This window comes from Oryzias latipes, chromosome 20 (assembly GCF_053564925.1).
Source record: "Oryzias latipes strain Hd-rR chromosome 20, Olatipes_Hd-rR_3.1".
In the NCBI taxonomy this organism is placed as follows: domain Eukaryota; kingdom Metazoa; phylum Chordata; class Actinopteri; order Beloniformes; family Adrianichthyidae; genus Oryzias; species Oryzias latipes.
The window spans coordinates 1,050,758-1,194,936 of record NC_136256.1 but is presented as its reverse complement, the minus strand read 5'-3'; the positions used below and the strand labels follow the sequence as shown (position 1 = coordinate 1,194,936).

The 144,179-nt window shown below is 43.6% G+C and overlaps 1 protein-coding gene and 1 long non-coding RNA gene across 5 annotated transcripts; one reads left to right on the top strand and one right to left on the bottom strand.

Annotated features, from left to right (window-relative positions):
* Positions 1-56,993: 56,993 nt before the first annotated feature.
* LOC144988361 (uncharacterized) lies at positions 56,994-59,606 on the top strand. Of its 2 annotated transcripts, none has more exons than XR_013652245.1 (2): positions 56,994-57,261; positions 58,872-59,606. It is a non-coding gene; the product is annotated as an uncharacterized LOC144988361 (long non-coding RNA). The 2 variants fall into 2 exon arrangements; XR_013652246.1 differs by having other exon boundaries at positions 56,994-57,836.
* Positions 59,607-84,019: 24,413 nt separating this feature from the next.
* ptbp2a (polypyrimidine tract binding protein 2a) lies at positions 84,020-119,289 on the bottom strand. 3 transcript variants are annotated; one of them, XM_011473568.4, is made up of 14 exons: positions 119,116-119,237; positions 111,469-111,496; positions 109,595-109,655; positions 107,695-107,867; positions 105,593-105,733; positions 100,223-100,369; positions 100,036-100,146; positions 99,761-99,971; positions 98,868-98,983; positions 96,994-97,027; positions 96,418-96,510; positions 95,828-96,044; positions 94,333-94,410; positions 84,020-85,091 (listed from the first exon to the last, which is right to left on the bottom strand). In XM_011473568.4, the coding sequence occupies exons 1-14, from the start codon at positions 119,121-119,123 to the stop codon at positions 84,962-84,964; spliced, it is 1,548 nt and encodes a 515-aa protein (XP_011471870.1). In that variant the 5' UTR covers positions 119,124-119,237; the 3' UTR covers positions 84,020-84,961. The 3 variants fall into 3 exon arrangements, with proteins under 3 accessions (XP_011471870.1, XP_078795061.1, XP_020557731.1); XM_078938935.1 differs by lacking the exons at positions 109,595-109,655; positions 111,469-111,496 and having other exon boundaries at positions 119,116-119,169; XM_020702072.2 differs by lacking the exons at positions 107,695-107,867; positions 109,595-109,655; positions 111,469-111,496 and having other exon boundaries at positions 119,116-119,289.
* Between the last annotated feature and the right edge of the window lie 24,890 nt (positions 119,290-144,179).

Below are 144,179 nucleotides of genomic sequence, written 5' to 3'. Positions count from 1 at the left end.
GGGGGTCATCTAAGATCGCACAAGGCTTAAGTCGGTCAACTTGCAGGATCTGTGACAGACATATCATTTTCGGCCCTCCTAAATGCTCTTTTTTCATATTTAGCCCTGACTGTATGAGGGAACTGGACTGAGTGTGACTAACCTTGTAGAAAACCACTTACTTTTGGCTCCAACAAAATGAAGACAATTCAGTCTGCATTGTTTTGCAATACGGGCATCGCTACAGTCTGTCTGAATAAACGTTTCTATGACAACACCTGTCACCAATTAGGAGTGATTTTTTGGAAGTCCACTCCCCTTTCACTGAAAGAGGGGATAATCTGTCAATTAAATGCTTTAAACGTTCGATGTGAGACCACTTACTTTCATTGAGGCTTTTGATTAGTCAGTTTATAACTTGAATAACCTGCACTAAAGAATAATAATTGAAAAAAATGATTAGGATTAGCGCATTAAAAGAAGGTATCAGAGCAAGAATGGTTATTCTGACCAATAGACTGACTGAGTAACAGCTGTTTATTGCTAAATAGAAGTCAATGGCATTTTAGCTTCATGACGTCGGCGGGCACTTTCTATTTAGAATGCAAGGGAGGAGAGGTCACTCAGTTAGGTTTTCTTCTACAGTAACAATAATATCTACTCACTCAAAGTTTTTAAAGAGCATGTCAAACAGTGAAAGGCTGTCTGTATTTGAAGTTTGTACCCAATTCTGCTATAATAATGGCTAACAGGCTCGCCAAATGAAGATGGTCAGATGGGCCCGAAAGCATTACCTCTCCACGGAAGAAGGCAATGGGATATTTATAATTTGAATATTGCAACACGGGATAAAACCAACAAATCTAAACTCTTAAAGCCATCTTTTGCCCTGCAGTTGGAGCCTGTGGAGATCAACAGCTCAAAGATTTATTAAGGCGTTGATGTGGCTTCTCTGCAGCTAAATACACATCCCCTGCAATCTATCACAGCCCTGGTGGGGAAGTAAATGAGGCCATGTGCGTTTTATCAGCCTGGTAATTGTTCATGTTGACACACATTGTCTCGGTTCGGACAGGACAGAGAGAAGCTTTCGCCTTATTAATGGTTTCTAATAAAGACGAGCATTCATCAGACATTATGTGGCAGTGTCAGTACCAAGCACGTTTACCACTCTCACACAGCCAAAAACCAAGAAAACTGCTGCTTTTCTTGTGCACCTCAGTAACTGAATGCAATCATCTACTCTTCCAAATCTGTTGAACTCCAAATGACAAAAACAACAAAAGACATTGATTGTACATCTCAGTCTATGATGTTAACATTAAACTAATTCTTTTGTAATCTTTACAGATCTGATCTACTTATTGTTCAAACTTCTTCTGCACACGGAAATGTCTCTGTGCGGCTCGGAAAACCACCATGCCCCCAGTCAAGCAAAGGCTGCGTGAGGCTGAGACACCAGTGGAGAAACCGGATCACTCATCAACTCTTAATTAGAACTGGTGCTGTAGAGACATTCATCACAGTCAGATTAATTGCATTTGTACCAAAGACCAGTTTCTTAACCACAAAAGACATTAAATTGTTGTCCAAAGTGAGGGAAAATGCTGGAGACACGATAAGATTGGTGGTGGTCATCCACATAAGAACAAAACAGAAAGAGTAGGAATGGAATGAATTGACAAACATTTTATTGAAGTGATTTTTTAACTGGTTAACTGACAAATTCTAACCACCTAAATCATTTTATCATCGCTAAGTAAAGTCAGCGCCAGTCTCCACCAATGACCAGACATGAAAAGGGCAGAAGAGCAGCTTCTTCCCCCTCTTACTGGAGGATAAAGCTGCTTAACTCTCAGCTGCAAGAGAAAGTTGAGTAAAAAGTGTTGATCTGGAGACAGGGCTGTTTTACACGCTGATGCTACCACGCTATATTTAGGGACCACAAACCAACACTTTCTAAGGCCCAGACACAAAATTTGGTGACCACAAACGATAGAGCTTTTAATTCTGAACCAACTTTTTTTTAAAAAAATAGCTAAATAGACTGAAAATTAAGCAAGTTCTTAATATTTCAGGTCTTAACGATCGCCTTTGTTTAGATAGAAAACTATGGAAAAACGTGGTCATTATAATTAGAAACATATCAAAAGATCAAAAATGGGCTTTTTTTCTTCTAAGTAATACATCTTCCCTATCTTTGCCCCAAACACCATCACATTTTCACAGGACATTATTCAGGTGCTTCAGCAATTTTTTTTTTTTTTAACTAATTAGTTTATATAATTAGGATTTATTTTTTACCTCTAAATCAATATAAGAAATTAAGAAGCAATTTCAAGTGAATAACCTCTTTATTTTTAGTTTCATTAGCCATCTGACAAACATACACGATACTCAAAAACAGTTATGGGCTTTCAGTTATGATCTCCAGACTTCCATCCTTGTACTCATTCATCAGTTTGTAACTATACTCAGCTTTATCTCTGTCATGAATTACATTTAACCTGGAGGGAAACCCAGGGACCAATGCAGATGTCACCGTCTGCAAATGAGTGGCATACTCTTTATTTTATTTATTTTCTTGGTGGGAATGGGATGGTCGTTTTTTCTTGGGCACACTGGGAGACGGCCTGAGAAGAACCTGCAGCCTGCTGCAGCCTGCTGCAGCTCAGAACCTGTCTGCATCACTGTCATACTGCTCCAGTTTACTATCAACATCTGTCTCTGCTTGCCATAGACCTGCATCCGCCAAGTTCTTCTTTTTCCATTCCTTTCCCCCGCTTTCTCCTAAACCCTCAGCTGTTTTTTTTTTTTGCTTCTCTTTATGGTGCTTTGTGTTACTGGCATCCCTTGCTTTGAATTTAGCCTCCAGCTCCTTTCTTCTTTTCCTCACATCACCCACAGCTGTTCAGGAGATAACTGAGACACCCATTTGGATGTCTTATTATAGGAGTAAATCAGATATGCTTCATTTGGAAAGGCAGATGCATTAGGGCCATGGTGACCAAGATAGTCTCTTATTGTCTTTTGGAGCTGCTTTTTTGTGCATCTCACATGCTCACTTGCATCCCATAATGTCCCCCAAGGAAGATGTTCCTTGACAGACTTTTCCAAATACGTTTTCAGGGCAAGCAGTACTGGTTGGAGCAACTGACCACAAAGTACATCATAAGCATTTGTCTTGGTGAGAGACTGAAAACGTCATGCTTTTCGAGGAGGTGGTCTGGAAAAGGACTTTCACCCTGCATGCAGGCAAAGAGAGTCTTCATTCTCAGACCACTCGCCTAGGAAATCCACCCAGCTTTTGAAGTGTTCAAGACAAGAATGTCTCCATCTCCTCTCTGTTAGATGCCACAGTGGGATGGTGATAAGTTTCCGCAAAAGCCAAAGAGCTTTGAAACCTGTGAGGTAATATTCATTTTCAGAGTCTTTCAGAAATTGTTTGACAAGTCTGTTTGGGTCCTTTATGTCATGATTCTGATACGAGACAGATCCAGGTGCTGGAACCCGGAAGGATGACACAGGTATGTGAATACGTGAGTAATGATTTATTTTCCAGTGCGAGAGTTTGGTCCTGGCGCAGTGATGTTGACGCGGTGTGGCTGGAGGTCAGGAAACGACGTAGCTGGAGTTCTTGACGTGACGTAGCTGGAGGTAGTAGCGCGGTGAAGCACTCAGGATAACTTCAGGAATGCAGAGGCTGCTCGTAGTAATATCCACTACGACACTCATAGGATGAAGTCCTGAGACAGGTAGAACAAAGTTAGCGTGGCCCAAGAATCGAGAGAGCAAAAACATGGGCCAGACTCGACCAGGTATAGTCACCATAAGGGGTAACGAACTGGCGTTGAATGCTGGAGCTGGGTCTCCTTAAGTAGGTCAGAGGCTTGATGAAATGAGTGGGCACAGCTGGTGGAGTCAGGAGCAGAGCAGAGTGGGAGGAAACTGACAGAGGCACCATGACACTATAATGTTTGCAAGCACTGAACAATGTTCTGAATTAAGAAAAACACATTTCCATCAAGAAAAATGACATTGAACCTGTTCCCTTTGAAGTTGAAGATTAGTGGGAGGTGTGTTTTCCAGTGTGTTTGAACACCCGATTTCTCATCACCATCCTTGGATAGGACCTTGCATACAGTTCGAACTAATCTGATTGTTCCACTCTCCTCATGGATCTTTTCATTTTCATCATCCAAAGCTTCCTCTGAAGAGAAATGCAGCTGTTCGTGGGCCAACAGTGTCAGCCATCCCAACAAGGAGATGTAGACCACAAAAAAAGTTATGTAGCTTTGATAAACTCTCCTTTTCCTCTTCACTTAAGCCGTTCTATGCATCCCCCTTGTAGAAGGGTAAAATTCCTTCCTTGAATCCTCAAGCAAAGTGTTGAATTTCATTTCCTTGGCTGCCCTGTCGACATAGTGGAAGCAATGTAACGTAAAAGCTTGTGTCCTGGAGGCTCTGATTTCTCACTTTTTCAGCCAATGTGCAGGAATCATTTGCATCTTCCAGTATTTCCTGAAAGGTCTCTAGCGTTGACTTGTCCAACATATGTCGCATACCTAATAGATATGAGTTATTCTCCTCATTATCAAAGACATATGCACTTTGCATTTTTCTCATATTTTGGGGTCTCGTCTGTTTGTAAACTTGTGTTCATTTGGTCTTGATTATCACAAAGTTGCTTTTAAGGAACAACAAACCTTCGATTATCCATGTTCCTTACAGTGGAGTCACTGCGCAATGATTTGCAACTTCTTCCACATAAATGAAACATTGCCTTCATCACAGGCCCAACCTGACTATGTCCGAAATTACAATTCAACATATCCCACACACACTTAGTAAGCTTTTGCAAATCAGGCCCTGTTTCATCTAAAAGCTGAACCGAATCATCTTTAAGTTCTTCAGTTCTATCAATTAACTTAGCATTAACCTCTCTCAGCTGTTTATTTTCCTCCAATATACTTTTCAACTTGTCTGACAGTTTATTACATCCTTCACATTTTGTTTCTTTTTAAATTGTAAGCGTGCCACCTTTGATTTGAATCTGCTAGACTTCGGTGAAAACATTTTTACAGCCAATTTTTCTTCTTCTAGTTTTTCTGGGAGTAACTCATTGTCAGTTTCAAGAAAATGTTTTCTTAACGTAACTCCTTCATATTTTCCCTGTGTCGATTTTCCCGCCGTTTTGCATCTTTGGTCATGTTGAGTGATTGTCTATCACAGGGGTCGGCAACCCATGGCTCCGGAGCCACATGTGGCTCTTTCATCCTTCTGTTGTGGCTCCCTGTGACTTTGGAAAATAATGAATATTTTATAAAAATTCAATTTTATTTTAGTTTGTTCATTATTCATGGCATTGCAAAGGCGCTGCTGGCTCCATAGGAAGCGCGTGCGACGTAAAAAACAGCTTCCTTAATGAATGAGTTCGTATTTATCCGGCGAGAACCGCATAGCTGATAGCAGGAGGACACACGCGGGGCGACTTCAATAAACACTCCGGTCCGGAGTGGTTTTCTGCCGGGAACTTGACGTGCCGCGGGGCAGAGAGCAACTCTCTGATGACAGAGAAGTTGCGCTTAGTCTTTTTAAACACGCATGTGCATTGATGTATGTTTCAGAGCACGGGTGCTCATTACGTCGATCGCAATCGATCTTCACGGACATGAGGGTAGATCGCAGGACAGAGAAGATTTACAAAAAGAAGTACTTCTAAAAAATCCACCAGCCAATCAAAATCCTCACCGAAAAGGACGGGACTTGACTGACATGCAGAACGGCCAATCGGACATCCTCTGACACATACGTCACTGCAGACGCGTGTTTAAATTCACTGAGCTCAAACTCTCTGTCATCAGAAAGTCTCTTTCTGCCCCGCGTGTTTATTGAAGCCGCCCTGCGTTTCTCCTCCTGCTATCAGCTCTGCAGTTCTCGCCCGATAAATACGAGCTCATTAAGGAAGCTGTTTTTTACGTGGCACGCGCTTCGTACGGAGCCAGCAGCGCCAAAGGCCTCATAATATGCCACGCTCCCCGCATCGCACGGTTTACAGCAGAGCATGACATACGATGGTTGCTGCTTTCTGTCTTAGTAATAAAACGCCTCATCTGTTAATACAAAAGTATCTTTGTGTAATCTTACTGTGTAGTTTTTAATCATCAGTACATAAACAGTAATGTTCAAATAAACATGTAACTAATAAACATGACAATGGAAAGAAATAAGTACTTTTTTTCATCTTTTCTGGACCGCGATCTACACTCATGTCCTTGAAGATCGACCGGTCGATCGCGATCGACGTAATGAGCACCTTTGAAATTAATATAAACATGCATAATATATATAATGATGTCAAAACGGGTTGTGGCTCCGGGTGCTTTTTTTTCATTAGGGGCGGTCCCAAATGGCTCTTTGAGTAAAAAAGGTTGCCGACCCCTGGTCTATCCTCTTCAGCTGGAAAACCTCTTTGGCTGACTGCTTACTGACATCATCAAGGACGAGGTATTCCCGTTTAGAGACAGTATCTAAAGAATTATTCTTTTTCTGTTGACCGCAGGCCAAGAACATTCTATTCATCAAGAATGCCGTTTTTCAGTTAAGATTCTCTTTCACTATGTGGTCTCTTCCAGGTTTTTCTTCTAATCTGTGGTAAAAAAATTTGAATCAAACATCTCATCCACCTGATGGCATCTATAATCAAAGATGTTAACCCTTTCTTTTTCCGTTGAGAAAAGGTGCTTTCTGAAGATCTGCCTTGGAGCTCGGACAGCTTCCCCTGACTTGAGTGTTGTTAGGATTCCCTAGGACAGATCAACATGCAGCACCGATGAAGCCATCTGAAAAAAAGATGAACAAACATTCAAACATGGCTCAAAACAAGAATTAAAACATAAACGTTGTTCTTACATTTGCTATTTCTTGATTTGATTTTGAAATGGTTTATTTCAAGCAATCAAGTAGGAATAATACACAAAAACATTACAATCATCAGTTATACATTCATACACTAACTAATCAAACTTAGAATAATTAGACATATTAACAAATATTGCTTGAAAGGGAGTGGAAGGAAGCAAACTTATATAATCCCACCCTGTTATACTATAACCATTTTATTACATGATTTATCAATATCCGGTTCCTGGAAAGCACATGACAAAGAAAAATTACTTAAATTATTTTGTAAAAAATAACTTTTAGAAATCAACATGGCAATGAAGTATCCCAAATATTTGCAGATTATCTTACTTATAAAAGTCATTGATATGATTAAAAAAATAATATTGTAACAGTAAAATAGACAAAACACTGTTTCAGGAATTTTCATAGAAAAATTTGGTCAAGTATCAAAAGTTAATAATATGTACAAAATTATTTTTCATTAGGAAAAAATCATGAATCAGGTTATCAATTTTTTTGAAGCAAGTGATGTAATATAATTAAAAGTCAATCAATTTGACAATTTTCAATAATTGATTAATCATTTGTTTTAATATTTTTTTGTATTTTTATTTATTTATTTTTTCTTTTTTTTTATGATAAAGTACTGCTATGAAGTAAAATAAAAAGTAAAAAAGGGTCCATATTTGTCGAAAGACCAAGGCCGGTATTCCTTCTTTTGCTGATAAACAGCCGTTCTTCTCGGTTTAAACAAAGCTTATAGTTCTCTTCACTGTTATGTCTGCAGACATTGGATAAATGGTCCATATCCTTCTTCAGCTGATATCAGCGGCGCCTAAGAGTTGAGGTCAAGTTGTCTGCAGGTCTGATCTTTGTTGAGAATCAGGTCACTTCAGACTTTTGGAGAAAGTGTTGTATTTCTTCCTTAAATACTATTACTTTGAAAGGTTTGGGAAGATGAAGCCACTACGGCAGGGAGACTAAGTTGAAAACAATTAACTGGAAATAAAGAACATTTGTTAATATGTCGCTGATTCTTGAGAATCGCGACAAAACATGTAATAATAAAAAATAATATTGGATTAGAATTGTCTGCGTTTTTCCAGACGCTCATATCGCTGACAATGTGTCCATTCTTCATTCACTCCTCATTCATACTTGGTGATGACATGTCCCACACAGAAAAATGTCAACAAGATTAAAAAGAATTGACATACTAAATAAGTTAGGTCTAAAGAAACTTTGAATGATGGCATTTTAGTTTTCTATAAATAAAACTATTTTTAAACCTTTAAAAAAAATGTGTTTTGGAGATTATAAAAAGAAATAGCAAAAGCCCAAAAAAATAAATGAACTAGCTTTGTTTTATTCATTTAAGGACATGTTTCTATGGTTTAAAGAAACAAAATCAGCTCACCAAAATGTCTGGTAAATCCACTTTACTTTTCTGAAAGAAAATCAAAGTAGACACAATCCCAGAATGCCCTGCGACGCAGAAATGAACTACGTACATCTTCTGATGTGGAAGCCAAGTTTTTCAATGGCAAACTGAACATGCATGAACGGGATGCGCCGTGACACGCCTTCTGGTGGCTACTATAATGCTATGCTAACGAGCTGTTCCGCGTGTCGCCGTCGTGCGATCACAGACTGGTTTAAAGTCAGACCTGATTAGAAAAAAAACTCATGAATGTCCTGCATCTTTAAGGTCAATGACATCACTGCTAATCCAAAACATGATCATGTTTATCAGCTGTTTTTGTTATGATTTCATTTAAAAAAGAATAGACTAGAGGCAGAAATAGGAAGAAAAAAGGTGTTTTTTCTGTGTTAATCTGCTCACCTTTAGTAAATCTTGTTTTCTCTGCATGTTTTCATTTGAGTTTACAGTTAGATGACATCAGAGATTTTATTTCTTGCCAATATCTACAGCTCTCATAGTAGCCCACATGGTGTATAAACAGGTTTTTATTGACACTAGGGCAGTAGAAAGGAGTTCATCTCCAGTTGCCGAAGGTTCCTACACATTCGTCCATGTTTACGCTCTGTTCATCTTACTTTGATCAATCTCCAACTCTCCATTTGCGCACATCCATCAGTACCTTTTCTTTTTTTTAATATAATATCCATTTTGTTTCATTTAATCTAGACACAATGTCAGAGCCAACTGTTTACACACAAACTACCTTTTTTCGGTAGAGAAACATGGCCTCAGACTTAGCGGTGCTGACCCTCATCCCAGCCACTCACACTCGGCCGCAACAGGACAACATCATGTCAGGGGGCAGAGAGGAGATCCTGTGGTCCCCAAACCAGACCCCTTCCAGTCCCTGGCTGATTCTAGAAATTCTGTCCATAAAGATTATGTACAGAACAAGACAGCCCTGCCAGGGTTCAGCACACACCAGGAACAGGTCCAACTTACTGCCGGCTATGCGAACCAAGCTCCTGCCTCAGTCATACAGAGACCGGACAGCCTCAGGAATGCTACACCATACTTCCAGAGCACCTTCCACAGGACACCACGACGGATGCAGTTGAACACCTACTTCAAGTCCACAAAACACATATGGACTGGATGAGCGAAATCCCACGAACCCCACAGCACCCTAAAGAGGGTGTGGAGCTGGTCCACCCTTCCACGATCAGGACAGAAACCACACTGTTGTTCCTGGATCTGAGGTTCAACTATGGGACGGAGTTTAAGGGCTATCTCATTAGCTACCACACTTTGACAAATGTTCTAAATTTACATCAATCAGTTCTGCATTTCCAGTAGGACCATCCTTGCCAAAGATTAGCTCCTGTAAATCTCAGAGAACGCTGGCAAAAACCAATTTTGAGATGAGGAAATGCCCCATGGCACATTAACACATGAAACAGGTGTGTGTGAAAGTGGACAAACTTTGCCAAGTAAACCAGATCACAGTTTGAAAGAAGTGGAATTCAATTCTGACATGTGGACACATTTTAGGACTTTTTGTTTGGTCAGGGGTTCAAACCCCGGCTGGGCAGTCGTTTGCAGCATTGGACAAAGAAAAGGAGAGTAATATTCTGCTCTGAACAAAAGTATTTGAAAAGTAATATTTCATGTAAACCTAATGGATATTATAATTGCAAAATAGGAACAGCTAATGAGGTTTTAGGTTTGTGTGTCATCTTCACACTGCTGGTGCCCACAAACTACACAAATAATGCACGACATTAAATATCCTCAAGGTAACAAGCTCTTTTACTTCAAAAACAATTCAGTGATTAAAGAAATTGCATGTGATAAAGAGCTTGCCTGGACAATAACTAATTATTTTGCAGGAATAATTGCCTTCATAACAGCCGTCCTCAAAGACACAGACATCTAGCCTTCCCCTCCCTGAGCCAGTTCTCCAACAACCATCTGACAGAAGCCCAAACACAAACCAGTCACTCCCACACACGGGGGTGGCGGTGATGGGGGCGGGGCAAGGACAGCTCCTGGTTGTTGTCATTAGGCCTCATATTTAATGGTGGTAGTAAATGCATTACAAATAACCACTCTCTGAGTACCTATATTCCTTCGACTTACGAGAACAGGGAAAAGTTTGCATATTTGTACGCTGACAGCAGAAGGCTAAGGAGAAACCAACATTAAGAATAAGAAGCCTGTTTTTCACACAGCTCCTCCTCTGCTGCCCTCCGCTCCTGCTGCACACGGTCCTGTTTTTGTTTGCATGCATCCTTCTGAGCCCATCCAACAGGCAAACGTCTTCCTCCACAGCGAACACGCCACCGCCACGCCTCAGTAAGCTTGTTTAAAAAGCCAATCAAACCAGCATGTGAGGCTGAAGACCTTAACACCTTTCTGAGTGTCCCCCACCAGCACTTCACCCCTCCTTCACCACGCCTCACAACACTTTCCACGCTTAATCTCCCAGATCAATGTCAATTACATACTCATCATGTTTACTCTGCGCAGCCATTTGTCTTGATGCTGGAGTCAGGTGAGCATGGAAATCAACAGTTCGTGTACTTGTTGGTGGGTCCTGAATGTTCGGGGGGAGGGGGGTGTTGTGATGCCACAGCACAGTATTGTAACTTTAAAGGTCATGTTTGACTCTTTCTGCATCATTAGATATGAAGAGTAGTTCCGATTTACCAGGAAACACAGAAAGGTCAAGCGTGACTGCCCTCCTCCCCCCGGGCTGAAACTGTGGTTGGGTTCCATGTCAGAATATGAAGACAAAATGGCAGCAGCCAAGAGGGCAGAGCTCCACGCAGGAGTGTCAGCGCCGCAGGAGCCTGCATGCCTGCTGTCCACACGTCACTGCGCCTTAACTTTGCCATTTTACCAGCTGTAGAGGCTGAAACACTGCCTCTTCTCTGTGACCATTCAAAAAATGGAACACTCAGAAATGCGCGAATGGATCAAAATACAGCTTTGGCGTCGTTTTTGGTGAGGAATGACCACTGCAATGCACTTAAAACCTCAAAATAGTGGACATAGTATGGTAAATGTCTTTTAAAAAAGAGATTAATTTTGTGTGAAAACCCAAAAGAAATCATTGAACCATTTTGACAACATAGAAAGAAAGTTTTAAATGTAATTTCAGGAAAATAACAATACCAAAACAAGAACAGATGTTGTAAACAAACTAATTTACATGTTTTGAATGAAAATACAGGAAAAACATTTCAGTCAGACAATTCATGCAGTAAAGAAGATTTATTCCAAATTTCTTTTAGTTTGGCACAAAGCTCCATTCAGATACAATGTGATGTTTACCACCAAAAATATCTGTTTCTATCCATGACAGCAAGCTTGAAAACATGTGAATTTATCTAACAGGTTGTAATTCAAGTTGACATTTGTGGTCATGTTTTGTCTGTCGTCATCCCATTGGATGAACGGGACCAGCTGACAAATGACAGCCAGGTGACAAAGTGACACACCTTTTTTTTTTTAAGTGACGCGGGTGCGCGAAAGGGCTGACGGCAGACCAGGAGTGCGGAGGAGCAAGAGAGTCTCGTACTGTGGATTACCTTTCTGGCTACGTTTTGGATTACCCCAGAGATTACAATTCCTGGCGGAGTATTGTTTCCCAAAAGGCTCGGATCGTTCCGGTACGAGGATCAGCGGCTGGTTCTTTACAGGTGGAATGCGTCCCGATGAGTGAGGCGGGGCGGCCTCCCACCTAAAGCGTGAGACTGTCGAACACTTTTCTTTTCTTTTCTGGTCAGACTGCGGGATTTGGGATTACACTTTGGTTTTGTGAATATTATGGACATCGGGAAATCGGGTTTTTGTACATTGAATGATGAATGTGATGCTTAATTGATAAAAGTTCATACACTCGCAGAATACACGGCTGCACAAACAAGCGGCTTTTTGTGATTTTTTGTTGGTAATATTATTGTGCAGATTGACAGGATATTCGATGCCCCTGCTGTAGGACGGCGTTGTGACATTCCCCTCACAGAGTGGAGGGTGGTTTGTTACAACATAAAACAAAGATCTCCATAGAAAACCTTGAGTATGAAACTGCGCCCCAAAACTAAAAGGACATCAGCAAGAGTTTGAAGAGAAAGTAAATGTTAACATCACTATTATGTGTGTTTAAGTCAGATGAAGTGTGTTTTGGAGGCCTTCCATATTCAACGGACTCACAAGTATGACTGCTATGTGTGACCCGGCACCATTGACTGTAGGGCTGCTCCCGTTCGAGTACACCGCCATGAAGGGAACACACTCTCTAGATAGAGGAGAAAAAGAGCCAAGCAAATTGAACGTGGAGCCAATGTCCGTTCCTTGCTTACCATGATACAAGCTTAAGTAACATACATAAATTCTACGCCTTCATCTAAAGTACTAAGATACGAGCTTAACAGCCATAAATTTGATGCTTACATTTTGCATAATAATAAAACGAGCTTAAGAACATCCTAAATTCGAGGCTTCCACCTGGCGTAATATAGTATTCAAACATCCATAATCCAAGAAATTATTTTCCATTCTGCTGCTAACATATTGGTTGATTCAAGTCAGAAGTCTCATTGGAACGTGGAGGAGGTCCACCGCCCCATCACTTTCAGTGCAGAAATAGATACGGGAAGTGCAGTCGTCGATGCGGCACCAATTAAAGGAGTGCAGGGGCAATGATCTGCAGGGAAGCTGCAGGACGAGCAGAGAATGTGGAACTTGGAAGCCAGCCAACTTTGTCGAGGGTTTTACGTAATCCACCAGAAACTGAAATGCTGACCGGGGAGTATGGGTCTCAGGCTCAGGAAGCGATGCATAGATAAAAAAAAAAGTGGTCACAGTTGTCATAGTATTGTTCTGATTTTGGCGATTTTATTGATGTATATTTTGGGGAACTATGCATTTGAAACTGTTTTAAATGTTATCCGAGTTATGTTAATTTTATGTCATTTTTCTAATGCAATTTTACGCTATATATGTACATTTTTACTCATTTTATTTTAAGTCTCTAGGTGGCTGGCCATGGTCAGAACAGGACAGAGGATGGAAATTAGCCTAGGCTACAATCCTGCATATTTACAGTGTCTCATTACCTTTAGAGTATTCTACACTGTTTGTTGTATGCATTGTCCCTTAAATAAATAAATACAAATACAAATAAAGACAAAAGCAGTATTAGTCTTGGCAATGATTATATAAATAACTTAGCAGAACTTATGAGTTTTAGAATGTTTCAGATAAAAGGAATGAAAGTGCTTTTAAGGAACAAATCGGACAGAGTTAGATCAAGTAGTGAGTTTGAAGAGAAGGTTCGATTTGTGTATTCACCACACCATAGAAAGCCATCAGAAGCACGGATTCCAACAGAGAATCGACATAGTGAGAAATAGAACCTGCATGTAATCTTAACACCAAAATTTTAGATGCACCAATGGTAAAAGAGAAGTAACCTTTTGTCATTTTAGCTGGGCTGAACCTCATGTATTAAGAGGCGGATGACAAGTCATTAAATGGAGATGCTCTTAGTCGAGTGTCATCTGCTTGAAAACAGCCAGACTGAGGATTGGTTTGCGACACAAAATTTAACTCTTGGAAGTGAAGCTAAAGAGCGTCAGCGATATTGTTTCTACGGCCAGGGATAAAATTTGCTTGTAGTGTAAAGTTATTTAAACACTAAACCATGTCAACCGATGACGCGTTAAACTATTGATCATCTCACTTCTTAAAACAACCTTTGAAATAATCTCCACGGCTGAATTCTCTCAGAACATGATCCAATAATGGACCATTGGAGCTGTAGATTTGGGTTCAACATCCTAAATTTCCGGCGGCCGGACATTCATAAACCACTCTTCGTAAAATTCCCCCCAAAACCAACGGAGGGCACAGCCTTAGAAAACAAGTGGAGGGAGACCGAAGACCCGAATCAGTCATCGGCACAACGAAAGACCACTCCAAGCATCAAGAAGGAGAGACCAGAAACGCACGACAGAGAAACATCCAGAACAACAGGAACACGGGGGTCCAGGACTGAACTTCCTAGAACGAGAAAACAAGATGAACGGATGACCGTGGGGAATAATGCACATAACAAAATTCAGGTGGCTCAAAAGTGACAAAACCCTTTTGTCATACATCCAAAGACTAAAAAACAACGATGCGCAGCACGAATGCGAGGGACTTCATAGTGGACAGAGAGGCTTGCATCAATGAACCAGAGATCCATGGCAGAACTAAATCCAGATGGATGGAGGACCATACGTCCAACTTAGATAAAGCAGAAACCTAAATTTGAAAATGAATCGCGACCAAGGAGATGCAAAGACCGGGCATAAAGGAGGAAAATCGACCACCGAGAAATCATCAAGAAGATGCAAAACGAAGGGGAGCCCACAGGAATAAACAGAGTCCAGCACAGGTCTTCTGACAAATGTAGTTGAAAACATGAGGACTGTTACGACAGCCGTAAGGTAAACTGATAAATAACACTGATTCATCCGTCAGTGGCTGGGTGGGTTAGCATTAAGGGTGTGCCAAAATATCAATATGGTAGACCAGGCCCCTCCGGGCAGTGCCGCCATTCAGTGAAGGCCTCCTTCATGTCAAGCAGTTTGGAGAACAGTTAGCACACGAGAACCTTTTAGCAGGTTGGCTGTGACGTTGAGAGAACACCGCTCCGACGCCCATGTTTGAGGCTTCAGGAACGGGGTGTTGAAGTGTATGAAGCACTCCTATTGGGTTTTTAAAGGCATGTCTCGGAAAACATAATTAACAAAGGCTTGGAACACAGAGGGGGCAAAACAGAGTCCGAAGGGCATGACCAGGTACTCATAATGGCCTGTGGTGATTTTGTCACCTTCATGGATGCGGATTAGGTTGTATGCACTGCGCAGGTCCAGCTTGTTGAAATATTGAGCCTTGCATTGATTTTTTAGGGCAGAGGGAACCAATGGCAGAGGATAGCGGTATTTCACGGTAATCTCATTAAAGTTATGAAAGTCGATGCAGGGTCTTAGACCGCTGTCCTTCTTCTTAACAAAGAAGAAACCTGGGATGGAGGAGAGGTGGAGGTGGATAAACCCCTTCTTTAGATCTTCCTGAATGTAAGCCTGCATGGCTTAAGTCTCTGGCTGTGACAAAGGGGACACCCTTCCTTTGGCAGCTTCCTTTGGCATGTTTCTTATTAATTGCCTCTTGCGAGTCCCAACACTAAGAAGGCAAAGACGCATGACCCAAGACTCATTCGGTCATAGCAATCCTGGTTGAGGCTGGTCTTGGGAGACGTCTGGTGGATCGCACTGTTGTGTAACACTCTGGACACACTAATGTTGGCAGAAGGTAGAGGTGAATGTGAACTCGAACGAAGACCAGATGATCGTTGGGTCATGTGCCAGGGGAGCCAAGGAAGAACCAAAAGTAGGTGACGCTGCAGGTGTTGGATTAGCCGTAGCATTACCAAGCAGTTGCTCCCTAATGGTATCAGTTGCAGCAGTCAAGCAATGGAGTTGACGACCGTGTTCCAGAAGTTGCGCTACAAACCTGGCTGGGTTGGAAGGACTGGGTATGCTTTTTGCTGGATCCATGTCAGGCAAAGTCTTCTGTGATGAAGAGGCAGAGGTGTTTGGATCCATGTGCAACTGTGTTTACTGACAAACACATACAGGGCTAGAGATGATGGTCAAGGAAGTAATAAGAGAATCAACAAACAAACTGGGTAAGGTTGAGCAAAGTCAAAACAGGCAAAGGTCGAAATAAACTAAGGGATAAAGAGAGAAGTAACACTTAGCCTACCAGCAAACGCAAAACAAAACTTCGCACTGAGCAAATCCCGGTGCCTGATTTAATACACTGGTGGTGATTACTGAATGCAGAACAGCCGGTGGAGGTCTGGGAACAGTGAGCAGTGGCTGATGGGAGATGTACTCTCTGGTGGTCAGAAGGGGAGACAAAAGCTTGAGTCCTGACAGGAGAATTTATTAATTAGGGAGATAGTTCTACAGAAGATAATGGAGTTTATCGTGTCACATCAGCTGCATAATGCAGGTTTACCTCATCAGCATGGTTCTGTTTGTCAGTGCTTTCTCCCTGCAGTTGAGGTTAACATGAAATGCCGTCTTTGAAAAGCTCTCAGCAGTATCAACACTTTCACTTTCAGCTGTTGCTAACTGGATTTTGTGTTTCCACAGCCCTTTTTACTTTTGCTCAATTATACTTTTGGAATCATAGATGAGCAAACTGTTTAATGCAAATCTTACTTTTCCAATCTTTTTAGTGGATTAGCATTTTGCTTGTGGGGAAAAAATGCTTGAGGAAAGTTGGATCTGTTTAAATAAAACAAATAAATGAAATTACGAAAAACCAAACAGCTTTAACCTCCCAAAAATCAGATATTTCTTCAATCTAGTCCAGTGATGAAAGAAGGAGAAACCAAAAGGGCAGCGAATTGTGAAAATATTTCCCTGTAAATTGGATGAAGAACTGGACGGATAATTAGAATGACATTTAAAAGAGCCCACATTTTCAGGCAGGTTTGTTCCGTTATTCCGTTTGCTTTTGTTTGGCAGCACATCATTAAATATCAACATGCCATCAATCCAGGGGCCAGGGCGTGAACTGTGGGGCCAAACACATGCTCATCAGCACTACTGCCGCTGTCGGGGGAGCTGCAGGCGGACACAACATCACCGGCCTCCCTTGGCTCCTAAATGAGATGAAACTGGAGCTTTTTCACTAATATGCAACTGACCCCTGACAAGAGCCGTTTCATTGCTCCAGCTATGCAGAAGAATCCGGAAGGTCACAATAACTGGCTAGTTAGGGTGTCAGTTGTCTGTCAGCGGAGAGAAGCTGCAGCCCACAATGAGGTTTAATAAGTGACAGTGGAGCAGAGCTGATGTGGACGGCCATTAGCCAGGAGCCAACTCTGTAACATGATCCCTATCTTTGCTGTTCATTTCTCCCTCTTTCTCCTCACATTTAAATTATTGGCACAGACATCCCAGAGGCAATGTGCTCACTCCATCTTATTCAAACAAGTCCTAACCCCCTCCAGTGCGGGGTGGGCGCGTCAAACACGCTGGTGCAGGAACGACGATTCATGTGCGAACATGGCTCTACCATAAAGACAACCACCACATACATCTTCACATTAATGCAAAGGGGCATATTGATCTCAGATGTTGACTCTGGAATGAAGCCTGTGGGCTGCAGTGAAGCTCATTAGGCCGTGCACCTCCAGCTGCACAAAGACCCACCGAGTTAAAAGACAAAAAAACGGCAGATAAATGTATGTTTGAAAAGTGTGGAAATGCGCTCAGAGAGAGAGAAGAGTGTTGAATATGGAGCTGAGGCCGAGCGCTGTCTCGGGAGGGATCTCTGCTAGCAGCGGTGCACCGGGTTATGAAAATGAGAGAAAAGCATTCAACACTGATTTACATTAACACAGGGACTACAGGGAAGCTGCAGGTTCTGGGAGCAGATTTATGTGTGCAGCTCAACAAAGGAAACAACGGCTGTGCTTCTCAAAAACCATCAGAAACATGAAGCCTTCAGTGCTCTTTTGTGAACGTAAAAACTTAAGCACGCTGGTAATGACAACCACAAAAACAAGTGAGTTTTGAGGTCTCCAAAAACCTTCCTCTGGTCGTTTTCATGCCTTTAACATCTAAAAATCAAACCTTCCTTTTCCATTTAAAACAATGAAAATGCTTTGTGGTACTTTTCCATTAACTGACATGAAAATTCTTATAAAATAAAAGTATTTAGAAATGTTTGCTGTAAGCTAAGATGTTTACTTATTATCTTTTTTTTTAACACTGGTTTTTTTTACTGCTGAGCTCTTACATAATCATCATGTATATCTTACTGGACAGAATTAATCAATGCAGCCATGGGTTCTTTATCCATCTGGTAATTGGACGCACTAATGGTAAACAAAAGAAGACATAAAACAGATGGCTATCTGTTGCAGCATAACAACATCATGACTAAATACACACAACTTTCACCTTAATCATCATTTTTTTGGAGCTTCTAATGAACTAACCTAAACAAAATGCATTTTAAAGTTGTAAAGTACTAAATGCATCATGATTTATTCTGTTTTAAGACCAAAAAACAAAGACATTGGAGGTGACAGCTGATTCTACTCAGTTCATTTGTAAACTGAGCAGTTTGTAAAGAGTTTGCCTGAAAGTGCCACACCAACAGAAAAGAACACCAACATCAAGCTTTGAGAGCTGATTGCAGTAATCCAACCCAGGATGGGTGTCGGGTGTAATCCCTGCACCGGGCAAACAAAACAGGAAGAGAGGCAACATTTTTGAGAAGGCATTAAAAGAATTCCCCAATTGCACTGAACTACAATAAAGGACAGAACGTATCAAGCTCATAGAGAGGGGGCGCTAACGTCAGGAAAGTGGTAGTATAGCATTAAGTCAATACAAGACAGGATCTCTGCTCACCCCTCCCTAAAATCAACCAGACAACCAGATAAAGACGGTTTATGAAGTCTTTTCTATTTCCTGGTGTTGTTGCTGATTTCTAAAACTGTTCTTTTATATTAGCTTGTCCCTCCATTTCAACCTGCGAGAATGTCTGTTCTGACGTTTATGATAAATGTCACCTGCTTCTTATGAATTGAAACTTTTAGTGTTTGCTAATGTAAAGTCATACACTTTCTGCAACATTATTAAAGGGTTTATAATCTGTAGTTTTCCCTTGCAGTCTGGTAAGGAATACGCAACTCCAAATAAGGACGTCTCAGAGAAGCACACCCAGCGGGAGATGAATGGAAGTCACATGACCTGCAGATGAGACCAAACTTTCTGACACAGGTCAGCCTATCTCGTTCTAAGATCCTTTGATAGTTTGTGGATTTAATTGTATCCTGCACAGATTCAAGAAAACCCATGCCAGATGCAGCAAAGCAGCCCAGATTATAACAGCGCCTCCTCCGTGTTTCATATTACGGACAGCGTTCTTTTCTTGATATGCTTCATTTTTAAGTCTGTGAACATGGAGCTTTATGTTCCACTTGTTCCATTTTTGTCTCATCATTCTCCCTGTAGCTTTGTAGCTTGCCATCAGATAGTTTGGCAAATTGCAGTGTGGCTCTTTTGTGACTTGTTTTTAACGGTGGTTGGTCTCCTATTAAGTTTGATTTGGATAAAACAACAACAGATGGTGTGATCTGACACAGATATTCCTTGAACCTCAGTCCTTGCAGACACATCCAGCAAGGTTGGCTACAGTCCCATGTAACAACTGTTGTCACAGGAACATCAAGTTGCTTGGGTATGGTCTAATAGCCTTAACCTTTGACATGCTTGCCCGAAATTCCCTTTCTAATCTACTTGGTCAACTTATTCCTTTCCTTCTTCTGGTCCATGTCCCTCCATCTGGGGCTCCTCACAAAATTTCACCCTGTGGGGTCAAAATGGGGGACCTAGTGAATTACCTGCAGAGAGCTGGGACCAAAGTAACAAAGGCTACCATCAGTAACACACTACACCACCAGGGACTCAAACCCTGCAGGGCCAGATGTGTCCCCCTGCTAAAGCCAGTACATGTGCAGAACCGTCTATAGCAGAGGTGGGCACTGAGGGCCGCAGTCCTGCATGTTTTCCAGCATACCCTGCTCTGGCATGTTCTGATTGGCTGGACACACCTGAACCAGGTAATCAGCCATGAGTAGGGCAAGAGTATCTGGAAATCATGCAGACACACCGGCCCTCGAGGCCTGGAATTGCCCACCCCTGGTCTACAGTCTGCTAGAGAGCATTTGGATGATCCAGAAGAGGATTGGGAGAATGTCCTATGGTCACATGAAACCACAATAGAACTTTTTGGGAAGAACTCTACTGTTTGGAGGAGAAAGAATGCTGAGCTGCATCCAAAGAACACCAGACCTACTGTAAAGCATGGGGGTGGAAGCATCATGCTTTGGGGTTGTTTTTCAGTGACGGGACCAGGACGACTGATTCGTGTAAAGGAAAGAATGAATGGGGCCATGTTTGGTCAGATTTAAAGGGAAAACCTCCTTCCATCAGCATTGAAGATGAAACGGGGCTGTGTCTTTCAGCATGACAACCCTCCCAAACACACTGTTGCCCAGGTAACAAAGGAGTGGCTTCATTAGAAGCATTTCAAGGTCCTGGAGTGAACTAGCCAGTCTCCAGATCTCAACCCCATAGAAAATACTTTTTTGCCCCATTGTATAAGGCCTTAGAGGACATCCAAAACCAATGGGTTACATTTACCTTTGATGACCACATCCTCGTCTTTCAGGCATGTACACTCAGCTCTTGTCTCATTCCAGCACTCCTCTGTGCTGTGGACACAATAGGTGTCTAGAAGTGTGAGTAGTTGCTTACAGACAGCAATATGTGAATTGCCAACATAAAATCACCTGCTGGCTTCTCATAGCTGAGTGCAGGCTGAGAACTCCACCTCCACACAATACGGCTAATGGAGCACGTCCATTGGTAACAGCAATGACAACATGTCAGGTTGTCAGAACTCTTCAAGCTTTCAATAACATCCTCAAATATAAAACGTAGACAATAATTAAGAACATCACTTTGATGTGCATGATGAATAAAACAGCTGTCTGATGTTCACCTACCAATTTGGATCCCATAAAGAAGAGGTAAAATTACAAAATTAAAATACACAGATGTACTTTTTATAAAAGAGTAGTTGTCTAAAAGATTTTGTGTATTCATACATTTGGTTTTACTTATCTGTCTTTGGTGTCTGCTCGTTCCGCATCAGTATCACAATCAGCTATGTGGAAGGAAGAAAAAACATGTCATGGTGGCCTGTCGGACTCCTCCCCCTCCCAGCTCTGCTCCAGACTCACAGCTGTGACCACTCACCTCATCTCTTCACCTGCTACTTAAGGAGACCCATCTCCAGCATTCGTCGCCAGATCGTTAACACTGATGGTGCTCTGTCTAGTTAGCCTCTACGTCTGGCCCCCTTGTCTCACTATCCTTTACTTACCAACAGGACCTTTTCCGACGCCTCGACGGTTTGACACAAACTTTACTAGAGTTAACAGGACAATTCGCTGGAACTGCAGCTCCAGTATCCGCTCCACCTTCCGGCAACATTGCCCCTTCCGTTTCCGCCACGAACCCGGAAAATTTTCGTCTTCAGTCGGAACCTTTTCACGGTGACGTAGAAAATTGTGTTTTTTTTTTACTGCAACCTATCTATTCTATTTACCAAGGCTGTGTCCCACCAAGGTGGGGTAGCCTAGACAGGGCACACTATTTTAACTCCCTCCGTCTCTTCCCCAACCCTCCTCCTTCAGTGTGTGTGTGTGTGTGTGTGTGTGTGGGTGTGGGTGTGGGTGTGGGTGTGTGGGTGTGGGTGTGGGTGTGTGGGTGTGGGTGTGGGTGTGTGTGTGAGACTGGTCTAAGCCACACCACACTGCACCACACGCTACTGCAATGCCAACTCTTATTTCAGCAGGGCCCCAGATACTACCATACGGATCACAGCAAGATCACCATGATTGTTAATTCACTCCGCGGCAAGGCGTTACAATGGGCCCAAGCCTTCTTAGCAGCCAACTCTATCACTCACATACCATTTGAACGTGTCATCGGTGAGTTCAGACTCGTGTTCGATCACCTTCGCAAACAGGAAGAAGCCACCAGGCGGTTATTAAACATAAAACAATGAAACCGGTCTGTCTCCGACCACGTAATAGATTTTCGGATCCTGGCGGGGGAGTCAGGATGGACAGACCGGGCGCTGCAAGGTATTTTCTACCAATCCCTCAATGAAAGTATTAAAGATCATTTATGTACCCAGCCCGAGGCCCTCTCATTTGAAGATCTCGTCGCAGCCGCGTTACACTCAAACATTCGTCTAAGAGAACGCCAGCATGAACGCATTCACTCTGTCCGTAAGACCTCTCCTACTAATCCTCCTCAGCATACCGCCCAAGAACCTTCTTCACCCGCTTTTCCACGCAAACCCCCTGAAAAACCTATGCAGATCGGTCATTCGCGACTATCTGCGGAGGAACGCCAAAACGCAGAGAAGAAGGACTTTGTTTCTATTACGGAAATCCTGGACACCAAGTCTCCCAATGCTCGCTCCGTTTAAACTGTCGAACCCCCCGTTAGAGGACAGTCCGCGGGTGGGGAAGTCGGTCGACAAGAAAGACTTCTGTTTTGTTCCTGTCCAGCTCTGTTTCAACTCTAAGTTTTCTGACATCCATGCCCTGATAGACTGGTGCTGAGCAGAGCCTCATTGATCCTGCCCTGGTCCAGCAACTCTCTCTCCACATAGAGGCCCTCGACACTCCCATCAAAGCTTCTGGTTTGGGAGGTCAGCGTCTTTCTTTAATTACCCATCGCACCAAGTCCCTGCTTCTCATCAAGTCAGGTAACCATCACGAACACATTTGTTTTTTTGTTACCACTTTGCCCCATAGTCCTGTGGTTCTGGACTATTCGTGGCTCAAAATTCACAACCCTCAGTTCGACTGGGCCAAGCAACGCATTGTTAATTGGAGCGCATTCTGTATGGCTAACTGTTTACAATCTGCTATACCTTCCGTCCCGTTCTCTGACACTCTTGCATTCGAAGACATCGATATCTCTTCCATCCCGTCTTGTTCCCATGAATTCAAAGCAGTATTTAGCAAAAGTAAAGCAGGTTCACTACCCCAACATCGACCCTACGATTGCGCTATTGAATTACTCCCTGGTTCCACCATTCCCAAAGGTCATTTGTATAACCTCTCGGGCCCCAAAAAATCCTCCATGGAAACCTACATCCATGAGGCGCTCTCCTCGGGTCACATTCGCCCCTCGTCTTCTCCTGTCTTTCTTCTTTGTCGAGAAGAAGGATAAAATCATTCAACCCTGCATTGACTATCGGGAACTCAATCAAATTACATTTAAAAAACAAGTACTCTCTTCCGCTTATCAGTTCCGTTTTTGACTCTGTCCAGGGGGCTGAAATTTTTTCCAAATTAGATCTGCGCAACGCGTACCACCTCGTTCGCATAAAAGAAGGCGATGAATGGAAGATGGATTTCAATACACCACTTGGCCACTATGAGTATCTCGTAATGCCTTTTGGCCTAACCGACGCCCCCGACGTCTTTCAAAGGCTGGTAAATGAGGTCCTCCGTGATTTCTTAAACCGGTTCGTATTTGTCTACCTCGACGACATCTTAATTTTTTCTGGCGACTCTGTTCAACACGAAAACCATGTTCGTGTCGTTTTGTCCCGCCTTCTGTAAAATCAGTTATACGTTAAGGCTGAAAAATGCCAATTCAATACCTCCTTTATCCAGTTTTTGGGGTATATCTTCGAGGCTGGTAGTATCAGTCCTGACCTGGCCAAGCTTGATGCCGTCTCCCAGTGGGAACCGCCCAAGACTCGCAAGAAGCTACAGCATTTCCTGGGGTTCGCTAACTTTTACCGCCGATTCACTCGCAACTATAGCAGTATAGCAGCTCCTCTTACTCAGCTCACCTCCATTTTCAAACCCTATTCATGGAACCCTGAAAAACTTAAATCACTCTTCGTCTTTGCACCTATCCTCATTCAACCTGACACTACTAAGAAATCCATCGTTGAAGTTGACGCCTCGGACACCGGAGTAGGTGCTGTTCTCTCCCAAAGAGAAGACTCCTCGGGAAAATTGAAACCCTGCACTTTCTTTTCTCGAAAGTTATCCTCGTCGGAGCACAATTATGACGTGGGCAACCGCGAACTGCTCGCCATAAAATTGGCACTGGAGGAGTGGCGTCACTGGCTGGAGGGAGCTACTCACCCGTTCATTGTTTGGACTGACCACAAGAACTTAGCCTAATTACGCACAGCGAAGAGGCTCAATTCTCGCCAGTAGCCGCAACATCAAGCCACACACCCTCTCCAGAAAATACAGCCCGGACGATGCATCTCCACCTGCCACCATCATCCCTGCCACCTGCATAGTGGGCAATCTCACGTGGGATATTGAGACGCGCGTCAGAGATGCCCAAGGTGAGGAACCCGACCATGCTCCCTGTCCTGATGGGGTTCTCTAAGTACCATCATCCCTCAGGTCAGACGTCATAGCCTGGGGTCAAAGTTCCAGTATCGCCTGCCACGGGGGAGTTTTTAGAACTCTCTCCCTCATCAAAAAAAAATTCTTCTGGTCACGCTTGGACAAGGATATTCGGGAATATATCGCCGCTCGACGATCTGTGCCAACTTTAAGTCCACTAACTCACCTCCCGCAGTGTTCCTCCAACCGTTACCCACTCCTCATCGCCCCTGGTCTTCAATGCTGTGGATTTCGTGACCGGACTGCCTCCCTCTTAAGGCAAAATGGTAATCCTCACCGTCATCGACCGATTCTCTAAGGCTGTCCAATTTATTCCTCTTCCTCAGCTCCCCTCCGCCACTGAAACTGCTGACATCCTCGTATCCCAGGTTTTTTGACATCATGGCATACCCACAGACATAGTTTCCGACCGAGGGCCTCAATTCATATCCCAGGTTTGGAAGGCTTTCTGCTCCGCTCTGGGTGCTACGGTCAGACTGTTCTAAGGGGACCATCCACAGACTAACGGCCAGGCTGAGCGGGCGAATCAAGAACTCGAGGCCGGCCTTCGTTGTCTCGCAGCCCAGAACAACTCCGAATGGGCTAAGTACCTCATATGGATTGAATATGCTCACAACTTGCATCCTTCTTCTGCTACTGGCATAACCCCGTTCGAAGCCTCCCTTGGCTACTCCCCTCCTATGTTCCCCTCTCAGGAGCTCAACCTGGCTGTTCCATCCGTCCAGCATCACCTACAGCGCTGCCAACGTGTTTGGACCAAAACCCGCGAGGCCTTCCTTTGCACCAAGAAGGAGAACTGCCGCATCACCAACAGGCACAGGGTGGAAGGTCCCGCATATCAGGCTGGGCAGAAAGTTTTGCTCTCCTCTAAGAACATTCCCATTCAGTCCACATCCCGCAAGCTGGCTCCTCGTTTCATTTGTCCCTACGTCATCGAGAAGGTCATCAACCCCACCTGTGTTCGCCTCCGTCTGCCTGCAGCCCTCAAGGTACGCCCATCTTTCCACATCTCCCAGATTAAAACTTTTTTGGACAGTCCTTTGTGCCCGCCTTCCGTCTCCCTTCCACCCACCCATGTCATCGACGGTGCTCCGGCATTCACGGTCTCCCGGATTTTGGACATTCGTCGCCGGGGCCGTGGGTTCCAGTATTTGGTGGATTGGGAAGGGTACGGCCCTGAGGAACGCTCCTGGGTCTCCCGTTATCTCATCCTTGACCCTTCCCTCATCACGGACTTCTACCGTGCCCAGCCAGATAGGCGTCCTGGACTGCCTGGAGGCGGTCGTTGAGGGGGGGGGGGGGGGGGGTACTGTCATGGTGGCCTTTCAGACTTCTCCCCCTCCCAGCTCTGCTCCAGACTCACAGCTGTGACCACTCACCTTAAGGAGACCCATCTCCAGCATTCATCGCCAGATCGTTAACACTGATGGTGCTCTGTCTAGTTAGCCTCTACGTCTGGCCCCCTTGTCTCGCTATCCTTTACTTACCTTGTTTTTGCTGTGCCTCAGGTCTTTCATTCCACGAGTGTCACCAAGAGCCACAACCAAGCGCTCCAGCCACGCCACAGCCAAGCGCTCCAGTCACGCCACAGCCAAGCGCTCCAGTCACACCACAGCCTAGAACGCCAGCCTCGCCGTAGTCAAGTAAATCCCACCACTCTGCTGACGATTCGCTCCTTTCTCACTCATCATCTGGGCCCGACGTCCCGACTCAACCGAGTTCGTCTCACGAACTCTGAAAACCCGCTTTTCACCCGAACCTCCTCTCCGTCAAGTCACCTGGACTCACTTCCTCAAGATCCGTTTGCCCCTTTCAAAATAAAACTGACTACTTACCTTCCACTCACCAGTCTCCTCTTTCCGGGTTACAGCAACTGGGTTTGCCTCGTATCACAGATCATGCCAAAAAAAATTTTGTTTTATCAAAGTTCAATAGAAAACTTTTCTTTAAATTTAAATAATCCTGAGGTGGAGTTTGGATATTTCATTGATTTTATGTCTGCATATTATGAACACAGAAAATCTGTCATTGTGTTTTTACGCTTCTGATGTAATAAATGTCTTCATCATTATCTATAACATTATTTGCATCGTAGAAACTGAGGTTCTTCAGATCAAATAAAGCAATATCAGAAAAGTTAGAACTGACACAGACATTATGTGCAACTTTTGCCTTGCATTTGAACTTCAGAAACTCTTAGTTGTCCTCCGTGCACAGCAGCTCTCTGGATCTGGAGGTGTACTAGGATACACATTTTGGTGGATTCACTTTTAGCATGCTAATGCCTCTGCTTGGTGTAGTGCGATTCATGTATTGTCCTTCTTTCCCACTCCCCACCGACTCCATCTGGATGAAGCTCATCTGCTGGACTATTTAAACATGTAGTTGTAGTGTTAGATAAATTAATTTTCTCAATGAGTTCTGGTAAATCCCCTGTCCGTCCCGGGGGAGGAGCCCTCCTTCATGTGGACACCCCTGAGGTTTCTTCCTGTTTTTAGGGATATGTTTTTTTTTAAAGAATTTTTCCTTACAGAAAAGGAGGATCTAAGGGCAGGAATGCCAGTTTAATCTGTTTATCTTAGTTTAGCCATTATCTGTTGAACTCTATGATTTATGTTCGTTATGATTCATGTTTATAACACAGTTACCGGTATGAATCCCATTGAGATGACTGTTGTAAATATTGAGCTATATAAATAAACTGGAATTGAATTAATTCAACCAAACAATGAAATTGAAGATTAATGTCACATTCTGAAAAAAAGCATCACCAACTTGCTTTAGTTCACAGAAAAAATAACGAAAAAGCTGGTCCAGAGGAGTGAAGGGAATGATGGAAACCTCCTTGGAAGATGAAAGCTGGTCTGTCTTTAGGATGCTCTTACTGACAGGAGTGACTAGAAACCATTTGCTGAAACTATGTGGAACGATGAAGCATTTATCAGGTAGACTGTAATGAACAAAAACACTACCTTGGAACTTTTGGGCGCTTGTTCAATAGCATATCTGTCCTCATGTCGCTATCTAGTTAGAGCTGCTCTGAGGAATCGGCTCGCCTGACATTTGGGGCTAGTGAGACTCGATGATGGATGGATGAGACAACAGTGGTAACGTGTCAACCTAAATGCTGTGTCTAAAAGGTTTTATGTCATTTTCTTCCTCCTCTTTTTTTAACCACATAAAATAACATTTCTGCAGCCCAGCAAAGCTTCTCAGAAGCTCAAACATACTCTTTATTCTCCTAAAAGTGGATAATCCTAATGTACCTGTTAATCTAAGAAAATTATAGAATTTAAACATAGCTTTACACCAAATGCTGTTGGTTTTAAGTCACGGTCTTATTGTGTTTTTATTAACAGCTAGGGATGGCGGGGTAGATGACTTTAATGAATGATTAGGATCAGAATGAAAATCGAGCCTTTAGAAACATTTAAAGAAATCTACAAACAACAGCTGATGATTTAGGGACTAACACCACCTGTGTGGGTATGAGAACATCAACTATCGCTGAGTTCACCTCTGTAGTTGTTCAGACTGATGTGACAGGAACCAAGGATAATACCTCATGTCTTCTGCATGGCCTGAAAAGTTGACACACACTAAAGAACAGTTTTACTAACTGATTCAATAAATGAGCAGTTCTTTGAGAAATCTATGCGTGAAACTGTTGGAGGTCAATAACCTGCACAAGGTGTAATTTAACATCAGACAGTTGAGAAGATTATCGCAACATTCAGTCACATCATTATTATTTACAAACTCGACGTTTGGGCTAGAAAATGTACGTTTGCTTTTCACTTGTTTTAACATTGTGAAATCAAACAGGAGTAATGGTTAGCCAAGGAAGTTTGCCATGAAATTATCAAAGGGGACTTTAGGAAAAACATGAATGAACTTTCATCTGTACAGTTGTGATTTATAGCACAGAGTTTGCATACACAGAGGTGGTCAGGATGTGTGTACCAAACACTCGACAGAGCAAAATAGAAAGTTTTTCCTCAGCTTCAAAATGATTCATCATGATGTTTTTTAATACTGCAATGAAGGATGTTCTCCTTTGCACACAAACACACTCCCAGAGCCCAACGCCTGCTGCTGTAATAGTAAATCAGGCCTGTTGAGAAGACCATTTCCAATTCTGGTTTCTGCATCAACACAGCCAACCCCAAACCTCCATATCTCTGAGCCACAGGTACACAAACCCAGGCAGACATGTTCTCGCACGGCTCCCCCTGCCTTCCCCCTCTGATTGCAATTAGTGAATTATGCACTTGGACTCTGGCCAGCAATGCAGGATTAAATTATTCATAAATGTTAATAGGCGCTGTGCCTCTCTCTCTCCTTCTGATTCCCACCCTCTCTCATTTCTCCAATCCTCCTCTTGGGGCTGCAGCTCATACAGCCCATTCCAGAGCGATAATATTGACCTTTTCATTGGGCCATGTTATTAGGAGCTGCTCTCTATTAAAACAAATGATGACATTGTCTGTAAAGCACAAACCAATAAGTCATTTCAAAGGGATTACTTTAGCTTGCACACAGCGAGGGCAGGAGTAAACCCCACACCGCTCCAGGAAGTCAACGTGAAATGAACAATGATGAATGAAGTGAACACACGCTGAAATGAAGGAAACACTGTCTCCTCTCACATGCTGCACTCTGCAAACTATACAGCACAGTATTATTGTGTGTTACATAAACTGGAGTTTGACTGCAGTTGAGACATTTTTTTTAAAAGGAGCCAAAGCAGTCCTTCCCTATTACTCATAAAAGTAACAAAATAAAGAGAAGAAAAAAAACAAAGCCTTGTTCATTGCTTTATTTATTTAAGTGTTGCAATTAGTTTTACCAATATATATAATAATAAAAAAAACGCCCCTCTCACCACCACTGTCACCTTCACTTTCCAGGCTTTCTCCAGTTCTTCTCTGAGTCCCTGGTATTTCTCCAGTTTCTCATGTTCCTTCTTCCTGATGTTCCCATCGCTTGGCACTGCCACATCCACCACAACGGCTTTCCTCTGTTCTTTATCCACCACTACAATGTCTGGTTGGTTCTCCATTACCATCCTATCAGTCTGGATCTGGAAGTCCCACAGGATCTTTGCCCTCTCATTCTCTACCACCTTTGGAGGTGTTTCCCATTTTGACCTTGGGGTTTCCAGTCCATATTCTGCACACATGTTCCTGTATATTATTCCAGCCACTTGATTGTGGCGCTCCAAGTATGCTTTCCCTGCCAGCATCTTACACCCTGCAGTTATGTGCTGGATTGTTTCAGGCGCCTCTTTGCACAGCCTACACCTTGGGTCTTGTCTGGTGTGGTAGATCTACACCTTGGGTCTTGTCTAGTGTGGTAGATCTGAGCCTCTATCGATCTGGTGCTCAGGGCTTGTTCCTGAGCTGCCAGGATGAGCGCTTCGGTGCTGTCCTGTAGGCCAGCCCTTTCTAGCCATTGGTAGGACTTCTTGATATCAGCCACTTCAGTTATGGTCCGGTGGTACATCCCATGCAGGGGTTTGTCCTCCCATGAGGATCTGTCCTCCAGCACTGTATCCTCTGCCCTCCATTGCCTGAGACATTCACTGAGCACACTGTCAGTTGGGGCCTTGAGCTTGACGTATTCATACATCTTGGATGTTTCATCCTGGATTGTGGCTTCTACGCTCACTAGTCCTCGGCCTCCTTCCTTGCGGCTAGCATACAGTCTCAGGGTGCTGGATTTGGGATGGAACCCTCCATGCATGGTGAGGAGCTTTCGTGTTTTAACATCTGTGGTCTGTATCTCTTCCTTTGGCCATCTTATTATTCCTGCAGGGTATCTGATAACTGGCAGTGCGTAGCTGTTTATAAACCACCGCCTGGCCCTGCAGTTGTCCAAAGGAGACAAATAAATGAGAGCACTAGGGCACAGTTTGTAGAAATGATAAACCCTGAAAACGCCTCTGGTGCCAATGTTGATGAAATGCTGAATTCTGTTACTTCTAGCATCTTGAATGTTCTGGATGCCATTGCCCCTATGAAGGTTAAATCGAGAAAACATAGACAGAAAGCTCCCTGGAGGAACGATGATCTAGTCAGGGCACAGAAACAACAGTGCCGCAGAGCTGAGCGAAAGTGGCGCAAGTCAAAACTCCAGGTTCATTATGAAATGTATAAGGGGGAGTTGTACGCTTACAACCAGATCTTATGCAGAACAAGGGAAAGGTACTTCTCTGAAATCATTGGAAGTTGCAGCAGCAACTCTCGTGTCCTGTTCACAACAGTAAACAGATTAACTAACCCTCCAACCCAGCTACCAATAGAACTGGTTTGCACACCTAAATGTAATGAGTTTGCTGTATTTTTTAATGACAAGGTTTAGGGCATTAAAAAAGCCATCAACTCCACAACACATATAACTATCGAACGGCCACCTACTCACTCTAAGCTGACTCACTTTGTACCTGTCACTGACCAAATTGTCCAAGAGACCATCACCCGTCTGAGCTCGTCTACATGCTGCCTTGATGTGTTACCCACTAGATTTCTAAAGTCTGTCCTGAACAGTGTGTTGCCATCAATTACTCAAATAGTTAACATGTCTCTTCAATCTGGAATATTTCCAGAGGCCTTAAAAACTGCAGTCATTAAACCTCTCCTGAAGAAAAGCGGTCTTGATCCCACTGTACTGAATAATTACAGACCTATCTCTAATCTGCCATTTTTAGGAAAAGTCCTTGAAAAAGTTGTCTACCAACAGCTCACTGATTTTCTCTTATTAAACAATTCATTTGATGTTTTTCAGTCAGGTTTTAGACCCCATCATAGCACAGAAACTGCTCTTATCAAGGTAACCAACGACATCCGCCTGAACACTGATGATGGCAAAGTCTCTGTCTTAATCCTGCTAGACCTGAGTGCTGCCTTTGATACTGTTGATCATGGGATCCTTTTGCACAGACTCCAAGACTGGGTTGGCATCTCTGGATCTGCCCTAAGTTGGCGCAAGTCTTATCTGGAAGACAGGAAATACTTTGTTGAAATTGGGAGTTGTGTCTCAGACTACATGGCCTTGACTTGTGGTGTGCCCCAGGGATCGATCCTGGGACCCCTTCTGTTCAACCTTTACATGCTGCCACTAGGGCAGTTAATACGCAGCAATAACATATCTTATCACAACTATGCAGATGATACTCAGATCTATGTGTCACTGACAGCAGGTGAATATGGGCCGGTGGATTCACTCAGCCACTGCCTCCAACAGATCAGTGTGTGGATGCAGAACAACTTTCTCCAGCTAAACTCAAACAAGACCAAAGTTATTATTTTTGGCCCACAGAAACAAAGAGAAAGTCTCAGCAGCTACCTTCATTCTCTGTCTCTTAAACCCTCAAATCAAGTCAGAAATCTAGGGGTAATCATGGACTCTGACCTGAACTTTAACAGCCATATCAAGTCAGTAACATCAGCGGCATTTTACCATCTGAAAAACATTGCCAAAATCAAAAACATAGTGTCAAAGCCAGACCTGGAGATACTTATTCATGCATTTGTCTCCAGTAGGTTAGACTACTGTAACGGCCTGCTCACCAGCCTCTCCAAACGAGCTGTAAAACAGCTTCAGTACATCCAGAATGCTGCTGCTGGAGTCCTGACCAGAACCAGGAAGTATGATCACATTAGTCCTGTGCTCAGGTCTCTGCACTGGCTCCCTGTACCTCAAAGAATAGACTTCAAAGCAGCTCTGCTTGTGTCCAAGTCTCTCCATGGCCGAGCACCAAAGTACATCTCTGACATGTTAGTGCCATATGAACCATCTCGTACTCTGAGGACCACAGGGGCCGGCCTCCTGTTGATTCCCAGAGTCAGAACTAAACAAGGGGAATCAGCGTTTCAATATTCTGCGGCTAAAATCTGGAACAGCCTCCCTGAAGTCGTAAGACAGGCGTCTTCTGTGTTCATGTTCAAATCTAGACTTAAAACATTTCTGTTTAGCCGTGTATATGACTGAAAGGTCCTATCTGCACTTTTCTTTCCTTTCCTTCCTTTATTTTTAAATCAATTTACAATATTTTTTTTTTCTTTTAAAGTAAATTTTACGTTGATTATTTCTATGATGTATTGTGATTTTAATGCATTTTTCTGTTTTGTGAAGCACCTTGAATTACTTTGTGTACGAATTGTGCTATACAAATAAACTTGCCTTGCCTTGCCTTGCCTATTGCCCGGGTCTTATTTTTGCCATTGAGCTGGCTTCTCAGGACTTGCCTTACTCGTTGGAGGTATTTAGCTGTTGCAGCTTTCCTTGTTGCCTGCTCCAGGTTGCCATTTGCCTGTGGAATTCCAAGGTACTTGTAACTGTCCTCGATGTCTGCTATTGTTCCTTCTGGGAGTGAGACCCATCCTGTGTGGACTACCTTGCCTCTCTTTGTCACCATCCGGCTGCATTTCTCGAGCCCGAATGACATCCCGATGTCAGTACTGTAGATCCTGGTGGTGTGGATCTGGGAGTCAATGTCACGCTCGCTCTTAGCATATAGCTTTATGTCATCCATGTAGAGGAGGTGACTGATGTTGGCCCCATTTCTGAGTCGGTATCCATAGCCAGTCTTGTTGATTATTTGGCTGAGGGGGTTCAGACCTATGCAGAACAGCAGTGGGGACAGAGCATCACCTTGGTATATCCCACATTTGATGGACACTTGTGCAAGTGGCTTCCCATTGGCTTCAAGGGTGGTTTTCCACAGCTTCATTGAGTCTCCTATGAAGGCTCTTAGAGTCCTGTTGATGTTGTACAGCTCCAAGCATTCAGTGATCCATGTGTGTGGCATTGAGTCATAGGGCATGAGTCATTTTCCTTCCCAGTTGCAGCGTCTGGGTCTGCCTCGCCTAGCTTGCCATGACAAAATGTACTGGCCAAATTCCAGACCCAGCTGACTCGGAAGGAGTCCGCCACACAGCAAGGAGCATTCTTGGAACTACACTCCAACGCCATTTCTCGTTTTTCAACTATTCAAGAGGATCTTATTTCACGACTTAACGGTATCACACAAACTCTTAAGGAAATAACTGGTCGATTGTTTAATTCCACTGTTCCAGCTCCGGCAACAATCCTGTTACCACTTCCGCTACGTCACCAGAGAACTTCCGCCTCCAGCCAGAACCTTTCCTCGGAGATGTTCAAGCCTGTGGAGGTTTCCTATTACAATGTCAATTAATCTTCCAGCAAGCACCCAGGTATTATCACAGCATTGACTTTAATCATAAACTCTCTTAGAAACAAAGCTCTGCGATGGGCCCAAACGTTCATAGCAGTCAATCCTATTTCCCACCTACAATACGATTGTTTCATTAACGAATTCCGACTAATATTCGACCAACCACGCAAGCAGGAAGAAGCCACCTGACGTTTGCTGAGCCTCAAGCAACGTAATCGATCGGTCAGCAACCATGTCATAGATTTTCGCATTTTGGCGGTGGAAGCAGGATGGCCCAATCTAGGCTTAAAAGGCATTTTTTTACCAGTCTCTAAACGAAAACATCAAAGATCATCTCTGTTCACAACCGGAAGCCATCACACTTGAAGATCTCGTATCCGCAGCTCTTCGGTCGGATATGGATATGAAATCCGGTTTCTAGCTTGTTTCTCCTGGCCAGTTTAGGATACTCTTGGAACCGTCTGAAAACCAGATTGCATGTTGCCTCACCTTCTCTACACTGCAGCTTCATCCACAACTACAGTCTGAAACTGGAAAGTCGCTGAGTAGACCTTAGTTTCTGTAAACAGAAGTTCAGAGATTTTAAGTGTTAACAGCTAAACCAAACGGAATCAGTACTTCCAGAGGGACCTTGGCTGCTTTTTATCTCCCAAGATCTATATCAGGAAATTAGCGAAGCATTGGAGTCAACTTAAGCTGTAAGCACTGATCATAAGAATGTTCCATCAGTTCCACTATTTTATCTTTGATAAAAAATAAATGAGTTTAATTAAAAATTCACAACCACCATGCTTTAACTTGAATTTCTAGTAAGAAGGTCACACAATTGTTTGCATACTTAAGGGAAAAGAAAAATATGGGGGATTATATAGACTTGCTTCTTCCCGCTCCTTTTCAAGCAATAAATCAAGCTCTACATGACTTTAGTCAAGGATCGCCATATTTAATAAAGCAAATGTAACTGAAGTGTTTTTGTTTTTTCTGTTTTTTTTAATCTATGCATTTCATCATTTCTGTAATGAGTTTGATAAATCTGTGTTAAATTTTCATTGTATTGACAATGCTTAAAATCAATCAATCAAACTTTGTCAGACACATCTTGGCTGTGGACCTTTCCTTTGGCTCGTCTCACGCCCCCAGCCGTCCCCCAATTCCATCCGCATGAAGCCCCTCTGCTGCACTATTCAAACATGCATTTGTAGGGTAAGATAAGATCATTATTCTGGTACATCGGCCGTCCCAGGAAAAGATCCAAGCTTTGGTTTAACAGTGGTGATCACAGCAAAACTTAAAAGATTCAATTCACCTCGGCATTGAAAGCAGGACTGTTGGCATGGAAGAAGCCCGTCCCCATTTCCCTTCATCCATCTATTCATGCCAGTTTACGGCCCCTCACAACCCAAGATGACATTAGTGGTGCAACAAAAATGGTGAGCAATATTGGAGCTATCCAGCTGTACACTTATGAAGAAACCTACGCCGTACGACGTGCTGATGCATCGGAATGGAGGAGCAGGAAGCTTGTGCTGTGGATTGTAGATGCCACATCTCACCTATACGCTTTTTCCCACTGCATGAGAAAAATGCTCCAAGAATCGCAGGCAAAGCTGTGGTCAGAGATACAAGAACATCAATTTCATTAGAGTGGCTACGTAAGAAAAAGTCAAAATAAGTCAAGACGAATAATGGAACAAGCATTTTCTGTAAACATTGTCTTTGAGAGTGTAGAGAAGTTGGGAGTGAAGTAGTTTTAGGATCAAAATATATTCAACAAACGATATAAAATTTTGCAGGTGCACTGAGCCACTTTGTGTAGCTCTTTTAAAGGAGTGTCAGTGGGATTTCAGCAGGTCTGCACCTGACTGCTCCACCTGAAATGAAGTGACTAAGCTGCTGTTGGTCATTATGCACAAAGAGAGAGCAAACAGCTTCACAGCTCAGTCCACCTCACTGCCACTCAATCATTTTAAGTCCAACCTCCAGAGTAAGAGGATGATGTGATCCTCTGGCTGAGCGGGCACTGCATGCTGACAGCTGGAAGTAGAAAGATGAGATTAAAGCTAAAGTTCCTGTTGAGTTGTCCATCTTCCTTGTTTTCACAAAAGCTCGGAAAGCTGGAGAACAAATCCTTAATTGTGGAACAGCTTATGGCTGCTGGGCATCAGAGCTGTTTGGTTTGCTTCTTTGTGTGTTGGTTTTCTGAGACAATCCTCTCGTGTTTTTTACACATTCTGTATGTAAATGGGATGAAACTGAATTCTGACCTGGAACTGAATGCTGTTGCACTTCATGGTGGAAGCTGAATGTCAACTATTTCTGACTTAAGGCCTTAGTAAGAGAAGGCGTGTTTGAAATGCCTGCTGCCTTTCAGCCCCATATGCTTTGCTTGTTTCCTGTCACACATGACTGTTACACTGCTTACACCAATTCAAGAATGAAACGCCAATTCACTCAGAGACACCTCTGCTGCTTGAGTGTTCAGTGGGATTTCATTATTGTAGTTCCTTTTCTGTTGCTATGTGTCACTTGATGACTTCTGTGGGTATTTTATCCTCTTTGTCACAGCTTACAGGAGTCTTTCGACACTTTCTGTGTTCAATTCTTTCCTGAAGGAGTTTTTGATTGCATCTATTTGGGTATTTGAAACTGGAATTTTCAGGTTGTATTTTAAATTAATTTGTTTTATGTTGCAGGCTGGAAAGGTGCAATTACTTCCCAGGGGGTGCAGGTCTTCAGACAAGGGCCTTTGTGCTGCTTCCTGTCTGGGTTTCCCTGTGCTTTGAAAATCCGGCATAAAACTAGACTAAAAAATAAACTCACTGACTACTTTATTAGGCACACCTATCAATAATGCAAACTTCTAATGGCAGCAACTCAATGGTGCAGAAGATCATCCCTGAACGCACAACACGTCCAACCTGGAGGCAGATGGACTACAGCAGCAGAAGACCACACCGCGTACCACTGCTTTCAGCTAAGAACAGGAAACTGAGGCTACAATTCACACAGACTCACCAAAACTGGACCATAGAAGATGGAAACACGTTGTCTGGTCTGATGAGTCTCCATTTCTGCTGCCACATTCAGATGGTAGGGTCAGAACAACATGACAGCATGGATCCATCCTGCCTTGAATCAACAGTTCAGGCTGGTGCTGGTGGTGTCGTGGTGTGGGGAATGTTTTCTCAGAACACTTTGGACCCCTTAGTACCAGCTGAGCATGGTTCACACGCCACAACCTACCAGAGCATTGCTGCTGACCGTGTCCATCCCTTTCTGACCACAGTGGACCATCTTCTGATGCTACTTCCAGCAGGATAAGGCACCTTGTGTGTGAGGGGTGTTTTTTTGTGCATGTGTTGGGGGAGGGGGGAGGGGTCTCATCTAGAGGACCAGGGTTGAAAATCTCCTCTTGGTTTTTAACCTGCAAGTTAATAAGAAAACACAGCTTTAGTAACTTCACAAGTTATTTAAAGAAACAGTATTTGTATATTTAAAGGTATTAAACCTGAGCTTGGTCTTTCCAATGGCTTTTTCCCATTCTGTGTTATGGGACTCCACAAATCTAGAAGTGGTAAAACAACAAATACTGAAAACAAAACAGTAATATTGGAAAAGCTACAGAAGGTGAACACACTGTGATGAAAGCAGATGATGAAAGCTTTGAGTTTTGACCTTTAAAAAGGAAAATTCAGACAGCAAACTGCTATTGTTTGAGTATCCTTTGCATGAAGTCCCTAAACTTTAACTTATTGTGCATGTCATCACCACCAATCACTGGTGCGAGAGCACAGGGCCAGGCTGACATTTTGAGAGAGACGTTGTGCATGTGATAATATGCTAATTTAAATAATGCTGCTGCGAGTCCAGCACCACTCATTTCTGCCCTCCTCTTCCTCTCCCGCTCTCCTCTGTCCACATCTCTCCCTGCAGGGCAGCGGCGCGTGATGCTATCTATTACAGCGCTCTGCACATTTGCATTCCTGTTCAGAAGCCGGGGTTTTTAATAATGTCAAAACAGATGATTTTGTGCTGCTGGGTGAAGCGGAGTGATAGTGCTTGTGTTGGGGGTGGGAATGAGCTGTTTCAAAGCACACATGGAAATAAGCAGAGCTGTCATCAAAAGGGGACGGAGGAGACGGGGAAAGAGAATTTTAATGATGTCTTTACTTATTTGCTGAGGTGTGGACAGAGGTGGGTGAGCTAGGATAAAAAACACACTGAGTGCTGTGGATGCTGAGCAAGTCTTCAGCGGCTGGAACTGCTTCACAAAGAGCTGAACAAACATCCTTTGTCTTCTTGCGCCTTTCATCCATCATAGTTCATATTCCTGCTTCTGTCATTGTCTATGAATCTGCTCAGTTTGTATAAGCTCTCAGGGTTATGCTGAAGTGGATTAAAAGACTTTCTCCTTGTTTTTCAGCTTTGCCTGTGTATGTGTTATGTCCGACCATCATCTTTTGTTTTCTTTGGATTGTTAATTTGACTAAGACTAACACTAAGCCAGTGTGCCTGGCTGCTCGTCTGTTGCTGCTGCTTTGGTTTCTGTTTCAGTTTTTTATGATTTCTGGCATCCTTCAAACAACAGAGTCTAATAGTTTACAAGCAGCAATCCCTTCTGAAATATCTGAAATTCGTTGACCACAGCGGACAGAAATGTCTGCCACCTCTACACCCTGAGGTCCTGGTTCAGCTGTTCAGAGCGTCGGCTCTCTCCCGCCTGGTCCGTCGGCGTGGCAGGCGTGCTGGCTGGTTGGTCAAACTAAAGGCACACCAGGCGTACTCCTTTTCCATTTCCCGGACAGGATTTGGATTCTCCTTTTTTTCCGCCAAAGCCTGGCGCTATCTGGATCCACCTGACGTCTGCCGAATACCTGTCGCTGGGGTTTTTCACGAGGTGAACTCCAAAAATCTGAAGAGGCTGCTCTGTGCTGTTCAACACACCGATGAACGTCAGGCTGCAGTCCCAGCAAGGATGGGGCTGGTGAACGGCAGATCTCTGGCAAACCAAACTTTTCTCCTCTGGGATTTCTTCATCTCTGGAGGCCTGGACTTCCTCTGCATAACGGAGATGTCGGCGAAAACAGCGCCTTTGTGGAACTACTACCATCCGAATGTTCAGATTTCAACTCTCCATAGACCTCAGGGCGCGGAGGAGGAACGGCAAAAAGAACTTTAAGTGTGAACAGTGAACTTTTCTATCTTCAAGCTCCTGTTTTGAAGCAACTTCATTTGATGTTGGACACTCAGACCTGGTAATGTGTGCGGTCATCCCCCCAAACACAACAAGTAGTTCATTCATGACTCTGACTTCCTGGCTCAAATAATGCCTCATTATGATAAGGTTCTGATTGTTGGGGATTTTAACATCCATGTGTGCTGTCCAGATAGAGCATTGGTGAAAGAGTTTTTATCCGATGTAGACTCTTTTCATTTTGTCCAGTGTGTTTCTGGATCCGCGCATAAACATGGACATGCTAACCACAGACCTGGTTCTGTCTTATGGAGTATCTGTTTCAAACATGAACACCTGTGACAGTCTGATCATAGCCGGTACTGTTTGATGTGGATTTCTCCTGCGCTGCAGTTGAATCTGAAGGATTTTTAACTCTTCCACTGCCAGTCAGTTTTCTGCTGCTTTGAACCCCTCTGCTTCATCTGCTGTTACTTTAACCCATGTGCTATCTAAGGCACTTTAACCTCTTTTTGTAAGAGTAAAACCAGTCCAACACAAAAGGCCTTCAGTTTTCTGTTTACTTAGTTGTTGGACAGAACAAAAAAAGGAATATCTGTCTAGTGTCATTGTTACAAGTAGCCATAATCCACGTGTGTTATTGTAACCCTTGTGCTATCCTAGGCACTTTAACATTGGGAGTGGGGTCATCTAGACCCACTAGACAGTGCTCTGAACCTTTTTTCTTCAATGATTTGTGATCTTCACTGGTGTCCATGGATTACATGAAATCTTTCCACCTTTATCCACCTTTGTCATGGTAGGGAGAACACGTCAATGGAAGGGGGGGTCATCTAAGATAGCACAAGGGTTAAACCATTGACTCTTTTCTCAACACTCCACAGAATATTGCAACAATTTCTTAAGTTTTTGTATTGATAAAGTCAATAAGATAAGAGCAAACATCTCAAGTACGACTTCCATATCCACTGAGTCTGTTTCACCCTCAGCTGTACTCGAGCGGTTAGTGTCTGTCCTCTTTGGCAGAAACTGTCAGCCCTCAGACTCTTCTAGACATTTTGCCCTCTCATTTATTTGGTCCAAGCGGCTCCTGTGACCCCTCCAAGGTGGGTTTGGGTCCCTTGGCTCCACATGTTAAAGAGTCTGTTGTTGTTCAAATGGACAGTGATTTTAAGCTGGACTCTCACATCAGTGCAGTGGTAGAGACTCGTTCTTCCAACTATGGTTAAAGCATTTTTATCCCAAAAACATTTGAGACAGTAATCCGTGCTTTCATCACAACCCGGCTGGATCACTGTAACTGACTTCCTTTTGGGGTCAACCAGTCGTCCCTCTCACGTCTGCAGCTTGTTCAAAACGCTGTCACACTGGGCGGAGCGTGAAAGAGGGACCACGTCGCACCAGTTCTGGCTTTCCTTCACTGGCTGCCTGTTCATTTCAGAGTTCACTTTAAGATTTTCTTACTGGTTTTTAAAGGTTTAAATGGTCTCGGCCCACCTTACCTTTGAGCTTCACTTCCAAACACTCCAGCCTGGTGTCTCAGGTCAGCTGATCAGCTTCTCCTTGAGGTACTGAGGTCTAAAAGGAAGTGTAGGGGTGAACAAGCTTTGTCTATTTAGCTCCGAAGCTTTGGAACGCTTTGCAGCTAAATGTTAGACTGTGTTAGAAGTGTCTTCAGTGTCTATTTTTGAATCTCGACTTGAGACTCATTTTTTTAGCCAAGGTTATAGTCATGTATGATATTTTGCTCTGTTATGTTAAACTTTTATTGGGTTTTATGTTTTTACCCTCAATGTTTTCTTTAATTATGTATTTATTCACTTATTTATTAAATATGTTTTTTACTATGTTTAGTTTTCAGTACTTTGTTCAATTTAAATTGTGTTAATGTGCATTATGAATAAAGTTATTGATGATCAGTTTACCATTTGTTAACTTTTTTTAATAAGAGTTATTAAGGTTTACAGCAGCGAGTTGCTATGTGTCAAAGGCTTTGCTTTAGGCCAAAGTATGATGAAAAAACATGGAAATTATCTTGGCATAAGCTTAAAAAAGCTGTTGTGTTGACGTGTTTTGTTTTGCACTGATGTTGGGGTGTCATGCTGCCACACGTCGGTTGGTCTGTCTCACACGCCTCTCTTTCCTGGTCTGTGTAAACTCAGGCCTTTCCTTTCCCAAAGTGAAGTGCAACGACCTTGAAGAGACTCATACATCTGTCCAGGCTCTGAATCTGATTCACTCTTTGAAGCTTTGAAGGAAAAAAAACTCAAGCATTCTTAATTTCAGTATGAGAAACCTTGGGCTCACAGTCACATAAAAGCGCATACAAATTGGAGCTCAGGCAACACGGTTCAATTAAAGACTGACAGACAGGACGCAGTGATCACGGAGGTAAATCAGCATAACGATACAAAGCAGTGGGCTACGCTTTGGCTAGAAGTCAATGAAAAACCGTGACCTCCTATGATTACAGCAGGCAGGAAGCTTTCAAAAAGATTTTTAGGTTGTGTGTGTGTGTGCAAGAGTATGTCTGTAGTAATGCTCTTTATATGAAAGCATGGACAAAAGGAAAAATAATAGCATGTTATTACTGCCAGGAAATGTATGGAGTTTGGTTGGCAGCTGCCAGAGGACAGCTTGGCTTCATCCTGGAAATAGCGTGAACACAGAAACATTGCTGAAGCTGGCTGAAGACACATCCTAAACGTCTCCGGAAACCAAGGGAAAGCTCAAAGACAGCAAAAATATTTATCCGTCCATAATGTTATTATTCAGACTGGTGTGATGCTAGTTGTTAGGTGACTGTAGGGGTAGAGCAGTCAGCCTCTGATAGGAAGGTTGGTTGGTTCCTGCCTTACCCGCCCCTGTGTCGAAGAGTCCTTGGGCAAGACACTGAACCCCACACCATCCCTGGTATTTATAGGTTGGTGCTACTAAGTGATGGGTAGAAGAAGCCTCGTGAAGTGTTTGGACCAGGCACCTGCTGCACCCCCACCACAGCACCCACCCCAACACCTGCACCCCAGGACCACCACGGAGCCCCCAGAGCCAGAGAGCGGGGAGGCATGGGGGGACAGAGAGTGCAAACACAGTATTTGTCATTGCAGTTGTAGCTTCCTCATTCCCATGTCTCGCTCTATAATCCCCACATTTGACAGTTCTGCTGAACAAATGCCACATTTAACCTCAAAACAGAAAGGATTCATGTCAAATAAGAGTCTGTTTCAAATGGAATTGTTTTCTGCTAGATCAGGCAGAAACTGAGAGGAACAGCCAAAAACACTATTAAAACTATCAAATAAATCCACAAACCTAATTAGAAGTTTACTTTCAACACCTTTAGGAAAGATTGAATAAAAGTAAACGTCAAACACAGGTGGGCAGGGAAAACGGGTCGCGCAGGAAAAATGAGTTTAATCCTATTCTGTTAAACTCGCCGCTGGACTGATTTAGCACCCAAGTGACAGAAATGTGGCCGAGAAGATCTGGCTATTTTTCAAAATAAAGTGCTTTTCAAAATAAAAGATAGCATGGACTCAAAATAAAAACCATAACTTGCCAAATTGATAAGAGACCTGCAAAATTTCTCTGCAAAATCAAAATCATCCAATTGGACCGAAAACACAGAATCTGGCAACACTGCTGGTAAATGGGCTTCCTTGTTCGGCTCCTCTGTGACACACTGACACAGTGACTGTATCGGTCACGTGACTTTTCCTGAAACGATACGCACACCGACACGGTTTCACTTTATGAGCTCCACACGTGAGCCGTCGTGTTGCTGAACTCATCACTAGTGCTAGTGTTCAGCAGCAGAACATGAGCTTTTTCAAACATGCCTTTTTTTTGTTGTGATCTGAAACTATTTTAAATATTTCCTCCAGCATGAGTAAAATGCTACAAGAACATTGTAACCCTTGTTCTATCCTAGACACTTTAACGTTGGGAGTTGGGTCATCTAGACCCACTAGACAGAGCCCTGAACCTTTTTTCTTGAATGATTTGTGATCTTCACTGGTGTCCATGGATTACATGAAATCTTTCCACCTTTATCCACCTTAGTCATGGTAGGAAGAACACGTCAATGGAAGGGGGGGGGGGGGGGTCATCTAAGATAGCACAAGGGTCAAAAACACCACAAGCAGGATTTTCATTGGAGCCGGTCTTTAAAAAGATAAATAAGGCCTGAGATTTTGTTTTCTAGCACCCTTTTTACCATTTGTAAGGGTGTGTGTGAGGCGGCACTTTTTAAAAAGGTTTTCAAACTTTCTTGACTGCATTTCTTCAAACTTCAAGGTCATGAAGCTAATTAGCACAAAATGCCTGTCACTTCATTGAAAAACAGACATGAAAACAAAAGCAGAGGAAGAAAAAACAGAGAAATATCAAAGCCAAATTGTAAATGGTAAAAGGGAAGAGTGGTTTAGAGTGTAGCAAAAGCAATTATACACAAAATATTCAAAATATTTGAACAGTGGCTTCTAAAACATTTTTAAAATGAACGTCTCCAGTAAATTATAGAACAACAGAAGGGAAATGTTTTCCTTGTGATTTTAGTGGAATGATTTTACCCAGCAAATGAAATGTGAGGGTTTTGTTGAACTGGCTCTCTTTCTAACAGATGTTCTGAAGAGCTGCAGCATTTCAACTTGGTGCTCAGAGATCTGCAAACATGAGCAAACATGAGCCTACAATGCTTCTCCATTGGTGCTCCCCCCTGTGATCAGCCCAGGCACAGATGTTCCTGATCACCATTTGAAATGTGCACAGAATATATATATATATATATATATATATATATATATATATATATAAATAAATCAGGATCAGGAATCAGGTATCAGGAAACTTTATTGTCATTTTATCATGATAAACGAAATTAGGCTCTCTGGTCCCGGGCCAGCCGTTTACATTCAGACATAAATAAATATAGTATAAATAATAATATCAATGTGATATCAGTCTGTTTCGGAGTATTGCACAGAAGTATTTTTCAAATTGCACAGTATGTTATGTTAAATATTGCACAGCCCTGTAATATTGCACTTGGGAATTAGCTTGTTGTCCATGGAGGGGGGGGGGGTGCAGTGATCAACCGGAGTTCAGCAGTCTGACTGCTTCAGGAAAGAAACTGTTCCTCAGTCTGGTGGTCCTGCTCTTTATGCTCCTCAGTCTCCTTCCTGAGGGGAGCAGGGAGAACAGAGGGTGTGAGGGGTGAGTGGGGTCTTTCAGGATGCGGGAGGCCCGTTTCCTGCATCTGGTCTTATAGATGTCAGTGGTGGACGGCAGGCTGCAGCCCACAGTCCTCTGTGCAGCTTTTGTCACTCATTGCAGAGCTTTCCTCTCTGCCGCAGAGCAGCTAGCGTGCCAGACAGTGATGCAGGGGTCATAACGCTCTCCACCACACACCTGTGGAAGGAGGTCATGACGCTCTCCACCACACATCTGTGGAAGGAGGTCATGACGCTCTCCACCACACACCTGTGGAAGGAGGTCATGACGCTCTCCACCACACACCTGTGGAAGGAGGTCATGACGCTCTCCACCACACACCTGTGGAAGGAGGTCATGACGCTCTCCACCACACAACTGTAGGAGGAGGTCATGACGCTCTCCACCACACACCTGTGGAAGGAGGTCATGACGCTCTCCACCACACACCTGTGGAAGGAGGTCATGACGCTCTCCACCACACAACTGTAGGAGGAGGTCATGACGCTCTCCACCACACAACTGTAGAAGGAGGTCATGACGCTCTCCACCACACAACTGTAGAAGGAGGTCATGACGCTCTCCACCACACACCTGTAGAAGGAGGTCATGACGCTCTCCACCACACACCTGTAGAAGGAGGTCATGACGCTCTCCACCACACACCTGTGGAAGGAGGTCATGACGCTCTCCACCACACACCTGTGGAAGGAGGTCATGACGCTCTCCACCACACAACTGTAGGAGGAGGTCATGACGCTCTCCACCACACAACTGTAGAAGGAGGTCATGACGCTCTCCACCACACAACTGTAGAAGGAGGTCATGACGCTCTCCACCACACACCTGTGGAAGGAGGTCATGACGCTCTCCACCACACACCTGTAGAAGGAGGTCAGACGCTCTCCACCACACACCTGTGGAAGGAGGTCATGACGCTCTCCACCACACACCTGTGGAAGGAGGTCATGACGCTCTCCACCACACAACTGTAGAAGGAGGTCATGACGCTCTCCACCACACAACTGTAGAAGGAGGTCATGACGCTCTCCACCACACACCTGTGGAAGGAGGTCATGACGCTCTCCACCACACACCTGTAGAAGGAGGTCATGACGCTCTCCACCACACACCTGTGGAAGGAGGTCATGACGCTCTCCACCACACACCTGTAGAAGGAGGTCAGGACTGAGATCCCCATCCCAGCCCGCTTGAGCCTCCTCAGAAAATACAGGCGCTGGTGTGCCTTCTTGAACAGGCAGTGGGTGTTGGTGCTCCAGGTGAGGTCGCTGGAGATGTGCACGCCCAGATACCTGAAGCTGGAAACCACTTCCACCGCGTCCCCTCCGATATGAATGGGGGGAGGGGGGCATCTGTCCTTCCTGAAATCCACGATCATCTCCTTGGTCTTCTTCCCATTGATGCAGAGGTTGTTGTTTCTGCACCAGCTCTCCAGATGTTCCACCTCCTGCCTGTAGTCGGACTCATCGTTGTTGGAGATGCGTCCAACCACAGCTGTGTCATCCGCAAACTTCACGATCAGACAGCTGGGGTGAATCGCTGTGCAGTCGTGCGTGAGCAGGGTGAACAGGAGGGGGCTCAGCACACAGCCCTGGGGGGAGCCTGTGCTGAGGGTGATCGGGGAGGAGGAGACATTGCGGATTTTTACAGACTGTGGTCTGTCTGTCGGGAAGTCCAAGACCCAGTTGCACAGCATGGGGGTTCAGTCCAAGTGTGTGTAGTTTTTGGGTGAGGGTCTGCGGGATGATGGTGTTAAAAGCTGATGTGAAGTCCACGAAGAGCAGTCGAATGTACGCGTTCTTGTTCTCTAGGTGGGTGAGGGTTGTGTGGACCACAGAGGAGATGGCGTCCTCTGTGGATCGGTTTGACCTGTATGCATATTGGTGCAGGTCCTTGGTGATATCGATGGATTCTGTGATGCGGGTCATGACCAGTTTTTCGAAACATTTCATGACTATCGGTGTCAGGGCAACCGGCCGATAGTCATTCAGACCTGTCACTGTGGATGATTTGGGTATTGGAATGATGGTGGCGGTTTTCAGGCAGGTGGGGACCACTGCATGCATCAGGGAGGTGTTGAAGATGTCTGTCAGCACCTCTGTGAGCTGGTGTGCACAGTCCTTCAGCACCCATCCGGGGATGTTGTCGGGACCAGCAGCTTTGTGAGGGTTGATCCTCTGGAGGTTCCTCCTTACCTCAGCGGGCGTCACGCTGAAAGGCTCTTCGCCAGGTGGGATGCTGAGTCTGGTAATGACACACACGCACTGCGCTTTTCTGGACTGAGAGGTCTGAGGTCTTTCCAGGTATCTGTTGTAGCCACTCCTCCAGCTTGGGGGTTACTGCCCCGAGTGCTCCAATTACCACAGGCACCACTGTCACCTTCACTTTCCAGGCTTTCTCCAGTTCTTCTCTGAGTCCCTGGTATTTCTCCAGTTTCTCATGTTCCTTCTTCCTGATGTTCCCATCGCTTGGCACTGCCACATCCACCACAACGGCTTTCCTCTGTTCTTTATCCACCAATACAAAGTCTGGTTGGTTCTCCATTACCATCCTATCAGTCTGGATCTGGAAGTCCCACAGGATCTTTGCCCTCTCATTCTCTACCACCTTCTGAGGTGTTTCCCATTTTGACCTTGGGGTTTCCAGTTCATATTCTGCACACATGTTCCTGTATATTATTCCAGCCACTTGATTGTGGCGCTCCATGTATGCTTTCCCTGCCAGCATCTTACACCCTGCAGTTATGTGCTGGATTGTTTCAGGCGCCTCTTTGCACAGCCTACACCTTGGGTCTTGTCTGGTGTGGTAGATCTACACCTTGGGTCTTGTCTGGTGTGGTAGATCTACACCTTGGGTCTTGTCTGGTGTGGTAGATCTACACCTTGGGTCTTGTCTGGTGTGGTAGATCTGAGCCTCTATCGCTCTGGTGCTCAGGACTTGTTCCTGGGCTGCCAGGATGAGCGCTTATATATATATATATATATATATATATATATATATATATATATATATATATATATATATATATATATATATATATATATATATATATATATATATATATATATATATATATATATATATACATATCAGCGGGATCCCTGCTTAGGGTCTTAACGTTCTCTGCTGTGAGCTCCCACACCTGCTGCTGGCTGAACTCCAGGGACTCCTGCAGGCCTTGGAACTCTCTATGGAGGATCTCCAGCAGATTCAAGCGACAATCAAGGTTCTAGAATTTTTTATCAATGGAATCCAGGATGTGGCTCACGCTGCTGCCTGGAGAGGAGGCAGCCCCGGGAGAATCTTCGGGACGGCCGCATTTGGAGGAGGGAGTGTTATTGCTGGTTTTCCCCATGACGCAGGTTCTATTAGGTCCAGGTCCTCCAGGCTGTCAAAAGCTTATCAAGGGGGGAAATGAATATGGCTACCAGCACTGTAAAAACAGTGATCATATTAAATTAACAGGCAGAAAGTTAAACAATAATAAATTACCTGACATAGAAGGTAAACTTAATTAAAATACAACATTGTGTAAATAAAATTTAAGGTACTTCTTTATTTCTGAACCTATTCAAAGTAACTAAGCAGTAAATCACCTTTTGTTGGCTGTATACCTTTACAAATAGGGTTTTAAAAGTGCTGACTGTAAGTCTTTGCTAAATTCTTGACAATTTAAAATGATATTGTTTGATTCCTCAAATTATAGTCTAAAACCGTCTGTGTGACGCCCCCTAGTGGTTGAAACAAGGTAGAAAAGTTGAGTTTCGTGATTGGTCAACTGGTGTAAGTCCCACTTCATTTCAGTAGTTTCACACTATCAAAGCTCCACCCGTCTTTCAACGCTCCCGAGTGTAGCTTACTCGCTAAACCGACCCCACAGTGGCCATCTGTCTGTGGGACGGGGAGGCAGCCTGCTCGAGACTGAGACTGAGACCTTGGACCCAGCTTTATGACACTTATGTGAATGTTGGGTTCCAGAATGATGGATGATTGATGATCCAACATTTCATGGAAACTGAAGAGATTCAAGACCACCGGAGTCAACTGCAGCAGAGCAGCCCCGACCGTTACTGAGCCTCGTCTGTTTCACATGTTCTGGAAACATACTGTTGATGTGCTTTCCAAACATTTCAACTGTCCAAAGGACATTCTGACAGCAGCTTTGTTTTTATGCTTTGTGAAAAACTCTAGTCATGATCTGTTATATTTGTTTCCAACAGTTTCCTTCTGCATGTCTACAATTCATTCCCTTTTGGCTCAGACAGTAACTGATGGTGGCATATACCATGTACTGTACCTTGACCTTTAATGTTTCTGGATGATGTTCTGCGTTCTTTAGTCTCTGTTCCTTCCCTTCAGTTTCTCGTTAGTTTTACCTTTAACATGCTGCTCTCTTTCTGTCTCTCATAATATGGCCATTTCAGTGAAGGACATATTATGTCACCAAACATTCCAACTATATTTTGATCTATTGAAAATGGTTCCCAGTGGTCTATTAATTATCAGTATGTGGTTTTATAGCCAAAAACAAATAAGTTGTTTTCTAGGACATAGTTTCTGCAGAGTGGCAGGAGCTCTTTTGAAATTCACCTCTGAGTTGTGGGCAGGACTGTTGGTGTGGAAGTAGCTCCTAGCTGATATCTCTTCATTTCATTTGGTTACACTTTCTCCTGCTAGCTTACAGCCCCTCACAACCCAAGCTAACATTACTGAGACAACAGCAACATCAGATCCATCCATCCGTCCAGTTCTGATCCAGATAGCAGCTCAGACGAGGAAAACAAAGACGTTCATGGATCTTTTTGGTCTGACAGTGGATGATCAGAATGGAGCAGAGCAGGGAGACTTTGGCCCTCCCATTTCAAAAACCAGAGCTGTTTTCAACCGCAGGTTTTTATTTGCTCCTGATTCGCCACAATTTGAACAAAGAAATTCTCAGAAACACAGTTTTAGTCTTAAATTCTTTTATATATGTCCTCTATCATGAGGAAAATTCTACAAGAACATGTTAAAAGCACAATTTTCATTGGCGTGGGTCTTTAAACTGACTGGTTTTGTTTGAAAACACCTGGGATCGGTGACAACATGACACACCTGATCTTTTTAGAGCTACTCTCATTGATGCGCAGACCTGCTATAATCGTTTGCTTCTTAAAATATTTTTGCTGAACATTTCACCTGCAGTGAATTTACTTTAGTCTATTCCCTGCACTTTTCTTTTTATCCCTTTTGTAATGTTTCCTTAAACAGTAAGTTACTCCAATAACTTCTGTTTAGTATTGTTTTGTTTGTGGAGTCCAGAAAACATTAACATATAGTTTTAAACAAAACATCTAATATGGCAAGATGCTGACCTTCAATGTCTGCCAAGTCATCACTTTGAAGTGTTTGCATTAACGCTGCTTACTATTCAAATCACTATTCTAGTTTCCCATTTACCCCCTCCAGCACTGCTGTCTCCATACCACCAATGGCCCTCTGCAGAAACTACCCCTCACGGATGAGGACATGTGGCTGAGCCAGTTAGGCTAAATCCAAATCAATTCCTCTCCTGCGGCCGTACTAAAGCACCAAATCGAGTTTATGCTCTGCTAATGCAATCAGCTTGCAGGTGGGGAGGGGATGACTGTGCCATCATGTCTTCCCTAATTTCATTTTCTCAGGCAGATGAGCAGGGCTGCTTGGTGGGGTTTGTACTGGAGGGATGCCCACAGCCAGGCGGCAGGAATGAATGTGATCACTGCCAAATGCCAGGGCTGTCAGAGGTTTACCTGAGAAGATATTGGTTTGAAACAAACTGAAAGAGAGGTGAGGAAGAAGTTCAACGATGCAAAGGAAGACAACTCAACTAAGTTTGCAAACAGATGACGAAAACAATCTGGAACCATGGGAAAATAAAAATGAACCCACGCAGGTGAATTATGATATATGTATAGAAGGAATAAGAGAAACTGGAGAAATAGCAGGGACTCAGAGAAGAACTGGAGAAAGCCTGGAAAGTGAAGGTGACAGTGGTGCCTGTGGTAATTGGAGCAGGTGAGATCTGTCATGGAGCTCCAGGTGGACGGAGATTGTCAATGATCTTGGATTAATTGCAGCAACAGCTGTTTATTTCTTTCTTTTTGGTTCCTCCCAGCCTTGTTTTGGTCTACGATCTTGTCCCTAATGTCCTTAGACAGCTCTTTGGTCCTGGTGGAGAGGTTGCAGTCTGACAGTTTGAAGGTGTGGACAGGTGTCTTTCATACAGATAACAAGTTTAAGCAGGTGTAATTAATACAGGTAACAAGTGAGAAGAGAGAAGAATATTTTAAAGAAGAAGTAGCAGGTCTGTGAGGGACAGAATTCTATTTTTTAGGAGAAGAATCCTTATTTTCTCCCCCATTATACAGCTGATACCTTCTTCAAAAAGCAAAACATTTGATTTCCTGGCTTTTCTTTTTATATTCAGTTTTTCACAGTGGAAGTGTATCTATGATGAACAGTAAAGACCAAATGTTCAGTTTTTTGTTTCCCCCCCGCTGTCGGCCATGTCATTGACAACATTTCAAAGAACCATCAACCTGCTTTGACCTTCAAGTTCATTTAAGTAAAGCAGGCGATTATTCAAAAGCTGATTATTCACATATGTGTTTAAAATGTTCCATTGGTGCTTTAAAAGTCTGTGAGAACTGTGTGTTGAAGCATGACTTCCTGTCTTGAAAAGAACAGTGCATGTTAGGGAGAAAACTGAGCTCATTTAAATCTGTTAATCCCAAAAATACAGAGACTGAGTGCAACCCTTTTTGTTGGGAAAGCAGTGGTTTTCTTTTGAAATGTGGGAAGCATGCATCTTACTTTTGCAAAGAATCAAAGTTGATGCTTTTTAGATCATTGAGATACTAAAATGTCTTTGTGTGGTTTAATACAAGTGTTACGGCTGTGGCCGTATTTGGTTTGGTTTGGTTCTGTTTGCTCTGTGTTTTGTGTATTATTTTTGTATCAGAGTGGGACTTCTGTGTTTTGTGGATCTTTGTATGTCTATGATTATTTGCAGGTGTGGTGCTGAAAAGGGTGTGGCCTCCAATTGGTCCAGAGCTGGCGTACAAAAAAGCACCATTTGGACCTCCAGCCGGTGGGAAGGGAGCCTTGCTGCAACAGTCTCCACTGCAGCTTGGCCCTACTCTCCATTTTGTTTTGTACTTCACCTCTTGTTTAGTTTGTGTTGCATTTTGTCTTGTACTTTGTAGTTCTTTGTAGTTTTTTTGTAGTTTTGTGCCCACTCTGATTAGTCTTTTGGTTTATAGTTATGTTAAGTGAAGCTGTAGGGGTGAACCGCCTTTTTCTTTAGTACTTGTTTTCTCCTGTTTTTGTTAGGTTAGGGAGGTTAGTGTTTGTCTTTGTTTTCCCTTTTCCTTTGTACAGGTAAGAAAACAAGTTTTCAGTTAGTTGGGGTTTTATTTGTTATTTTGGCCTGGGTTCACCCTGAAGCCTTTTAGCTTCACTTTTAGTTCTTGTTGGTTGTTTATTTGTAAATAAATTGGTCATATTTTTATGGAGACGTTCGTTTGGTGTTTTTGTTACAGTTAAATTAGTAGTCAAAACTTTACTTTTTTTATGTTATGCCACCAGTCACCCCTAGACACAGAAGGGGGCGTAATGGTAAAAATGGTAAATGGCGTATACTTATATAGCGCTTTCTACCTTCTTACGAAGGCCCAAAGCGCTTTACAGTCACAGTCCCATTCACCCATGCACACACACATTCACACACTGATGGCGGCTCCGCTGCCGAACACACTGGCGCCAACCTCCCACCAGAGGCAAGGTGGGGTTCAGTGTCTTGCCCAAGGACACTTCGACACATGGGCGTGCAAGGCGTAACAACAAGAGACATGAATACATGCTTGTTTTCTTTAACCCTTGTGCTATCCTAGGCACTTTAACATTGGATAAGATAGCACAAGGGTTAAAGAGAAGAACAGCTTTGAGATTTATGTGATGCAAGCGTGAGGCATTTTATTGAGTTTGGTTCAGCTTTGCTTATCGCTGAAGTGTTCATGAGTTATTCCCAAACCCGTTTCCCTAAAACGACAGTATGTTTGATTGAGTTCTTTAAATGTTGAATTGTATTGTATTGGACAATTCGGAGGGAGATTTGAGCTTTAGGAACTTTGTACAGAAATGTTCTGAATTGAAAAAAAAAACAATTTGTGTCTATTGTGTGGTGTGTACAACTTAAGCTCATGTGGCTGTTTGTTTTGCAGCATGAAATACTGCCATGACCTTAATTCATGACCAGCAGCACAACTGAACGCATCTCTTATTCTACCGGACTCTAAGACTCCGGGCTTCACTCCTGTGAAGTGGAGGGAGAGGACACAGAGGCATCACTAAGAGCTCATCTCTGCGTGGGAGGCTGAATGTGCATTTGCACAGAACCACAGTCTGTGGCTCACGTATAATGGATGTATAGAACAAGGGTAGCACAGCAGGAAAGATCTTGCAGTTACAAAGCTAAACTACTCCTGGGACTCGCGTTAGAGCAGAGGTGGGGGCTTTGTGTTCATGTCAACATCAGCAGGTTCACTGCCCCAAACACTGTAAAACCTTAGTTTTTCATTTCTGTGTACCACAAGCCGGTGTTCCAGGCCAGAACAGTGTAGGCTCCTGAATGGACTGCTAGGTATGACTGTAAAATATTTAGCCCTTTCAATTTAGTTTAAACCAACTACAAGCATCTTAGTTTAGCTCTTTAACACTCCTAAATCAGCGGTCCCCATCCCCCAGGCCGTGGACCGGTACCGGTCCGTTGGTCATTTGGTCCCGGCCCGCACAGAAAGGATAAATAACTTACATTACTTCAGTTTTATTTATTTCGGAATCTGAGAGATGTTTTATTTTGGAAAATTGCCTAATTCTCTGTTCCATCCATCTATGTCACTCTTGACGCAGGCCAAGGCGCTCTTCTCGGTCACATGATAGGCTACCGCTAAAATAAAACCCAGGAACTAGCAAAATGAGTAAAAAACAAACGTCTTTGGAAAGGTTCTTTGCCAAGTGGAAAAGCCCAGCCAGGAGACAGAAGAGGAGCCTTCCACTCCCAAAAAGAGAAAGCTACATTTAATAGACAGTACTTCTGTTTAGCACCATGATGATGACACCTGTGCGATGTACAATGTTATGCGTGTCTAAATAAAAGCTCAGAATTCATTTTGTCATGTCTCTGTTCCTACTTCATTGTAGTTTTGCTACAATAATCGTCTGCCACATCTTAAAGACCGGTCCGTGGAAACTTTGTCTGACATTATACCGGTCCGTGGCGTTAAAGACGTTGGGGGCCGCTGGTCTGAATGACACACACTCTTTGACATCCTGTAAATCTTTAACCGTTTAGGGGGTCAACAATGAAACAGATGAATCAGTGTCCTTTTAAATCGGATTAGCACCAATATGTAACACATTACATCCGTAAAGTGTTGCTTAAGTGTGCAAAGCAGCTGTTCTCAGTGGCAGAATCCGCTGATTTATGTTGATTGTGTAAACACTTTATTACTGTAAAATGTTGCATATCAGCTGCTTTTCTCTGCTTCAGAATCTGCTGGAATTATAGTAATTGTGGAAGCGATTGAAGAGTTACGGTAGTCCCACGAATATAAACACTGGAGCTGAAGCCTGGTGTTAAAGAGAGGAGCTCTCTGTAAAACAGAGAAACACATCTCATTTGGTAACCCATTGTGTAATCTGGGTTTTTTAACTAACTCAAATGTTAATGCTGGTATGAAGGTATGCACAATTTGGATCAGAGACCCCAAAACAGTATCTATAGCCCTTGTTCTATCCTAGGCACTTTAACATTGGGAGTTGGGTCATCTAGACCCACTAGACAGTGCTCTGAACCTTTTTTCTTCATTGATTTGTGATCTTCACTGGTGTCCATGGATTACATGAAATCTTTCCACCTTTATCCACCTTTGTCATGGTAGGGAGAACACCTCAATGGAAGGGGGGGGGGGGGTCATCTAAGATAGAACAAGGGTTAAAGTTGGTTTGTGAAGACCAAAGAACTTGTTACACATTAGTGAACCCAACCAACCCTTCTGGTTTCTCTATTCTGGCAGCACAGTGAAGCAACAGCTTGTTCTGTTAAACTTTGCTGACACTGACTGGCTGATATGTGGTCAAAAGAATCATGTCACCACAGAATCATGTTTCATGGTAGTGCTGATGTGCAATAGGTGCATCTTACCCTCTGTCACACTAATGCACCATCAGTTGATACTCATGGAGATTTTCATGGACACACAGAGAGAGCAGGAGGGCAGCAGGGTCTCTGTCTGTCTCTGAGCACATGAACAGTTTGCCTTTTAGCATGTGAACGCCACATATAGCGGATGTCTATAAAGTGGTCCCTCAGAGGGCAAGGCTGATGAACGCTAATGGACGCGGTTACCTCAGCAGGCAAATGGACCGCTCACAGATGTTGGCACAGCCCATTTAGGGAGGGAAAGCAGGTGCATTAGAGTGAATCAGCAGTATTTAATGTTGTCCATTTGCGTACTTTCAAAAACAATGAACTGAAATCCTTGGAAAAGTTTGTTTCTGTTTTGTACTAAGGTTTCACTAAGTTTGAGTCCATTTGTTGTGTTAGCAGAGCTAGCTTACAAGACGCTAATATGAGCATCACAAATGACTGCACACCAAATGCCAAATATTTCAAAGAAAAAACTGCCAGTAAATGTGTTTTATGCTACGTTCTGTACATGTATTCCTATGTAAAAATTAGTACAAATTGCTTTTACCCTAATAAGATGTGTTGCCTTTTAGCTTTACTAAATAGATGTCAGGCAGCATGAAGTAGCCAGTGACAATTGCCCTTTCAGACAGTCATGCGGACAGCTGTGATGCAGAGGTAGAGTGGTCGACCTCTGATCAAAAGATCACAGGTTAATTTCCCGCCTTGCCCACCCATGTGTTGAAGTGTCTTTTGGAAAGATAAGACCTCGCATGTCTCCCGGTTATTGTGGTTGGTGCTACTGTAAGTCAGCAGAGCTGCCATCAGTGTGTCAGTGTGTTTGTGTGCATGAGTGGATGGAACTGTGACTGTAAAGAACTTTGGGAAGGAAGGTAGAAAAGCACTGTATAAGTATTACTCCATCAACAGTGGGGAGGCTGAGGTAATAGTTTCCAAAAAAAATAAATACTCTCTTTAGAAGAAGGCAAATACTCTGCCACTTTGGCAAACCAGAGGTAGTACATTCTTTACCATACAATGTTGCCATCAGGTGTTGACCAAAGCAGATAGCTCACCTGAACCAATGCTTTGATAAGCATGGGTGGGACTTCCTCCACCACGGGGGTGTTTCTGTTGTTGTTCTTTTTTGTTGTTCTTTATAACATACAAAATCATTCATGGACTTGCACCAGTAAGGGAATGTATGAATCTAGAGCTGGTACACCCACCGTGTCTGTGGTCAGGGGTGGCTGTGGTGTCCTGCAGATGTTCCAACTTTGGACAATCTGTTCTCTCTGTTATGGGCTGTAAGATCTTGAACAGTGTACCCCTCACCCTAAGAGGGTGTCCAATTTTTAATACATTTAGGAAGCAATTGAAAATTTGCTTCCTGAAGAGGTCATGTCAAACGCCTGCATGGACCTGCAAATGTAAATAATGAATGTCCGTGTTGGATGCATCTCACATTTTGACTGATTAAATGGTTTCATTTAATATTGATTATCAATTGGCAAGCAATTCTTTTTGAACTGAGTAGTCTATTTTATTTTAATCTTCAAACTCTTATTGAAATGTTATTTTTATTAATCATTCTTATGTCAATGTTTTTGTGTTTTCTGGGTTTGTTGTTGACAAACCTACAGTTAAAAATTAGATTACAGCTAACACTGGCACATTTACAAAATGTTCATTAATGTGCACCGCCTCTGTTCAAATAAATATTAATTAAAATAAGTGTATCAGCTTCTGTAACACAGGGTATACAACATTAAATTAGAGAACTGCTGCCATGGTAACCAAGAACAACCTAGCTCCACATCTCTCGTTAACTGCCACAACAATGGAGGTGAAGATCAAGGCCATACTAAGTGTTTCCCTCTTGTTAGGGACATTAATACATTCATTCCGGGAAACTCCAGGAAAAGATGAAGCCCAACTCAGACTGGTCCCAGAACCCAAGACATGACTCTAGTTGAGCCCAATCTTATATTTAGAACATTTAAACTTTGTGCAGTGGCTAGGCATTTAACAATTAAATAAATTAATCGATTAATCGATTTCTATTTCTACGAATCAACCAGATCGATTTGTCTGAAACAAGTTGTTTATGAAATCAACGTTTGTTTCAAAATGAAATAAATCCATTGAATCAAATTTGGAAAATATTATTTAAATTGAGACATGGTAGGTTTATTTTACTATAAGGTAAAACCGACCAATCACAGCAGACAACACACATGTGATGTCATGAACACGGATCAGTCCATCATTCCAGTCCAATGTGTGGACAGACTTTGAATAAAGTCATGTGACCATCCAGTGACTAGAATGTTCTAAGAATGTTCCCTTTGAAAACTTTGGATGTGGAAAAACAACAGTGGTGAACTTTAGGAAACTAACATGTGAATGGATTTGACATTCATTCTAGTTCACTTGTTGGTTTGGACACAGATTTCATTTAACTTGATGATCTGGAAGAAATCCAAGAATCTGGAAAACTGTTCAGTAGCAGGAATTTCTGTCTGAGTCTCACTGCTGGAAGTTTGGATGAAGATGATCTGGATCCACTTTAGGACAGAGAATCGGATTGAATTGAATCATTCAAAATGAACCAATATCGACTATTTTGATATGAATCGGATCTGTCATGTCATCATTCCCCCAGCACCTTTAATTGAACTAATTCATCTCACCTGTGTTGCAGCCTGCAGGTGCTGCTCTGCTGCTCAGTCCCAGAAAGTCCCATGTGCCTGTGACTCTACAGCCAGAGTGGAAGTCCCGCTTGTTGCCTGTCCAAACCTTGCTGCCTTTGGTTTGCAGTCTGTCTTTGTGGCCTCGCTGGTGAGACTGACTTCAAGAGGAAATGGATTCCAAGACCTTTTGATGATTTTTTTTTTGTTTATGAAGCTGAACTATTGGTTTGCTGGACTTCCCAGCTGTTTGTCTCTGTCTCCTCTCTCCTTCACTGGATGTTTTCAACTGCTCGCAGAAATTCTTCATCACAGAAGTGAGTGTATCTTCCATCTCCCACTACCTGGAAATAACTTTGCTCTCCTTCCTCGGTGTACCTGTCACGTCCTGCAAGAACAGGGAGTTATCGCCACAGACTCTCAAGTGATTTTAGTTATTTGAAATAAATGTTTTTGTGTAGCAAGTTCCATTTACTCACATCCTGACAAGATGGTTGTTTATCTGAATCAATACTCCCTTAGAATCTGCTCAGGCTCCTTCTCCTTATAACATGCAGCAAATATTTGCATGTTAAAGGAAACATCATCAGAAACCACAGGAGAACTTCAGATCCAGGATCAACAGTGAGATTTTCATCCTGGTCGTGAAACAGTGGACCAGCTCTACAGCCTCTTTAGGGATCTGGCATTGACTGTAAAACCAATGGACAGCTCAACCCCTCCCTTCTCGTGTTCCCAAATACACGAGAAGGGATCCATTGCCATGGATACGAAGACACAGATATCAATGGCAGTGTAGTTGCCATAGAGACGAAGACCCAGAGTGACTCGGACCAATCACGGTCGACTGGTTTCCACATGGCGGCGCACGTGTCAGGAAGCAATCGTGAAGGTATTTGCCTCATTTCGCAAGTAGGTTAGGCACTTTCTATGGGTGTCGTCACACCTAGATGTGTCACTGTTTATGGGTGCTGGACAGTTCGTGGGATTTTCCTCTTTCAGTCCACATGTGGACTTGGAGAAGGCGTTCAACCGCGTCCCCTGTAGTTTCCTGTGGAGGGCTCTGTGGAAGTATGAGGTCTGGGGAGCCTTACTGAAGGTTGTCTGGTCTCTGTATGACCAGAGCAGGAGCTTGGTTCGCATCTTGCACTGCCCTTTAGCACAGGTTCTGTAAATAGTCTTTATTGACAGAATTTCTAGTCACACCTAGGCGCTGGAGGAGGTCTGGTTTGGGGACTAGAGGATTTCTTCTCTGCTCTTTGCAGATGATGTTGTCCTGTTGGCTTCATTGAGCCAGGACCTCCAGCATGAAGAAAGTGTTGAGACAGAAAGCAAAGTTCTCATTTTACCGAATTGTACCATTTTACGGTCACGAGCTCTGGGTCATGGCTGAAAGAACAAGGGCCCGGATACAAGCAGCTGAAATGAGCTTCCTCCGTATGGTAGCTGGGTGCTGTCTTAGAAATGGGGTCACCCGTGGACAGCTCAGAGTAGAGCCGCTCCACAGCCAGAGGACCCATCTACTCCATATCCCTCCAGAACACCTCTGTCATGTACTCCAGTCATGTCCCACTGGGCAGAGCCCCCAGGACATGCTGGAGTGACTACATCTCTTGATTGCCTGGAATCCCCCAGAGGAGGTAAAGGAAGTGTTCAGGGAGAAGGAAGTCTGGGCGTCTTTGCTTAGACCGGATGAGCAGAAGAAAATGGCTGGATGGATCAAAACTTCTTTTACAGAGATGTGACAAATCTATTTTTAATGTTAAGTCTCGTGTTTCAGTTTCCTTCTAGTATATAGAAGGACCAGTGGGGTCTTTACTGTGCTCTGATTTCTGAACCGTTAATGATATTTTCTTTCTTTGTTATTCACATTCTTGCTATCTTTTAATCTCTTGCTGTTTTGTCTTTCCTGATGGTCTTTCTTCAGTCATCATAACTCTGTTTGTCTGTGCACGTGTGTGCGCACGGCAGGCTGGACAGCAGAGCTGCTGGATCATAGCTGACAAATGCAGTGTGGTTAGAGCTGGAGTCAGTGCTGTGGAGTCAATGACCCTTGAGCCAGCGAGAAAGTCTGCGAGGGAAAACTCAACAAGTACTTCAGCTGCATGCCGCTGCTCCACACTTCCACACTCATCCTGCTCACTGTGCTTCCGCCAGCTGGGGACGTCTGTCGCTTCAGGCGGTCGCTGCTGGCTGACCAACCCATGATGTCCCTTTGTTAAGAATGACTTCATTTAGCTCTTTCTTCGTTCTTTTTCAGCCTTTTTCTCAAACAAATAAGACAGAGTTTAAGTCTTAAGCTTTAACTCCTTTTTTGGGGAAAAAACAAACCAACAATGTCTGGTAAATGTCAAAACCTGTCAAGGCAAACCAGTCCTTCACCTGTTTGTCTTTGAAAGAGAAACAGTATTGTTCAGCTTAACATTGCTTATTCTCTGCTGACCGCTGCTGCATGTAATCAACCTTTAGATATTGTAGTTTACTCTTATTTTGCAACTTAGAAAGTGCTTGAAAATTGCCACCTTGTTGATAATGACAGCTAACTATCACTGCTCCATTTTTGTGTGTCTGTACCTTAATGTGAAGCTCTGATCCCTGTTGACCATCTCAGGCCCAAACCTAACTTTCTGATGAATATTTTAAATAAATGCAGATCAGAAGATTTATTTGTCTTTGTTTAATTTGATGGTGGGGGGAGGGGGGATACTGGAATCAAATGCTACGTTTTGAGCTGTAGCTGATCCCAACAAACTTCTTTTTTTTTTTTAAACAGCAGAATGTAAGAGCTGCAAACAATGTCCCATGGTGGTTGAACTGTTGTTCCCTGCAGGTGGTCTGGAGAACCACAGGCATCACACCCATCCTCAGAATCCAGAGATACTTACTCACCTTTGTGGACAGTTGTAGCTTTGTCAGTGTGCACAGAGAGGAGGTACAGTATAGCTCCATCCTTCAAGCTGTAGGGAGGAAGAATAGCCCTGCTCAACACTGTTTAATCAGTGTGGCTGGAGTGGGCACCCCCCCCCCCCATTTCCTGTCACTCAAAAAGGACGTAAAAGACTAACTTCAGATACTTTTCTCTCTCTTTGTATAATCAATATTTTCTTTTTAAAATGCAAATCAATCTTCTTCCACTCATCGGGACCGGGTCACTGGAGCAGCAGTCTAAGCAAAGATGCCTAGACTTCCCTCACCCGAGACACTTCCTCCAGCTCTTCCTAGGGGATCCGAAGCCTTTCCCAGGCCAGTCGACAGACCCCAAAACACTCTCAGGAGTTCTCTACCCGCCCGAAGAGGACATCCTACCTGGTCAAAAACCACGGCCTCAGACTTAGCAGTGCTGACCCTCATCCTGGCGGCTTCACAATCTGCTCCAAACCGCCCCAATGCACGCTGGAGGTACTGGCTTGATGAAGCCAACAGGACAGCATCATCTGCAAAGAGCAGAGAGGAAATCCTGTGGTCCCCAAACCAAACCCCCTCTGGCCCCTAACTGCGCCTAAAAACTCTGTCCATAAAAACTATGAACAGAACCGGTGATAAAGGGCAGCCCTGCAGGAATCCAATATGCACCGGGAACAAGTCTGACTTCCTCCCGACTGTGTGAACCAAGCTCCTGCTCTGGTCATACAGAGACCAGACATCCTTCAGTAAGGCACCCCGGACATCATCATCCCAATGCACCCCCCACAGGACACCAAGAGGGACGTGATCGAATGCCCTCTCCAGGTCCGTAAAACACATATGGACTGGATGAATGAACTCCCATGAACCCTCCAGCACTCTAAAGAGGGTGTAGAGCTGGTCCACTGATCCACGACTAGGATGGAAACCACACTGTTGTTTCTGGTTCTGAGGTTTGACTATCGGATGAACTCTTTTTATATTTTGCATTACAATGTAGCAAATTCTAATGTTTCAAATGGCAAACCCAAAGGAAACAGTTTGGTAGTAGTTTTATCTGTGCATCAGTTTGATGTTGATTCAGTAAAGAAAAAGGTAAGCTAATTCTGAAGTGAGTTAAAGTCAAAGCGATGATAGACATCCTTTCAACCTGGAGCTGTGGTTCCAGTGTTGACGTTTTTTTTTTTTTTTTACCTACCGTTACTCTTCAACCATTAATGCAATTCCTACAGATTTTTTAGCAGAGAAGAGCAGCTTTGTGTTACAGTAGTGAAGTGTTTATGCAATCACCGTAAAAACTGACTGATTCTGACATGGAGAAGGCAGCTCCTATGCATCACTTTTCTGCCAGAAGGTATGGCATATTTTACCGATGTAACGTGTGTCCTTCTGCCGCAAAACTTATTTTCTCTGCGTCAGAATCTGTTGGAATTATGTTGACTGCACAAACAAAGAGGTTCTGCAGTTGAAAGAGTGTGTGCTACGTTGTTGGTGCTGCCACAGCTCTGCTGTTTAAACTTTAGCAGACCACTTATTCAGCAGAGAACAGAAGACTTTAAACCCACACATGTTGAGGCTTTATTTTCAGCAGAACACAGACGTTTCTTAACTGAGAAATGTATCACTATCACACAGTTTAGGTCTTAGAACATTTGGGAAATCAGAGTGCAGTTTGTGTGGGCCTCCTGCAGGTGTCATATGGGCATTTGCATGAAACCTGTGCACCCCACACACACGCCACTCATATGCAATCAGTACAGAGGAAGTATGAGCACCTTACCGACACCTAGAGTGGCGTAAGGACATCATACAACAGTATCATTCATATGTCATTGGTGTGTGGTGGATTACAACAGCCTTAAGGATACTTCACGACACACTTACCACGCTCATTGTCATGATGTCCCTTAAGGTGGCTGTACGAGCCTCAAGGTAACTGCAAGACAAACTGCACTCCCTTTAAGATGCGGCCGGTCTTCTCTACTACCGTCCAGCATACACGTGCATGTGACTAAGACTTTATGACACATGAGTTTCAACAGTGACTCTAAATACCATCCAGGATACTCTTGTACTTCTGCAGAAAAAAGGGCGTCAGAACAGAAGGAGTGAACGAATAAATTAGTGCATTTCATAAAACATTAATCAGAATGACAAAGAAAATTGCAAAAAAAACAACAATGAAATGCCCGCTAAGATATAACCTGGTAAAGAAGAATAGAAGATCTGTCAGTGATGTAGAAGAGAATTAGATAAACAGGAGACACCCGAAGAACTAAACTGTGGGAAAACAAAGAGGACCAGGCCCTTAGGACAGTTCTATGGCTGAGACCCTGATGAGGCCCTGAGGCTTCTGGGAGCTTCATGTGCTGCATGTGAATGAGTCTGACCAAAACACAAGGGCCCAAGAACTGGAGCACAGACTCTCCCAAAACGATTCTTCTCTCTCAGAAAAAAACACAAAAATGAACATGATCAAATTGTGCAAATTTGAAGATGACTCTTTGAGTGAGTTTGGGTCAGGTTTAGGACGGCCAAAAGCTGATTCTCTAACAAACACCTTTAGGTCCTAATGGTGAATCTGAGCAGCAGACCAGATCACACAGGTGGCAGAAACACGGCTCCCTTTATGCTTTAGCATGACTCTCACGCTGCTCTTAGACAAATGTTTTAGGTCAAAAACAGAAGAGCACATTACAAAATGAGCCATTTCTCTTCTTTTCAGTTTTCCAATAAACGTGTCGGGGGGTCCTGCTAGTTCAAAGGGGGGTGTATGAGGTGAATGCCAGCCTCCTGTCTCTGAGCTGACCAAAGCACAGCGACTGGCTGTGTGCTCCCTGAAGGGTGAAAGCCAAGCAAATGGTGGTAGAGCATCTGTGTCATCAGTAACCTCTTTGCAGGAGGGAGAAAATCTTTTTGGGAAACAGCTGTGGGGGTTTCCTCTTTTCTTTTTTTTTGGCTTCATTTTTCTCTGAAGAACAGAAATGCTGTATCTAGGATGAAGCAAACTGAGCGAGTGTGTTGCCTCTGGAGCTTAGGGCCCCGTTCGCTGCTTTGTGTGATAAAGTTACAAAAGGAATTCCTCTCCCTTGAAGACTCAGAGATCCCCCTGAATGCACAAAGAGAATAGATTGTCCCTGTTTGTGAGGGACATTTCCCTTCTCCTATTCAGTACTGGCTGACTGCAGAGAGACCGGCACAACTAAACTGTCACTGCTGGATCCAACGGTTGATTTTGTGCAGGACTCAGTCAGCTCAAAGACGACTGACTTCACCTCATCAGGCAGTCTGAACAGAGATGTGACAAACCCTGACCTTACCAGGGTGCTCATGTGCTTCAGGCATGACAGTGCTGGGTCTCACATGAATCCAAAGGTCACACTTGCTTCACTGAATGTGGGGTATGGGGTCAGATGTGGCTCAAATGCTGTAAATGCGCTCTGCCTCCAGGCATGATGCAACCTGTCATGGCCAGATGAGACACAAACGACACAAGCCTGTTCTGCATCACACAGCTGAGCTCTAAACTGCAGACACACTACAAACATTAGGTGCAGCAAGTGGTGCAAAGAAAAACACGGAGAACCCGAGGGACTGGGGTTGGAAGTAATACAACCAGAAGATCTGGAATGAAAACCTTGTTTTATGTAATTACTTAACGTCAGACCCATCCTGTGATTTGTTCACTTCCAAAGCTAGACAGCATGGCTGTAATGTCACACCCCATTGAACCAAGTCTTTACGTTTTCTTGGTTCTCCATCTGTTCAGCAAACGGATGTGGATGAATTCCAATAAGGCAACCAGCATCAACGGGGCTTTCACGATCCAAACGCCTGATTGGATAGGAAGCTTCCACCTGAAGCGCACCTGTTGCTTTCTTCTGGAGGTGTGCATTGACGAATGAAGAAGGGAGAGAGGCCCCCCGGCTCCAGCGGCCCTTCCAGAACACTGGGATGGCTGCATGTTATTTTTAGAGCTCCAACAGACGATAATGAGCATGTAAATGTTTGGTCTCCTTCCAGCACAGTAGAAACAGAGCAACCCCCCAATACACACACACACACACACACACACACACACACTTCTAGTAAATTCATCCCAATTAGCCAACAAACTGAGACGGGTCTCCTGGGGAACGGGAGTGAATGAATCAGACAGTTCCTTCAAAAGGAGGAGAAGAAAGGAAAACCTGAACCTGCTTTTGTCAGACGTGTTATAGATCCTGTCCCTGCACCTTAGTGGTTCAGTCCTGGAATGTTCCTCCTTAATTGAACATGTACGCTTCCCTCTGAATTCTGCTCTGAACTCTGAGCTGATGGATGGGTTGATGATGATTTCCTCACTACACTATGTTAGAGTTTTGACTGCAGATCTATATTTTAGAGGCATGGAGGTGTCAGGTCAGGTCAGGATCACCCTGTCATCAGCTACAGCGGCCCCCTTTTTGTTTTTAGTGTGTCTGTCAGTCAGAAATCTTCATCCATGATGCCATGCAGACATTTAGGATCTGGAAGGGACGGCTTTCATGATGACTGACCAAGATGCTGGTGTGTCTCTGAGGACACAAAAACCCATCAATCACACCACTCACCAGTTCTGCCCAGACCGGTCTTCCTCCTGCCGCCCAGTTTAGGAAGTTGAACTAAATGCTAGAGTAAAATCAGTAAAGCAGATATTTTACCTGTAACACTTTGGAAACTGAACCTACAAGAACCTGACCTTGTCGAATAAATCTTTAAATTTTTTTAGTTTAAATGGATTTTTCACTTTCTTTATTTCCACTTGTCAGAGATTAGGGTCTTAGAAGTTTCAGGAATGGCCCCCAGGCCCTCACCTCGGTCAAACTTTTTTTTTCCAGCTTTCCATCCACTCATTAGCAGCAGGGGGTTTGTAGACATTGATTCAGGAATGGGATTAGCCAAACAGGGACAGCAATGCAAAAAGTCTCATTCTAACTAATATCTTATATGTTTCCTTTTTACTTTTAAAAAGAAACAAAATCTGCTAATGAAACAGAAACTCATTTTTATAAGAATCCTGGTATTTCCTGATCCAGTACTGGTGACATCATTGTGTCTTGTTACAAATGTGAAATGTTTCTTTGAGCAGCAGCAGCAGCAGCAGCAGCAGCAGTAGTTTAAAGCTGCTGCTGCTGCTGCTGCTGCTGAGCCTCACACCACAGCCACAGCTCACGTCTATATGAAGTGTCCATCATACAGACGCCACGTTTACTGCAGCAACACGGTAAGAGGAGCGGGGCTTTTGAAACATTCACACTCTCCTCACTTGAAACAGGAATCAGTGAAGACATGGTCTTCCTGGAGGAATACTAAACTTCTGTTAGGGTTATGAAGATCCTGATGTCCTGAAGTGGTTCACTTATGGGGTCATGATCTGGAGATTGCAGGTTTGATTCCCGCCTTGCCCGCTCATAGGTCAAAGTGTGAACAAGACACTGAACCCCAGCTTGTTTCTGTTGGAAGGTTGGCGAATGGGTGATTGGGACTGTGGCTGTGAGGCGCTTTGGGCCTTAAAGCTAGCTACAGAAGTGCTTTACAAGTAAACGCCTTTACCATTTACAAGAGAAGCTGCAGAATCCAGTGATTAGAAGGAAACCTGAATACATCTAACAAGTATTGTTAAAATACTTGTAGCTAGCCAAACAATGTGCACGGTCCACTTGTGAGGTGTGGGTGGGGCTAAATGAGGCTCAGGCATGTGGTCCATTGTCCTTGGCTCTGTCTTGAGGTCGGGTGGGAGGAGCCTCTCACTGATGCTAACTTGGACCTTGTTGCTGTATTTCCTTCCCTTGCTCTCATCTGTAAATGCTGGGATGATGAGTGACTCAGAACTGGGGTTGTGGATCTACAGAAGCAGTGTGTTGCTGTCCGGCAGCCCAGGTGAGCTGCTCATTCGGCTGACTCACCTGAGTTTGGCCTTTACCAAACGCATGGAATACTGTCTGAGGAGCCGGACTTTGCCAGAAATAAAATCTTTATCCTCAATATTTCTGTCATGACTGAACAGCTCACACCTGCTGCGTTTTTGCCGTCCAGCGGCTTCGTCTTGTTGGGTTAAGGCTACGACCACTGGTCTTCAGTTTATTTGTGGATGTGAGACGGCCACGGTACTCAGATGATGTGTTTCAGGATGTGTTTTATGTTTGTTTGGTTTTGTTGTTCTAATCGTTTGGTTTTTTGCCTTTTTTTTGACTTACCTAAAAATGACCAAATGTTTTTCAAAACCCCAAGTTTTTTTTTTAATCTACTTTTGATGTGCTGTTAAGAAACTAAAGTTTCTTTGAAGTCTGTTGTTTGGGTTGGCCTGTTCATCTAAGAATGAATGAAGTATGATGATTATTGTCAGAGAGCCACGCCTGGCCATGTTTCACAGCTGTGGCAGTTAACACAGATGCAGGCTTACTCCTTGCCCCCCCCACACACTTCCAATGCTGCTTTCCCTCAGTCGGGATTTCAAAGCAGGGTCAAAAATAGGGACAAGTGGAACAGAACATTTTGGGTAAATGTTTGGTCCTGCAGCATTAAAGACTGTGGGTTACTGAAGCAGAATGTCAGCTCAGACTTTTTTCTGCCACGTCTCAGGTTTCCTGCTTTGTAATTCTCAAATTCATTAAAAAGCAAGAGCTCCCTCCGTTCGGATGATGAAGTCTGCACAAAGATCATTTCGTGGCTCCGCGTGAGTCGTATGAACCTGAAGCTGATGCTCCAGTTGCCATTATGGCCCAGAGACGGCTGTGATCACCAGTGAGTGTCACTCGTCTTAATGAGGCCGCCGCCGTCTCTGCGAGGTTAGCAGAGGTGCCGTCTCGACGCCAGTGGCTAATTGACGATTATGTACAGTACATGTTGTAGGCAAAATCCTTCATTTTAATAGGGTGATTATTGGCAGGAAAGACATGTGGCCGAGAGGACCCAGCAGTGGCCCCTGAGAGACCGTCTGACAGCTCCGAGCTTTACTCAGAGTGAGGTGAGTTCACCATGGTGATCTCATCTCCTTGCAGGAAATAGCAGGGGAATGAAAACAAGTTTAATTTCCTGTGTCTTACAGCCAGGATATATACCTGCAGCAGAGGTGTTATGGAGGCCAGCAGGATGGAAGACAGAAGCTGCTGTTGATATTATCATATTTTAATATCCAACTGCCCCAAACAGAGATGCTTTTCTAATTGTACAATAGATACTGAGGACACATTGTCAGAATAAGGTGGTGATGGATAAATGTTGGGCAGAGCTGATTTCCTTTACTTTCCAGGTTAAACTGATACAAAAAAATACAGATGAATTACCCTAAACAACCAACAAAGAAGGAACAGAAGAAGCAGAAGCTAAGTCAGACAAAGACAGTCACCTGCTGCTTCACTGTCAGACAGCAGAAAGGGCTGAAGAGGATTTTCTTTTCTAAATGCTACTAAAGCTTCTTTTTTGTTTTACGGCTTTCTTTTCATACAGGCAGGTGTGTGTTTTTCTGATGAAGATGTGGATCTGTATGAAGAGGTGAAGATCCTGCTGGGTCAATCCCTCTTTAAGTCTGAGACAAAGGAAGTTCTACTGTACCGCTCAGCTTCACATCAGCTCTATTATAAACAGTTCTGTGTCCTTCACAGGAGGACCGGGTCAGAGGCAGGATGGGTGGAATTGAAAAAAACTGAGTGAAGCCAAAAGAAGCTGCAATTAATGATCTGTGCAAAAATCCTGAATCTTTTCTGTTAGCATGCATCCACTTCCAGACCTCCCTTGGCTGCCTGAGCCAATCCAGCTTTGGGCATAGGCCGACCTATGAAGCATGTTGAACTGTGGGAGGAAGCCAGAGTTCCTGCAGAAAACCCACACATGCATGGGGAGAGCGTGCCAACTCCACCCAGCTGGGATTTAAACCCCTGCTAACCACTGCACCACTGCACAGATGCTCAATGCTACTAACAAACAACGTTTCTTTTCCTTCCTATTCTAGTACATCTTAATGTTAAGACTAGAAGCTTTTGATCAACAGTTCTCCCTTTGTTGTTACAAGTCATGGAGTGGAACCACCAGTTCTTCATCCAATCATCAGTCAAAGCCCAGAGGAACCAGCCCAAACCAAGGTTCTGGTGTTTAGGGCGCCACATCCCATTGCTGTCAGAATATCCACCATTTAATGACAGAAAAAACGTAGTCACCTTTGTACAAAGAACAGTAGAACTCTTTCCTTCTCCTCTGTCTCTGTAAAGAAGAATACTGTCCACACAAGATGGATTCATTCAACTCTTTCCCTGTTTTATAATAACTCTGTCAATAACAGAGGACTTCAACAATTGAATCGGTTAGTTCAAAAGGGGCCCAAGTCCACAGTTTTTCAAATAGAGATATTATATGTTCTATGGTCTTCAAGGGAAAAGCTATCTGATTATGTGCTAAAAAGTCCCAGGTCTGTTGTAATGTATTGACTATGCTTAACATTTAAAATGCATTAAGTGCTAAATTCCTGGACTCGGGCCTCTCTTGCATGGGTTTTGCTTTATCACATAGATGGCAGCACTAGTTATCCAATATGGCAGCGCCTCTGTCATGGTGCAGGGTGGCTCGAGAGCCGGTTGGACCCAGACGCAGAGGTGGAGGCATGAGGATCAGAGTCTAGAGGGTTTAATGAACAAACAAAAGGCGCTGCAGAGCAGGATGACAAAACTAAACAAAACTCACTGTGGCGTGGAACAAGAACCGAGGAACATGGCACGACAAGGACAACCAGGACAGGAATAACTAATGGACCAACACTGGAGGAAGGCAGAGACCAGACTTATATACAGACAGGGCAGACAATACACAGGTGGACACGATCAGGGCTGATGGGGACCAAAGGAAGTAAAACTCAAGAAAACAGACAAGACAGGAGACTTTCAAAATAAAACAGGAAACAGAAACAAGACAGAACAAGGACCAAAACAAGACAACAGTTTCAAATCATGACAGTACCCCCCCCTCAAGGAACCGCTCCGAGGTTCCAAAAGTCACATGAGGGGGGGGCCCCGGAGGAAAAACCTCGACGGGCACAAGAGTCCAGAGGACGGCCGGGGTCCGCGCCGTCCGGCGAGGCAGGTCCGGAGGACGGCCGGGGGGCCGAGCGGTCCGGCGAGGCAGGTCCGGAGGACGGCCGGGGGGCCGAGCGGTCCGGCGAGGCAGGTCCGGAGGACGGCCGGGGGGCCGAGCGGTCCGGCGAGGCAGGTCCGGAGGACGGCCGGGGGGCCGAGCGGTCCGGCGAGGCAGGTCCGGAGGACGGCCGGGGGGCCGAGCGGTCCGGCGAGGCAGGTCTGGCATGAGATGCGTGGAGGCGGCGTCAGGCGTGGAGGCGGCGTCAGGCGTGGAGGCGGCGTCAGGCGTGGAGGCGGCGTCAGGCGTGGAGGCGGCGTCAGGCGTGGAGTCAGGCATGGAGTCAGGCATGGAGTCAGGCATGGAGTCAGGCATGGAGTCAGGCATGGAGTCAGGCATGGAGTCAGGCATGGAGTCAGGCATGGAGTCAGGCATGGAGTCAGGCATGGAGTCAGGCATGGAGTCAGGCATGGAGTCAGGCATGGAGTCAGGCATGGAGTCAGGCATGGAGTCAGGCATGTCGGGCCAGCAGTCAGGCATGGAGTCAGGCATGTCGGGCCAGCAGTCAGGCATGGAGTCTGGCTGGTCGGGCCAGCAGTCAGGCATGGAGTCTGGCTGGTCGGGCCAGCAGTCAGGCATGGAGTCTGGCGGGTCGGGCCAGCAGTCAGGCATGGAGTCTGGCGGGTCGGGCCAGCAGTCAGGCATGGAGTCTGGCGGGTCGGGCCAGCAGTCAGGCTCTGGCGGGTCGGGCCAGCAGTCAGGCTCTGGCGGGTCGGGCCAGCAGTCAGGCTCTGGCGGGTCGGGCCAGCAGTCAGGCTCTGGCGGGTCGGGCCAGCAGTCAGGCTCTGGCGGGTCGGGCCAGCAGTCAGGCTCTGGCGGGTCGGGCCAGCAGTCAGGCTCTGGCGGGTCGGGCCAGCAGTCAGGCTCTGGCGGGTCGGGCCAGCAGTCAGGCTCTGGCGGGTCAGGCGTGGAGCCGAGCTCAGGCGGGTCAGGCGTGGCAGTGGAACCGGGGACCCGTCGGGGCGCAGGCGGCACCCCCCTGGGAGCCGGGACGGGTCGGGGCGCAGGCGGCACCCCCCTGGGAGCAGGAACGGGTCGGGGCGCAGGCGGCACCCCCCTGGGAGCAGGAACGGGTCGGGGCGCAGGCGGCACCCCCATGGGAGCAGGAACGGGTCGGGGTGCGTCCGGGACCACCACTGAACGTGGTTGTGGTGCATCCGGGACCACCACCGGAACATGACGGGGATGGGGTGCATCTGGCACCACCACTGGAAAGCGATGTGGTGCGTGCCGGACCACCTCTGGAACAGGAAGGGGACGGCGGGGACGACGGCGACGACCCCCCCTCAGGGCAAGACGGCTCCCTGTGAAGTCCAGGTGGCTCCCACTCCAGGCATACGAGGTAAACTGGGCCTGGTCAAAAACCCAGTAAGACCTCGTGCGCTCGGCTTCCTGGCAGTAAGCCTCTAGGAGCTGCATGTCCCGCTCTGCTGGGTCCAAAAAATATGGTTGGTCCATTCTGTCATGGTGCAGGGTGGCTCGAGAGCCGGTTGGACCCAGACGCAGAGGTGGAGGCATGAGGATAGAGGGTTTAATGAACAAACAAAAGGCGCTGCAGAGCAGGATGACAAAACTAAACAAAACTCACTGTGGCGTGGAACAAGAACCGAGGAACATGGCATGACAAGGACAACCAGGACAGGAATAACTAATGGACCAACACTGGAGGAAGGCAGAGACCAGACTTATATACAGACAGGGCAGACAAGACACAGGTGGACACGATCAGGGCTGATGGGGACCAAAGGAAGTAAAACTCAAGAAAACAGACAAGACAGGAGACTTTCAAAATAAAACAGGAAACAGAAACAAGACAGAACAAGGACCAAAACAAGACAACAGTTTCAAATCATGACAGCCCCTGTTTAATTCAAGAAGGGCCCAAGTCCAGAGACTTCAGTTTGCTAGTCCTCTGAAATGACAAAAGTGAGGTGCTTCATATTCTAGCATTTGGAAGCTATGAACTGGAGCTAAATCTGGGTAAAGTATGACTCATTTGGTGTAGCCTCCCTTTAAGCTATGCTATTCAAATCATTTCCTGGAAAAACAAACCTCTTGGACTTGGGCCCCTTTTGAACTAACTGATTCAATGATCATGTTTGTACTTATGGCCTATTAAAATGTTGCCTTGCCTTCTTAAAGGCCATATCACACTAAATCAACTGTTTGAGTTTTTATGTATTAGAACTTTACTTTCTCATGAAAAACAACCCCAAAGTGGTATTCCTCTAAAAATCTGCTCTTTGGGCACCAGCCCCTTGTGACGAAGATAAGTGAGAACTGCCCCCTCCAGGGAGACCTCAGGCTAATACACACAGCCCCCTTTTCCGCTGAGCGAGTAGTCAGCTAAACGCTTTCCTTTTTATATGCACAATTTGCACATCCATCTTTGCAAAGGTTTGGATGTTGTTAGTTTTCCTGGGCGAGACGCAGACAGGTTGACGTCATGAAATGGGCGGCCCCCCACAAGAAGTGTAAGGCAGAGCCTAAGAGATCAAGTCGTCTTACTTCCAAGTTGGAAAAGAGCTGTGAAAATAAGTCGTCTTTCTTCTTCCTCTTTCGGCTTTTCCCATCAGGGATCGCCACTGCAAAACAACCTCTCTGCCGAGGATGAGTCGCATGGTTAACTTGGCAATGTTTTACGCTGGATGCCTTTCCTGATGCCACCCTCTCAAGTCATCCGGGACCGGCACAGAAGCAGAGAAGGGAATAGGGAGCAGCCCGGATTCGAACCCTGGTTTCACAGACGGAAGACGCCGCAAACCCGCATGAGCTAAACCGGCTCCTGAAAAGACGTTGTCTTTAATTTTAAAAATGGTTCATTAGTGTGGCAATGTCAGAAGTTAGAATTCTGTCTCCCCCTGTGGTCGCCGGCGGGAGTAGTCTCCAGAGTACTGAAAGCGCTTCATCTCCCAGCAACCCCAGCGTGCACTTCCTGGATGCTGCACACCTGACACCTGACTCATCACTCAATCTACCACAGCATACTTCAGCACTGCACTGAGCTGAGCTCAATGCGAAGAATTGATTGTGCCTCTCTGCCTTCATTACCGAGCGGTTTACCTGCCCCGACTCTCACCTGGATCCTGACCATCCCGTCTCTCCTGATGATCTCATGCCTGTTATTATGCCTGTCTGATGCTGATTTAGCTCTGTGGACTTTTAGCTCAGCTAATAAACCTGCATTTGGATCCAGCCGTCTGCCTGTTCTTGGGACAGTCAAAGGTAATTTATTATCATATATATATATGGATATAGTTCACTTTGAAGGGCTTTAGAAAAGCATGGACAGGCCCTTTAAATAAACTAAAGGCTGAATTTCTGCTAAATTGTTAAAAGTTTTGAAATATCTTTCTAGCTGTAGGTTCACAGACAAGAGAACGGTTTTATAGAAATAAATCTCAAAAACTTTCTGCCAAAATAAAATGCATGTGAATAGACTTTGCATTAACAAATCATTCAGAACTCACCAGAAACGTTCTGACTTGAGTCATGATTCATCTTCCCCACTGACTCGTTAAACGACTCGTTTCCTTCTACCACTAACTACCACCTGCACCTCAGTGTAACAGAACTCCTTTTTTCCTTTCTGCTAAGACAAATAAAAACCCTCAGAATACAGAGTACTTATTTAATTCATTCTTTACTTCAGTGGCCACTCAACTCCACCGCTTTTTATAAACATAAACTAACATTACTGTCCATCTTGCTAATTTTATTGCTGTGATAATGTAATAAAAGGACAAAATGCAAAAGAAACTCTGATGCTTTCGGAACCTTTATTCAGATTTTATGAAAATCTCAATTTTTCCTCACCAGCTGACTGGTTGACTGGTGGATTTAAAAAAATACCAACCCAATGATGTCATTATCTAACAAAGAAAAACTATAGGTATTATTTTTGATAAATGATATTACATTAATGCAAACAGAGGAAGTCCCAACATGAAGACATCAGATAAAAACAGCAGTTTTTTTTTCTAAGGAACTTCTGTATTGATTTCTAATCCATCTTTGCTCTCTGCTTTTGGCGTTTTCACACCGTCTATGAAATCTTTGATTTTCAATCACAAATGAGTCATTTGTGTTTTCCTGCTGGAAAACCCCCCATGCGAAGAGGGGTTTCAGTCAATCACCTGTAGTCTGAACCAGCTGGAAAGATTCAATGACAGATGTACTACTGGGAAGCAGATTGACAGAAAAAGCCCTTTGTTCCATCTCCAGACTCGGTCACGCCTGTCACATGTATTCAGGTTGACCCTGCTTTCATCTGTGAGGAGCACAGGGCACCAGTGGTGAATCGGCCAACCTTGGTGTTCTCTAGCAAATACCAAACGTCTTGAATGTTGGGCTGTTGATGTCGGGTCCTCATCCCACCCTCATGGAGTCTGCTTCTAACAGTTTGAGCAGACACATGCACATTTGTGGCATTGTTAGGTCCAACTTCATATCATATGGGAGCTTTAATGGAACCTGTTTTATGTATGTATGTATGTAGGAATCAGTGACGTGTGGTGAGGATCACGGCTGCTGAGCATGAACATGAACCCTACAGAGTAGCTAATTCACCATTTGATTGGCGATACTTACAGTGTGTTGTTAAAAAAATCATTTCAACATTTTTCTTCTGTTTATAAACTGTAGCATTGAAAAAAAAATCACCATAATTGTTCTTAGTGACTTACTTTTACTTCTATATGAAGTCCGTGTGCCGCTCCTTCTGAAGGAACACCTGGATGACCTGTTTGGAGAAGTCTTCCTTTACTTTCTTCAGTGTTAAAAGTCTCTCCGTCTCCATGGAGACCACTGCCAGAGACACGTCTCCACTATTTCCTGAGTTTAGACACAAAATCCTCCATGTAGAAAATGTTGCTACACAATAGTAAAGAAGAACTGGACGGCTGCACTTGACTAGCTACCACTGATTCTATGATTCTGTAGCCGCGGTGTCACATTCTCTGGGATCACTAGCACCTTCTGCCTTTAGGCAGGCGCACTGCATGCCTCACCTGTATTTCTAATGTGCATTCTTAGCAAATAAGAAGACTGAATGAGTCAAAAACTGACACCAATGTTGGCAAGAAATAAGCAAATGAAGTAATTAAAAATAATGAATCTTTTAGGACGACAGACCGAAACAGTAAAGGGCAACCAGCTATTCATATGATCAGCTTAAATCCACTGGATTCTGACGTGGTAGAAAGCTGCCTGGAGTAGGAGTGAGTACCTGGCATGGGGGGGTGGGGGGTCAAACACAGAAAGAAAAGTAAAGAGAAGGAGGAGGATGAGAAGTGAATAAGTTCCCTCTATAAATGATTAAAACAGGCTCACAGAGGGAAGACATTTGCATATAGATAAGAGCCAGTTTAATATTGTAAATTACCTTTTTATACAGCAATCCAGAAGATTTGTCTGTAATCTCTCCATAAACGTCTCGTGTTGTCTTTGCCTTTAGAGTGTGTGGGTGTGATGGGGGGCCGTCATGCCTTCATGCTTTAATTAACAGATTATGAACACGTGCACACTACTGTCGGTCTCCTCTACATCCCATCATAACCCTGACCTGTCTTTGCCCATAACCTTTAACACACACACATACACACACGAACACACACCGTGTTAAAACCAGACCATGTCTCCCCAGCTGGGTCTGTTGGCAGACGTCTGTGACCAATACTCTGTTTGTTTCTCTGACTTTTCAGCTTCACTTGTTGCTATTCATCTACAACTATTGTATTCAACCAATGAGAAGCAGCGAGAACCGCTCCAATGTATTCACACTTCTATGAACCTTCCAGATCCCTAGAAGGTTCATGGAAGCTGTGCTGTGTGCACAGAAGTGAGTAAGTAACCCCACCCACAGATACACTGGGAAGGGTCCTCTGTTCAGGTTCAGGGGGGAAACTGTCTCTGTGGTGTGACTGTCATCATGAGGAGGTGTGGTTGTGCAAGTAAGCAATAAAAAGCAACCACCATCAGCAATTACACAATCAAATGTTTGGAAGAAATGTAACTTTTCTAGTTTTGTTTACATTTTGTTCTAAAATTTTGTAATTTTCATTTTTACTCTAGTTTTTCTCACTATAATCTAAAAAAACTAGAATTAGATGAATAAAAACTCAAGAAATACAAACCACTGGCTTAGAACTAGCAACATAAATACTTCCATAAAACATTTAGAATTTTTAGCTTATCTTTCACATTTTGGATGCTTTTGTGGGACTCTTTGTTTCTAGATTTTTATATCTTACTATATTTCTTGACCCACTCCAATAAAAAGGATGTTTGTTGTTTTTTAACATGTTCTTGCTGCATTTTTACCATGATGGAGGACACGTAGAAAAGAACTTAGCATTAAAACTCCATTTCTGAGTGTGTCATTAACCCTTGTGCTATCTTAGATGACCCCTCCGCTTCCATTGACGTGTTCTCCCTACCATGACAAAGGTGGATAAAGGTGGAAAGATTTCATATAATCCATGGACACCAGTGAAGATCACAAATCATTGAAGAAAAAAGGTTCAGAGCACTGTCTAGTGGGTCTAGATGACCCAACTCCCAATGGTAAAGTGCCTAGGATAGAACAAGGGTTAATCAAATTGTGGTGAATCAATAGCAGATGACCAAAATGCTCTCTGTTGTGATGCAGCAAGTGAAATTACTAATTACTAATAGGAGACATGTGAAGCAATAGAGACACAGAAAGCAAAACAAAAAGGTTTTCATAAACACAGAAAAAGTCAGAGGTCAGTGATAGTTTGAGGTGAAGTAAAGAGAAAAATAAATAGCAGTCCAATAATGCATTAGGAAGTCCAAATAATGACTGAAAACAAAAGAATTGCAAAAATGAAAGCCAGCTAAGTTGGTATGTTGCAGGACTGTAAAGTCTCAACATGTCCAAGAAAAGGATTGCCAAATTTCAGAAAAAAATTGCGCTTGGCGCCACGTAGAGTAAACTAAATCTTCTCAAGTTTGCTATAATGCAAAACCCTTGATCCAGATTCCCTTGTAAGAGGAGAGGGAAACATCCAACAACAAAGTCCTACGTCTTGCTAGAAAAGTAAGAAATGCCACAAAATCCGATTGTATTGTTGGCAATGCTGTCCCATTGGGTAGAGCCCCAAACAAAGCTGTTATTGAAACCGGAGGATCTGGGATAAAAACCCAAAGACAGTAGTCCATTATTGTCTGTGTGATGGACATGACCAAAACATGTGAGTTAAAGAGGCAAGATCACATTCAGGATTAATATCTGGGCATATTGGAGAGAGTCCAATGTGTTGAGTGCAAAACCTTCCATTGAATGAATCCCTGTTTGGCGCACAACGAGGAACTCTGAACGCTTCACAACTTTTCCCAAAGTTCGTTCTGGATCACAAAACCTAAATCCTGCTCCTGTGCCATTTTAATAGCGATTAAAAGGGTTTGAACTGCGAACCGTGGGATTCAGACAGCCCTCTCTCAGATGTGCAGCTGTAGGTAAACAAGAACAACAGAAGAGCCTTTGGGGGCGTCCAGCATGGAGGTCCTGGGACTCAGAGACATGCTTCCTCAGCCTGCAGAACTGGTATCTCTGTCAGGAGGAGCGCATGGATGAATCCTGATCAGTGAGGCCCGGGCCAGGCTGACTAAACTCAAACAGTCAGATTCTTAGAGTGATCCGTGGAGCTGGAGGAACTGAACATGGGAAGGTCAGGTGGTTGAGCGGGTCGTCCAATGATCGAAGGGTTGGCGGTTCGATCCCCGCTCCCACCAAACATAAATGTCGTTGTGTCCTTGGGCAAGACACTTCACCCTCCTTGCCTCCAGTGTGGCTCCACTGGTGTGTGAATGTGCATGAATGATCCCGGTGATGGTCAGAGGGGCCGTAGGCGCGAAATGGCAGCCACGCCTCTATCAGTCTGCCCCAGTGCAGCTGTGGCTACAACCATAGCTACCATCACCAAGTATGAATGAGGAGAGAATGAATAATGGACACAATGTAAGCGCTTTGGGTGTCTTGAAAAGCGCAGATAAATCCAATCCATTATTATTATTATTATTATCTCCTTCATAAACCCCTCACAGTTTGCCCCGTTACTGAGGGATGAAAGGCGTGGCTGCAGGAAAACACACAATTTGTTTTAGCAAATACAATTCTTTGGCACATTTTAACACAGTGAGCTTCACCTCGTTCTGCAGGACGCAGCGCCTCTCATCATGACAAGGCGGTGCAGCAGATCACGCAGAAAATCATGAGGAAGTGACAGAGCGCTCCTCTAATGATGCCTTCAGCTGACGGCGAGGAGGAGAAATCTGGTTTCTCAGGTGTGTTTCATGGATCTAGGATGAGAACTGTCCTACAAAATCTACACACCACTTACCTCTCACTGCGATTAACTGACTGGAAATATTTTAAACGAGGTACATCCACTGTGCTCCATGCTCCATGCTTCATGCGTGTGTAAATGCATTTGAGCGCTCTCTGCTCACAGAAAGGGAGGTACAGTAACAGACAGAGCATGAAATCTGTTCAAATGAACACAGACACGCTGTGGTGTTAATTCCTTCATCTCTGCGTCCTGACAATAACGTACTAAGGGCGACAGCGGCTGAACACCTGGATGATCAATGTGAGTCATAAAGCAGAGTGAGAGAGGAGCGATTCCTCTGTCAGGTCCTCGCTGAGGCGGGACCCATAAAAGCCTCTGCTGCTTCTAGATCTCAGCTCCAGGGTGAAAAATGCAAATGAAATAAAGATTATAGAAAATCAAAATGTGCAGTAGATGAAGGATGAAACTGTCGATAGGATTTTTCCGCTTGAATGTCCAGAAGCGACAGTACAAATGAACAGAGCGTGTCTGAAACGACTGTCATAATATTCAGTAGGTGGGCCTCTGCCTCAAAATAAGAGTCAATAAATAAAATCCAAAACGAAGTAAACTAAAGAAAATCATCAGCAGGTTAACTTGGTGAAAACAATAGACAATCTCCTAATCTGTGAAAAACAAAGCGTGTAAAGATGGAAGAGTGCATTTTCTCATTGTCTTCCGTGGATCTGATGATTGACGGGAACATAAAACTATCCCCATCTTAGGAATGTGAAAAAAGATTCATTTGTGATACAGAAATGTGCATGAAATGGGTCCACAGTCTTTTGGCAGTTAGGCTCTGGGCCAAAGGCGTCTTGATGCTGCTGAGATAAGCGTGGAGCACAGATGAATAAACCCCAGAACCTAGACGCTGATGGTGGTGGAGGCCCGTCCATGACGGAGAAGGGGGCGGAGCAAAACCGTCCAGACTGTGGACAGAAATACCTCCATGAATTTAAAAGCAGGAACATGAATGTAATTGGTTTAGAAAAGAAGGCGGGTGCTTAGTTAGTGGTCTGAGCATGGGGAGTGAGGCTGGGGGGGTCTTTCCCTTCCCTTTTTTCCTAGGTGACAGCTTTGCTCTCCGGCCCGTTCTTGAATCGCCTGTTGGGTTTTCCAAGCTGTGGGTTCTACACCACCAGGTCCTGACAGGTTCAGGTGAAATCGGCCTTTCCAAACTCTTTTGTTGGGTTTGCTGCTTCTAACCTCAGATGCTGAAATGATGACTGACACCTATAATGTTCCTCCGTCCTGGAGTGTCTCCAGATGGCCAAAACTATTTATTCGGTCTGTACATTTACATCACAGACCAGAAGAAATACATAATGTTGTTAGTGTTGACGGTCAGTCAGCTGGTTCTGCTGGACAGAAAGGCCCAAAGAGATGGAGGGCAGGTCAGAAGTACCATCAACACATATGTGTCAGACAGAATAAGATGTCATGCCGCTGTGTTGGCTCGCTGTGATGGACGCACGCTGTGCTTGACTGTGTATTGTGTTGGTGCAGCAGCAGAGGTGCAGTCTTCAGGCTCTGCTATGTGGGAATATGCAGGAGACTTGTCCAAAACTGCTCATAGTCAGCGGCATCATCAGCTCCACAATGTTCCTTGAGCTGAATTCCACACTCTCAGAAGGATCACCCTCACAGGAGTGCGTGGCGGGAAAATGTCCACATTCAGGATCTTTGACCGCTGTAGATTGCTCCGGTTCTGTTATGTTCTGCATAGAAAAGACTCTGCTGTAGGTGCAACACTCATCCTGGTAGCTGCTGCAAACCAACAGAGCTGCGTCATTTCATAACTGCAGTTTTACTGAGATTTTGTCCCAAAATGTGAGGTCTTGTGTTTTGTTTCACATGCACTCCATATTTATTGCAGTCATGCCCTCAGTCAGCTCCAAATGCAAACTGAAGGGTTTAGCAAAGTCATTTAAAGAGTGAGGAGGTGAGGCCATGAGGGAGTTAAGTCCTAGTGGGCCTGTTCCCTTCATCTGTGAGCGGAGTGATGGAGAGTGGGATCTAAGTGTCCTATCACTGTGATGCATTGTCCAGACCAGGTATTGATTGGCCCTGTGTGTTTGCTCGGATACATCATGTCATCTTTGTTTAGAGCCAGCATCTCAGACTGACGCTCCTACGGAAAAGTCCAGGAATGAAAGCGATGTGCCCGGGCTCCCTAAGAGTCTGGGTAATGATGGATCAGATTGTCTGCCTGGTCTCCAGGCCTGACTGTGGAGCGTCATCTTCATCAGACATGGTCTGACAGGGCGTCCATGATCACGAAGCCCCGCCGCCTGACACAGTCCCTGCTGGAGAACCCTGCTTACATCAACACACCCGCAGCAACTTTATCATATACAACCATTTGGAGCTTAGCTGTGGGCACAAACAGGTCACGCTGGGTTCAAACCCCCGGAGTCGCACTGTCCTTCACTCAGGAGTCTACAGATTAGAATTGTGCACTCAAGATATCACATATATTAGTTTAGGTTGATCTTACATTGACCTTTTTTACCTTTGATCAGTGACACAACCTCTCTTTTGTCTCTTCACTGCACTGTCTTGCTAACACACAACCTCTCTTTTGTTGCTTGTCCTGGGCCAACGAGAACTACAAGTGGGTTTTTGTAGTTTTTGGATTGACTAGGAGTATGTTTGTATAAACCCCTTTAGGATTTGATTTCATTTAATCATTTGATTTAATTGTATTTTACTTTTAACATTTAGAAGGAGAAGGAATAGCGGGGGGGAGGCATGATAAAACAAAAACAGAATTGGGGATTAAAAAAACAACTATATTGTAACATAATAGAAAAGAAGTGGCTTCAGGTTTGAATTCTGACTAACATTTGTGTATTTTAACCCAAGGGCTGTTCTGTGCACAAACACACTTATGTGTAGGAACACAATGGACTCTTGAGTGAGGTCTGACGTGTTGACTGTGTTTTATATGATGCTGAGGAATGACCCACAGTCATCCATCCCTATGCATGGAAACACAGAAAGGATTTGTCTACATGTGTCTGCAGTTTGACAGTGAAACTATTCTAGCTTTGTGAACCCTGCAAGACATTACATCTGACAAGGATCAGAACATTAACCTTCTTAAAATGATTAAAAGCAGCTTCTGCTTTTAATCATTTTCTGTCCCATAGTTTACATTCAGTAGGAGTTTGCGTGTGTAAATTATTTTGTAGTTTTGTGTGTAAATTAGTCATTCCAAAGAAAAATAAATACATCCACCAGTATTTGTCAAATTGTGGATGAAAGGGTGAGAAGGAATATACGATTAAAATAAAAGATAACTGAAGGTAAAACCCAACAGTTAACCTGCTAACAGTTAACCAGAAAACTGGCCTCTCAATAAAGAAATGAACAGTGTTTCCCATTGCTGTGTTTTTTCCAGTCAAACATCAAAGATAATAAAGCAAATTGCAGTAGAACCTGGACGGTTACAAGACTCTCCTATGAAGGAACTTTGTGGCCCAAATCAGTTTGATAGTGAGGTTTGATCAAATGTTCTCTACGACAGTGGTTTCCCTCCTATTTGTCTTGTGGTGTTCGTCACAGGAGTAACTTCACTCTTACAGAAAAGGTTATACAAAAGAAAGTGTGCTGAGAAAAAAAATGAAATGAGTCCCTTCTGTTCATCCTAAACAAATATTGGATAGCTGCTGTTCTACGTTTTACCAATTGAAGTGATTCTTTTAGCCCTTGTGCTATCTTAGATGACCCCCCCCCCCTTCCATTGAGGTGTTCTCCCTACCATGACAAAGGTGGATAAAGGTGGAAAGATTTCATGTAATCCATGGACACCAGTGAAGATCACAAATCATTGAAGAAAAAAGGTTCAGAGCACTGTCTAGTGGGTCTAGATGACCCAACTCCCAACGTTAACGTGCCTAGGATAGAACAAGGGTTACGTTGATTGTTATGATTTTCATCTCCTGTTGTAAAAATCAAAAGCTTTTGTAAGTCTTCAGGTAACTCTGTTTCTGGCTCTAAACATAACTAATAAGGTCTGCAATCAATGACATTTTTCAGTTTTAATAAACCTGACTTAATGGGAAGTTCATTTGTATTATCTCGAAATTTAGCTTTGTGAATAATTCTAATAGCTCTCTTTTGTAATAGAATTAAGGGCATTATATTAGTTTCATATGTAGTTCCACACACTTCAATAGAATACGTAAAATAAGGTAAAACCAAAGAGCAATATGCATATTATGACATGGTAAAATATATTTAGATTTGTTCAAAACAAAAAGGCTCTTGGCTACTCAGTCAATTTTCTACCCATTTTTTTTTATCTTTGTTGTTTTGCTTTATTGTAGACTGTGTCTAAATAAAGTTGTGTTAGCATCTTTGAAGGGCCCTGTCTTCTACATCATTTGTTGGATTTATTTCACAAATTTCGAAACAGTAAAATGTTCTTTTTATTAGCAACTCATGCTGGTGAGTACTTAACTGCTCATAAAGCGGTTAGTCAAGGGACAGTAGCTACCCAGGACCAGTTCTCCTACGCCTGTAAAGATAATCACCTGCTACCTCTCAATATCCATTTTGTCACAGGACTTAAGACCAAATCTCTTCCAATAGTCGGGACACCCTTAGTGACAGTACAGCCGTCACAGGATGTGAGGAGCGGATCTGTTGTCTCTTGTTCTGCATCTCTGTGAACCAGCACTTTTGTTTCTGCACCACAACACTCTGAAAATGTTCATTCATCTGGTAAATACAGTCTTTCTGCACTGCAGCACACCTGGAAATTTCAAAAACCAAAGTCAAACAAAACTGAAACTTTGTATCTACTTAGAATGAAGAAAATAGAGAGCTCTTCACATGAGAAAACATCCTGAGCTATGAAAACCCCTCTGATCCTGTACACAGAAAAGCTACTGTTGCGTACAGAATCTCTTAGGGGACGCACTAACTACTACTCTGGCTAAACACCATCAGATCTGAAGACGGAACGTGCATAATTCAGTGCACAGAGGAAAGTGAGAAGGAACTGCTAACATGCAGTGAAGATGAAGATGAAGATGAAGCGCAGCCTGGATAGCTTTTGTGAATGTGTGAATGCATCACTGCCCAGACCTCAGACAAGTGTCAGGCTGATGTCATCCAGATACCGTATGTATCCCAACTTAGTTAGTAACCCATGAAAAAACCACAGTTCAACACCACTACACGTTAGCTCTGTTAGTGTATTTACAGTAACACCCAATCTTTGCAACACGTAAAGAAAACAGGCTGACACTGACAGAGAATAAAATAAAAAAAATAATTGATACTTTATTGATCCCACAATGGGGAAATTCTTCTCCGCATTTTGACCCATCCCCTGGGGGGGAGCGGTGAGCTGCAGTAGCGTTAAGGAGGCAGTAGCGTTAAGGGCCTTGCCTAAGGACCCTCACTGGGTAATGTTCATTGCTTGCCATTGATATGGTAATTGACCCAGTACCATTGTTTATCCCCCTCCGGGAATTGAAACCTGGATTCCTGCATTGTAGCCTCTCACTTACCAACTGAGCTACCCAGCTGTATTGAAACTACCTAGCCGTATAGAAACGCGTACCTCTCAAATCGCTTTACTATCACTTAGCACAACCCGAATGAATTCCTTAATTAAGGCTCTCCAAATTATAAGGCGCATTGTTGTTTTTTGAAAAAAAAGGAAATATATAAAAAGAAGGCTTTAAAGTGTGCCTTACAATGTGGAAAATGCAGTTACTACTGTGAGACACAAACCACTGAAACGGAAACACCAACCTTTTCCCGCCTAAGCTCTCTCTTTTCTTAGCATTGCTGTCTAAATGTCCTTACTACTCTTTGCAGTTAGTGCACTATATAGACCATTTGCTGGTCCAGTATCCTGGATATTTCCCAGAAGTCTCTGCAAAAACCTATGTGCCTTGATGCTAACTAGACTGGCGAATGTAGACTTCAATATACTGTACTTTTACTTCGACAAATGGGTGACATCATATTTGGAGTTTAAAAAACATGAAAAAAGTAGTGAGTTTGTGTCCAAACTGCATCCAAGGCACTGGCTATTGGCTTATAGGGGTTGGGGAGAAGTGAAGGGATTTGGAAACAGCCCACGTTTGTTTTGACAATGGTCAACATGCAGCCCATCAAAACTTCTGTGGTCTTCTCAGACCCTCTGGGGAAGTCCAGAGGACTGGAGCTTTGAGAACAAGCATATCATCAGCAGCTGAGACGTGCATCTCAAGTTCCCAGTCAGGGTTTCCGTAAATTTAAGCTGATGGACAGTAGGAGATGTTCAAATGCAGCCATAAGAGTTTACTCTGTGTTCTCCATCAGTACTCATGAACCAACTGCTGCCTGTGACTGATTCTGATCTCAGAAGCTCAGCAAGGAGACCTGGATGCTGCGTGGATGGGAGATCAATTAGGAATACTGCAATGTCTTGAGGTTTTCCTCATTCAGTAGTTGTTCTTTTTACGATTGGCTAGTTGTTGTTTTGGATCTCAGGCCAACACCTGAGGAAAGTAAAAATCATACAACTGAACTGTGACGGTTGTTCTGTGAATTATCATCAGAGGTGACTCTGACTACAACTTGTTTCTGAGACTTGAGAACTAGAGTTCTTTTAACCACAGGACAAAAAAGGCCTTCAGAGGGGGGCAAGAAGTGCAGACAGAGGAGATGAACGCAGAGCTACAGAAGAGCTTTATTAAACATGCTACAGAAGTGATGCTGGAAAGAAGAGACACCCGAAAACCAGCCAGCCAAAGGTCTCTGTCCTCCTGTTGAAGAGTAACAATGCTTTAATTGTTCCTCAGTACTAATACAAATCAGGACTAATACCAAATTCCTCCACTACAAAAGTTGGAAAAGGGAAAGATTGTACAGAAATGTTGTTTTTGACAAAATGGCTCCAGTCTGGAGCTCATGTATGTTTGTTTCTCATAACTGATCAACAACCTTTAGTTTTCTGGTAAGTGAAGAAGCACAGAAGGCACAGCAGCTTTGGTCCGATCGAATAACGCCTCTCAACAAAAGTCACATGACAACGAAACCACAGTGGCTTTTCTGTAGCAGCATGTTCTGCTTCCTGGAGAAACGTCAACCTCATCATCAGGACTGAGCGAACCGGTCCATTGGGTCCACCAAGCTGCTTGTCAGGTCATCTGTTCAACAATCAGGGTGGGGCGGAGCTGCCTCGGACACTCATGATTGCACTTCACTGGATTAAGTTTGGATCGATAAAAAACAGAGTTTATGTTGGCTGACTGTGAGGTCAGACTTTTATTAGAGAATTCTGCTCTCAGGCTACTAAACACTTGAAACAATTCAGGTCTGCAATGAAACACTTCAAAATGGTTGTGAGCTCATCTTCACACCTAACCCCACTACTACAAACGTCAGTGCCTCCTGAGCAGGAAAAAACACATGGGCCTGCTGGAACAGTCAGTACTGTCAAGTAAGGCACAAAAGTACTATACAGAATCAAAAATACTCATGAAAAAGGAATGACTGGAACAACAAACCCCCCCGAACAGAGAAAATGTACGTGGTCCCCCTGCAGTCCAGACAGCATGCTGCCCGTCTGAGCTGTAGACCACAGCAGCTAAGAGTCTGAACGCCTCACTCCTCAAATGGTCGACTTGGAGAAGGACACTCTGAGGTGCTGGTTGGCTCCCATGTTGTAGTTATGAAGGTCAATCAAGGCCTGGATGGCCTCCTCCACCGTAGACATCTGTATCAGAGCCATCTTCCGGTCCCTGAAAGACATTTTGACAGAGTTAGATGCTTCACATGACCCAGACCAATCACTTCTTACTGACGATTTCTGGTCCCAACATGGTGGGGAAAATGATGATCTCTAAAAATATTATCTGTAAAATAAACATTTATCATGTTGCAATGATTTCTGGTTCTTCAGCTTCATGCTTTGTGTCCCTCTCAGAGGGTCTTTTATGTACTCCCAGAAGGTCAAAATACAAACCAAGTGAGGAAAAGATGGCCGCCTTGATGGACTAACCGATGCGTTTGGGCTCCTGCCTTAACCCTCCTGTTATGTTCGTTTGTGAGGAACAGAGATGATGTTCCTGGGTCAATTTGACCCGGTGAAGGTTTTATTAATTAAAAGATGTCTGAAACCCAAAAAATCCTAACAAGCAGTGTGAATATTTCATTACTAACACCTTTACTAATTATTCCATCAAAACTTAGTGAAATGGTGTTCCTTACCTCTAACAGGAAGTGGTTCAATTATTAGATAATTCACTCGTTTTTCTTAAAAATATACATGTTCAAACTGTTTTCAAATTTTTCACTACTGTATTACTTTTGAATGACTACCATATAAAATACAATAGTTTTATATAACATTGAAAAATGATCTTGAAATTTTGTTTTACATAAATTCACTGTGAACCAGAAAAAACAAAATCACAATACAACAGACAAGCAATTGCAATATGAAGTTGTGTGTGTGTCTGTACATATACACAGCACAAGAGTGACCAGTCTCCACATTTGTGCAAATTAATTTTGCACGTTTCACACAGGTCATGCTTGTCTAGACCTGGATCCTGTCTCCGGGTCGACTCGCACCCCCGACTGTCCCCCCAACTCCATCTGGATGAAGCTCGCCTGCTGGACTTTAAATATGAAGTTGTAGATTTAGATAAGCTAATTCTTCTCTTTGAGTTCTGATAAATCGCCTGTCCGTCCTGGGGGAGGATCCCTCCTCCATGTGGACACCCCTGAGGTTTCTTCGTTTTTTCCGGAATCCGTTTTCTTTAGGAGTTTTTCCTTACCGCGAAGGGGGGTCTAGGGGCAGGGATGACCATTTAGTTTAGTCAGTTTAGTATTTTCCTATTGAATTCTATGTATTCATGATCCCTCGTAATTTATGTTTTACTTTTTCAATTACCTATACGAAGCCCATCGAGACGACTGTTGTTGTGAATTTGGGCTATACAAATAAAATTGAATAAAATTGAATTGAATTGAATTGAATTAGATTGATTGAATTGACGTGGTCACATGAGTCACTGCCATCCTAGTGGGCCCTGGAACTGTCTTTATTATTTTTTCTGCAGACAGGTTTGTCTGACGCATATTTGGGGATGAAGACCAATGTACTTCACCATTCTTTGATATGAATTTCTTGCTTGGATGAACAGGAATAATAATTCCCTCATCTGGTTCAAAATCAGAATCATTAGAATCAGAATTTAGCTCAAGATAGTCTTCTTATGATCATGATCAGTGATGACTTCCAGAGCCTCCTGGACTGTCATCTTTCTGCTTTGGTTGTTCATTTTCTAAAGGTCTGCCTGTGTAATGTTGGAAGGACTCCCATGCAGAGAATCTTTTAAATGTTGAGTGTCCACTCAATGTGGGTTGAGTTTTCCCGCGAGAACATAAATGTTTCCTATCAAAAGTCATAACACCTGGGCACCTGTGTGCGTGTGTGTGTGTGCGTGTCTGTCTATGTGTGTGATTGTGGTGAAATATGTCTCATAGCTGCTGAGAAAGCAATACTACTTATAATAAGACATCCTTGTACCTCCCGTTTGACTGCCGGGTCAAATTGACCCAAACAGTATCTATGTGATATAAATATGCAGAGGGGGGTGCAAATATGTGAGATGAACCAAATTCATAACTTATGTTGATTATAGTAATTAAGGCAAACAGAAGAAATTTCATGCTGAAAAAATAATTTTAACTATTTTTCCTAGATGTTCAATTGTTAATTTTGACCCGCAACATAACAGGAGGGTTAATCACTTTTACTTTTAAAATTCTCACTCTCCATAATAACATAAGTGCAGGGAACTGTGTCTCAATATTTTTTAATAACCTCCGACTACGAAAATGACGACAAGATTGCGAACAGAACAACAAAAAAGGATGATACCATCAACGATCCTGTCGTGGCTATGCTAAAAGCTATGCTAGTAGATCACGGAGCGTCCCTTTCAGCGGAGTTCAATGCCTCTATCGCACAGCTGGAGTCAAAGTTTGATTACATCCAGTCTGCTGTTGAAGACCACCATCAAAGACTCTCCTCGCTGGAAGACGCGGCCACCGATTCACGTAAAGCTAGCGTTGGTGATGGAGGATAATGCTAAGCTAAAGGCGCAGCTTGTTGACTTTGAGAGCAGGAGCCGCCGCAACAACGTTCAAATAATGGGGATCCCTAAAAACGCAAAAGGACCTCGCCCCACTACATTCTTCTCAGAAGTGTTGCTGGAGGTGTTTGGGAAAGAAGTCCTGAAAACTGCTCCGGAGTTGGACAGAGCTCACTGTGTGCTGCTGCCCAAGCCGGGGCCTGCTGCTAGGCCCCGGCTTGGGCAGCATGCTTACATCATTTCTAGACCCGCAAGCTCGTGGTGCACAAGGCTCGAGAGCTGAGGGGGAAGCTCCGGTACAAGGACTCGCCTCTTCACATTGTGGAAGACTACTGCCCAGAGGTCCTTGAGCAACGTTCTGCCTATCGTGGAGTAATGAAAAACCTGTACAACTGGGGCTTCAGGCCCAGTCTCTGCTACCCGACCAAGCTTTTCATTATGACCGAAGAGGGGGAGTGGAAGCGGCTAGCTTCACCCAAAGACCTCAAGACTGCACCAGCCGGCTAGCTAAGAAGCTCTGACTTTTTTTTCAGGTTATTTTTGGTCCCTACTTTACATATGGTGTATTCTCTCACAGGTCCAGCGTTTTGAAATTTGTTCTTTTAACAGTAAAGCTTCTTGCCTTGACATATATTCTTAATTTACATTCCGGAGGATGTTTATTTTTTATGTGTTTCTCTCTCTCTTCTCTTCTCTTTTTATTGGATTGCATCTGCATACAATAATATATCCCTTATCACTTTAGTGAGTCTTCATTGACAGGAAGCCTTTTTTTTTTCTAAGGGGATTCAGGTCCAGTGTCATTGTCAGTATGTGTGGGTTTGTGTGTGTATGTTGTGGTTTTTTTGTGTTTTTTTTTCTTTTTTATTTCTTCTCTCCTTCCCCTGCCTCGTTCCAGCAAATTAGATCTTTCATTTTCCAGTGCCTGAATATCACAGACTTGTTTACAGGCAAGTCAACACATCATAAGGTATGGCTAACACTTAAATGTATATCTTGGAATGTGAGAGGTGTCGGAACTTCAATTAAAGCCAAGGTCTTAACTCATTTACAAAAGCTGAAAGGTGACATTATTTTTCACCTGCGTATAAAAGAAGTAATGCCTTTGAAAAGAAACTGAATCAACCAAATATATCATTTAAAATTCAATGCTAAGGCCAGAGGATCTGCTATACTTATCCGTAGTAACGTTTTATTTGAAAAACACAAAATCAATCAGATACAGACGGCCGCTTTGTTATTGTATCAGGGAATTTACAGGGCTCTATGGTGGGGCTGGCAAATGTTTATGGACCAAACTTTCAATACAGAAATTCTTCTCTGTAATATCAGGATTTGAAAATTACCACCTTATTATTGGGGGGAGATTTTAACTTAGTCCAAGATGTTATACTGGATAGGTCCTCTCCTAAGGCCGCTCCACCAACCAGATCCTCATGTGCTCTCGATGTCTTTAAAACAGAACTAGGGCTGATAGACCCGTGGAAATGCAAGAATCCCACTACAAGAACATTCTTCTTTTTCTTCCATACCCACCAAACTTACACACGCATAGATTTTTTTCTCATTGATCTTAGACTGCTTTCTGGAATTCAAACCTGTAATTACATTACAATAGCCACATCAGATCACGCATCGGTTCTATTAGAGCTGGCACTCGGTCCGCAACCTCAACCTCCTAAACAATGGAGATTCAATTCTAACTTATTGATAAGAAACGACTATAAGCAATTTTTAAGAACTCATATTACACTTTCTTTGAATGAAATGACGCTGCTGAAATATCTAGAGGCATTCTCTGGGAGGCACACAAGGCCTACATGAGGGGTCAGCTTATAAGCTTTGTCTCCAAATGGAAAAAGAGGAGTCATCTCAAAAGACCAACTTACTAAATAATATTAAAGATCTTGACAGTAAACACTCATCTAACCCAAATCCCAATCTCTACGCTGAACGAGTGAGACTTCAGACCAATCTTAATTTGATCACAACCACAGTGGTTATGACTCAGCTGGTGAAGACCAGACAGAATTTTTTTGAATCTGGTGATAAAGCAGGGAAACTTTTGGCCCATCAAGCTCGGGCTGCAGCAACCTCCAAATTAATTTCGAATATCAAGCGTGAATTGGGTGAAATCATTTCCGATTCCAGGGAAATAAATGAAGCATTTGCAAACTTCTACTCTGAGCTATACACCTCCAACTCACCACCTAGCGCTCAAGAGATGTTTCAAAAGGCAGAATTTCCAAAGATAGATGAAGAGGTTTCAAAAAGCTTGGGTGAACCGATCACAATAGCTGAAATTCAACTAGCCATCAAATATTTAAATACAGGTAAATCACCCGGTCCAGATGGCTTCTCTGGTGAGTATTACAAAGCCAACTCAGATCTTCTGGCACCAGTCGTAAAAGAGATGTACTATGAGGCCTTTTTGAAATCATCTCTTACAAATACTCTGTCTGAAGCAACCATATCCTTGATTCTATAAAAAGATAAAGATCCTCTCCTGTGCAGTAGCTACAGGCCCATCTCGCAGCTTAATGTAGACTTTAAAATCCTTTCTAGACCAGACAGGCTTCATGACTGGGAGCCACTCTTACCATAACACCAGACGGCTCTTGAACATTATCCATTCACCTTGCCTCTCAGCACCAGAAGTCATAGTGTCACTCCATGCAGAGAAGGCTTTTGATCGCGTTGAGTGGACTTTTCTACATGAAGCAATGCACAGGTTTGGCCTGGGCAATGACTTTATTGAGTGGGTTAAGCTGCTTTACTCGTCTTCAATGGCATCAGTTCGGACAAAAAACACCCCATCACCTCCCTCTCCTCTCAGGAGGGGTACAAGACAGGCATGCCCTCTTTCGCCTGCACTATTTGCAATCGCGATAGAGACGTTTGCTATCTGGTTGTGTGCAGAAGAAAGATTTAAAGGTATTGTTAGGTCTGGTATCATCCACAAGGTGTCGCTCTATGCAGACGATGTTCTCCTTTATATTTCTGACCCACTGAACTCTCTACCCATAATATTGGACATTTTTGATCAATTCGGATCACTTTCCGGTTCTGAGGTTAATTACCAGAAAAGTGAACAATTTTAAACGAGTGGAAACTGCCTTTAAATATTTAGGTATATTTATATCTTCCTCCACTTCTGAAAGGAAAAAATGCAACTTTGAATCCCTCCTGGAGAGCATTGGGGAAGACTTTGATCATTGATCAGTTTAAAATTGCTGCTCTTTGGTCTGGCTTTAAGATCTCTCCACTCTCCCGATTTTTAAAAATAACCAGCGTCCTGAAACAACTAAGAATTTAAATGAGTCACAGCCTTTGGGCTGCAGAAATTTTCCAAAAACCACAAAGATGCTGCACTTCTGAGGGTTTGATACTAATCCTGAGAAATATTTACCCCTCATTTTTCAAATATCTCTAATATTTCACTTGTTTTGAATTTGTAACTAATTCTTGATTTTTTGTCATATTATTCATTAGTTGTTTAAACTCCCTGTTTTTTTCTTTTCTTTAGCTGTTTATGTTTCAAAATTCTATAAACTAAATTTATCAGTATTTAAATATTAAATATTAAAAGTTAAAAAATGTCTGCCTGGAAAGCTGACCCTCAAACAAAGAAATGTGAAAAACGCTTGGACTCCCCTGAGCTTACTCTCTTTGGACCAAATGTGTCAGGACACCTGATTGGTCTACGCCAGAGTTCAGGTAAGCGGCCGCATCAGCCTAACAAAGCCTTTATGAGACTGACCTACAGTGGAGGTTCTACACTGACCTACCCCGAACACGCACACAATTTGATGATATCCTTTTGTGTTCCCTATGTTTATTTGCCCATTTTACATAAATAATGCATGAATTTTATAAACTCGTATTGCAGGGGGGTCAAACTCAGACGCACTGGGGCCTAAATCCAAAACACACTTAAGGTTTTGGGCCGAACAAGATAAACATTTATTGAACACACTAAAGCTAAACTTTTAACCCTTATAAACCGTTAAAACTTAACTCTATGAACCTAAATATGAATTGAGACAGGAATATTAATCCAAAAATAAATCAAGTTAAACCTTAAATAACGTATAATATTTTGTTCTCCATAAAAATACATTCAGACAAAATTATACAAATATGAACATGGTGCAGAACAAACCAAACAAAGCCTGGAAATATTAATAATAAGAAATAACCAATCAAATAATTCTGTTTTCTTTGCTCTTTTGTCATTTTTTGGAGAGGACTTCTGCATCATTTTTAGCAATAAGTTAATTTCTGTTTGGTGTGTGACGTCCTGTGTGTGTCTTTATGAAACAGATCAGAGGGATTTGATTTTTAAAAACCTGTTATTGTGAGTTTCATTTTTAGGTCCTATAAAACATTACATACTAAATCATAGAACTCATCACTATTTCTTCCACAATGTTTGGCATTTTCCTAACAGTAAAAATTCTTCAAAAACCTTAATACTGTCATAAACAAATGATCTATTTTTTATTGTTTAAAGACACGTCATCGAAATGTCTACAATAGTTCATGAAGAATGACATTATTAGCATGAGATGAGTCATCTAAAGGCACGCCATGATCCAGGTGTTGCCCAATTGGGGGTGCGCTCCTCGGTGCCCCTCCCCTTTTCCTTAAGCCATATTTGCAGCATTATCTCAAAGACAGGAGCGTGCAGCTGCAGGGGCTCCAATTCACAGTTTCAGGCCGTTACAAACTCTGTGATATAATAGAAAACAAAAAGTGGAGCACAATCTTTTCTTTTATTTTACAAGCACTGAGCTGCTGCCCCCTTTAAATTTGCGCTCCGGGCAATTGCCCGTATAACCCGTGCCTAAAACCGCTATTGCTGACCTGTAAAACCAAGTCCAAGTCTCTTTCACACCAGAAGAGTCCTACAGACTTTGTGAAGAATGCTTTTGAGTAGGGATGGGTATCACTGATATTCTATTTGATTCACCAGAGCCGTGATCGATTTGACTCACAATTCTTTGGATCCACTCGATTCGATTCAATTTTAAATTTATACAGTTTACCCATTTAGACATATTTGTATAGAAATAATTTATTCATCTATATATGCTTTGAAAATATTCATATTAATGTGATAGTTACTGTCAGATGTATCAGTGAAATAATAAACCACTGATTGTTAACACCCTACAGCAGGGGTCCCCAAATCCAGGCCTCAAGGGCCGGATTCCTGCTGGTTTTCCAGACATCCTGTTTTATCAGCTGTTGATTACCTGGATCAGGTGTGTTTAGTCAATAAGGAGATTGAATGGCAGAATGGTTGGAAAACATGTAGGACACCGGCCCTCGAGGCCTGGATGTGGGGAACCCTGCCCTACAGTGTTACAGGTTTTCTAAAATGGAGAAGCTCCAACAAAAATGTGCCGATTTTTAAGAAACTTTCAGTTTGGCCACTAGGTGGAGCTCTATAGCATTACACTTTATTCCAGAAGATTGGAGCAAAAAATGGAGCTTCAGAACACAAATGGTTACTTTAAAAAAGGTTTTCTTAAAGACTTTGGAAAATTCCTGTCTGTGAGTCTATAAAGCTGTTTATTCAGAAATGTATGTTTAGGTTGACCAAGCGTTAGCATTAGCCGTCCTATGGGATATTCCATTATATGTTAGCATCAAGCTAGCAGACTTTCTTTAATTTATTTAACCTTTATTTACCCCGGAATTGTCCCAATGAAATTAAGAATATCTTTTTCAAGGGAGTCCTGGCTAGCCCTTAAGTGATGGGGAGTTTGTAAAAGAATGTATGCCGAAAGTAGCTGACATTGTTTGTCCTGAGCAAAAGAAAAAGTTTGAAGAATTTGAGTCTGTCAAATGATGCAATTACTAGACGAGTAGAAGACCTGGACAGCAACCTCCAACAACAACTGGGAAAACATCTGGAGGGCCTGGTTAACTGTACAAATGACACTTGGTCATTAAAGTTATTAAAAACAATTTTTTCTGTTTATCTATTTTTTTCCCACCAAAATTGGCCCCACTCTAATGTCGAGTTCCTAATTTGGTCTTTTGCTACAAAAACTTTGAGAACCCCTGCTGTAGATGTATCAGGGTATATTAGTACTGTTCAGTGAACCTTCCTTTTGTATTTTGTAGCAGTTTTACAGTTGTACACCGGGATAGTTTCAAAGCGTTATCTCGCCAAATCTCAAGACTGCTGTGTGGTCAATGAAAAATGAAATGCATAAAAGATCGATCTCTACTTTTTTGGATCGATTATTGATTTATTAAGCCTAAATCTATTCAGCCGCTGCCACTCTCAGGGGGTTCAAGGCTCCTGGTGGGAAGGACAACACAATCATGGAGGGGGGAACAGCTCCAGCCACCACCTCACAGCTTCATCACAGAGACAAGTAAATCCGCTGTCTGTTTGGACGCCATTCAATGTCTGCTGTCCACTCCTCCCATGACCACGTTCTCTGTAGAAAACACTGCTGGGGGGTTTAGACCTGGCTACTCCCTCATCAACCCAGTTCTGCCTTATCTTCTACACCTTTGTTCAAGTTTGATTTGCATTCACACTCAGCACTTTTTCAAGTGAATCAAACCAGACTGCCTGGAAAACTCCAAATACTTACTTCTGGGCAATGCTGCTCCATAAGGATGGTCCTGCTAATCCTCTTATTAGAACATAGATCTCCATGGGACATTGTATACCTCAGGTGCCTTCAGTTCTGAACTAAAGGCAGTTGTTTTAGCTCCTTCTAATACGAGGCGCTTCAGTTGTTGCACGAGAGCTCAGGTGAACTTTCATACTCGTCATGAAAGCAAACTATCCAAACCAACGCCTCTGGTGTGAATCAATGGTTATTAACAGTAATCTTGCTTCATCACTTACTGGAAAAACTTGAAGGCTTTGACGGTTCCCCCAGTGTTGGAAAACAGCAGCCGCAGGTCTTCCTCAGTCACGTCCTGCCTGTAGAAAAGAGACAGCCAGATCCAGAAAAAGCATCAGATTCAGCTGACTCAACACAATGTTGGGCTTTAAACACGACATTTCCTTTTATTTGCAATCCCTCTTGTCAAAAGACATAAAACAGATGATAGAAATATGAAATAGTCTATCCCTTTCCCATCAGGGATCGCCACAGCGAAACAACCTCTCACTCGAGGATTAGTCGCATGGCTAAATTGGCAATGTTTTACGCCGGATGCCCTTCCTGACGCAACCTTCTCAATTTATCCGGGCTTGGGACCGGCACAGCAGCAGAGAAGGGAATAGGGAGCAGCCTGGATTTGAACCCTGGTTTCAATGACGGAAGGCGCCGCAAATCAGCACAAGCTCAACCGGCTCCCAGAAATATGAAATGGTAAATAGATGAAATGCAATGAAGTGCTATTAGCAGCCACTAAAACAAAGAAAACAGCCATCAACATTGACCTTAAAACAACATCACATTTACTGATGAGCTTCTGATGTCCACAAACAGCAACAGCTTCCATGTGAGTCTGAACAACCAGCATGCAACAGGAGGAAAAGCTTTCAGTCACATCACAGTACAGTCTATAAAACACACACTCACCTGAAAACACCTGTATGTGTAGGTTTGGACATGGAGCGCTGGCGTGTGCATTTGCATGTGTGACACGCATGTGTGTGTAGTTCTGGGTGGTTATGCACAAGAATGCAGCCAATAAACCAATATTTCCCCCATTGATAACATTGAACCTTAGACAAAGGTTTCCTCTCTTTACCCTCTTTCTTCTTTCTCATGTGTTCTCTCTCTGCACATCTGCCTCACTCTCTCTCTTCTGCAGAATCCCAAACAGAACTAAGAATGTGTTGGAGCTAGGGCATAAAAACAGAACCCTGCCGATAAAAATAAAGGAGGCTCTCAGCTTGTGTTAGCTCAGCTGCTGGACACCATTTACAGGGAAAAAGGAGGGGTTGTGACCAGATGGGCCAGAGGCCACAGAACGGCCAACGGGAGGCCGGTTTACACCTGGGACTGGTCACCTTCTAGCTTTGGATGATGAAATCTTTCTTTCGTTTTAGCTCAGGGGGCACACTGGGGTATTTGGGCTCATAGTGTAGAAGTTTTCTAAAGCCCTGGACACCAGCAGAGCTGGGGAGCACAGCAGAGATGGAGGGGCTAAATCTCCTGTCATCTGCCACTCATTGATAAGGGGTTCAAATTCCAAACTAGGATGCCTTTGTCTTTGTGTATAAGACACCTAATCCTACATTGCAAGTAGTCTGTAAGCTGCTACAACTAGGAGTTTTTAGATCATAGAGATGATGGAATCCCACTGTCAGCAAACAGTGGGGAACAGGAGAGAAAAGGTTCCATTCATGTGTCAATTAGTCTATGACTGCTTAGCTGGATACCTACAGGACGTTGGACAGATGAAGAGTGGCAGATGGTGGGAAAATGTTCTGGAAGTTCTTGGAGCCAGGTTTCTTGAAGCGATGGAGTGAAGAGTTGGTGAAATCTTTGGTCAGGCCCTGGTCGTCCAGGCCGTCACGCGGTAGAGCCACTGACTGGTGCTTGGACAGAGTGACTCGGATTATCTTCCCGTACATCTTCTGTCCATTCAGGTGGCTCATTGCTTGAACCGAGAAAAGAAAAAACCAAGATGACGGAATGTGTGAACAGTCTAGAGTAGGGGTGTCAAACTCTAGGCCTTGAGGGCCGGCCTCCTGCCGGTTTTCCAGAGATCCTGCCTAAATTTGCTTCCGATTACCTGCATCAGGTGGGTTTAGCCGATAAAAAGCTAAAATAGCAAGTTACTTGGAAAACATGTATGACAGCAGGCCTTGAGGCCTGGAGGTTGACAACTGTGGTCTAGAGCAGCAGCAAACACCTCAGTGACATTCTAGGGACGAAGAAGCAATGAGGATAAAGCAGGGTCAGGGTTTGCCCCTCAGATGACAAATGAAATACAACAAAATCTTTAATGTCGGAGGAGCTGAAGAACTCACCAAGCTGGGCCTGGCTGGGATCGCACATCTGAATCAGAGCACTGTCCTTCTTGTTGTAGAGGATTTTCACCCTCTGGACATCCCCGTACACTCCTGCAGGGGAACCGCGGCCCAGGAGGGGAGGTGGACACAAAGCAGACCGTCAGCACAAACCAATGCAGACCAAACAGGAAAATATTGACTCAAACCAAGAAAAGAGAAAACATACAAGAGACTAACAAGCTATGAGAGTGAGAAGAGTAGAAAAAGAAGAGAGTGTCCCCCATTCCACCCACCCCGTCTACATAAAGAAATATAACGCTGTGTCAGGCGGCTAAACATAGAAACAACATGCAAACTCCAGCTCAACTGTACGTTAAGACTCCACTGTCACTTTTAGAGCATAGGGATGAACATTAAGCACTAAACAAGAAGCTCAATGGTTACAAACGATTAAGAGAAGTTAAAGTCTGTTAATCCATACAAATATGCCTGAGTCAATATTTCTAATCAAACATAGGCCTCAAAGATCGAAGCCAAACAGAGTGAAAGGAGAGAAAGAGGGAGAGAGGAGAGAGAGAGCCAATGATAACATACCGAAGAGGGTAAACAGACTTTGGGGCGTAACCATCTTTAGGGGGAGAGAAGAGCAACAAGCAGCGTGAGACAGGTAGAGAGGTAGAAGAGGCGGAGGTAGAGATGGACAGATCGATCCAGAGCGGAGGTAGGTAGGAGGGATGGTGGTTTGTGTTTTCCCCCCGCAAAGGTCATGGAGGAGGGGGAGGACACATTGGCCGTCATGGCAGGAAGGGGGAGGTCGGTTAATATGGGAGCCAGAAAGGATGACGATGTGAAATTATTTTCAAAAATGAGGGAGGAGAGGAGAAAAGAAAGAGGAAGGTAGAGAGGGGGTGGGGGGCAGATTGAAAGAGAGGCAGACGCGCATTTGGAAATGGAAAAAAAAAATCAAAGCAGGGGGAAAAGGGGGACAAAAATAAAATATATGTCAGTACATTGGAATAATGCAGCTAGTTTGGTCAAAGATTATGGCTTTAGTCCAAACACTGCAAAAGAGCCAAAAGATCGCATCCTGGACAGGTATGGGAGGGGGGCAAGGGACAAAATCATGACCAAATCAACAGCATCAAATCAGAACCGTGGGGTAAAAGAACATGCAGCAGGTCAGCAGAGGGGAGGTCATGCAGTCCAGGTGAGTCTGCAGCACATGCAGGACCGCATGCAAACCCAACCCTCACACAAGCTTCAGGACACTATGGCTCTGACACTGTCCCATCCCCAGCAACACACAGTCAAAGACGAGCAGACAGAGGCACAAATGAGGCGTCACACAATCCAAAAACTGCAGAGGAAACAGACGGAGAGTAGTCGTTTGTTTCATGCGTCAGGACACAACAACAGACAGGTGAGGAGCTCACAGAGAAAAACAGGAGACACAGTTAGCCAGGTAAATTGAGTTTGCCGAGAGGAGAAAGGCCAAACATCGGGACAGGAAGGGAAGCTTCTCACACTGAACACAAAGACAGCAGACGGGGAAACAGACAGACGCAGTCAGTCAGACACAAACAGATGACTAACAACACCGGAAAACGGAAGGTTTGAGTTCCAGTCTGCTGCACGCCACTACAGTTTAGGCTCCGCCTCCACAAGACCTTTACATTTGTATTAGGGTTAAACTGACCATGACTAAAATGTCTGCATGTATGGTTCCTGATGAAAAAAGACATTTAAGTTTTATTTGTTGTATCTTGTAAGCTAAAGAGCCACTTCCATGAAAATGGTGTCTATAGTGTTTTAACATGTTCTTGTGGCATTTTTCTCATGATTGAGGACATGTTTTGAGGAAATTAAGATCCAAATTGCATTTCTAAATATTTTTTATTCAAATCCTTGTGAAACAGGAGCAGCTGAAAAAAAGCAGATTGAAATAGAATGTATTTGTGATGTAGAAAACATGATGGGCGGGCAACAAGCCCCCCGCCCTGAGCTCTCAGCAACACAGAAGGGTAAAGGGGGGGGTCCCGGTCCCGCCCACAACTAAGAGGTGATTTTCATTTGAATCAACCTATAAATAAATCATTTTTAATGCAATCTACTTGCACTTCCTTCACGATTGCCTGGTTGATTGCGATCAACCCATTGCCCCCCCCCCCCCGATCTAGCGGTTGTGGCAAAGCAGCAGTAAAGTGGGTGATCTGAGAACCAAATAAGAACCACAATATGGGAAAAATGTCTCCGGTAAGAAACGACGTTTGAACTGAACAGCAGAGACTGTAAAGTGCTGCTAAAGAATTCAACAAACTCATCTAAAAGCAGAAAAACAGACTCTAAACATAAAGAAAATGTCAGACGGATGTTATAAGAGGGGGACATGAAAGGGAGCAACAGAAACGAATGGGTGGATGTGGCACCTGGGGGGGGGTCTATCATGATGCTGCCTTCAAGTGACTCACCTCCTCGTTGAGGTTGCTGGCGAGCAGGACCCCCCCAGATCCTGCTTGTCCGGGGAGGGCCACCCTACCCGCTGCAGCGGCTGCTGCTGCTGCTGCACTCAGGGGGTTCAAGGCTCCTGGTGGGAGGGACAACACAATCATGGAGGGGGGAACAGCTCCAGCCACCACCTCACAGCTTCATCACACACCATTCTGTGTCTCCTGTCCACTCCTCCCATGACCACGTTCTCTGTAGAAAGGACTGCTGGGGGGTTTAGAGCTCGCTGGCTACCATTTTTACAGCTGTAACATAATATCTCTTCAGCTCTCAGAGCCTTTGTGACGTTTTGAGTTACAGAGACGTAGACATTTGTAAACATACAGAAAGACATAAAGATGTCTGCATGGACTGAAACTATTCCAGCTTTGTGAACACTGCAAACAGAAAATCAATAAAAATCAATAAAAATAAACGTCTCTTTCCTACAGAGTTTTTTTAATCCTCGTCCCATCTTATTCTCTGACCCCTCCCTCGGTCCCTCTCCAGACATTGGTCCTGATCTGCAAACATTTTAAATTAGCTGTCCGTCAGATCCTCCTTATTCCTGATCCAAACTATTGTTGTCACTCCACCCAAAATGCTAACCTTTGTGCCTGTGCAGCTACATCGTCAGAGGACCACGTTAGACATTTAACAGTCACTACAAAACTTTGATGTGCTTTTAACTTCATGCCCTGTGGCTTCAAGAAGCAGGACTGTATTAAATGTCCCCCCCCCCCCCCCCTTACAAGCAGAAAACCACGTCAGCAGTGCAGCGCTGAGGCTGAATAGCTTCACTGTTACTGAGTGGACAATGCAGCTGTCAGGAATCACAACTATGGACAAGAAGAGTGCTACCAGGAGATGAAAGTACCTGGGATCTTACAGAGGAGGGGGGTGGAGTCTTTGCTGAGGGCAGCAGCCACACTGGGGTCCAGAGTGGGCCGACTGTCACCTGCTGGCAGCTCCGGTCTGCTGTAGTCACGACTCTTATCATTGTTGTATTTAACATTCAGGTTGACCAGCTTAGAGAAGTCAATGCGCAGTGTGCAGCATGAGTTGTAGATGTTCTGACCATCCAGTGCCTGAAAAAAGAAAAACGATGACGGAGAAGCAACTCCAAAATGAATCCAGCAAGCTGGGTCTCACTAGTTTGGCGTGCTGTGCCTGGACGGGATCACTGTACTGCAGAAGAGCCTGGAACTGGTTGTTCTTGGTGAAGGTGATAATCTTCATGACGGTGCCAAACTTTGAAAATATCTGCCAAAACAAAGAAAGGACCAGTATTACTAGCTGAGCATGTGTCAGTGCCATTGAAAGCAGGCTTTTTGCCCACCTGCTGCAGCACATCCAGGGTTACGGGGTAGAACATGTTGTCAATGATGATCCGCAGCACAGGGCTGGACGCTGCAGCTAGAACGTCCTGCACCTCCGAGCCCGGGGGTTGGACGGCTGAGACCGCCTGCAGCACTGCCTGAGTCCGCTGTGGTCAAACAGCACATGATTCTGAACATCTCTGGACCAAACAGCCTCTATCTGATGGGGAAAGGGACCATGACTGCTTAGGGAATGGAGAAGGGAAGGCTTTCTGAGGAAACACCCATGTTCCAGGTGCACACAGTGCATCTGCAAAGTGTACCAAGCACTTCATTTCTATTATGTTACAGCTTTTTCCATTTAGATCTGTACCAAACATCCCATAGGGACATGTGGGGCAGCGGAAGGGCGGTTGACCTCTGATCGGAATATTGGAGGTTCGATTCCCCCCTTGCTGCCCATGGATGGAAGTGTTCTTGAGCAAGACACTGAACCCCACCTTGGTGGAAGGTTGGCACCAGTGGAGATAGATAGATAGATGATGATAGATGTAAGATCTTCGTTACCATGGCGCCACGTGTGTGGCAGCTTATCTGGGCAGCTCTACCTTTTTGTGTTCCTTACTTTGCGTTTTTTAATATTTTCTTCCAACTTATTTGTGTTTTTTGTATTTTTCAAAGTTCTGCGACAAAGGACAGGAACATCATTACTTTTGCTTTTTGTTTTTTTCTCAACTTTTTGAACCGGCCTCGGGGGATCCGTTAGGATGCAGCTCCATTGTTTACACTCGAGATCAGCTGTTAGCTCTTGGCCGAGCTGAGATTCTCCTCGCTGGAAAGCCAGATGTTCCAGCTGAAATACGGAGGAAACGACGAGGCTGCAGAGCTGGAGTTAAACGTCGGGAGAGAAGACGGAGGTACAAGCCATGTTTACCATCCGTTACTATGGAAACGTCGGCGCGCTCTCTAACAAGCTGGACGAGCTAACAGTGCTCATGCGTCTGCAGCGGGTGTACCGTGAGAGCAGCCTGCTGTGTTTCACCGAGACGTGGCTCCACCAGGACATGACAAACTCCGTGGTCTCAGTTACTGGATTCACGCTGGTGCGGGCAGACCGGAGCGCGGCGCAGAGCGGAAAGAAGAAAGGCGGTGGTCTGGCGGTGTTCGTGAATGACAGGTGGTGTAACCCGAACCACATCACTGTGAAAGAACAGCACTGCAGCAAGGACATTGAACTGGTGGCAGTCAGCGTTCGGCCGTACTACCTTCCACGGGAGTTCTCCCATGTGCTGGTGATCACTGTGTACGTCCCTCCGTCGGCTGACGCTGCTGTCGCTTGTGAGCGCGTGCACAGCACCGTGTCCCAGCTGCAGACACAACACCCGCAGGCCCTGATCCTGATTTCTGGGGACTTTAACCATGCATGCACCCCCCTCTCCGCCACCCTGTCTAACTTCACCCAGTATGTGAACTGTCATACGAGGGACAGAAAAACTCTGGACCTTTTCTATGCTAACATCAAGAATGCATATGCTTCTGCCCCCCTCCCCCCTTTAGGACGCTCTGATCACAGCCTGGTCCATCTCTCCTCTGCGTACACTCCAGTGGTGAAACAGCAGAAACAACAGGTTAAAACGGTGAAGATCTGGACTGAGGAGGTAACAGAGCGACTAAGGGACTGTTTTAGCACCACAGACTGGGACGTTCTCTGCAGTCCACACGGGGGGGGGGGCATTGACAGTCTTACTGACTGCATCACGGACTATGTCAATGTTTGTGTGGAAAACACAGTGCAAACAAAATCAGTGCAGTGTTTTTCCAACAACAAGCCCTGGGTCACTCCTGAGCTGAAGACCCTCATAAATGAGAAGAAGAGGGCTTTTCTCTCTGGGGACAAGGAGGAGCTACGCAGAGTACAGAGGGACCTGAAATACAACATCAGGAAGTGCAAAGACGCTACAGGAAGAAGCTGGAGCAGCGCCTGGAACAGAACAACATCCGTGATGTGTGGAGGGGTCTGAAACACATCTCAGGACATGCTGAGGCTGGAAATGGTCGCCAGGTCACAGGTGACCAAGCCTGGATAAATGGAGTGAACCTGTTCTTTAACAGATTTGATTCTGCCCAGCCCCCAGTCTCCACCCACACGGCCCCCTCTTCACACCTTTCCAGCTCAGGCGTCTCCTCCCAGCTGCAGCTGTTACCACCTCAGCACCAAGCAGTCCACTCTCCCCTTCTTCCAACAGAAGCAAAGGGACCCCCCCAACGACTCACAGCACCAGACCAGCCACCGCCCACCCATCCTCCAACCCCCCTCTGCCTCACCCTGAATCAGGTTAGGATGGAGTTAAGGAGAACAAAGGCCAGGAAGGCAACAGGCCCTGACAGCATCACCTCCAGGCTCCTCAGGGAGTGTGCAGACCAGCTCTGTGTGGTGATGCTGTTCATATTTAATATGAGCCTCAGACTGGAGAAGGTACCAGTCCTCTGGAGGACTTCCTGCCTGGTTCCGGTTCCAAAGGTACCTCGTCCTACGGAACCGAACCACTTCAGACCTGTCGCCTTGACTTCCCACCTGATGAAGGCTATGGAGAGGATCATCCTCAGCCATCTCCGCACTCAGGTGAGCTCAGCACTGGACCCGCTGCAGTTTGCATATCGACCAGGCATCGGGGTGGATGACGCCATCATCTACCTGCAGCATCGGGCCCTGTCTCACCTGGAGGCCCCTGGGAGCACTGTGAGAGTCATGTTTTTTGATTTCTCCAGTGCTTTCAACACAATCCAGCCATCACTGCTGAGGAGGAAGCTGGAGGTTGCAGGTGTGGACCAACATCTGGTTGCTTGGACCATCAACTACCTCACAGACAGGCCACAGTTTGTCAGGCTGCGTGTCTGATGTGGTGGTCTGCAGCACGGGGGCACCTCAAGGGACTGTGCTCTCCCCATTCCTGTTCACCCTGTACACATCAGACTTCACCTACGAATCCCACCACTGTCATCTGCAGAAGTTCTCAGATGACAGTGCCATTGTGGGCTGTGTATCAGGGGGGGATGAGCAGGAGTACAGGGGAGTCATCTCTGACTTTGTTGGCTGGTGTGAAGTTAACCACCTGCTGCTAAACACCAGCAAGACAAAGGAGCTGATCCTGGACTTCAGGAGGTCCTCACCATCACAGTCACCGGTGAACATCCAGGGTTCAGACATTGAGGTCGTGGACACATTTAAATATCTGGGTGTTCACCTGAACAACAGACTGGACTGGTCCAACAACACGGATGCTCTGTACAGGAGGGGCCAGAGTCGCCTTCACCTGCTGAGGAGACTGAGGTCCTTTGGCGTGTGCAGACAGCTGCTGAGGACCTTTTACGACACTGTGGTGGCCTCAGTGGTCCTTTATGGAGTTGTGTGCTGGGCGGGGGGCAGTGCAGGCAGAGACTTGAAGAGGCTTAACAAACTGGTTAGGAGGGCCGGCTCTGTCCTGGGCTGCACACTTGAGTCCATGGAGGAGGTGGCGGACAGGAGGATGTTAGCTAAGCTGACATCCATCATGGATAACCCCTCCCACCCCCTACACAAAACTGTAGAGGCGCTGACCAGCTCCTTCAGCACCAGACTGTTGCACCCTCAGTGTAAGAAGGAGCGCTACCGCAGGTCATTCCTCCCCACAGCCATCAGACTGTACAACACCGTGTCAAAGTGACACTCCACGGTCCCAGGGGTGTTTTTCTGTTTAGTCATTGATTCATTTACTTTTGTTGTAGTTGTTGTTTTTCAATTTTAAATTGTTTTTTGTTCCTGAACAGTTGTTTGTTTTTGTTCTTGGTGTGAACTTCATTAGTTATTTCTGTATTTTGAAAAAATTTGTAATGTTTTTTTACAGTTTACATGTTTTGCAGACCGCATGTTTTTTACACTTTTGCAGCTGTATTGTTTAATATGTATTTCTTTATTTAATAAGAATCTCATTTTTGATAATAATTTTTCATAACAATTTTAGTAATATTTTTAATTATCTAATATAAATGTAATTTGTGATGTCCTTTATTGATGTTATATTATATAGATTATTTCTGAATGTCGTGTTGCTGCCACAGATAAATGAAATTTCCCCATTGTGGGAGTAATAAAGTCATCTATCTATCTATCTATCTATCTATCTATCTATCTATCTATCTATCTATCTATCTATCTATCTATCTATCTATCTATCTATCTATCTATCTATCTATCTATCTATCTATCTATCTATCTATCTATCTATCTATCTATCTATCTATCTATCTATCTATCTATCTATCTATCTATCTATCTATCTATCTATCTATCTATCTAACCCCACCTTGGTGGAAGGTTGGCACCAGTGGGTGAATGGGTGAACGGGACTGTGACTGTAAAGCGCTTTGGGCCTTCATGGGAGATAGAAAGCACTATACAAGTCAACGCCATTTACCATTTTAAACGTGGAAAAATATTTGAAGATGTCTGCAAATGTGCTGAAAAACCTCAGAAATGACACATATAGTCAGCTTTTGAGTAAAAAGGCTGTAGAAATGTGGCTGCAACTACATCCATGAGTCTTCCTGAGTAGGAATCCACAAGCCTTGCTCTCATCTTTGACCAGTCCTTTTTCCAAGCTCCAATAGATTGGGACGTGAACGCCAATGCACAGCTATTTTTAGATCTAACCAGAGATATTCAGACAAATTCACGTCTGAGCTCCGACTGGACCGCTCAAAGACACTTGCGGGGGGGTCCAGGCCTCTGAAACCCAGGCAGTAAGCTTTGGGTCATTTTCTCCGTGGAAGATGATCTATGGCTCCAGTCCAGCATAGTGGGGATGATGTGGAGCTGTTTGCACAAAGGACATTGCTGGATGTATCCTTAATAATCCTCACAGTTCCGGTAGGTAAAAATGATGCAGTCACCACAAAAACGGGACAGATTTCTCTTTCATAATTGTCCTTTTGGTCCCTTCTGGCACCTTAAAGAGTGGCTGCCATGCATCTTGAGCTGTGGAGGGTTTTTCCTCAGGCTGCTCAACTATCCTGGCCTGATTGGAGGTGGCTTGCTGCAGAGATGGTTTTCCTTCTGGAAGGCCTTCTTCTCTCGACAGAGGAATGCTGGAGCTTTGGGCCATCGGGTTCTAACTAAGCCCTGACAGCAGCTTTGGTTCAAAACCCTCAAACTACAGATGATGTGCTCAGTGAGGCCTTAAAGGAACCTCATGTATTGAGGGTAAAGAGGAAGAACTCACTGAACATTTGCTTAAGGGGAGTGCTTACAAACCCACCAGGCATGCATGCAAAGAAGTAGAGAGTTTTTATTGATTGCATATAAAACCAGTTCAGCTGCCCTTCAGCTTGATATGATTCTGATTTCTACTGACCTGACTGGCAGCATCAGTTTTGAGCTCTTTGTGGTTGGAGAACTGAACGTAGACGGGGGAGTTCCGGACGTGTGGAGGAACCGTGTTGTAATAGTTCACCATTGTGATGGCTGCCTCCTCTGTTCCCATCTCCAGGAAGGCCTGCAAGGAATAAAGCCAGAGCTCACTGACAACGTCACTCCTCACCACAACACTACAGATCAAGACAAAGATGGTTGTTTCTGTTTGTCAGGGTGTCTCAGCTGCTTCGGGCTATGGCCCCTTCATCCTCTGCTCTGCCTCAACAGAATGCAGGAACGTTTGTGCACCACCCTCATCAGTCCCTATTGCATGCTTCTTCAGCAATTTACAAGCCCAAGAGAATCCGTTTGGTTGGAGAAAACATCCGTCAACTGTGGCTTTTCTACCAAAAATCTCTGCTTCTTAACCCATTTAGTGCCTGCTCAACCAAACGGTAAAGCATCCTAGGAAGCTTTATTAAAAAGATTGTGTTTCACTCCATCGAGGTAATAGGCAGCAGGAAAAACCTTTTTCTTTTTTCTTTACTTGTCTTAGTTGGGTGAATGTTAAAGTCGCACTCCAATCATCATTTGATCTATTTTGTAAGTGTTCCCTGTTGTCTTTTAATTCAATTCAATTCAATTTATTTATTTGTGTAGCCCAAAATCACAACAGTCATCTCAATGGGTAATTGTAAAGTGAACATAAAATCATGAATACATACAATTCAATAGGAAAATACTAAACTGACTAAACTAAACGGGGCATCCCTGACCTTAGACCCTCCTTCTCAGTAAGGAAAGCATTTATAATTAAATAAGGACGTTTTTAACACAAAATATAATAAAAAACTAAACATTGTAATTTCCCAGGACACAGTTTCTGCGGCAGAAGTTCATTTGACTTTTACCTCAGAGTGTTAGAATGGAAGTAAGGCTCCACTTATTCCCCATCATCCCTTTGTCAACATTCTCTGCTCCTAGCTTACAGCTCCTCACACCCCAAACTCAACATTAGCGGTGCAACAAAATGGTGAGCAATCTCAGATCTATCCACCCGCCCAGTTCTGATCCAGATTCCAGCTCAGACCAGGAAAACAAAGACGTTCACGGATCTGTTGGTCTGACTGAGGATGATCAGAAAGAGACGAGACGGATCAGAGCAGGACGACTGTCGACTGTAGTTTGAACGTCACCTTTTTTCATATGTTCCTGATTCACCTCAGTTAGGATACAAGAAAAACTTAGAAATGCAGATTTAATGTTAATGTTCTTTATGTATGTCCAACGTTATAAGAAAAATGCTACAAGAACATGTTAAAAACACCAAAAACACAGTTTCATTGAAGTGAGTCTTTAACTGAGACTATTGACAATTTAACACTCCCATTTTTCATAAATGATTTTTACTTTGTTTTATTTACTTGATAAAACTTCAGGGAGATATTTCTCAATGTACATTGTTTTGACCTTATACGACAGTATAGTGCCAAAGAAATCCCTGCACTTTTTTGACAAGGATAAGTCATTTATTTTAGGTTTTGCCAGAGAACTCTATTTAAAAAAACTCATCAAAGATGCTGCTAAACCTATTACTAGCTGCACTGCTAGGAGCTATTTATTAAATTGTTTTTTTAAATAAGTGAACTGTTGGTGTTTGTATTATTCTAAATTTTGATGTTAATATTTTCACTTCAACTGCAGATGATTAGCTCCAAATATCAGTTATTGGCCCTACTTGACTACTAATAATCAGAATCGTTTCAGCCTTGAGAAGAACATGTTGGTTGATCTCTAAACTGGAGCCAATGTTTCCTATCCGTTAAGAAGTCGTGCATAAACACAGCCAATCTGTGTGAACAGACAGAAGCAGCCGTCAGTCAGTCAGTCAGGTTCAGTGACACCAACATGGAACAAAGCAGCTCTATCCGACAGGAATCTAACAGACAAATGTCATGTTATCTTCTACAGACACAGTAGGCTTTTGTGATGAGCTGCTGGCAAGTTTCTGATGCACCTCTAGATAGTGAGACTAAGTGTTTTCCACATCCTGCTGAAGCCTGAGACTAGTGTCAGACGGAGCTGTCAGAGACGTCCACTCACCTGGTTCTTCCCCCTCAATGTCAGGATGTTTGTGACTTTGCCAAAAGGTAGACCCAGAGCTATGACTTCTGCGTCCATTGCCTCAGTGGGCAGCCTCCTGATGTGAATCACACGAGACGGCAGAGCCTCCTCCACCCTGAGCTTTTTGCTATCGCTGCCGGTGGACGCTCCATCTACAACGACGGCACAGGCGGGTCACAGAACTCCCAGGGTTCGGGTTTAATCATACTGTGAAATAAGAAACTTCTCACTCCAAAACCTCCAGGACTCCATCAGTACACAGCTTTACTCTATACAGCATATCATGTAGCATGAGCCACACTATTGATCACCTTATAATATATAAAGCACAACACACAGAGCAGTGGTTCAAACGTCTAATATTTGTTACAACTAGGCCTGCACAATAAATAGCAAAGTTATCGTCATCGCAACATTAAGCTGTGCAATACACATATCACAAAAGACGGCAGAAATCGCAATAAATGGCAACCTTAACTGTGCTGAAACAATCTTATGGCAGCTCAAAGTATTTAACGAATCAAATAAATCCATTTATGCATGTGACCAACAGATGGATGCCTTTGATGTTGGATGTTTGCCTCCTATGCAGACGAGGGTTGACTCTTCTTTAAATTAAACCTGCAGTGAAATGGAAATTGTGTTTTTGGTTGTTTCGCTATTTGTTCATGTATGACACGTTATATTGTCATCGCAATATTGATCACTAATATCGCGAGTTTTCCTCATATCTGCAGCCTTAATTACAGCTCTTCAACCTTCACTTTGTAGCGTTTGCACAGTAAAGACCCGATCAGGCAGTTACTTTAAAAGAATGTGGTAAACACGGTAACCTTAGCCGTCTGCCGTTAACTTTTCTCCTGGCATAAACATCATATCTGAAGTGCGTGGCTTCATGCTCTCTGCTCAGTGGGTGAGCTGGACTAATATGAATGTCTGTGGGCGACTGCCTGAGAAACAACACTGCTGCCATTCCTGCAACGCTGAACGATTATTTGTTTCATGTTCTCCATTTTCCCCACCGCGACTATCTGCAGCCCCACTTTTAATTGGCACAGTATCAGTCAGGAGATAAAAGGAGCACATCATTTCTGAGAAACATTAATGCAAAGGAGGACTTTCTTCTCAGGGAAAATATTGAAACAGATCAATAAACATGATAAAAAAAAGATCTGGCGCAGCGGCTTCTTCATGGATCACCACAAACATGCTTCCACCATCTGCATCAAAGCCTTCCTGTTTTATGGAGCCATTATTTCTGGACAGTGGTTTATTTTAATCTGACCTTCATCTCTGCCAGACTGCACTTCCCCTCCCCGCATCCCAGAGTTAGACACGTCCCGGGGGGCACATTCCCCCGATGGACAGATATGCAGCTATGAACTGCCGTCAAAATGGTGATCCTTAAAGTATAAACAGCTGAACACCAGTCTTTAGGTGCTGATGACGCTTGTGGTCTGTTTCTGCACAGATCTGGAGGACACAGAATCTCTCATGGTCGACTGGTTTCACCTACTGGACATATGTCTGAGTACAGCTGCTTCCTGAGTCCTGCCAGATGGAACCGTCTGCTCACAACCACAGTAGTCCTCAACTTGTGCTGTCCATTTGGAAGAACTCGTGAGATCAGAAGTTTTCTAGGAACGTTTATCTTGTCTTTTATTCTGAAAATCTCCCCATTTCCTCAGAATGAGAGCTGATCCCACAGCTGTCAATTCTAGCAGAGCCTCAATGTTCAGCTGGAGCTTTGTGTCTGAACTGTCAGCATCCACGCTCATGGACTGAAATGAGAGCTTTCACACAGCAATGACCCACCACGGCACTTCATGGAGGTCCAGTTAAGCCCCTCCCTCTGTGAGGCTGGTTGGAACAAACTCACCACTTCTAGTGCTCAAGTCAGAGTTGGAATTGTTGTACATACTCAGCTCATCAGATCCTCTCTGTGGACACACAGGAGAAAACAGTGAGCAGCCAGGATAACAAAGCAGGAAGCAGAGAGCAGCAGAGCTCTGTGAAGACAGTTTAGGGCGCAGAAGGAGGAGGAGTCTGTGCAGAGCAGCAGAAAACTGTGATCCCACGCCTCTGCTGCTGGTTCCACTTTAATCTCGCTGAATTGAGGATGTCAGGAAGTGTCATTTCAACAGGAGCTCCACCGGGTCCCAGCAGGCCTGCTGATGCTGCCGGGAGCGCTGTGGCCTTAAACCTGACTGATGGGATGACGAGCAGCGCGGCTGGGGACCCATTACAAACACAACTTTATAATAGCTCTGAACACCCCCGCCCCTGTTCCCGTCTGACTGAAGTGTTCGTCTGCCTCCTACATTCTTTATAGTTATGATAAACCTGCCGCTGTCAGGTCTCCTACAGCACCATGACACAAATAAATTGAAAGGGTGATAAAGTTGTCTGACTTCAGCCACACCGTGAGCACAAAAAGCAGAATCCAGGATTTCACAGACTCAGCTTTGCTTCCAACAGCTGGCAGCCCTCTTGCTTTTTTAACTCTGACATTAAAATGATGATTGAATAAAAGCCCCCATATGCCTTGATGGCGATTGCATTTTCCTTCCAGGTAAACGTTTTAACTTTGTTTCTTTCAGACCAAACTGCAGCTGGAACTGAACAAATGAGGTTAGCAGCATATTTCCACCTGCCTTTGTAGTGAGGAGCTGTTCTTCCTTATTCCTTCAAAGCTTTTTTATTCCTCTGAAAAGGTCTGTTTACATCATCCATGCTTCAAGCATGCACCTTTCCATGTAAATGTCCTTTCTGTTCTCAGTCTGGACTTCAGCAGAACACTGGAGCATGAGAGAGCTCATGAGAATGCAAGATTAGACATTTCCACCAATGAGAACCTTCTGCTTAAAAGAAAAATAAAGACTGTTCTAGTTAGACTTTCATTTGATTAAAGGGCAGTGTTCTGGTGTCGGTAGGAGCATCTGGTCAGACGGTAACATATTCATGTGATGTTCAGTGATGGCTCTACAGGGTGATGCCACCAGTCTTTGCAGAATTTAAGTCGGTATTGTCCTCAGCAGAAAGCTCTTTCTTTTCTGCTGTCTGTCAGCTTTCAGAAAAATGCTGACTTCACTTCTGCGAATATGAAGTTCTCACAACACGACTCAAACCTGTACAGCAGTGAAGAAACATCAGAAAAAGGGCCGACCTCCTCAGACTGCTGGTGGATCTTAGATGGTTCTGAAGAATGGGTGCAGGAGGCAGAGTGGACTGCTGAACAGTGGCAAAGCAGCTCTTCTGTAGACTATCAGTAGATTGAAACGGCAGTAACCTGAGCTGAGGAATGCTCGTCTGGTCATTTCAAAGAGAAAAGGAGGTTTGCAGGAGCAGCATGAGGATTTCCCTCAAACTCCTACAGGGAGCTGCTCCTGAGTCACGACTCCTGTTGGTGTGGTGAATGAAACGCACAAAAGGTGCACACACTGAAGCAGATGTCTGGGCAGTGTCTGACTTTACAAACAGCAACTTAGAATCACTTGTTCTGCATTTAGGAAACATTTTAAAACATCTGGAGCTTCATCAACTCTAAAAGAAATTGGCAACTTTACATTTTCCTCCACTTTCTTTAACTATTGCAACATCTAGGTTTGTAGCTGCTTACCTGTTACAATGGGCTTTGTGAGGACAACATGTTTTTGTCCTTTTAATGTCTTGACTGATAATCATACTTTTCCCTTTGAGTTTGGGGTGAAGTTGAAGTAAAAAATAAAGACAAAACACAAGAAGAGAACTTACTTTCATTCCAACTGCAATGTCTCCAACACTGAAAGACAAAAACATCTGGATTTAGTTACAAACTTGTTGACCAACTATTCAAGAACGTCCAACTATTACGTTTATGTAAACTTAAAGGGCCTCCATCCTGCTTTTCTAGAGCCTTTCAGAGTAAACCATAGCCATGTGTGACATCATATATTTCCTTTGGCCAACCTACAAATCCATTTTTTTAATGAAATGTGAGTTATTTTCGCAGCTCATTTTGCTACTGACATCAACCTAGCGCCGGCCTTGGCAGTGTGTCTGCAATCAGCATCCAAACATGAGCAGGGATGGATGATTGGATGGATGAGCGTATTCTGCATCTAAAAAGGAAGTGTTCCAAAAACCACTAGTTCCACAGATAAAGTGGGTGTCAGCCTGGGGGCGGTGTTGGCAGCACAGACTCTTCCTGGAAGGGGCGGTTCTTCACTTTGTGACATCACAACGTGAGGACCCACTCGTTTGTGTAGATCAAAATACCACTTGGGGTTTGTTTTCTTTTTTTGTGAGGGATTAACATTCTAACACACTTAAAAGTTCAAAAAGTTGCTTTGGCATGATATAGGCTAGGGCCGCACCATATGAGGACAACTTGCAACATTACTGATCAAAATTGCACTGATGATATCACTTGCAATACTTGAGCAAAAAGCAAAACAACCAAAAGGAGCATTTCCATTTCACTGCAACAGTTTTATTTAAATAAGAGTCAACATAACTTAAACTATACTCCAAATGACCCTCGTCCATATAGGAGGTCAACATCTAACACAAAAATGTCCACCCGAATGGTCAATGACGTGAAGGCATCCATCCGATTGGTCAAATGCACAAATGGATTTATTTGATTCGCTAAATACTTCAAGCTGCCATAAGATTGTTTTAAGCACATTAAAGGAAACCATTTATTGCAGTTTCTGCCGTCTTTTGCGATATGCGTATTGCACAGCTTGCAATCGTTATAACAATACACTTATTTACTGTGCAGGCCTAGTATACAATTAATATACAATTAATAGAATGAGAAACACCTGAATGGATGCTGTAAACGTTCAAACTGATGGTCCAAACTAAGAGGTTTGGATCAGACTCTAAAAGGGGTTTCCCAAAATGAAACCTGGGAAGGTCTAACGCTCCACCACAGCCTACAAAAATGCTATGTTCAAACTGGGCTCAGAAACGTGCGTTCAAGTGACCACTTTCAATTAAACGTCTACGTAAACCAGACATGTACAAAGTCCGGCCCACAGGCCAAATGCGGCCCGTGTTAAAATTCCATCCGGCCCGCAGCCTCTGTTGTAAAACCAAAGTCTGGTCCACACTCAGACCAGATGTACTGCTATTCCTCATTTAGCCACTTTACACCACATCACCTTGTGTGATGTGTCATCACCTTGTCCCCACTCACACTCCCACACAGTAGGTGGCGGTATTGCACCTTGTCATTGGTGCCTCCCGCCATTTACACCACAAGAGAAGAACGAAGACGAAGAGGAGGAAGAAGACCCTCAATATTCTAAAATGGCGACAATCAACAAAAAAAGCAAAGTTGACTGCTGAGCTTGTTTGGGTCAACATATTTTTGTAAGAAGACATTCTCAGTTATGAACATAAATAAGAGCCACGGCTAACGGACTCCCACCTGCCAGACGTCTTGTGCATTAGTACCCCTCCCTTTGAGCCGGACCTGGCCTTTGTGCTGAGGTCCAAGTCTCAGTCTCACCCGTCACGTCAATGCAGGCAAGTCATTTTCATTTACAATACGTCTCTACATTCATTTTGTTTTGTTAAGATTAAAATCAGTCATAAATTCAGACAAGTTGTCAGTTTTCCCTCCAGAATAAACTTTTAAAAGTTCAATCAACATTTATATTTACTGCTATGTCAAATTTCAAATAAGCCCTGCAGTTGAGGATATGACTGTTGTTTGCTCATTTCTCTGTTATTTTATTCAAAAGTTCTGTCAACATTGAACTGCCATGGAGATCTATTCCATGTTTCTATTGTAATTTGCACTAAAGATAACAATTACTTCTGTTTAAGAATAACAGTTAAGGGAATATTCAATTACATGCGATATGCATGTTTCAAATGTACCAAAAGACATGCTGCAAATGTGTACTACATAAAGGCTTGCTCATATTTGCTTAAATATACTGTTGTCCTGTGTAAAGAATGTCAGCCCCTCACACATTTTACCACATCAAATCTGCCCCCCTTTGCAAAAGTGTTGGACACCCCTGATGTAAACCGTAAAGGGTTTATACACACACAGCGCTTTTCTGCCTTCCTCGAAGGCCCCAAGCGTTTCACAGTCCCATTCACACATAAATGGCGACTCTGCCGAACACTCGCACCAACCTATAACCACCAGGGGCAAAATGGGGTTCAGTGTTATGCCCAAAGACACTTCAACACATGAGCGCACAAGGCGGGAACCTACAATAAGGCACCTGCAATAAAGCGGGAACCAAACCAGCAATCTGCCGATCAAAGAATATGTACCTCTGCTCAATAAATGCATGTATATGCGCTTTCGCACTTCTGTGTTCAAAACTCTTGCTTTTACGTATCAATACACAAGTTTTTAAGTCGTTTTTTGGGTTCCACATACATACATACTCTAGAGAAGTGGAACCGCCTTCTCTGGAGAGATGAATCACACTTTTCTATCTGATGGACACGTCTGGGTTTGGAGGTTGACAGGAGAACAGCACATTTGGGGCTGCACTGTGCCGAGTGTTAGATTTGGTGGAGGAGGTATTATGGTGTGGGGTTATTTTTCAAAACTTGGGCTTGCCCCCTTAGTTCCAGTGAAAGGAACTCTAAAGGCTTCAGGATACCAAAACATTTGGACAATTCCAGTCTCCCAAGCTTGAAGGATCAGTTTGGAGCGGCCCCTTCCTCTTCCACCATGACTGTGCACCAGTGACCAAAGCAAGGTCCATAAAGACATGGAGGACAGAGTGTGGTGTGATGAACTGGACTGGCCTGCACAGAGTACTCACCTGACCCCATAGAACACCTTTGGGATGAATTAGAGCAGAGACAAAAAGTCATTTCCCTGGGATAAATGCTGAAATTCATTCCTTCAGAAGACTATGCCGTAGAATAGAACGTCTTTGGAAAACAACAAAACTGGAAGTGCACAGGCTGCATCTAAAAGAGCTGATCTCCACCCTAAATGACATGACTAAACAGGCTAGGTCAACAATTTTTCAAAAACTTATTTCAATGAACAAAAGAAACCCCAAAACTCTTTTTAACACCATAAATACTCTTACATCACCGTCTTCCTCTCAACTCCCCAATCGTTCCCAATCAGATTGTAGCACTTTTCTTCAGACCTTCTCGGCTAGGATTTCAGATGTTGGACATAACATCCCTCCCCCCCTCGATATAATTCCAACTCCCCTTTTTCTCAAAGTGTTTGAGTGTATTGGTGCTGCCGTGGTTGACCTTATAAATCTCTCCTTAACGTCTGGATCTGTTCCTTCCTTTCTGAAGCACGCTATAATAAATCCTGTGCTTAAAAAACCTAACTTGGACCACTCTGATCCAAATAATTTCCATCCCATTTCAAAACTTCCTTATTGCTAAGATCCTAGAGAAGGTTGTAGCAGAGCAACTAAGGTCATTCTTAGAACACAACAATATTTGTGACGTTTTCCAATCTGGCTTTAAAAAGAACCACTCAACTAAAACAGCTCTATTAAAAGTTTCCAACGATGTGCTCATGGCGGCAGATTCTGGTCAATACATTTGATACTGTAAACCATGAAATCATGCTTGAACGTCTTCATAATGACTACGGTTTTTCTGGTTCTGTCCTGAGCTGGTTTGTCTCCTATTTCCGTGGTAGATCTTATAAGGTCTGTGTTGACTCTCTATCTTCAGAAGCAAAAATGCTGTCTTGTGGCGTTCCCCAAGGTTCTGTATTGGGACCCATTCTATTCACTCTCTACATGATTCCCCTTGGGAGACTCATCAGCAAATTTTCGAATATTTCTTCTCATCTTTACGCTGATGATATTCAACTTTATTGCTCCTTTGGAAAAAATAATTACACAAATCTATGTTATCTACTAGACTGCTTGGCCAGCATCAGAGTTTGGTTAAATGACAACCATTTACTCCTGAACCCTAACAAGACAGAGACAATAATTTTTGCTCCTGATGACAAAATTCCCTCCATCAAAAGACACATTGGTTCACTGAGCTCTTCTGTCCAGGCCAGTCTCAGGAATCTTGGTGTCTGGTTTGACAAAGTTATGTCTCTAGATTCTCACTCAAAGTTCTTGGTCAAAAACTGTTTTACCACCTGAGGAATGTGGCTAAACTGCTTTTATGTGTTCCAAAAACTCATTTTAAATCTAGGGGACACCTCGCCTTTCAGGCAGTCGCTGCGCCAGATTGACTCAGTCGAGTGTTTTAACGCTCAAGTTAAGACATTTTTATTTAGGAGAGCTTTTAACTGACTTTTACTTGTGTTCACTTTTGCCTGTTTGTTTGTTTGTTTGTTTATATGCCTGTGTGCGCTGCTGATTTTATATTGTTTTAACATTGGGAAGCACTTTGTGAGTCGCTCTCTGTGAAAAGTGCTTTATAAATAAAGATTACTTACTTACTTACAACTTACTAGACTGAGAGCCAGGCCTTCTCCACCAGCATCAGTGTGACCTCACCAAGGTCAGAAACTCCTAGAAACACTCTCAACCTTGTGGACAGCCTTCCTAGAAGAGTTGAAGCTGTAAAAGGTGGAGCCACTTCATATTGAACTCTATGGATTAGGAATGGGACGGCTCTTCAGTTCATATGAGTCAAGACAGGTGAGTGAATATGTTTGCTGATGTGGTGCATATTAAACCAGAGCAGTAAAAGCAAACACCTGGAGCCAGATTCACCAGATTTGCACCGCTTCTTCATTTTGAGGCAGCTATAGTCATTTGATTTGATTTGATTTATTTCAAGCATTGTAGTCAAAGCAATAAAGAACTTACACATATTTATCAAACTCATTACAGAAATGATGAAATGCATTAAAAGGACAGAAAATAAAACAAAAAAGTCACTTAAATCACATTTGCTTCAATAAATACAGTGATCATTAACTAAAGTTAAGTAGAGTTTGATTTATTGCTTGAAAAGGAGTGGGAAGAAGCAAACTTATATAATCCCCCCCCTACTGAGTTCATTGATGTGTGAACACGTACAGTAAAAGCTCGCTCCAAAATATGTTGAACTCATTCTTGAACGCGCATCACATGCCTGATGAGTACATAGCATGACACCTTCATAAATGTCTGGAGATTTCCAAATTTTCTCATGACATGCTTTTTAGTACAAAGCCCTTATTATTAGGGGCGTGCCTCTTGCCTGTCTATATATATCCCAAATACAACAGTGTGTTGGTAAAGGAAAGGAGCTTAAGTAAAGGTACATGTGCAAGGGTGAGCCCATGATCAGACGCCACAAGCAATTTATTTTTACCCACTAAAAACCTGCAATAAATGTAAAATACTGGTCTATTAAAGCAGCATGGCCACTATGACGCATCCGTCCACCCACATGACCGCTTGCTCGTCCTCCACTGTGTTAGTGCTAAGCTAATTCCCTCACATGCTTGCAAAATCTAAGTCGGTGCATCTTCTCCAAACTCGTCTTAACAAAGGTTATGTTCAGAGAGCAGCTCTCAGAAAGAAATTCTAAACATGGAGTTGATTGGACATTTCCAATAGTTCCAACACACATGGAGGGGTCATGTTTTAACCTCTGTCCATCTATGCTTATCATCAGGCGTAAAGAATGCAGGCTAGTCAGCAGGAATCCCTTCAGTTCAGTTTAACACCAAAAACCTGATTCCCTTTTTAGTCCACTTTGTCTGTAAGCCTTAGTGTGAACTGGCTTGAAGGTTGTGATGCAGTTTCAGTGATTCACTTTCTTCTTCTCTCCAGCCTGAACAAAGTCAAGTTCCTCACACCTATCAGCCTGGAAAACAGGGTTAGGATCCTTTGGTAAAACCAACCCAACAGCATCTTTTCTTCTCAACAAGGTCAAGATCCTCTCAAACTGGGCCAGAAGTCCAACGGTTGGTTTAACACTTGCTGAGGAGAATATGTGCTCTAGCATTGCTTTCTGTGTGCCAGAACAATAGTCAAAGTCTTACATTAATACAAATTAACATTTTAAATCAGTCACATGTTTATATTCTATTGTGTTTAAAGTGTAAAAAAACTTCTGTAAGTGCAGATTCAGTTCATCCAACAGATATTTGGCTCATGTAGCTTTAATTTAAAGAGATGGGAATTGATTTTAACAGCTGACATTTTTATTCCATGAAGCTCAGACTGTGACTGCAGTGGAGGAGGAAGAAGGAGCTGTGGGTGGTGTCAGGCTCAGGAGTGGACAATTATTAAATCTGGACCAAAGGTGCAACATCTCTTTTCTAATGGTGTCAGCAGCGGGTCAAACCGAACCAGAACCTGACCTCAGCTGGACTGAACAGAACTGTATGACTCCCGATTAGAGGCTCATCTCGCCTTGCAGGTCAAACGGGTAAACAGAGGTTTAAAGGGTTTTCTAAACAGAATAGTTGAAACACAATCACAGTATCTGGAGACAGACGCCCAAATGCAGGTCATTTCCCACTCTGATCATCTCTTCATCTAATGGTAAAATAGTCATCTTTGTATTATTCTCTTGCCATTTGTAGCCAAAATCCAGAAACCTGTGTCATTTTCTAGGACATAGTTTCTGCAGAGTGGCAGGAGTTCAGAGTTCCAGAGTGAGCTCACTCCCCTTCCCATAATCCATCTGTTCACACACGCTAACTCGCTGGTTTACAGCCCCTCACAACCAAAATGACGAGCAATATCGCAGCTATCCAGTTTAGATCCAGATTAGATATAGTTTAGATCCAGATTAGAACGAGTTTAGATCCAGATTTTATATAGTTTAAATCCAGTTTAGATCCAGATTAGATATAGTCTAGGTCCAGTTTAGATCTAGATTATATATAGTTTAAACACAGTTTAGATCCAGATTCCAGCTCAGACGAGGAAAACAAAGTCGATCGACGTTCATGGATCTATTTGTGGGTGCATCAGAATGAAGCAGAGCAGGGAGACTGAGGGCTGCTGCTGTTGGTTCTACAAGCTTTTACTGCAGCATCTTTCCTCTGTTCCTGACTTAAACAAATTGAATAAGGAATTACCCAGAATGCAACTAGAAGCTGTACTTTATGTCCTCCATCGGAGTTCGACACACCTCCCCTTAACGCCAGGATGTTGTTCAGAACGGACGCAGGTGCCTCTGGACCCGCTTTCATCCACAAATGTGACGTTCAGACAGCAGCCGTTCAGCGAGCACGTGCAGAGATAAGACACACCGGCACGAGTCCGTCTCCTGAAAGCCACCATCAGTCACAGAGACCGCGGTCGGTGCGGCGAACACGCGAGCTCTCTTCCAGCAGCGGCTCTAGTCTAGCACGCTGTGCACGCGGACGTGGAGGCAGCGTGGTTCCGGCCAGCTGGAGCCGCCTCATTTTCACTAATACTACAACGGTTCCGGTTCGAGGTCCGCGCGCGCCCACACGTACGCAGGTAGAAAGGCTGTACACATCACCTGTCCATCCTGGAGAAACCTCAAGCGGATCCGGACTCGCTTCTGTTTCCTCCTCACGCACCCAACCACGGCGCGTGCGCGCACGTACGAGCGCCAAATGGAGGCTTTAGGATGTGTTGACGGAAACGGCCGAGGAGCTCCGAAGCTCACGGCGCGCGGCTCTCGAGGGAGAAGACACGATATCTATGAAGTGATATTTCTGCCACCCTGTTGTACACAAACATTTCTAAGTCGCAAGTGAAAATATTAAATATTTGCCTTTCAATCATTTTTCATTTTGCTTTCAAAAATATTTTCTGCGTTTGAAAAAAACACATGTTTTCGCATGTGTTGTGTCAAATCTGGCCTTTTTCCTATCTTTGATTTTGCTGAGTTACGTTTCAGTTTAGCGTGACAAAGCTGCCATCAACAGTGGCCCATCCAGAAATGTTTCATGGGGGGGCCGGTAGGGGGCCACATTAAATCTTGGGGTGGCACACAGAAACCATGAGCTATATTTTTAAAATTCATTCTACTAAACAGATTACAACAACCTTTAGAACAGTGTTTTTCAACCTTTCCTGAGCCACGGCACACTTTAACCTTAAAAAAAATCCCGCGGCACACCAGCATCCAAAAAAAAAAGGAGAAACTCATAGTCTGCATTGATATACAGCGCCTCCCTCCACAATCTCACATGCATTTTTGAGATAATTGTTGCAGAAAAAGCTGGAAACTGCAGCTGTTTTTTCTAAAAGGTGCAATAAAAGTTAAGTTAGAAGATTTAAAAATAGTTTGATGTGTGTTCGTTGGTTTCAAGACGTTTAACGACAGATCTCCTTGTGCGCTGTCACTCTCACAACCCAATGCATCATGGGAGATGTAGTGCATAAAACGGCCGGAGATCGGTTTTCGGAGCTTCATTGTTTTGTTCACTTGTTCCACGGTCTGATACCGGATTCTGTGGAAAGCTACACCACTAAAGACGAGCTTTAGCTGGTATTTCTGTTAGAACTGAGTGACTTTATTAGCAGAATTAAGAACACGGAAGTGAAGACTTTAACCACTTCTGATTGGTCAGACTGATGACATGTGATTAAGCCTTCAATAATGATTGGTGGAGACAGTTAAAGCGACGGGACTTTTCCAAAATACAGCCGAAGGTGCAGCTGAATCGCGCTGCCGTCATTCTTATCAAAATGTCTTTAATAAAATAAAATAAACGCAAAGAAAAAGTATTTTACGATCTTTTATATTCCTAACTACTCAGTGTTTTATCAGGGCCTGTTTGAATGAACACAGAGCTGAATCCTGGAGATGGGAAATGTTTTTAGATCAGTTAATGAGGGCAATTTCCCACGGCACACTTGACCATCTCCCACGGCACACTAGTGTGCCGCGGCACACTGGTTGAAAAACACTGCTTTAGAAAACCAACAAAAATTTAAATGCTCACTGATATTTTGTAGAACATTAACTTATAGTAGATACTATTATAGATACTAGTAGATATCAGTAGTAGATACTACTACTGATATATTTTATTTATTTTGTCTATATTTCATACTTAGGTGTGTCTGCTTGGGCTGTTCGGCTCTTGACTGGGAGACATCTATAATGAACACAAAGTGAAATCAGTTGTTCTGAAATAATAATAATAAAAATACTCTTCCATGGTAATTATTAATTATATCTGTAGACATTTCTATTCAGGCTAATTAACATGAAACAGTTTTATTATTAGGGCAACATAATTCTAACTTCACCTGTTGGTCCAGGAACAGGTGGAGCTCCTTTAGCTGAGTTCTGCCTTGTTTCTCTGAACAATGATGCTGACTGTCCCTCGTCTGATGCCGTCTCATCTTTGTCTTCCTCATTCTCTTCTGTCATTCATGCTGCTCTGTCTCATCTTCCTCCTCCTCCTCACTACTCCTCTGTCTCTCCCCAACCATCTCTTTCGCTCCTTCTGCTGTACTTTTCTTCTTAAAATAAGAATATATGTTGACTTTCTCTTCATTCTCTCATTCTTACACAAGCATCAACCTATGACTTTAGGTAACTCTGAGGAAACAGGACAGAAACACATCAAAATGTTGTGTTAACACAACAACCAGGGCTTAAACAGTGCCTTGAAATGAGAGACGCGTGTGACGGGGACGTCCTTTTTTATGTATTAATAAAAAGTAATGGCACATCCACCACCGCTGACGATGTGGCGTTTCTGTGCACAATACAGATCAGGTGATCTAAAGTACAGTAAAGGGGTTGTTAAAAGACACCACAGAAAATGCGTGTGTGCGTGCTCGCGCGATGCAGGCAGAGAGGGGGGAGAGCGCGTGCGAGTGTGTGGAGCGCATACACGCACAATCAGTCGCCGTTCTGGACTTAAGGAAACAGTAATAAAGAAAGTTCATCTTAAGGAACTGAGACTGGTTCTTTTGTCTAACCGGCCCGGAGGCTCGGAGGGTTGGAATGCGGAAGTGAAGCCCGCGTCTTATTCTGTTTTGTGTCCAGCGGCTCGTCTTTAGGTGTCTGCGCACTCAAAGGCAGCAGGGAGGGGAGGGGGCGTGGGCGACTTGCCGCCTGCTGGCTGTGCATTTGGGATGAAACGCACAACTGATGCTACCACAGTTTATAGTGGCTACTGGGGTGGCCACCAAACAGCTGCTGATTGGTCTAGAATCTAACCAACCAAATCGCCGTATTTATCTAATATGGTGTCTGATACCGAGGCTCAGAGGCTGAACCTGGGGGGTTATTCCAGGAAGCGTGTTTAAACTAGCCTGACTTTAACCCTGAACTCTGGCTGAAATCCTCCTGAACTTGCTTACTCTGGGTATGTCGGTTCCAAAAGACCGGATATGAGTTGGAGTAATTACACTCCACTTGGTAACCCTGGGTTAATGCACGTGCACAGCAGGTACATAAAGACAGATCGCTGATTTCCGGAGTCATCATGGAATGGCAACTTGACATACTCTGAAACATACCTCCATTTTTGGAACAAAGCTGAGGTTATCTGCTTCCTTTGCCTGAAACTTACCGTGGGAGCTGGCATAACCTGCTTTCTGCAACACCACCCCCTGATCAGCTGAGCAACAGGTAACAACCAAAACAAGAGTGTTGTTTTTCTAAACCCTCATCTGACAGGAATGAACCGTATGGTGTCTATCAGTTCAGTTAGGCTGCATACCCGTGAAGTCCAGGCATACAAGGTCATTGTACGGCTATCACCCCAACAATACATTACTCACAATAAATGAGGGATGTTGTTATTTAAATAAGTGTTTTTCTATTGTGCCTGAATTTTAATGAAGTTCCTAAAAGTTCCCTTTGATGTTACTGATAATGAATGGGAAGAAAAACCATTTTCCTTAGTTTGATGTTTTTAACCACAAAAAGGAAAACAATAATAAAGATGGCTTCAAATAACCAAATGTGACCATGTCAACAGTATTTCCAGCACATGCAGCAATGACAGCCACGTCTCCTGCTCTTCTCCAGACTCATGATGGGGTTGTGAGGCGTTCCACTCTCCCAAAAGGGCTGCATGCAGTTCTGCAGGTCACTTGGGAGGGGGGGGGGGGGGGGGGGGTTCTGATCATCCCGCCGGTGCTTCAGCTGGTCCCAGACTCTCTATGGCAGGGGTGTCAAACTCAATTGCACAGGGGGCCAAAATCCAAAACACACCTCAAGTCCCGGGCCGAGCAGGATAAACAGTTAAATGCACTGAAACTAAACTTTTAAAACTTTACTTTTTAAAACCAAAATATGAATAAAACCAGACAGGAATGTTGTTCTGGAATAAATCAACCTAAACCTTAAATAACTTTTCATATTTTGCTCTCCATAAAAGTATATTCTGTCAAAATTGTACACATTTAAAATACAGACATGCTGCATAACAGATTAAACACAACCTGAAAATATAAATAAAATTTGTGCTTTTCAGCAAAAACAAAAAATAGAATTATTGTTTTCTCTGCAGTTGTGTCCTTTTAACATTGCTGGACGTCTGGCATCATAAACTAGTGTAACATCTTGTTGCTTGAGACAACTCCAAAAATATGAGGTGTTTTCCTAATTTTGTGCAACATCAACACTAAAAATCCTCCTAAAAACTTTTATACATTCATAAAAAAATGAACTATTGTTTATTTATTTATTAAAATCTCAGAAAGCGCAGCTGTTCTATTGCTGACATCACTTTCTGTCTTTTCAGGGCTGCTTTATGTCAGAAACTAACACAGAATAAACGATGACAAACGTCAACCACCAACCTGATCCCAAACCCGCCCCAAGCAAATATTGGCCCCAAACTTAGAATCGAAATGTCTGAAGTCTGGCAACACTGGGAAAGGCAGCCGAAGCGCTGCATGATGGGATCTGTAGTAAATATTTTTAAACGGACCTGCAGCTGTGTCAGAGGTCCTTAGGTTCTGGTCATGGTTTCTGTTCTGGTCATGGTAACTCTGTAGTTCAGAGTCTTGATGCAAGTCTGCTGACGACACTTGGAGACTCACCAAGTTCACCTGCAACACCTGACGGTCTACCAGCAACCTGACGGCGCTGAGGCCCGGCGGTGCTGCTCGTCCGTTAACTGACGACATGTTCTCATGTCTGTTTGAATGAGGAACTTGGAATAACTTACTGGTAAAATCAGCTTTTAGAGCCACAGAATGTTGAAACAAATGCCACATTGAAAAGGCTTTTCTTTTAGAATGGTTTGGTTTCAGCCCCAACAAGTAAAACTCACTGTAGACAGTGAGACCATTATGTGGAAAACACTAAATGAGGTGTCAAGCAACACAATTATCCGGAAAAACTGGGAAGGGAAACAAACACTTCCATGGAGTTTTTCACTAGATCCAAAACTTAATGGGAGTAGTGTCATTCAAAATACAAAGATTCTCTTTAAAGCAACAAAATGTTCAACGCCTCTTGGCAGAATAATATAACAGAAACAGCAAAGAAGTGGCTAATGAAAGAAAATCCCATTAATGTTAGCAGCAGCACTACCAAACGGAAACCCACTTGTCACTTTTTGAGTGTGTCTTCTGTTACTGCAGGTTGGTTGGATCCAGACAATGGCCCCAACTTTGGACAAGAGATGGCTTCTCCATAATAACAACATTTGAAAATGTATAGTTGACTGACAAAGACACTTGCCGTGTGTCATTTTGTCCTGTTGTGGTCACAGGCAGGGGTCCAATGTCTTCTTTTCAGTGTGTTCTTTGTGTAACTGAGCAGTTTGGTTGAGGGGAAAAAACAGGGCAGGTTGAATAGTGATTAATCTTGACAGACATACGTCATGCTCCCGAGTTCAGGACTACGTCACGCCCGGGGTAAGATTAACGCCTAACTGCTTATCTTAAAGGACCTGGGGTTTAATTAAAAATGACATTTCCCCAAAGAGCTATGCCTCTGAGGCTGTCATGTTGAAATTAGTTGATGAGGGGCCCTCCGAGGAAAAAGGAAATAAGCAAACTGTCAAATGCTAAGGAAATCACTGCCATTTATCAGTCCAGCTCACTGCTCATGCAATAACAGTGGACTGGAATCATAAAGGATGCCTGCTGCACGAGCTGTTAATGAGAAAAACAGGTCAAAAGACAGAAGCAAATACAGGACGGCTGAATGTGATGTGGAGAAAACAATGACATAACGATAACTAGAGGAAGATGTTTCTGAAATGAACTCTTAAGACTTCACACAACACTGTCACTATAAAGGAATACTTTCTGACATGAATGGGTTTAATCAGGACATGTTGCCGTTATTAGCGCACGACTTTACTCATGTATTGTTGCAGACTTTCTTATCAGCTAATGTTTTTAACAGGCTCTCTGATGTTAACAACTCTTACATGAAATTCCTAATGGGCAACGGCAGAGCCAAAGATCTCCATCCTCAACAAATTCTTTAAGCACAAGTGTTGCTTGTCCAAGCTACTGCTCCATTCTTGGATGAATGCTCTGTCAATGATAAGCTGAATGACTGGATTCATTTTTACAGTAGATTTTCCTTTGGTTTGGGTTCCTAAACTGCAATATTGACCCAATGCCATTCTGTTTTCCAATAGGTTTGTCCACTTTTACTCCATATCTTCTAAAGACGTTTTGTCTGTGACTTTTGGATTCCATGTACTCATTAATTCATGGTCATATGTTGTTTATGTGAACTAGTTGATGTTCCCTTTCATTGTGTTCACACCAGGTTTCAGTTTGTGCTCACTGCTGTTCGTTTAGTTCAGGGGTCTGCAACCTTTACCACTCAAAGAGCCGTTTCCCACAGAAATGAGAACACAGGGATTGTGTTTAAAAATGCTTTAGTTTTTCACATTTTTATGCAATCTTTTTGTTCAACCCATGGAATAAAGGCTGAAAGTCTGCACTTCAATGGCATCTGAGTTGTTTTATTTCAAATTCACTGTGGTAATGAACAGAAATTTAATTAGAAAGAATGTGTCTCTGACCAAATATTTATGGTCCTGACTGTATAACTAATGATTGTCATGTTTTCTGCATTATTCTTGCTTTGATTGCTTGAAATAAACCATTTCAAATCAAATCTGTCTGTCTGTCTTCTCAATTCAACTGTTAAAGTTATTTAAAGACAAACAACAGGCCAACTGCAGCATAACCCCGTGTGTCTGCCGGGGAAGTCACAGGGACTCCGTCTTTAGTTGGGTCTTCCAAACCCACCCTTTCTGTCAGAAATACTAAATGCCTCCTCAGTTCACATTCTTCACTAGATGTGTATTTCAACCCAAAAATGACTGTCTTTGGGCTGATGCTTTAAGGAAACTTTGTTTCCATGGCGTCATGTTATTCAGCTAAGGATTCATATCTGGTGAAAGTAAAATTGCTCATTTGTACAGAAAACAAGTGGTTCCATGGCTCTTCTGTAAGTACAGGAGTTCACCTGTGCAGTGAGCCCATGTTCTCTTGTTGTCAAACACCATATCCTTCTCTTTTAAGAGAACTCTGCATAGACGGAGGTGGGGAGGGTGCCTGATGCAAGTCCAAAATCCTCTTTTGTAGATGAAAGCATTGTCTTAGGTCACACTGGTAATGTACGTAAATCTCTCTTTCTCTGAGCCTGTTGGTCAAAAGAAAGCAGAGTAGATATGTACATGGAATCCTTGGCTCAAGTATCATTTTACTTGTTTAACATTTTTCACAAACGTACATGATTCCCACAGTTGACTCAATCAAACATATAGAGGTGCAGAGATGTCCAGACAGAGAGCATGAGCGTGTTTTCATCGTGATGAGCAGTCCCTTTCCATGTGAGGCTGCAGGAGCGGGTGGGTATTCCTCCGTGTTATGGTATACCATCTCCACAATCTCCCTCACCTTTAACCAGCCACGTTAGTGCTGAGGATGATAAGATATGCATATCGTCCACAGACACACTGAGCCCAGAAGAACGACGGAGCAGCTTCCTCAGGAAGTCATCACTGCTGATGCACAGATGGTTCGAAGGTCGGTAATTTAGCCTTGTAAATTTAAAATTGAAACATTTAAACGCAGAACAGTAATGTCAGCAAATGTCGCTTGTGTCGAGACAACCTGCAGGAAGATGAAATGTCATCCTGTCCGAGGATGACTGTTCCTGCGGGGTCGGAGAACTCGTTTATTAAAATGACGCCGTCTGCTCCCCTCTGCGCAAAGGAGACAGTATTCCTTGTCATGTTTCATTGTGACCCTCCAGCTTGACATTTTGATTTAGCTCATTTTGTCATTTCCATCTTTACTTAAACTGACAGCACATATGCCTAATGTGTGTGAGCGCAAATGTGTGTGCCAAAGGGCCAAAAACTAAAAGCTGCACATCCCCAAAGACAGCACAAACTGACAATCAGGAGCATGCCAATGCTGAGACTGCATGACGGATGTGCCAGTTATCCTTTAGGAACATTCATCAAAGCACAAAATCAAAGTCAACTCAAAAGGTTTGAGTAGCTGAAGCTGAAACCTCAGGAATCAAGAATTTCTTTTTTTATATTATTTGCTGCTCAGATACCAGTTGATGCTGAGTATGAGGTTCAAATACATTTACTGGAATAGCCCCAACATTCAAGATTCTGGAAAAGATCTGTACCTTCAAGACTGAAGCTAAAGCAGCACATTTCCTGCAAAAACGACACTCCCATCAGGGAAAACATCTTTCAGGACCCGCAGGAAGTGATGCAGACCTGGTGGTGCCCAATGCAGAGCAAAGACTAAAACTAAACATCAGCAGCAAGTCAAAATTGTAGGAAAAGTGTGTTCATTCTGTATGGGTGGTGGGAAGGCGAAGGAGCAGCAGGTTGTAAATGTTCATAAAATATCTGGAGGAAGTAACCTCTAAAGATTTTAAGGCCTGTTTTGTCTAATCATTTTCTATTCAAATGTAAAGATCATCAATGTAAATGGTAAATGCTTATAGAGCGCTTTTCTACCTTCTTTGAAGGCCCAAAGTGTTTTACAGTCACAGACCCATTCACCCATGCACGCACACACACATTCACACACACAATACACACACATTCACACACTGATGGCAGTTCCACTGCCAAACACTGGCGCCAACCTCCCACCAGAGGCAAGGTGGGGTTCAGTGTCCTACCCAAGGACACTTCGACACATGGGTGCGCAAGGCGAGAATTGAACCTGCAATACTCTGATCATGGGTCGACCACCCTACCGCTGCACCACGCCCACCCCCATGTATTTAAAAAGAGAGAGAGAAATCCAGAAGAGAACATTTATGTACGGTACATATACGTGCAATAAATCAGTTTCTGATTAAGAATCATCAGATTGGCATGACTAATATGTATGTATACACGGGTACCGTAGGTGAATAATACAGTCTGCAACAATACATGAGTAAAGCATGCTCTTATAACATGTCCTGTTTAAACCCATCCAGTAACATTCTGGAAACACACGCCTGGCTGGTCACTGCAGCATAAACACAGAAGCACGTTTGTGTTTGTGTGTATGTGTACAGTATACAAAATGTATGTTTTCATATCTTATTCTTTATCGTGTTACAGCTTTATCTTTTGTGTGAAGTGAACTCATTTTTAATTCTAAGGACTTATTCTTCTGTGACATTTCTTTAGTTTACAGCTGCAGCGGCAAAGCTTCCTCCCCTCCACACCTCTGTGTAAGAAATAGAATGTTCTTTGTGCAAATCTAGGAGTTATCCAGAGAAGCAATAAATGTGCCATGGACTACATTTCTACCATCTGGGTTGAACATCTTATCCTTGGGAAAGTTTTCAAATTGTTTGTTGGTTGGAGCTGACCTTCGCCCTGGATGCTGGTAATGGAACCTAAGGTTATCCAGGAATTATTGATGGGGACTCTTTTCATCGGTGAACCGAGTGCACCCTCGTATCTGGTCCGAGGGCAGGGCGGAGCGAACCCTGTGTCTGTAACTCCAGCTATTGGCCAGTGAAAGCAGGAGGGACATCTGCCGACGAATCAGAGCGACCAGGGGCGGAGATTCGGCCGCCATGATGTTTCCGGAAGGCGGAGATTGAAACACATGTTAAAAGGACTGTTTTGATAGTTTTCCATTGTTCTCAGAAATACCTAGGAGTAATTCGCATGTAACTTATGCATCTGTACGCCTTTTAACTTGAGAATCCAGATATCTGCAACAATGTCTTTTAATCTGTGTTAAAACTATTGTCAGGGCAATAAACTTCATGTATTTTTAAATCTGTTGAATCCTTGTTTGCTTTACCACTCTCGACTACTGAACACGCATGGATGGAAAGAACTGAAAAGCGGAAGATTTCTTTGCTACAACAGACACACTTGATGCATGAAATATGTCTGCATGTGTATGTGTTGGTGCACACACACATGTTGTTTGTTATCTCCTTCATAATAATTTTTGCTGTAGCTTGTTGAAATTTAACCTTAACCTTTACAAGTGCTGGTTCTCCTTTACCAACAACAGATCAGGGGGGTCACAATTGTGTGACATCACTGTTGTCTAATCAAAAAGGGGTGTTGAGGCTGGTTATACTTCCATGAGAACCAGGACCAAAAGACATTCCAACCACATCAAAAACGTGAAAATCAACACTCTGGAATCTCTATACAGATCTTGTTACAACAACATTATAATTGGAATCATTATTGTCCTAGAAAGAATAATTAAAATGAATGTTTTCAATGTGAGAATCAGATATTGGATATGATTAGAAAAGACTAAAGTGTCCCACCATGGAGCAAAAGAGCCTTGCAAACTCAGAAATATGTATTACTGTTAGTGGTGTATGTAAATCAATCTTTAGAATCAGAATATTTATTTGTAAAAACAAATGAAAACACCAAAACTATAAATGTTCTCTTTAAGCAGTAAAATCAGGCAAGAAAAGGATTAAATCAACAACTACATTCGGTTAATGGAGTTTTCTACAATATGAATCTTTCTTAACAGTGAGGGTTCAACCATCAAACTGCACAGGCCTACCGTAGACCTCCGTCATGCTCATCCCTGTGTTTGTGATGGTTTCACAGACCTTCAGCAACACTCCAGTCTCTGAAGGAGCGGCTCACAGTCTCCACAGCCGGGCTTGGGTCGTGGTGTAGTTCACCACGCCTCCGTCGTGCCATAGTCTTAAGTGAACCTGACGTTGATACAGACGTTAAAGTTGAACAGCGAAATATAAAGTCTAAATACATAAATTATCCAGACAAGGACAGCAGAAGGACTTCCATTGTTCTTTGTCTCGTTGCTTTGCCACACCCTTGTCATTCCTGGCCAATGACTGAGGAGATCTTTAGTCATGTGATTTTGATTACAAGCTTTGGTTGGGAACAGAAATATCTGGTCGATGTCAGTTTGAATATAAACCAAATACGAGGTTCAGGACTTGATTTGTACCAACAGACTTTTCCAGTCTGAATAAACCCTCAGTTCATAAAACAATATTTCAAAACTAACAGGCATAAAGTTAACTTTGCTATACTACATATAACACATAGTATTGTGTATAATATTGGGGGGGGACTGCCATCACAGGATAAATAATGAACTCAAAGGGAAAGGTCTGATGGGCTGCTTGTCTGCTGCCCTCTATAAAACATTGTCTGAAAGATGGATGTCACATTCATCTTTTTCACGCACATTTGTGATGGACTCAGTTATGTTTCAGGTGTTGTGCTTCCCCCGTCACGCTTTCACTGGCTTTCATTTGGCAGTTCTCCACAGCCGTCTGTAGTTAGGCCAGTCCTGCTCTGTGAACTGAAGTGTCTGGCTTTATTTGCTGTTGTTTTGTTTCTCATTTGTATCATAGTCTGATTATTGTTCTTTTTCTTTTAATAAAGGTTTTTTAGTTCCTGTTACAACTACATTTTTGGGTCGTGCACCACTGGTCCCTGACAGTTTTAGCACTGTTTACATGTTAAACATTTCAGTTTGTACTTAACTGGTTTGATCAAGTTAAAGCTCCAGCTTTGTAAAGATGATGAATGCTTCACTCGTGCATTTATACAAGACTAAGGTTCCAGTTTCTAAACCGAATTTGGCTATGGATGTGTAGCAGTGCAGCTTCAAAGTGCTAGCACTTTAAATAGAAACCATTTGGACCTGGTTTGAACCTGGTTCTGGTGGACCAGAATCAGCCAACTATTCTGGTGTGAGAAACTGGCTTTGGATTGGGTTTTCCTCTCCACCAAAACTCAAGATTGTACCTTCATACATAATTACACTGATAAAAAATATGTGAAACATGTTTTTACCATATTAAATCTGTAAAATGTACAAAGAAACCTAAATACACTAAATACACAACCAGTGCTCTCATGAAAGACAACAACATGGACGAGCAGCAGTTCCTTTATCTGAAACAAGACGTTCTTTTCACAGACGTAAAATCAGCTTGAAAATGAAGACATTTAATTAGTGATCACACAACCATTTCTTTATCCCAGAACGTGGGATCCCAGGTTCACAGGGATCAGAGGAAACCCAGAGCCGTTGTCTGGGCCAAAGGTCACATGAGATGCACAAGAACCTGTCATCTCTGGAACTGCAGCACAGATGGATATGTGCAGAGATAAGTGTCAGTCTGTTTGGTCAGAAAATAGGTGGAAATGTAGAAAATACCTGTCACTTTATGATTCAGTAATGTGTGAAAAAGACAAACGGAACAGAGTTTATGATAAGGAATCATTAGCCTCAGCAGATAAACATACAGCAGCTCATCCACATCATGACTTAACAATGATGTTCAAGCAGTATCTTCCAGCTCCAGTGTTCCAACAACTTTACATCTGATTATAAATAGAAATTGATTTTCATTTAGACTGCACAGAGGTTCCTGTATGTTTTCCTGTGAAAACAGAGCGGGAAAACGCGTCTCTTTCTTCCACACAGTACTGAATCAATGTGTCGCTATCTAGGCAATAGCTTCAATATTCTGCCCTGCTCTGTTTCCAATTTAGAGCTCGATTGGAGACATCATTCTTCAGCGGTCCTCACACAGAGGGCCTGTCAGTGGGGGGGGGTCAGCAGAGCAGCAGCTTGGGAGTCTTCAGGGCCTCTGAGTACTGAAGAGAGCTGGCAGATCCACTGCTGTTGGCATTGTTGTTACCAATTGATTTCCATTTTTTTCATGCAGCAAAGTACGGAGCCCGCCGGGTGCCAGTGGTTATAAAGGGAAAAGAATCTGATAAACTGTGCGCACAGATTACTAAAGAGTGCGCACGGATTACTAAAGGGTGCGCACGGATGAGTAAAGCGTGCGCACGGATTACTAAACCGTGAGCACCATTTAAACCGTGCGCACACTTTACTAATCTGTGTGCACGCTTTAGTAATCTGTGCGCACAGTTTACTAAATGGTGCGCATGGATTAATCAATTATGCTCGTACTGTTGCGCAATCGTGGCGCACGCACATTCATCGCATATGCATGCCTCTAAGCAGAGCAAATGGACTCCTTTAGCTTCATGTTTGCAGGGCTGTGAAGGTGCTTTGGTACAGTGTGCGCAACGTAGGAGACTTCGGACTGCAGTCCGTTTCCCGGTTCTGCTGTCGGGACTCAGAACGTCTCCCGGGACATGTGAATCCAGACCGAGGACGGGCTTTTAGAAGCGGAGGAGGCTTTTGGGGGACTAGTCCTGAACTATACAGACCAATCACTTCATCGGACCAACCTACAACCAATCAAATAGTCTGACGTCATCATTAGTCACTTCTTTTGTTCGATGGTCTGCGATTAATGATGACGTCACACCATCTGATTGGCTGTACGTTTCTCCAATGACGTCTACGGTAGTGATTGGTCTGGATAGTTCATTGAGGAAGAGACGTCTTCATGTAAACAATGCTAAGCTCCGATAGACACAGGGACATGACCATTTAAACATGCTTTTATTATTATGATTATTACTAAGTGCATGTTCGCTTATAGGTTTTTAAATCCGTGCGCCCAGGGCTTTTTCTGTCTGAACTGACACGGAAGAAGGATTAAGATTAAGTTAATAGGTTAATACAACATTCATGCTAACAACATTAGCCGTGCTGATGAGCGATTTAGCCGTGGATCGACTTAAACTGGAATAACCATCAGCCTTTATTTTGTCTGGACCTGTCACCTGAATGGTAACACAATCTCACATGATTGTGTGCACGGTTTGTCAGGACTGGTCCCCCAAAAGCCTCCTCCGCCCGTCCTCGGTCTGGAGATAGTAGAAATCTCCCGGGGGACACGGTTCTGGAGTCGGCGCAGCAGAACAGGGAAACGGAGTGCGGTCTGAAGTTTCCTCCGTTGCTCACACTGTACCAAAGCACCCTCACATCCCTGCAAACACGAAGCTAAGAGTTTATCTTCTATGCTCAGAGGCATGCACATGCAATAACTTTGCATGCGCGCACGATTGCGTAACAGAACGAACACAATTGATTAATCCGTGCGCACCATTTAGTAATCTGTGCGCACAGTTTACTAAATGGTGCGCACGGTTTACTAAACTGTGCGCTCAATCGAGTATTCCGTGCGCACGGAATAGTAAATGGTGCGCACGGTTTACTAATCCGTGCGCTCAATTTAGTATTCCGTTCGCACGGTCTAGTATTCCGTGCGCACAGTTTATCAGATTTTTTTTATTTTTAACCACTGGCACCCGGCGGGCTCCGTAGCAAAGAACCAAAACTGGTTCAAAATACTTTACCAAAAATGCTGACCTTTTTTTCTATTTAGAGAAGATAAATGAGGGTGGATGTGTTCATTATTAAAAATGATCAAAAGAGTTTTGCAATAAGGACAGCATTTAAAGAGCATGAGATGTAGTGTTATAGTTTAACTAGTGTCTGAACAAAAGCTAAGCACAACTGCAAATCCATTCATTTTCAGAACCTGCTACTACTGTGGGATGGCGTGCTCCACCGTGGCATGCTACAGCCCACACATGTCACTCAAGCACTCCCACACACACTCACTATAGGGACACTTTAGATGAACCAATCAACCTGCAAAGCTTGCAGAAAACACACATGCAGGGAGAACATGCAAAGTCCACACAGAAAGGTCCCATCCAGGATTTGAACCAGAGCCTTCTTGCTGCGAGGTGAGGTGCTACCCACTGCACCACCATGCAAATGTAAAGGAAGTATGATCATGAGAATGAACTTTGTTCTCTCTCCAGCTAATCTGCTGCTGTTCTTCCAACAACAACTTCTTACTGTCAGTCATGCATCTGATGCTAGACCTGTGACAAATGAGGAGGTCAGAGGAAAAACTGGGATCTGAAGAGCTCTGACTAAAATACTGTGAGCAGGGTTGCTTTGACATTAAGATAGTCCTGTAGTGTAGATTCCAATGGGTGCAAAAATGGTAAAACATGTCATACTTTCATTGGGTCTGGCTGGCTTTCACACATGGCCTTCACAGAAATAAGCTAAAAACTCAAGCGGATCAAACAGCTTAGAAAAATGATGCAGTTCCCATCACTGCTCATCTAGCAGCTGTACTGAAGACGGGGCAAGAGGATCATCTTCTGATCATCACATCTTAACAATTCCCTCTACCTCGTCCTTACGCCACGTTTCCCCTTTTATGCCAGTTTTAATGTTAAGTCAATGTTACAGACGTGATCTGAGGTCCTGCGCCGTGATTTAAGCGCCAGGCACGGCGGTCTGGCAGCAGCGCGATTAGATATTGCGCTGTTGAGTTCTAATATTTGAACTAAATATTTTAACAACCACTCAAAGACTCAGCTTTGGGCAGGTGGCGTTTCCAGCGGGAGGAAGACTCTTCCATCATGGTGGAGCAGTCTTCCAGCTCTCCTGATCTTCCAGCTCTCTCAGCAGGAGTGAAGCTCATGGTACCGGGGGGGTGACTGAATGGTCTCATGCACCCAGACATGGAGACGTGATCACCAATGTTTCTGTAGAACTTTTCAGAATAAATAAGCCTGGTCTCCAAGCATGCTAATTGTATTCCATGCGCTGTGAATGAAAAACACACAGACACCGCTCCGTGTAGCGATCAGGCTAAAACCATTTAGTGGGAGCTCCTCCCACATGCAGCTGGGGAGTCAAACATGAACATCGTGCACATTGAACGGCGTGCAGCGAAACGGTAATTTGAGGCGGAAATGGCCTTCGGTGTGAACGCAGCTTTGGACGTTTTCCCACTTGTCCTGAATCCCATGCTGTAGTTCAGCTGCAGCTCCTGATGCAGAGTGCTAATGCTGTACAGAACCAGAACCTTCACTCTCAGGTGAGTCAGAGTTTTCTCTGTGAGTAACTGAGCTTCTGTGCTTGTCCATAAAAGAGCTGTCCAAAGAAACTTACCCTGATGTACTTCAAACTACCAGGTAGAAATCTGCCCTCAAAGCTAAATTTCAAACACACATTCAAGAAAAATAGACTTCATTCAATCATTTTAATTCTAGAATTAGCCCAAGATAATCCATTTTGGGCTGTATGAGGATGTAGAGGTTAGCTGGATTCTCTCTGTGTGGAACAGGCAGTGAAAACTCTACACAGCAGAAACATCAAATAGGGAAATGTGATTGACAGTTGTGAACCAACTAAAGCCCAGGAGAGCCTCCATCGGTACATTGGGTGTTTTGTTTCCTATAAAGATTTACTTATCTATCGGAATTTATTTAAAAAATGTAGAGTAGCTTTTCTAAGTTCTGTCTATAAAACTCTGTGAGGTTTTTCTCCAATTGAGTTCATTCTAAAGCTTCACTTCAGGGTTGAAGATCAGTCATCAAGCAGAGCATCAGCATCACTGTCCTTAAAGTGGGGGTCATAATGTATTAAGGCATTATGTGGTATAATAAGCACATAATGATAATTACTACAATAAAGCACAATGCAGTAGATATAATAAACACAATGAGAAAGCTGCTAGAAGGCTAATAGTTAATAGAAAATGTGTTTAGTTAATGAGGCTGTGATGATCTTTCTGATGAGGGGATGACACTTGATTTGTGTTTGCATTGCTGAGGTGATCAGCTGGTGAGACGTAACAATGAACGTTACCCGCCACCACCGAATCAGGGAGTCAGACGAAAGCAGCTCAATCAGAATCAGAATCCTTTAATATCACTGTACACAAGAGGCTGGTCACCACCAAAGTACTGGTGCTCTCCAGCAAAATAAAATGTTAGGTGTTACTGTAGGTGTGTGTGGTGGGGTTGGGGGTTCTAACTAAAATATAGGGTGTTGTCTTATCCTATGTTCCTGACTTATATAACACTCTTTTCAGGCCTAAAAGGAAAAAAATGGAGTATCTTAGAGCAGAAAGATGCCTTCAGATGATGCAGAGAGCCTACCATGCCAGGTCTGCCTTGGTGGCATCGCCTTCCACATTTGTTTGGTTTCTCAAAGTGTTAAATAGTGACACCCTTTGAAAAAGACTTCGTTTAAGGCCACGTCACACAGCTGCTGCGTACATTTTGTGCGTCTTACATGGATGGAAATTCAACATACATGGAAAAAGTGAGAAAAGTTACTTGAAATCTTATCACATGTATCACAAACCATGGAAGAAGTGAGAAAAAACTTCACGCAAAGAACACGTGAATCACTGTAAAACCATGAATGGTTATTGCGCTGTTTACATTAGTGATTCATGCATCAATTACATAAATTCTGAAAGAATAATATGTAACTGCTTTTTATGACGTATGTGGTTTCAATGATGTTTGTTTGCTTATATGAATCTTTTGTATTGAAATGTGCTGCCTCTCAGCCAGGACTCCCTTGGAAAAGAGGTTTTTAATCTCAATGGGACTTCCTGGTTAAATAAAGCTCTCATAAAAAATAATAAATAAATACAATAAATTGAACATGCAACTGTAACCAGAGTCTGAATCAGAGTTTGTAGTCTGCAGGTGTCCTAATGCTCCAAACATAAAACTCCAACATGGTTGCTTTTGTGAGAAGAAATGTTTGCAGAAATGCTGGGTTGTGTCCTCAGAACAGGACAAAGCTCACAAAAGGCTGGAGCCATAAGTTAAAGCCAAAGCACAGGACAGTTCTGTTCAGTTCCACCAGTTCAGTTCAGAGCAACACAACTGAAAATTGACACGTGAGGAAAGACAGACATGTTGCTTTGGGTGCAGGCCGTGACCTGTCCTGGATGTTCCCGTCCTCACAGGACCAGAGCTGAACAGAACATGCTGGAATCGAAACGCTCAGCCTGAATGCGTCAGCAACAACAGATTGCAAAGAGGTTTGATTGCTCCTTTGCTGCGTTTCTTTTCTTTTAACAACTGTCGGTAAACTTGTTCAATCAGCAATAAGCCTACGGCAAAGAACATAGGAACAAACTACTCTGAAGCCTGCATTTATTTCTTAGTGATGATGTGCCTGCATTGGTTAAAGCCCCATAGCCCCAGTTCACGGCTGGATTTCACCGCTGTGCCTCAACAAGTGGTGACAGGAAACAGAATTTAGCAAATGTGCCATGACGACGAGGAAGCCATGAAAGCTTAACGGTCCATTTTGGTGAAATTACAGCAACAGGGACGTGATGAGGGAAACGTGTGCACAAGTGCTGAACTGATGGAGTCTTTCCCCGATATGAAAATGAGAAAATGGCTTATACCTGCAAGCAAAAATACTGCTAAAACATGGATTTCATGCTGAGCTTTCAGAGACGTCACACTTAACAAAGGCAGAATGACATGGATACAAACAAATGTCTGTGACCCTGCAGCTGATCTAGACATTTTTTCCAAGCTGCAAAGACACAGACATCCACAGCAGGAACCGTCTCCTCTGCTTCTGACGAAGGTCAAAAATCGATCATTATACAAAAACACTTTATCCGTTTCAAGTTCTTTCCCTTTCTTTCTGACATTTTAGCTAACAGCATTAGTCAAGAGCCATTAACGGACTCACTCTGATTAAGTCTAGAAATAGCATTTTAGTTCATTAGAAGCAGTCATAATTCCCTAAAGTTACTCAGGTGTTCCAGAGATTGAGAATGCTGAAGAGCCTCACATAAAAACCATGAAGTTCATGCTTTGGTAGTAAAAAAAGACTAAACCTAATGATGGACAGACGGATGGACGGGTGCAGAATGCCAAATTTTAACACTAATAACATCAACATCAATCTGTGCTGGGTGAGGTGATAGCTAACCTGTTATGGTCAGCTCCTTTGATTTCATTTCCAAATGCTTTGACACCTCCATTACAACACACACACACACACACACACAATCTGACTGATGGCTGAATGCTGAAGGATCAGGGCCTGAAAAGGAGCCATCAGGCAGTGGCAGAGGCTGGACAGGGTCACTGACCTTCATAAGCTTCAGTTAATGTTGAATAACAAAGCAGGTCCTGCTTTACAATGACCAATCTGCCAAGGTATCCCGGCCCTCCACAGACCAACCGTAGTGGGGAACACATCTATTAGTTACAAATGTAATGAGAGGTGAACCTGCTACCAAGAAGCTTTAAAGAAATCACAAGTCATGGCCTGTGTGGATTCACATCAGCCCTATTAAGGAAGATGGTAAATGTATTCTGAGTACTTGACTTCAGTTTCTTTTGAATGCACATACATTTTAAAACAATTTGTATGGAGTGATATTTCTGCCACCACGTTGTACACAAAACCTTCTAAGTTGCAAGTGAAAATATAAAATATTTGCTTTTCAATCATTTTGCTTTGATTTTTTTTTATTTTTGCTTTCAAAAAAGATTTTTGCGTTTGCAAAACACGATTTTGCGTGCGTTGAGTCAAATCTCGCTTTTGTCCTATTTTTGATTTTGCTGACTACTCTGGACGCCAATCACAGAAGAGAAGGTTCATGCTGATTGGTCTAAATTCTATCCAATCAGGTGCTTCGCATTCAATGCGTCTCTAGGTAGACACAGACTGCATGCATGTTAAACGTTCAATGATTGTGGGGCAGGAACGAACAGTAAGTATCGTTTGAATTAACACTCAAACAACAAGGGTCTCGCTGGAGTGGAATCAGCAGCAAGAAATCTGATGACCTTGTTGCTCAACACGATGGCCACAAATGGCTCACCAAGGCGAGAAGGAGACAGCCAGAGCCCCAAACTGTCTGTATCCAGCAGAGATGACAAGGCTTGTCACTGCTATTAAAACAATGGTTCCTTTACAAAACACATGTTTATCTATTGGTGACTTAAGAGACAAATAAAGTTAACCTTTTTAATTATCTACCTTATATATTGGATATTTTCTTTCACAATTTTTGTTTATTTATTTTCTTTCTTTTTTTTTTTTACAGATCTTTTCCAGGCTACTTTAAACCATCACTTGCTTTGGAAAAAAGAGATGTTTGACACCTAAAGTTTACGTAAATAAAACCGGCAAGACTTTATCCTTTCATTTTTATTTACTTCCCAAAAACATCTCTTACACACCATCACCAACAGAGGAACTTGAACTCCTTCAAGCTGGCATGATGGGAAGGCAAACTGTGTGTCTCCCAGAGGACTCTAATCATACAGAGGTACAGTTGTCAGTTTATTTTTGGTTATCGCTAAGTTGTCTTTTTAATTCGATTTTTTTGAATATTCTCAATTCAATTTCTATTTTTACTTTGCTATAAATAAAGATTTCAAAGTTCCCAAAAATGGCAGATCTTTGTGGAGGATGGCTTCTGCAGAAATCAGCAGGTTTGTGAAATAACTGTTGTTTTTCATTAGTTTGTTTCATCTATGATTTTTGTGAAGTTATTTTACCTCTACAAAAATATTAGTACATTTTTTTATGATGTGTCACATATGGGTCATGTATTTGTAATATTCAGTAATCATGTTGGTCTAAGAAGGATATACTGCCAAAGCCCTCAAAGCTCAATCAGGTGGTGGAGAAAACACTTCATGCATCATTCCTCTTCAAGAAACCTTAGACACTTCTCCTTTGCCTCCTGACTCACAACATTTTTCAAAGATGCAAAAGACAACTTGTTACCAGTGTAATGAAGTAATGCCTCTTGAGATGTTGGCAGTGCAGATTGAAACATGCAATGGGAAATCTGCATCTGATGAGGATGAGGTAAGAACAATTCTATCAAGTACAAAGTGAAGGTTTTCTTTAGTAAACATAACAGACCAAGAATCGTCTCTCCTCATCACCAAAGTAAGAATCTGCTAGCATGTCAGTAATTTTACAATATTCCTCCTAAGTTTTGATTAAGAATTGAACATTTTCTATAGTCTCAAGAATGTTTGTTTATCAAGATTTTTAATATTTCAGAAAAAAAAGTTTAGAAGGGAGTTTGCTAACAGATCATTTTAGTCTTACTCAAATGATCAGAGATTCAATAGGATAAAAACCCGTTCACAAACAAGAATATATCTTTTTTATGCCAGAAAGAAAAATAAACATACATTTTTAACTGGTTTAAAATCACAAAGCCATTTTTATTTCCAGAAAACTTACCAAAAAGCGTTTTAATTACAAAAACAAAAAAAACTTTTAAACCAAGAAGCAGAAACAAAATCTTCTGATGGCTTTAAAGAAGAATAAGCGACGTCGACGCCTGTGATGGATTTCTACTACAATGCCAGTTGATTTTTCCGTAGGCTCCCAGGTACTATCAAACCGACCACAGTAAAATCACCTTGGTTGATTTCACATCTACCTTTTGACCGATGTATTGGAGAATTCCGTCTAGTTTTTGACCAACCTCGAAAACAGGAAGAAGCAGTCCGGCGATTGTTAAGCCTCAAGCAACGCAATTGTTCGGTCAGTGACCATCTCGTAGATTTTCATATCCTGGCAATAGAGGCAGGTTGGCCTGACACAGCACTCAAAGGTATATTCTATCAATTACTAAATGACAACATCAAAATCATTTATGTTCCCAGCTGGAAACCATTCATTTTGAGGATCTCGTCACTGCTTCTCTCCGGTCGGACCTCCGGCTGCGTGAACGTCAAGCTGAACGTAGTCGCCGTAAGCAACCTTCTAACGTTCCACCCCGTATGACTAACTTTCCATATCATTCAGGTCTCGAGTCACCTGCAATACCTCAGAAGAGCCCATGCAAATTGGGCATTCTACACTTACTGCAGAAGAAAGACAAAGACCCAAGAAGAAGGTTTGTGCTTTTACTGTAGGAACCCTGGCCACCTAGTTACGCAATGCACCCTCCGGTTAAACTCCAAGGGAAATTCTGAAACGTCCAAGGAGTAGCCATTCCTTTACGTTCCTGTCAAGATATGTTAAAGATCCGAAGTTCATGATCCTAATAGATTCTGGTGCTGAACAAAGCTTGAAAGATCAACATCTCGTTAATAAATTCTCTCTACCCACCGAACCCCTTAGCTCCCCTATTCAAGCAGCTGGGTTAGGTGGGCAACACCTCTCCTGGTGTGGGCGGCCGTGGTGTAGCGGTAGGGCGGTCAACCCATGATCGTAATATTGCAGGTTCGATTCCCGCCTTGCACGCCCATGAGTCGAAGTGTCCTTGGGCAAGACACTGAACCCCACCTTGCCTCTGGTGGTAGGCGGGCGCCTGTGTTTGGCAGCGGAGCCGCCACCAGTGTGTGAATGTGTGAGTGACTGTGTGTGTGACCGGGTGAATGGGTCTGTGACTGTGAAGCGCTTTGTCCTTGTAGGAAGAAAGGCGCTATATAAGTATACGCCATTTACCATTTACTCTCCTGCATTACTCATCGCACTAAACCCATTCTGTTACTTACTTCCAGTAATCATAGAGAATATCTCCAGTTTTTTACCACTCGTTTCCCGCAGACCCCCATAGTTCTAGGGTTTTCTTGGCTAAAAGCCATAATCCCCAAATTGACTGGTTCACTCAACGCATCTCTAATTGGAGCACTTTCTTCATGGCTAACTGCCTTCATTCCACCACTCCGCCTATTATTGCCATGACCACCAATATAGAGAAAGACGCTGATCTTTCTAAAATACCCTCCTGCTCCCATGATTTAAATGTTTTTTTGTGAGAGCAAAGCTAACGCTTTACCTCCCCATCGGCCATACGATTGCTCCATCGAACTCCTTAATGGTTCCACCTCACCCAAGGGGAAATTATTTAATCTCTCTGGTCCCGAGAAATTATCAGTGGAGAAGTACATACAGGAGGCACTCTCTTCAGGCCATATCCGTCCCTCTTCCTCTCCCCGGTCGGTGCAGGTTTCTTCTTCGTTGAGAAGAAAGATAAGTCCTTACGACCCTGCAAAAATTACCGGGAACTCAATCAAATCACAGTCAAAGATAAATATTCCCTCCCACTTATTAGTTCTGTTTTTGACTCCATTCAGGAAGCTCGCATCATTACTAAACTTGACCTCCGCAACGCTCATCACCTGGTCCGTATTCGTGAAGGTGATGAGTGGAAAACCGCATTCGACACTCCCTTGGGTCACTTTGAGTTCCTTGTTATGCCGTTCGGTCTTACTAATGCTCCCGCAGTATTTCAGAAACTCGTTAATGACGTCTTTCAGGACTTCCTTAAACGATTTGTCTTCGTCTATCTCGACAATATTCTTATCTATTCTAAAAACCACAAGAAACATGAGCACCACGTCCACTTAGTCCTCGAGAGACTCCTTGAAAACCAACATTTTGTCAAGTCGGAAAAAAGTGAGTTTCACGTGTCCACCGTACCATTTCTGGGTTATATCATTGAGGCGGGTGGCATACGACCAGATCCTTCTAAGAAAGAAGCTGTCACCAACTGGGAAATCCCTGACTCCCGCAAAAAAACTTCAGCAATTCCTTGGGTTCGCTAATTTTTATCGTCGTTTCATTCGCAACTATAACAGCATTGCCGCCCCTGTCACTCAACTCACTTCAACCTCCAAACCTTATGTTTGGAATCAAGAAGCTACCACCACTTTTGAAAAGCTTAAAGCTCTGTTTGCTCCCATCCTCATTCAACCAGACATTAAGAGACAGTTTATCGTCGAAGTTGACGCTGCCGACTCGGCTGTGGGTGCCGTCCTCTCTCAAAGGGAAGAATCCTCAGGAAAACTCAAACCATGCGCCTTCTTCTCCCGAAAATTCTCTCCAGCAGAACAGAATTATGACGTTGGCAATCGGGAATTACTGGCTACCAAACTGGCTCTCGAAGACTGGGGTCATTGGCTGGAGGGGGCAGAGCAACCATTTATTGTATTGACTGATCACAAGAATTTGGCATACTTACGCTCGGCTAAGCGCCTTAATTCCTGTCAGGCTCGTTGGTGTCTATTTTTTGACCGTTTCCAGTTCACCATCACCCACCGACCTGGCAGCTGCAATGTCAAGCCAGACGCCCTCTCAAGAAAATACAACCACACTGAAAATAACTCCAAGTCCACCATCATTCCTACCACGTGTGTTATTGGAAACCTCTCCTGGGACGTGGAAACCAAGGTCCTGCAGGTTTAAGGTGAGGAACCTAACTATGCACTTGCTCCTGCGGGTACCCTCTATGTTCCCTCCTCCCTCAGGTCGGAAGTACTCACTTGGGGACACGCATCTCGCATATCCTGTCATGGTGGGGTACGCAGAACCATCAACCTTCTCAAGAAGCGTCTTTTTTTTGCCCTGCATGGAGAAGGAGTGTACCACCTGTGCCCGCTCCAAGTCGTCCACCTCACCTCCTGCGAGTCATCTGCTACCTCTACCCACGCCTGGTCGCCCCTGGTCCCACATCGCTGTGGACTTCGTGACTGGATTACCCCCCTCGCATTGCAATACATACAATAATTTTCACCGTCATTGATCGTTTTTCAAAATCTGCTCATTTTATTTCCCTACCCCAGTTCCCCACTGCTTCTGAGACTGCTGACATTCTGGTTAACCATGTATTATGCTATCATGGCATTCCATGAGACATTGTGTCTGCAGTTCATTTCTATAGTCTGGAAAGTGTTCTGCTCCGCCCTAGGAGCCACTTCCAGCCTCACCTCTGGTTACCAACCGCAATCCAATGGCCAAGCAAAAAGGGTCAACCAGGAGCTGAAAGCAGCTATCAGATGTTTGGCAGCCCAAAATGATCACGACTGGTCTCAATTCCTGGTATGGGTAGAGTAAGCCCACAATACTCACCCTTCTTCTGCTAAGGGGATGTCTCCCTTCAAGGCCTCCCTTGGGTACTCACCACCTCTGTTTCTGTCACAGGAACTCGGTCTGGCAGTGCCCTCTGTCCAGCTCCATCACCAGCGGTGCCAACAAATTTGGCACCAGGCCAGGGCCGCTTTCCTCCGCACCAAGGAGAGCAACTGCCAGATCGCCAATTGCCACAGGGTGGTGGGACCCACCTACCAACCTGGTCAAAGGGTATGGCCCTCGCCGCGGAACATCCTCATCCAGGAGACCTCTCATAAACTGGCTCCACGCTACATTGGACCATACACCATCGACAAAATCACCAACCCATCCTGTGTCCCCCTCCGGCTACCAGCTGCACTCAAGGTTCACCCTGCCTTCCACATCTCGCAAATCAAGCCTGTCCATGAGAGCCCTCTATGCCCGCCGTCCGCTTCCCTTCCGCCCGCCCGTATCATCGACGGCGCCCCGGCCTTCACCGTCAGCCGGGTGTTGGACGTCTGGCGCCGTGGTCGCGGCCTCCAGTTCCTGGACGACTGGGAGGGTTATGGTCCTGAG

What these genes read in the sequence shown, in the direction of transcription:
- ptbp2a (XM_011473568.4), bottom strand. An exon ending in TCCCAGCCAGGCCCAGCTTG is followed by an intron (nt 96,045 to 96,417) that starts GTGAGTTCTTCA and finishes TCTCGGTTCAAG; the next exon opens with CAATGAGCCACCTGAATGGA. An exon ending in CTTCATCTGTCCAACGTCCT is followed by an intron (nt 94,411 to 95,827) that starts GTAGGTATCCAG and finishes TCTTTTCTACAG; the next exon opens with GCAGGACGTGACTGAGGAAG.